This window comes from Ammospiza nelsoni, chromosome 8, assembly GCF_027579445.1.
Source record: "Ammospiza nelsoni isolate bAmmNel1 chromosome 8, bAmmNel1.pri, whole genome shotgun sequence".
In the NCBI taxonomy this organism is placed as follows: domain Eukaryota; kingdom Metazoa; phylum Chordata; class Aves; order Passeriformes; family Passerellidae; genus Ammospiza; species Ammospiza nelsoni.
In genome coordinates, this window is record NC_080640.1 from 6,685,698 (window position 1) to 6,829,876 (window position 144,179).

At 40.7% G+C, this 144,179-nt stretch overlaps 3 protein-coding genes across 3 annotated transcripts; 1 reads left to right on the forward strand and 2 right to left on the reverse strand.

The window, feature by feature from the left end:
* The first annotated feature begins 18,244 nt into the window (after positions 1-18,244).
* PDZD8 (PDZ domain containing 8) lies at positions 18,245-71,193 on the forward strand. Its single transcript, XM_059476657.1, has 5 exons — positions 18,245-19,149; positions 35,610-35,732; positions 39,705-39,807; positions 65,393-65,555; positions 66,604-71,193. The coding sequence occupies exons 1-5, from the start codon at positions 18,245-18,247 to the stop codon at positions 68,799-68,801; spliced, it is 3,492 nt and encodes a 1,163-aa protein (XP_059332640.1). The 3' UTR covers positions 68,802-71,193.
* Positions 71,194-72,358: 1,165 nt separating this feature from the next.
* On the reverse strand, positions 72,359-101,431 carry SLC18A2 (solute carrier family 18 member A2). Its single transcript, XM_059476658.1, has 15 exons — positions 101,263-101,431; positions 99,168-99,519; positions 91,993-92,051; positions 89,938-90,021; positions 87,180-87,272; positions 86,670-86,759; positions 86,521-86,564; positions 86,386-86,446; positions 82,783-82,878; positions 79,211-79,289; positions 78,909-78,960; positions 78,436-78,499; positions 77,162-77,281; positions 75,630-75,763; positions 72,359-73,801 (listed from the first exon to the last, which is right to left on the reverse strand). The coding sequence occupies exons 1-15, from the start codon at positions 101,381-101,383 to the stop codon at positions 73,691-73,693; spliced, it is 1,560 nt and encodes a 519-aa protein (XP_059332641.1). The 5' UTR covers positions 101,384-101,431; the 3' UTR covers positions 72,359-73,690.
* A 29,139-nt stretch (positions 101,432-130,570) lies between these two features.
* KCNK18 (potassium two pore domain channel subfamily K member 18) lies at positions 130,571-134,986 on the reverse strand. The gene is made up of 3 exons (XM_059477690.1): positions 134,770-134,986; positions 133,586-133,741; positions 130,571-131,376 (listed from the first exon to the last, which is right to left on the reverse strand). Exons 1-3 carry the CDS (start codon positions 134,984-134,986, stop codon positions 130,571-130,573), a joined length of 1,179 nt encoding a protein of 392 aa, XP_059333673.1.
* Between the last annotated feature and the right edge of the window lie 9,193 nt (positions 134,987-144,179).

Genomic DNA, 144,179 nt, shown 5'->3' on the forward strand with positions numbered 1-144,179 from the left:
TATATATATTTTATATATATATATATATATATATATATATATATATATATATATATTTATATATATATATATTTATATATATACACATATATAAATCTTATCTACATATACTTATATAAATCTTATATATATATACATATACACACACACACACGCACACATATATATATATATATATACACTTATCCACCCAGATCTTAAACTAGGAGCTACTCTTCTGCTCTGACCCACACAACATTCCCTCCATAGGTATTGGCCTTCAGAATAAGCTTAATTCACTCAATAAGGTATTTTGGAGTTAAAGGTAAAGTATGGATGAACTTGGGGTGTCTATGAAGGTTGTCAGCTTGTTTAATCAGTTTTTTCCAAGGGCTTTTTGGCTCTCTGATGGTTTCTATTTATCTCCTTGGCTTCTTAGGCATTTTCTGGCAATGCTGTCTAAACAAAGGGGCTTTCTGCACTTGGCAGAGTCAAACAGATGTCGTGGTTTTTGTATGATGAGTGAAGGATCTGCTATCAATGATTTTTTAAAAAGAAATGTGTATGAAATACAGTGCAGACCCCTATTAAAACCTTCACAGCCCTATTTCCAAGGTTTAGATGGCCACTAGATCCAGGTAGTCCAAGTCCAACTTGGCAATCCTACATCATGAGTGATTTGTTTCTACATCATGATTGCTTTTTTTTTCTTACTGTGTTCTAACCCACAATGTGTTAAATACAGCAAGGGGAATACTTCAGTCATCCAAATGGCTCCCTGGCCTTGAAGAAGCAGACACAGGGCCTGTCTAGGATTGCAGCCACTCTGCTCCACTCCCTGCTGAGCCAGGGCTGCAGAGTGATTCTTCATGGGGACACGAACCAGACCACCAAGGAGTGCATCAGCTGGCTTGGACGAGTTGGGGAACTTGAGAACACCTTGATTCTCTTTATTGGTGGGTTAGAAACACACTGACCAGCCCAGTGTGAGCCAGACACAGATTATTTTTTACAACTGTGCGCTAGGAAATGCTCAACTCTCCCTCAGAGACAATAGGCTTTTCTTTAGTGAAGTGCTGATGCTGTGACTGCAGAAAGGAAATCCTCAGTAAAACACTGTTCCTTACTTGACCAGACTTGCAATTTAAGACGTTAAATTTACACCTTCTCTGGCAGCCCAGTGCCTCTCACTCAGTTCAGATCTGAAGCCACTGCTGTGGTTCAGTTGAGGGTTGGGGAAGATAATCAAGTTACTGTTGGCTGGAGAGTTGCTGTGTGTTCCTCGAGGCTGGGGGTTCCACCACATGCATTCTTCTAGACTCACAAACACTCAGCAAAAGTGTATTATCTTAAATCTTCCTCTGCTGACATTTAAATGAACACATTTTTCCTCAAATATGAGACAGGCCAAGAACATCTGGCTCCACTGATGCTCAGTCAGTAACTCATTACACTGCAAGAGCTCACTCATTTTTGAGCCCTGAGCTTTGGTAATGCTCTTGCCTGGTTTATGGCTCTGGTGTACTTGATTTGTGCTTGAGCCAGGGTTTTATATTTAGGCACTTGAGCAACAAGTTTTGCACAGAGATCCCAAACCTTTAATTCACAGTTGTGGAAAGGGCTGCAGTAAAACCCTGCTCACCATTCATAGCTTACATTTAGAATATGGAAGTGCAAGGAATGACAGCTGGATCTAAAAACTCTTGTATTGAAGCTAAAAAGCAGAGGCACATAAGCCAGCCTTTCAGATCCTGCTGATGTTTTATCTGAGGTAGCAGCCTGATAAAACATCCTGCTTGTCTTTTCAGGGTGGCTGTTCAAGGACATCATGATGATGACTGACATTTCTGCCATGTCACTCTTGTCAGGATGACTCTTATTTCTCTCCTGCTTCCATTTCTTGTAATGTTTGTTTGCCAAAGCTTAAAAGATGCTAAAGCTCCAAACAGGACCCAGATGGCAGCAAGCTCCTATCATTCACATACAACTATTTATACTCATCTTGTACTTACAATCACTTGAAGTAACTTTAAATTCTGATTCTTCAAGAAAATTTTGGGATGCCTTTCCAAACCAAATCCAAGGAATTTACTAATACTTCAGTAGTATAATTAGCAACTCTGCTTAACCTTCTGAACAGAACAAGTCCATCATTATTGAGGTTTGATTCCTGCTAAGGAAACAGAAGGGGAAAGTAAGCAGTGCCTGAATCCATAGAGATCTGAGCTACTCCCCTGTCATGGGATGTGAAACATCCTCTAAGCTAGGAGAGAGCGAGCAGATTACCAGATATCAGAATCATATCCAAGGAAAACATCAGGCTGCAAGGCAGGAGTTAAAAATGGAAAGCTTTATGTCATTGGTGCCAGGTGGGTGACAGAGCAGAGTGGTGGTAAAAAAGCAAGAAGTGAGTAGGTGACAGCACTGGTCTCCAGCAGAGTCTTTATGAGGCAGTGTAAGTCTAGCAGGAGTTAACAGAATGTAATAGGATTAAACTTGGCTGAGTTCAGAGCAAACAGTAAGATTTGCTTTCTCAGAAGTTTGAGATGTGGCGGTTTGGCACCTCAGTAAGAAATGAAACCTTAAAAGGGGTGGTTGGAGTATATTTTGTCACTATTATTATTAATATTTCCAAAAATCCCTGGCAGACATAAGGTCCTTAGGCGACCCATGTGCAGAAGAGGGAATATGTGTGGAGGGTGGCTGCAGGCTGAAAGGAAAACCAGCTGTGGACTGGCCATGCCTTGCCTTGCCTTGGAGCATGGTGTGGGTCTGCTGGGGTGCCCTGGGCTCTCTCCAAGACTTGAGATCACCAACACTACCACAGTGAGGGGTTCATGACAGCTACCTGCTGCTGGGGATAGTGAGCATAAAGATGTAATCTTTACTGTGTGTGGAAGAGGGAGCAGTTCCATTTGCACAGACAGCAACTGCTGGCTCTGTCTCATTTTTTTTTTTTAATTCTTGTAGCAAGAAATAAAGGTAGAGTTCCTTGGGCTTCCTGGAAAGAAAGTTTTGTTGGAGGAAAACAGAGTTTTACTTCCTAACAGAGTTTTATTTCCTAACTACTTCCCTCACCCATCCCACACTCTCCTGCCTCCCCAAAATGAAGAATGTTATGGCATTGTCCAAGTCCATTAACAAGGCCTGTTCTGCTTTTATTTCCCTACAGGATTTCTTCATCCCTGAGCTGGAATGGTCTCTCACTTTACACTGTGGAAATGCAAACAATGTTTGAGGATTCACCTCATGGAGCAGGCACTGCACTGACCCTAAGGCTGTCCTGCATCCCTTGGAAAGGGACCAGCCCAGCTCCCAGTGAAGACACAAGAGAAATACAGAGAAAGATACCAAAATCTTTATTAAATTATGCTAAAAATATATTGTGCATGTGTCCAGAAAAGTCTCAGTATTGAGACAGCCAGGAAGTCAATCACTTTTGTGGTGGTGATGGTGCCACAAAACAGGGGATGTCCCAAGGGGAGTGGATTCAATGACTGGATTCAAGTCTGGTTCTAAGTGGACCTCCCTCAGGATCTGGATAGACATGATTGTGATGTTTGCTGGCAGTCTTTTATTTTTTCTCAACTGTTTTCTTTGAACATCTCTACTAGATTGTGGATTATCTATAGCTGAGGTACCAAAACTGCATGGTGAGAAATGCACTCATGGTCTTCAAAATTTGTTAAGAAATGGGGATTGTGCTCCTTGGTGAAGGCACCAGTTTTATCATTAAATAGACAGAAAAAAAAAAGAGCCATCAATGCTGCAAATTTTTATGAGTGAGTTCAGGCCTCTTTGTGCTGATTCTACCTCAATGGGGGCTCAGTCTGGGGGCAAAAAAGGGCAGAAACTGAAAATCTTCTCCATTGTAATGATTGCTTGAGTATGTCTACACAACTGCAAATCTCTTCTCTTAACATCACTAAGTAGAACTGACAAGATATAATGGCACGTTACTGCCTGCAGAGGAAGGCTCTGCACTTAGCTTTTCCAGGATTCCTCTGCTGCTGGATTTAGTATCCTGTTACAGGAAGCCTGACTAAGACAAAGCTTGGCAAGATCTAATGGCCTCATACTCTTTGCTGCTCTGTTTTACCCACTGCTCTGCAGATGCTGATCTGTTTTGGAGAAAGCATAGGCTGGCTCTGCATCTTTTGCTATTCAAAAAGAACAAAGTTTCAGAGTCCCCTGTCCCAGAAGATCTATGAGGATGAAGCCTTGGACCATATTTTATCTCTTCAAGCCAAGAGTATCTTCAGGAGGAAGTGCTCAAAAGATAATATATTTGTATTGTGCTGGCCAGGCTTTTAATGTCACAGGAAATCTGAGGGTGCAGCTATGAGTCTCCATGGGGTTCACTCCTGAGGTATTTAATTAATTGAAATATTATATTTCACCCTTAGTGAAAAAAAAACCCAACCAAGTTAACAAACAAACCAAAAAACTTTGAAGAGAAAATCACAAACGTCTAGTATCTGTAATATAAGACAGAGGATCCCTTCCTTTCTTTCCTACATGAAAATCTACTTCATTTTGTTATGATCATTCTCTATTTGCTTTTACTTCCACACAGCTGTGCTAGTCTACAGCTCCTATTTAGCAATAGCCTGTTTGGGTCTGAATGTTCAGCAAAATCTTGCAAGTTACTCCTTGGCATCTTAATTGCATTTCCAAATAACTTGTTTTTCAAGTTCTCCACCTGCTACTTCATCACAGCACACAGGAACACACACACTGTTTGCCAGACCATGCAGGACCTGATTTCCTTGGATGAGCTAAATCAGGAAACAAGTGTAGCTAAGGCAGAATGGACCAAGGCAAACTCAGAAAAGGCACTGGGAGTTTTCTTCCCAGGTGAAAATAAGGAAAAAAATGCATGTGATTTACTGAGCATGAAATCTTCAGATGAAGAGAATCAGACATTGCAAATTCTCATAATTCATCGTGAATAGAGAAGCACTGAGTACAGCAGGGGTATTGCTCAAACTGTGAGCAGCTGGCTCTTGTGTAAGCAATGGGCTGTGGAAAGGAGGTGTGTTTGCATCAAGAAAAGCAATCCCCAGAAAAGCTGTGAACCAGAACTTTTCACAACCACCAAGAATCATTCTTGTGCTGTTTACCCAAATCCAGCTCTCCTAAATGCTTCTGTGCTAGAAAAGGACACTTTGTGTTGTTGGTAGATGGCAAAATGAGGTAGTGTGCAAGATGAGTCACCAAACCACAGAGAGAAAATGCAGTGAGGGCAACCACAGCACCCTCAGTGCCCCTTGTTCCTCCCACACGCACCTAAAGCAGTTTCCTGCAGCCCTGGCCTCCAACAAGAGCTAAATTAGCTAAATTATCTCACTAGTGTAGATAATGGTGAGGGATATTTATTCCAGCTGCCCCAGATGTGTCTATGTGTCCAACTTATCGAACCAGCCTGTAATTTTAATAAGCACATTTATCCTGATATTACACATGCAACTTCAGGGTTTGAAGACCTAAGCTTCAGGTGACCAAATACCTTCTGAAGATAATGAAACAACTTGGCTGGTGAGAATTCAGGCAGGAATCCTGGCATTGCTGTCTCACAGGGCTGTTCTCTCCAGGTCTGGTATCCAAATCATTAAAATACCCTCCTTAAGTGTTGGGATGGGGCAGATTCAAAGTAAAATCACCTTGAGAGCTGTGCATATTAAGCCCAGGCTCACAATAACAGAGAAACAAAATATTGAGCCAGAATTGTGGGCAAGGAGGGAAGGCAGCCTGTGCTGATGAATTGTAAATAAACCTATTTCTGTAGGCAACACTTGTGTCAAAAAACCCACCAAAACAACAATACAATTAAATACAAAATGCAAAACAATTATAGATTGTTACTGCTAACTCTACTAAATATAAAATGTATGGAAAGCAAAAGGGAAAAAATCAATGGTGTTAGAAGGACAGCAATAACTTTCTATTAAATCTTCATTGCATCTGTGTGACCTTGTCTTCACCTAAATTTGAACCTGTGCTGGCTCTTAATGTCACCTATCTTGTGTCAAGTGAAAAATTTCCCCCAGTAAACACACATGAGGAGAAGACATGAAAAAGAAGTTACTGTGGGAAGATTCATGCTGATGAGGGTAACTGTAGGAATCAAATAACAACTTGGCCTTGTGGAAAAGCAATATTTTTATTGTTCTGGGAGGGTTTCACAAATAACTTGGCAAACACTTTGAAAATGTCCTTGATGGTGCCCTTCTGACAGCAAGTGAGCTCACATTACAGCATCAGATATGCTGAGCAACTGGTGTGGAGGAAGCACTGATGCCACAAATCTCCTGTGTAAAATCAAACACAGACAATTACCTCGCTGATGAGCCATGGTGGTGTAACAGCCTTCAGCCAGCAGCCTGTCCAGCTGCTCCTTGGCACAGATCCTGAACAGACCTTGCAGTTGGTCCTAAATCTTCAGCTCCTTCCCAGCCAGGAGCTGTACTGACCACACTAAGCGTGCACAGAGCTGCTGATGGCTGCCCTTTTCCTAGAGACAAATTGCCATCAGCAAAGCCTCTCCCAGGCTGTCCCAGCAAAACAGCATGAGTGGAGGGGGGATATGGTCCTGAAGAATGGGGAACTTCCCAGGTAGCTGCCATTAGGAGCACAGCTGAATTAGCTGAAGAAATCTGTGCTCCTGTGCTAACAGAAGAGAGAGGAACACTCAAATGAACCAGCTCTGCCCAGCCCAGGCAATTCTGTTGCACAAATGGATATCTGTGAATCCCTGTTAAAGACCTCTGGTGTTCCTTGAAGAGATTTATAAAGGGACAGAATTCAATCCTTTCACCTACCCTTCTACACACTCTGTTCTTGACAAGAGCTGCTGTTAAACCCCCATTCATTTTTTTCCTTCTCAACACACATTTTTTACAGGTTTACCTGTGATTCCCTTCCCCTGCCTTTGACATCCTTTGTGCCCAAGCTGCTCCAGAGATGGACCAGAGCCCTGTGTACAAAATAGAGTGGATAATGGATGAATACACTCTCATGCTCCCTGTTATGTGCTCCCTCCAAAACAGATCATTTCTGCATGGTACAAACAGTATTCCCAGACTATGTTTTAAGCATTTAAGCTGATGAAGCAAAGATTAGCCTCTCAGAAGTCTATTAACAAACTTAGGAGGGTTGTTTTTTTACCCAGTACGTGTATTTATATATAATTAATGAAGTCTGATGCTTGCAGTACATGCCTCTATGCCTCCTGTATAAATTATTGCTATTATTGGTCCTTGCTGCTTGTCTTTTAAGAAGCTAACAGTGGAAAGGAAGATCTTTCTGTTCCTTTCAGAAATGAAGCCCCAGTATCAATCAGCACAGGGCTGAGCTCAGCCTTTTTCTACCTGCTTTACCTGCCTGAAATCTACATTTCCCTCTCAAACTGTAGGGTTGAGGAATCAGGGGAAAACAGTAGGATTACTCTGAGATAAAAAAGGAAAATGCTGCGTACAAGGAGGTTTGGAAATCCATGCTTGCCTTAACTCAGTCTTTATGCTAGAATCAGTAGGGGGTGAATCTTTGGGGACACTGGTCCAAAGGAGCAAGAAAATGCAAGAAAAACTCACACGCCGCTTCATTTCTCAGAAAAATATTAGCATTGTTCCTGCTCCTCCTCCAGAAGCAGCCATTTGGGATCCCTGAGATAAACCCAACTGTTTCTGTTGTTCTTGCTCGCTTAATCAAACTCTGCTCCCACAGCAGCTCCCCCGCTGCAGCACCTGACAGAGCTCACAGGGCTTTGAGGAGCTTTCCAGCTTCCTCCTCCTCCTCCTCCTCCTCCTCACCCTCCTACCTTCTAACTCTGCTTCCCCCAGCCCCACTCCCAGGCATGATGAGCCTCCCCAAACTCCTGTTTTCTACCATTCTGGTGGACTGTCTGCCATAACCTGCTCCAATTTTCCTTTTTAAATTCTTTTCTATTCCCACAGCTCTTCTGACTCCTCTCAGAGGAGAGAAAGCTCTGACAGGTTGATTTTTCAGACCAGCTGCCTGTTGATAAATAATGATGCAATATTTAGTGGAAATTAACTGATTGCATGGGGAAAAGCAAGCCTGTGGTGATCTGCAGAAAAACAAGGCAGGGATCATCCTTTCAAGCCTCAGCAAAGGAGTTTTGTTGGATGATTAGCTCACAGCAACATCTGCATTGGAAGCAGTTAATAGCTGTATTTTTTAAAAACCATGAACACAAGACTAAGAGCATTTAAAAATATCTGTTCTTGATGTTGCTACGGAGATCTTTATTGTAGCCACTGTACGTGATGTGCATTGATTATATTCCTCAAAGGTAACATTTCTCTCTCAGACTACTAGGAACTGACAATACTCCCCCTTGTAGGAGGTGGTGGGAGGGAGTACACAGGCTGTGGAACCAAACAGCACTTGAGAGGAGCTTTACTCCGTTTTCCAACCCTTAAAAATCTGCAGATGTACAATTGCAGCACTCTGTTAACAGCTTCTTGCCTTTGCAGATATCTCTTGTTTAACACATTTTGCCTTTTTTAAAGCAGAAGGGCTTAGGATCAGTGCTTAGGATCATTGTAATTAGGGTGATAAATGCAGCAATCCTATTATAAAAATAAGGGTTATCATTCACATGGCTGGCAGTGCGTGCATTTGGAGCTCCCTCAGTAAAATGTGAGTAGTTTCAACACATGGCGTTCACATAAAAACTGCATGGACTGCATTGAAGATTTCATTTGTCTTTAAGCTGAGCTGATCAGGTCAGTACCAATGGCAGAAAATGCATTGCTGGTACTCATGTAGTTACCTGGGATGCTTTTTTCAAAAGATTTGAGAAAATGTTGCTGATCAAAAGCAGTTAAGTCAAAATCTTGGCAAAAACCTCCAAATTTTTATTACCATATTCTAAGCTTTACTCATTCCAATAAAAATAACATTATTTGGAAATACAGCCCTCATAGAACTTCAGTTTCACTTTTTAGATGACAGTTTTCATCTTTCTGGCTTTTTTTTTTTATTTTAATGTTGATTTGGATTAAATAACCTTGTGGGGATGACAAATTTTAGCAGAAATTATTCAGGAACCCAAGCTTCTTTAAGGCTTATTTCAGAGAAGTTTTAAATTTCATATTAAAAATATTTGCTTCAGTTTTTCCATTTGTTAGATGCAGAGCTCAATAAGTAAATTCAAACAGAAGTCTATAGGCTGCATTTCAGGCAGCTGTGGTTTTAGAGACATGCTTCTTAAATCAGGGAAATAACTGAAAAGTTGTAGGCTGGTAGTGGGAGGAAATGCCAATCTGCTGTGATGCTGAGGACAACAAACAGGTTCCTCACTTGTTTGAGCCTGCAGACTGGAATTTCACCTTCTCACTCAATTCAGCATCCTCAGCATCACTTGAGTGCCCAGGAAAAGAGAGAGGAAATCAAACAGATCCAAAACTGTGCAAACACCCATGAGCTTTTTCTTCTGGCCAAATGATGCTACAGGAGTACAATTTGTCCAAAAAAAAGGGGAAATTGTTCTTCAGTTAAGAGGGATTTGGAAATTTTCCCTTGTCAGAAGTTTGGAAGTGAACATGAAGATCCTTGTTTTAAATTGCATTTCTGCCAGAGATTTCAATCTATTTTACTGATTTTCCATACTCTTTTTCTTACTTATTGTTGTTACTTCCTTTGTGTAGGCAGCTCACTTAGCCCATTCCTCTGCAATGTCTTATGCACAAAAAAAAAAATAGTGTTAAAAAAAGTGTTAAAAAATTATGGCCTAGACTCTGTGTCAAAGGATAAGGCCAGATTTCACTGTTACTACAGAGGTAATACAGTTTTCCAGCTTGCAAAATGTTTGTGGCTTTACAAATTGCTTCAGTCCTCTGAATGTATCACTTTCTGAGTGTGAAACGTGAGGTTGTGCTTCTGGGTGAATTTAAATTTGGCCAATGTTTGTCTTGCTCTGAACAGTAGCAGCACAGACAGAGTGGTATGAAACCAGACTATTAAATAAAGTCTAAAGGGAGAATGCAGGAATTGTAATGTTATGCTTTCTTAGCTGAAATGTGTTATTAATGGTATTTACAGAGATTTCAAAAATATAGCTATTTGTCTTACATAGTTAAACAAAGTAACTCATGTTATTACAAATATGTAGCCCAAATTGGTATGTATATGTATTAAAATACAAACATATGTACATATATTAGAATTATAGTTCAGATATGGTTGCAAGGATCATAATTTGTCATTAAACATGGCCTTTGGGACAGCTTCTGAGAAAATCTACTTGAGTTTGTGCAGAAATATGCTGTGAAGGGAATGAAACTACGTGTGTATAGATTAGCCTTGGGAACCCACATGCATATTTTCATTCTCTGAATAGAGAAGCATCAGTACAAGCAGGGGAAAACTTGTAAAATCCTGTTAGTAGGATGAAATAGAAGTAAGAATATGTAAACAAATCTTTCCATTTACCTCCTGAGCTTCTTACCAGTACAAAAGTTATTTTTTCCCCCCCAGATTTATTTACTGATCTACTTTTGAGTGCTTGGAACAAGTTATGTTGATTTTAGTTTAAACTGCTGGGTTGAGGGGAGGAAGGGAGATGCAAGGATCTGTTCACTGGTTCAGCTCCTCACACACATTTACAGATGCTGAGATGGACAGCTTTATGTACAGCCCTGTGAAGGTGCCTCAGAAGTCCCAGGAATGCCAGGGGACAGGACACAGTCATGCCTGCCCACTGCCCTTACACCTAACACACCTTTCCCACAAAGTACATGAGCTGATCAGTAATTTCAGTAATTTCCTTTTTTTTTTTTTTAATTGTTTTAATAGCTTGAGACTTTGTATGAAACTTAGCAGAGATGCTAAGGTGAATAATAAAGAAATCCCAGAGTCTTCCTTTTCTGAGAAAACTTCAATATGACCTAAAATTTCTGAGATACTCCCTCCAGCTTGAAGAGCTGGAGCAGGTTCCCCCAAATCTCCTGTTCCTCTGCTTCTTTTCTCTTTCCAGCAAAGCCAGCATCAGGATCCATGGAGGCTGTGAGCAGCTACAGGAATCCAGGACCTGCCACAGCTTGTCACCAATCCCAGGGCTGGAGCTGCTGGAATTGGATTAACGAGCATTTGCACAATTAATCACTCTCCCAGGACATGAACTCGGGCTGGGATTGTGGCAGTGCCAGGTGGTTCTTTGCCCCCAGTGCAGCCCTTTGCCCTCCCTGCTGCAGGACACAGAGGCTGATAAAGGGTCAGATACAGAGACTGATAAAGGGATAAAGGGTCAGATACAGAGGCTGATAAAGGGTCAGATACAGAGGCTGATAAAGGTCAGATAAAGAGGTGATAAAGGGTCAGATACAGAGGCTGATAAAGGTCAGATACAGAGGTGATAAAGGGTCAGATACAGAGGCTGATAAAGGGATAAAGAGTCAGATACAGAGGTGATAAAGGGTCAGATACAGAGGCTGATAAAGGTCAGATACAGAGACTGATAAAGGGATAAAGGGTCAGATACAGAGGGTGATAAAGGGTCAGATACAGAGGCTGATAAAGGTCAGATACAGAGGTGATAAAGGGTCAGATACAGAGGCTGATAAAGGTCAGATACAGAGGCTGATAAAGGTCAGATACAGAGGTGATAAAGGGTCAGATACAGAGGCTGATAAAGGGATAAAGAGTCAGATACAGAGGCTGATAAAGGGTCAGACACAGAGGCTGATGAAGAGATGGACAAAGAGGCTGATAAAGGGATAAAGGGTCAGATAAAGGGTCTGATGAAGAGATGGACAGAGGCTGATGAAGAGTTGGACATAAAGGCTGATAAAGGGTCAGACACAGAGGCTGACAAAGAGATAAAGAGTCAGATATAGATATATATCATATATATATGATGAGGGTTGAACATACAGGCTGATGAAGCATCAGACATAAAGGCTGATGAAGGGTCGGACATCCAGACAGATGAAGAGTCCCTCTCTGAGCCACAGGACTGCAGCCCAGCCACGTGTGCAGCCCTGACCTTTCCACAGGGGTGATCACCTCCAGCAGCAGGGAGGGAAGGAGGGAGGGAAGGAGCTCCCTTGCCATGGCCTGATTTGGCTGAGCTGATCTGGAGGCTAACAAGACACAGCAGATGCTCCGCGACCGGCAGCTGCCAGACATGACCAACTACCTGTGGCCTGATGCAGGGAATTACACTTTTAATGAAGGGCAAGTGAGGCACAAAACCTCCCAGGGACCCTCATCTCAAACCCCACATTCATCCCTGAAGTGTGTATTAACCCTTTAGCCAGTGAATCCCTGTGCAAACCAAAATTGCTTTTTAATGCAGTTTCCTGAAGCATCTCCATCAGCCAGAGGCTGCTTTGGACTAATCCAGGAAATGAGCCAAGCATTAAAAAAAATAATGTGAGGTTATGGAACATCAAAAACATATTGACCATAGTGTAATTATACTTGAAATGGATTAGGGAAAGTAGCTAAAACAATCTCCATTCTGAATAAGATAATTTGGGAGCTTGCAAGAGGGCCTTGGGGAGGGTGCCTGCAATTCTGAGTAGGGATGTGAATGTGCTTCAGAGCACGTAAGGCAAAGGTACCAGAGTGAACACTAAATGACAAATGTGATCATCACTGTCCCAAACATATCACTTTGCAGAGCTTAAGCAAGCTGGCATTTACATGAATACCACAAGTCAGCAAAGGAAATGCAGGAAAAAGCGAAATACGTGTGACAAGTCTCACCCGCATCTGTGAATTAAGTTACAGTTTCTGGACTTAAGATGTACCAGCAGACAGGGAATAAAGGAAATCTTCAGTTTGCCTTGCATTCTGGTAATACTAAAAACCTGAATTTGTTATATTTACAATTAAAATAGCTGGTTTAATTTTTTTTTTTTAATCTTGGAAAAGTTATCTGAGAGCTACAGTTCCTAAGTGGAGTATCTTCCTTCATGATATAATAAAAACCAGAGTCTGTGTAAGATAGCAACAGAATCCCTAATTAAGAACCCAGATACTTTAAGCTTGAGTATCATGAGCCTCTTGAAGTAAGTATCCAAAGCATCTTTACATCCAAAATGTTAAGCTCTTGATTAAACAAGCAGAACATACTTTAAAAGATAATTAAAGATGAGCTTCAGTGAAAATACTGGGTTTGTATTTGGGCCAAACTAAATCTTGGATGCAAACCCTTGCTGTCTTTTTTGTTTTAACATGTTCAGATCCAAAGTGGTTGGGCTCTAAGTCACTGTTACCAAAAAACTCAAGTGTTGTACTTGTTTCAGGTAAGATTGATAAATGACAGCATCCCTGTTGTGAGACAGATTATACTAGATCTGCAAATTTGGACCCAGAGTTTTTCTTTTTCAGAAGTGTCAATTCACATCTTTATTCAGCCAGTGGAGTTCTTTTGTTTTTTTCCTCTTGCTGCAGGCAATATTCACAATTTCAAAGTAAATTCTGTAGTTTCTCTTTATCTCTGAAAACTGAGGGTTGGATATGTCAGGTAGGATCCACTAAAAGCAATATCTAATATGCACTTCCATCTTGAAAAAAATAAATCTTCCAGTGAGACATTTCTAAGATAGGAATAAAACCTTCCAAAATTCTCAGTTGCCCTCCTTAAAAATAACTAGAAGTTGGGGGATGCATGTGTCATATTTTTTAGTAGGATAAATGGATGCATTAATGCAAGAGAGCCAATGATTTTTTCCAGCTGACTAAATGCTGGTGGTTCACTGCAGCATTAACACAGCCTAAATATGATTGAGTCACCCAAACTGGAATTTTTTCCCACAAAATTCTGAGTGGGGGAATTTAGATTATAATAGTGAAATGTACTTGAGAGATTTGGAAATGAATATAGAACCCCAAGCAATGGATTCTCCTCTGGACAAGGAATGGGCTCAGAGGGGGCATGAGACAAATTCGAACAAATCTCCTCAGGGCCCAGCTAGAAACAGGGTGAGCTCTCTCTGCCAGCTCTGGGAGCAGACTCACAGTGCAACCTGCCCCTAAAAAGGCAGAATTAAAACAAAAGTGGGAATTCAGATGGCATCAAAGGAAATCTCACCCGAAGCTCCAGTGTTTTTAAAGAGGTTTATACCAATAAAACACAGAATTGCCTGATATTAAGGTAACACTGTTCTTGGCAGAGTTCCGAACCAGAACTGGAAGAAGTACCAATCACTGTGTTTCCTTTTTTTTTGGGTTTTAACACATCTTCAGCATTGGAGCAGAGCAGCTGTTCCCTGTACTGAATTTGTAGAAGCCTGAGGACAGTCAAAGTGAAAAGACACCCGCCAGCTGTCTGTCACAGTGCAACTTGCAGCAGTCTTTGTGTTTAATAGCCTTCAATGGATTGTTTTTTCCTCATGAATTTACCTAATCACTTTCTAAATCCTGTTTCATGCAGCACCATGAGAATGATAATCTAATTTTGGTCTCTAAGAGATGTAATACAAAAACAATAGGAGGCCTAGGAAAGAATGAAATCATTTTGCCAACAGATATTGCAAAAGAAGGCAACAATTCCACTCCAGTGATGAAGAAAATTACTAAAACCACTCATTACAAAACATCCTGCTTTGAAAAACAATCTATTTAGACTACTTTGCAGTTCTGAAAAAAATAAAACCCACCCATCTGTAACTGCCTTTCCAAGATTGTGGTGTGGATGTTTCTTTCCTTGGTTCCACAACATGAACTTTAAAGTGTGCAGCTTTGCCTGCTCCTGCTGCTTGGGGTTACAGAAAATGCTCCTAAAGCCCAGTGATCCTTGGACCAGGCAGGAGGGAGATGGATTGAGACAAATGTTCCCAAGGCACCCCCACTCCTTGCTTAGAACAGGACAATTGCCTCAAACATATCCCTTCTGTGAATTTATGCTACTTGCTCTGTGTTATCAATTATGGAACTCTGCATATTTTGCAATCTTTGTGCACTATCATTGTTGAAATCTCCCACAAAAGCGTTGAAATTAGATTTGCTGCCGTCATGTACTAAATTGATTTACAAATGAAAAGAGTATTTTCCTTATTTAAATACAGGTAAAATATCCCTTTTAATAAACTATTTCCTAGTACTTTTAAAAAGATCAGTATAAATATAGGCCTTTTTATTTTGCATGTCTTGAGCCCCATTTAATAATTTCCAGCTATTCAAAGAGTAAACAATTGAGTACATTCTACAGAGTTTTACAAAGCTCTGTGTAACCAGGGTGAAATTGGTGAGACTACATAAACCTTTCTATTCATCTAGACTTCCAGAAAATGCAAATAAGACCTTCCAAATGGAAGCCAAAGTAAAATATGTTCCTAAAGGCCCTTTTTAGACAGTATTAAAATGAATCTTCATTTTCTCCTCTACCTGCCAAATTTAAATATCTTTTCCTTTTATTTCAATCCCATGTTATATAACATTTTTGCACAATCGTTTTGTATTCACGTTAACACATTTGCTATTTCCCTCCATTCTCCCACTCTCATTGAAAACTCTAAAACACGCCCAACTCTTGCTTCAGAACGTGGCTTTTAAGATAACACAGCTCCTGTTGAAAATGTTCCCGGGGAAGGAGAAAAGCCATTACTGAGCTGAACGTTTCCGAGGCTCTTAAGCTGCCATCAGGTGTACAGAATGTGCCAAATTCCCTATTCTGCTTGTCTAACAGGAGAAAATACTCAATTGAGACATCTGCAACATGACTTTTTTTTTCACCCTCCTGCTGTTCCTCCTGACCCAAAAGCAAGGCTGCTATTGCCTTTTTGAATAGATTAGTCCTTATCTGAAAAGCCATTTAGTTGCAAATCCCAAACCTTTCCATTATTCCCACGTTTGGCTGTGTTAGCCACGGTGAAGGTAACAGAGCAGCTCAAATGTTGGACTAATGACCTCTCTGGCATTTCTAAAGGAGTGCTCTGTTAAACACCCAGGCATTTCAACTTTCAGTCACAAGACCTATAAAAAATTCATACTCTGAATCTCTAGTTTCAAACCACAGCACTGCATCATTAAGAGCTTTTCAATCCTCCCACCCCACACACTTTACGAAGGGGGATGGGGAAGAGAGCTTTTATCTTCTTGGCAATAAAATTTCACATTTTCTTCTCCTCTTGTTTGCATTTTTAAGCAGTCCTGGAGATTGGGGGAAAAAACAACCAACAATGGGAGCATGAGTTTTCTTTTATTCCATAAAAATATAACATTATCAAAGGACTTTTAGCTAGGTATTTAGTGTAAAAGAGTGTAAAAAACAAATTGAATGATTAAAGTAACTTTTGCCTCATTTGTTGCTGCCTTTCAGAAATCATAAAACTTCTATTCCAAGACTGAAAGAAAAGACTACCCCTGACAAAGGGAAGCACCTGGAAAAACAGTGTACAGCTGTACATTCTCTAGCAGTACATACATTTTTGATCTGGCCCTTAAATGAGTTTGCTGAATAACAGAAGTGTCTTTTGGATATATGTTTATATTTTCCAGTAAAAATATGGGTATTTCCTATGACAATTCTGTAAGCCGAATTTGAACGGCTCTTCCAAGTTAACCTCTCAGAATGTTCATAATTATTCTGAAGGGTCCCTGCATGCTGTAGCCCTGCCTCATGTCACATTTCTTCTTTCTCTCCTCGCTCACTGGTTTTGAAGCAGTGTTTTAATGTCCATCCTCCCTGTAATGTCCAATGTCCCCAGTTGGATGGGCTGTCACTGGCTGTGCGTGACACATCTGTCACCTCCCTGCAAGGTTCTGAGCAGCCTGGGCTGTGAGATCCCTCCTCTGCTTTCCTCTGTGAGCTCATCGAAACCAGTTTGTCCTAAAACAAACCTCTGTCCTTGGTTGTCCTACCCACAGGACAGCAGCGGCCTCACACACATCAGAGGATGAAATATCATGCAAAGCTCTCAGCTTTCTTTTCTTCAGGCTCCTTCTCTCCACAGGCTTGGTAGGGCTTTTTTACCTCATGCACTCAATGACGACTTTTAAGCACAAGTAGATAGCTGGATGGGACGGAAACAGATTTATATCTCATCACCAATAATAGCAGAGCTGGATAAAAAGCCATCTGGGCAAGGTTTTGGGGGTTTTTTTTGAATGTGCTAAAAGTATCTCTCATCAGAGGAAACACGGAGGTTTCTAGGAAGTCACACAACGCCCACGAAAACAGACTTTATGTCATCGCCCCTCTCCGGAGCAATTTCACCGAAGCAATCCCCACCCACCCGCCGATTTTTGAAGTTGCTCCATGTCCTTTTTCTGTCACCGCCCCTCGGTGCTCCTCAGGCGACCAAGTGCCACGGACACCGGTCACCTTCCCACGGGCGGCGCGTCCCCCTGCCCGCACCGCCACACGGGGCACGGCCACACCGGGCACCGCCACACCGGGGACCGGGCCCGGCCACACACCGGGCACCGCCACACCGGGAGCGCGCTCTTAGCGGGTGTCGGAACTTGCCCGCGGAGCAAATCAGGGGAGCGCTCACCGGGGGCGGTCGCCGGAGCGCGCCCCGGCACAGGGTCTTGGGACGGTGCGCCGGGAGCGGGTACGAGGAGCGCGCCCCGGGAGAGGATTCCCCGGGAGCGCGCCCTGAGAACGGGGCTCGGGAGCGATTTTGGGGAGCGCGCCCTGGGAGAGGAGTCCCTGGGAATGTTTCCAGGGAGCGCGCCCTGAGAACGGGTTTCGGGAGCGAGCTTGGGGAGCACGCCCTGAGCACGGGGCTCGGGATAGATTTTGGGGAGCGCGCCCTGGGAGAGGAGTCCCTGGAAGTGTTCCCAGGGACCGCGCCTTGAGCACGGGTCTCGGGAGCGAGCTTGGGGAGCACGCCCTGAGCACGGGTCTCGGGAGCGAGCTTGGGGAGCGCGCCCTGAGCACGGGTCTCGGGAGCGAGTCTGGGCAGCGCACCCCGGGCCGTCTCTCGGGAGCGCGCGCCGCCCCTCACGGCCGCGGGTGACCCCTCCGCGCGCGCCCGCCCCGCTCCGCCCACGCACCCCTCCCTCCCGCGCACGCGCCCGCCGCGCCGTGACGCCACAGCGGCGCCCGGCGACATCACGTAACCCTCTGGGCCCGCCAATCGGAGCGCGAGGAGGGCGAGGCCGGCGCCGCTGGTTGGCTGCCGCCGCCGCCCCGCCCCGCCCCGCGGCCGGCGGCGGGGGGGACCCGGATGAGGCGGCCCCTGGCGGCCGCGGCCGTTAAACGCCGGCGGGGCGCGGGCGCGACCCCCGCGATGGCGGCGGCGCGGTGAGGGCGGCGCGCCCGGGGCAGCGCGGAGGCCCGAGGATGCCGCTGCTCTACGTGATCCTGCTCTCGGCGCTGGCCGGCTGCTGCCTCACGCTCCTGGTGCAGCTCCTGCTCGTCTACAGGAGGAAGCCGGAGCCCCCCGGGGCGGACGGAGCCTACGGCGGCATCGTCTACACCCGCGTGGCGGCCGAGCACGGCCTCAGGGAATACCTGCAGGGCGCGGAGCCGGCCGGCGGCCCGGCGTCCGCGGAGCCAGCCCCCAGCCCGGCCCCGGCCTCCGCGCCCGCCGCCGCCCCGGGCCCCGATCCCGGCCCCAAGCAGCAGCACCAGCACCAGCAGCCACCGCAGCAGCAGCCGGAGCCCCCTCCAGCCCCCTCCTCCCGCGAGGAGACGTGCCACTTCCTCAATGCCATCTTCCTCTTCCTCTTCAGGGAGCTCAGGGACACTGCCCTGGTCAGAGACTGGGTCATCAAGAAGATCAAGGTGGAGTTCGAGGAGCTGCTCCAGGCCAAGATGACAGGGAAGGTGCTGGAGGGGCTCAGCCTCAGGGAGGTCTCTCTCGGCGATGTCCTGCCTGTCTTCAAGTCCGTGAAGCTGATCCGGCCGGTGGCCTGCAATGAGGAGGGCTGTCCCGAGGAGCTGGCCTTTGAGGTAGACCTGGAATACAATGGTGGCTTCCACCTGGCCATCGATGCCGACCTGGTGTTCGGCAAGTCGGCCTACCTGTTCGTGAAGATCTCCCGGGTGATGGGGAGGCTGAAGCTGGTCTTCACACGCCTGCCCTTCACTCACTGGTCCTTCTCTTTTATGGACGACCCCGTGATTGTCTTTGAGGTGAAGTCTCAGTTTGAAGGGAGGCCCATGCCTCAGCTCACTTCCATCATAGTGAACCAGTTCAAGAAAGTGATTAAGCGCAAGCACACCTTGCCCAATTATAAAATCAGGTGAGTTGGCCTGCGTCCTCAGCGTTATTTGGGTGCTTTGCAGCTGAGTTGCTGTTTTGCTCTTAATGGGTGCTTAGCACGGTACATTGCTTGTCTGCTGGCAGGAGCTTTCCTGAAAGGAAGGATCATTTTCTATTTATGACAGGTGAAGAAGCCTTGCACAGTGGGGTTGTTCCATGCCCTCCTCTGGGTGTAACTAAGTGGCAGAATCAATACGTATGAAAAGTTTGGGGGTCTTGTCAGGTGTGTGACGATAGGACCACGATGTCCCTCTTTGGAGGATGGCTCCATGGAGAGTGTGTGCATTTGGGGTGTCCTCCCAAGCTCCTGCCCTTGGTGTGAGCCACCAGGGCAAGGCTTGTGGCTGCTGCTTACCTCTAGAGGTGAGGTGATTGTTGCTTAATGTCAGAAAAGGTAGAGTTCTCTGTGTAAGGAATATTTTTGAGATCCCATGATATAGGCAGTCTGCTTCTTTTCTGGTCTGCTGAATTCCCTCAGTAAATCTTGGGGGAAGTCTGAAAGTTGATAAGAGAACTATCACCACTGCTGTGGGAACTAAACCTTCTGGGTTTCTGCTTTTTTTTTTTTTTTTGGGGGGGGGTATTGTAGTAGCTTTCCTTTACAAATGCACACACTGCAGCGCAGACTGCATTATATAGTGAATATAATGGAATATGCCCTGATACTTCTGTAGCAGAAGTGGCAAGAGACATGTTCACTTTGTTTCTATCCCATGATAATGATATTGAGTGTCTTACCACTGCTCAGGTACTGTTTCCTTTCTGTTGAGTCTCACCACTCTCAGGGCACCACGTTTCCTTTCTCTTTTGTTTGTTCTTTTGAGCTTTTGTTATGTGTTAAGTAAGGATTTTAGGTTTGTTTACAGCATTCCTCTGCAATAAGCCTTTTCCCTGAAATTCGTGAGAGATGAGCAACTGAAAATGCCTGTTTGAGTTTTGAAGTGTAATTAGCTTTGTAGTGGTGTAATTTCTGAAGACTTTTCAGCTGCTTCCCCTGCAATTGAATGTATGAGTGCTCTCATGAAAGTGGATTTTTAAAATATCCAAGATTTGGATAGCCCTAACAGAGCAATAAGTTTTTTTGAGTAATGTAGTGGCTCTTTCAAGTTTTGAGGTGCTGAACTCTCCAGAGGAGAGCAATCCCTGGCCAGCAGGGAAGCTGTCACGGCAGGTTTGCTTCCATTCTGTTGCTGTTTTGGAAAGGGTGAAGCTGCAAAGTGGAGAGGAGCCCGAAGGAGAGGTTGGGATTGCACAGTCGTGGTGCAGAGTCAGCACTCCCAGCACACTCAGACAGAACAAATGATCTTTGCACTCCAGACAAGTTTTTAGGATTCCTGTGCAACCTGTGATGGGTGATGTGCTCCCCCCCTCCAGCAGATGAGGACAGACATCTTCAGTTTGCCTCTGAGAGATGCAGAGGACAGTGAGGTGTTCTCATCATTTAGTTGGAGACAGTCAATTTTTCACGGGTTTCTCAAATTTTCTGCCCCCATAAAGAATGAATGAGGCATGTGTGAGGGACTGGAGGGGCAAATAAAGAAGCAGAGTGCAGAGCCTGAAACAGAAATGAGAAGTGTGATGATAGAAGGTAACTGACACTCAGAATGATATATGAAGCATAAATAATTCTAAAACTAAGAAGAATTAACAGTTAACTTAAAATGTTCTCTGTGGTTGAAGGAGTTGGGAATCTCTGAATGCTTCAGAGGAAAAAGCAATACCATAGCTGATTTTCCCACTGGATAGTGGGCTGGTGGCCTGCTGTGCTCAGTGCAAGTGTCCAACCCTGCTTGGTGCTTCTGAATTTACATTTTATCCCATGCACCGAAGGTATCCTTCCCACCCCCGTGTTGTGAGGGGACACCAAGGCTCAATGCACATGAACGGAATTGTCCTCAGGGAGGAGGGTTGGCTCCTTGGTGTCCCAGCTGTCCACACCATGGCATTTACAGCTTCAGCTGGGAGCCTTGAGCTGTCCACAGGGGCCCAGGGTTTTCTGGAGCACAGACTAAAACTGCAAATTCTTGCTCAGCGTGTCCAGGCTGGGTTTAGGCAGGTGAATCCCCACTCTTGGGAACAGCTGAGCAGTAGCAGTGCACGCTTAAGTGGTGGCACAGCTGAGAGTTCAGGTGTCACTGGAAGCTGGTTTGGAAAATCAAGCCCCTTGCTGATAAGATGCAAAAGTGGGGCTTTAAATTGGAAGATTACATTGGATTTGGGATTATGGTATGCTAATATATTGCTTAGCAAAGAATATCCAGGAGAAAGTCAGGAGTTTCACAGCTGCTTAATAATAACCTCTTACTTACCTAAAGCTGAAAAGTTTCTCATCTACATGAAATGTGATTATTCTCTCCCATTTTTTCCCTATTGCCCACATGTCCTTAAGTACATAGAATTCGCTTCCATGTGTAGTTCAAAACCCTTTTGATGTCTCCCTGCTCTTGCTCAAGTAACTTTGTAAATAAAACTTCGGATAACAGCGATTGCAACTTTGTAAACAAAGGCACTTGGAGTGTGAGGAGTTCTCTCTTTGTGGGGCCAAAAAGGGGCACTTTGCTACTCTGTTGGCTTCCACATTGACGATCACAAAAGAGTTTTATCTTGCTTCAAGGTGTTAATTAGTATATAAAAATATGCCATTTTCCTTGTCTTTTTTGTTAGGCAACTTCTAGAGGTTGTTACTGAGTGGTGAACGGCATACAAAGAGAACTTTTGCCAGTAGTTGATTTTGAACATGTTATAACTCAGTTTGTGTTACAGATCCTGGCCTCCTCTGTTGTTTAGTTACAAAGTACTGTATTTAAAAATATATATATTCATATGTGCACTGTCTGTTACTAAAGCCAAATTACTACTCAAGTACTTCGTATTCTTTCCAGTTAGGTACAAAATTTATGCAGCACAGCAGTGCTGAGTATTTTCTATCATCCATTTCTACAAGCTTTGTGTGATCTGCAGAACTGTACCTTGAAAGCAGGAAAAGGCATCTTGCATTCCTGCTGCACTCCTCAGAGTCTAGGGAGAGGCAGTGAAGCCTAGTTTAAGTGCATGTAAAGTTTGTCTAACATTTTATGCACATTTTTCTCCATAAAAGCAATTGTCTACTAATTGAAAAAGAAGGGTTGTGCTTTATGTCTAAACTAATAAGTAGTAATTTGTGTTTTACTCTAATAGCATGTAATCACTTTTCTCTGTCTCTTTAATAAATGTGTTTGTGTCTGGCAAAACCCCCTGTTCTGTAGCTGCTCTGCTATTGAATGGGAATTGCTGTCTTGTGTAGTAGATTTGAGGAAATCCCTGGATGTAAGGCTGTGGATAAAATCCAGTGACTGTAGGCTAGGTTTGTTTTTTTGGGGTTGTTTCTTTTTTTTTGGTCATAATTGATAAAGGATGTATGCAACTCTGTTGATAATAGCAATAGTTAAATGTTTGTATTTAATGTTAATGTATTTGCTGCTTTATTCTAGAAATGCAAACAGCTTTTTCTGCAAACATTTTGGTATGTCAGAGCAGTGTCTTGTTCAGATGTGGGGAAAACCTAATACAACCTTGTTTTCATGTAGATTTCTTTTGATAGACCAGGGCAATGAATGCTATCAGCACAAAGTGGAGTTTATCTTGTAACCTGAGTCCAGCTTTTGGTTTGTCATTGTATGCACTCCAACAGTTCTTTAATGCTGTGGACACTGTTCATGGGGGTTTTAACTTTATCATGTCCCTTTAACAGTGGCTATTAAGGTGGTTAATAGGATTTAGAGGCACAGAGTAGGGGCTGTTTCAGGTGTCTGGCTCCGTGCTTGATGGTGCTGCTGCAGTACTCGTGGGTTCATCTGTGTTAGCTCTCTAATGAGCTCTACCTTGCTCATTAACCTTTTATTAAGTTGCTTATGGTGACAGCCTTGCTGTGCCCTCTCTCACCTCTGCCTTATCAGTACACTGATTATGCTGTGGCCAGCATGTTCTTAATACTTGGGTGTATTTTTGCTCTTTTGCACAGCTCTTGATCTTGCTTTTAGATTTTGGAGAGGTTTGGGTGTCAGGTTGTTTCTAGCCAATAAAAATACACTTTGCCCTAACAAAGATCCAAAGCCTGTTGTGTATGTGTAAAGTGCTTCTTCTGCCAGATTTTAACTTCCTGCTGTTTCTTAAGCAATGATGTAAAAAAACCTGACAGTTTTTTTTTTTTTTCTTGAATTAAACATCTCACAAGTTCATCCATTCTAGGCAGACCAGGTGTTGGTTAAGCAATAGGTCAGTTCTGTATATTTTAGGAATGTTTGGATCATATTCCAATATAGGAACACTTTGTTTCTTGGTTTGTTACATTTAAAAACCCAACTCTTTTGTATTGATGCTGGTCTGCTTTGAGAAAATCTGTTTGCTTTGTTTTAATGCATGCTACCACTGAGGGGAATAACTTTTCTTTGTAAGTATTCTCATAAAGCATTGCTTCTACCATTTCTGTGTTGGATGTTTACAGGACCTCCTCTGGCCACTGTCAACATGAATTGTCCTTAGAACTGATCATTTGCAATATATTTAGTCATGTTAAATAGTTTTATGCTTTATTTGGAAGCTGAGGCTATATTGAATTTCTCTAGGAAGAACAATTAAACAAGCCTATTTCTATTTACCATTATAGAATGCAATTTGAGAGTTACATAGTAGTTTCTTATTTTTGGCAAAACTTAAGCCTAGAAGTAATTTAAATAGATATTGATTTGAAATGTGTTTTACAATAGAAATTACTTCATAATAAGGAAATTGAGGTATTGGAAAAAGTATAAAATAAAAAAAAAGCATGTATTATTCATATGATGAGGCAGGAGTACCAGAAATAATCAGATTTTGGGACTGTGATCATGTCTGTGCTTCAGAGACCTTTCTCTGTAGCTGCTGCAAAGGGAAGGTTTTTCTTTTTGAGTGGATTTCCACAGCAGTTGATAAGAATCTCTCTAGTTAAATCTGTAAGACACCCCTGTTTGAAGTTCTCATTCCTGCTGCTGCTGATGGGAAAGAAGGCTGGTTTGTTTGTGGTTCTATTTATTGGGGTTTTTAATGCCATGCCTGTTTTAGGTACAAAAATAATCTACTGTACAAAAGCATTAAAACCCTGCAGGAGTCCTTTTCTGAGTCCTTTTCTGCTCTGCAATTTGATGGTAAAGCAGCACTGTGATTTTCACATGTCCCAGAGACACTGCCCTGAATGATGGCAGCACAGACTGTTCTGCTCATGGCAAAGGGGACATAATTTCACTCAGTGGATCTGTCAGTCTCTAGTCAGTAGTTCCATGCTTGGAAGATCATCTTAATAATGGACAAGCAGCTTTGCTTTGTCTTACAGGAATTGGATAAATGGGTCTGTCGGCAACCTGACACACAACGAACACAACTAAACCTCAGAACAGCAAATAATTATTTCCTTTTTTTTTTTTCTTTTTAAGGATGCTACATGTAGAAGGAAGATTTTGGAACTGCAGAGCTTTTTACTGGTTTTGGTTTTTTTTTTTGGGAGGGTTCCATCTCAGGCTTACATAATTTCTGGAGGGTCACTAAGTACCAGTTTCTTCAGAGCGTATGAAATTATATGGTACAATGGCTGTATGTAAGTCTTATGTAGCTAGCAAGTTCAAATCCTTTGGTTCTAAGGGGTTTGAAACATTTTTAGTCATCTTCCCCAGCTCCAGCACTTAATGAGTTTTCACTCTGGAAAGACTGAATTCTGAAAGAATGCCAGTTTGAAACTTGTTCATGGTAAAGTCAGAAGTAATGAGTGCCCAGCTACATACCAGGCATTTCCCAGCACACAGGTGGCATTCTTTGCAGCTTAAGAGTGAGCCTTTTTCTGTGGTTAGTCAACAAATCCTGCATTTCCTATTCTTACCTCCAAGGGTGAGGAACTAACACATCCCTGATTTGAGATGGATTAGTGAAAAAACTGCGAGACAGAGGTGTGGGGCAAAGAGAAAATGTCAGCTGGAGGGAGTGATGGATGAAGGTACAGGATAAAGGAATGTTTTGATCATTAGCATCTGCCTTTGCTGCAGCTGGAAATCCAAAAGGCATAATTGGTCTGACATGAAAACAGGACCTCCTTCAGCTTTTCTTCTTTATTTTCATGTACAGTATATAAAACACTGTACAGTAATAATGTAAAGAAAATTACCTCATTTAATCCTTTGCTGGTTTGTGTTAGAAGTCACTTGATCTTAGTCCTGCAGTGAACTTTCATGTGGATAGTGAATAAAGACTGAAAAATCTGCTGAGATTTATTTAGTACTTGATGGAGTTTTGCATGCACCAGCATTGAGACCACATTTCTGTTCATCTGGACTCTGCCCTTGAACTGATCATGCTGCTCAGTGAGCACAAATATGGATCTTTTTATTCAGTTGTCCTCATTGCTTTCAATGCATTTAAATAAATATTAAATAAGCAGTAGTAGTGTTTGTTTTTTTAAGGGTAACTTATTTCAAAATGTAGATCATATAGGAGTTAATCACTTCACTGAGCTGTGGGCACCTAAGAAATGTGAGGATGGTAAGAAATGTGAGGATGGTAAGAAATGTGAGGATGGTAAGAAACGTGTGGGCAGTTTCTGAGCCTGTCTGCTGGAGCAGGGAGGTGTGCTCAGGCTCTGGAACTGGGCTGTTCTCAGCCACCTTCTACAAGCTATATTATGATTTTTAGGCTCTGTAATAGGCAGTATGATTAGTGTCCCCCACTTGTCACGTGTAACTGAGCACTGGGTTTTCCTGAAGCAGATTATTTCAAGGAAAAGGACACAGAATTTGCCTGTGAATATCTGTAGCTAATACCGCTCTCAGTAGTTCATTGGGTGTAAAAATGTAGGAGGCTTTTTTGTCAAACCTATTTGTATGTATTAAATGCATGAAACAGTTAATCTTTTATTCAAATGGCACTTGATCAGAAAGCCCTTAAAAGCAGCCTGGGTGAGCACAGTGGGTTTTAGTGGGGTAGAACAGTTCAGTGCTGGTGAAGCTCAGCCTCAAGCTGCTGCATTCACTGTTGGAGCTGATCCTTCCATGTTGTGGCTTTCTGTGGGAAGCTGCTTATTCTGCATTCCTGCAGGGATGGCCTAAAGTCACCCAGTGTGCTCCTGTGTTTGCACTTCATGTTCACACTTGTTTGATTTGAAACTGTTGCAACATTTGGGTATTCTTGATATTATTTTTTTTTTTAGAGTATAGTAAAAGACTTAAAATATAACACTTCTAGGATTAATAAGCTTTATTTTCTTAATTGAGTATGGAGAGGAATTAGCAACTCACATAGGTAGGTTACATGAATAGATAATTTGTGTCACCCCAGTCTGTTAAAATCCCTGAATTGTGGAACTACAGGAAACTTTGTGTGGTGATCTCAAACCATCCTTTCACTAGAAAACAAGCAATGATCCAATGTGATGATGAAGATTCCTACACCTGCCCAAAGCCATTTGGGTACATCTGATTCCCTAAGCACACCCTACCTTGTGGAGCCCTGCCTGAGTTCAGTCCCCTCACGACTTTCCTGTAGGACCCAGCTGGGGGCTGGCAGGGTTTTGGACCTGTCTGTGGCCAAACACAGCTCTGCAAAGTGCCAGGAGATGCTGGGTATAGCAGAGAATAAAAGAAAGAGGGGGAAAACCTTAAATTTTGTGAGGTAAAAAACGCACAGAAATTACGTTCAACCCTGAGCTAGGCTCTGGAGAGCTACCTGGTTTGATTTTTTATTTTTTTTCCCTACTAGCTGCTCTAATTCTATTTAACCTTAAAGCTACTGAGTACAACTTCCCTTCATAACATCTAAATTCTGCTGTTTGGTGCTGCTGGAGCTCAGCAGAACGGGCTGTGAGCAGCAGTGTCCCCTCCATTAAAGCTCTTCCATGAGGAATTCTACTACACCAGCACACTTCACCCATTTTTGAAGGCTTCCCAGATGCCATAAAGCTCTGTCTGAAATAGAGTGTATTACAATGATCAGACACTGATAATTAATCAGACTGTTACACTCAAAGGCAGTAATTAATTGCCAGATATGATGAGCATAAAATTTAATTAGGATAATCACTTGGGAATTAATTTTTTGGCAGTTTTTTTGTTGCTCTGGCTGAAAAACTTAGAGGGACACTTTGAGATGTAAATTCAAATCATTATTTCTTACTTTGTCTTTTAGAAATGATCTGATGATATCCAATGGAAATCAACACTCACATACTTTGTTCCTGACTTTCTTTACTGAGACTGATGCTAAGCAGGATATTTTCCTGCATCAGTGTCAATGGCAACATTGCTATGAAAAATGCTCACTCAGAAGGAAATGTGTACAAATATTAAAATTCACTTTTGTAATGGCATTAAGTACAAGATTGTGGTGTTTGCCAGTGAAATGAAGAAATACTGGTAGTAACTACTACCACATGTGTAAAATGCTTTAAATTATACTTAAACCTGTGAAAAATATCCTGTGACATAAGTTTTATGTGTGGTATCTTAAAGGTAACCCATTGAGCAGTAAAATTAAAATGGACTTTTTAATGAATGTCACTTGTGTAGTAAATGGTTTAAACCATTATTGTTTGCCTGAACTGAAAAAGGAGGAGTAAAAATGGAAGATCCCAGTCTGGTGGTGACATGGCACCAGGGTTCCTGGTGGTGTTTAGATCACCTCTGAATGATCTGGCTTGGTGAATAGTTCCTAAGTAATTAACCAGAGGAAATTACTCCAAAAACTTCAACAGTTGTGTGGTTTTTGTTGGTTTGATGTTTTTTTAAAGAATAACCATATACTTGCTAACAAAACTTGATGCAGTGTGTTAGAAGAAACAAAACAAGCCCAATGTTTCCAAGCAAAGAGTGAATTAGAAAGGGAGGTGGGGTGGGAACAGCAGTGATAGGCAGTGGTATTGTTCTAAAACAATTCTGCAAAAACTCAGATGGTTTTTCTATTCCTCTGTTCCTCTGAATGAAGGGCAAATTAGAGAAAGTGTCCAAATTCATCATTTGAGCAGCTGCTTCTATCAAATGTAATCACAAGTTGTAATGTGCCATGAGTGCTGCAGGATTGGGAAAGTGCAGGAATCCTTCCTGTTAATTAACCTGCCAAACCCTTCCTGTGTTTGATTGTCACCAGTGGTGCCACAGGTCATGTCCAGACTGAGCTTCTGTGTTACTTGATCCTGTTTACCCTGTGGCTCTAGAAATAAACTGCTGTGACTTGCCTGGGGTGTTGGCTTTGCTTGGGGACAGCTGGCAGGTGCATGGCCGTGGTGTGTCCCTGGGTCTGTTTGTGCCCTCCCCAGCCCTGCAGTCCCTGAGCTCTGCCAGCCAGCTTCAGGGTGAGCTGGGAGTCAGCTCAGCTTTGAAAATGCTCCTGCTGAGCCTGAGCTCTCAGGCTGTGAGTTGGAGCATCTTCTGTCTTGTCAGAAGTGACTTGATAAATGTAGATTGAGGAGAAGCTTCTGCAGTTTGAGCATTTCTAGAACTAACTGGAGGAGTGAGGATAAACCTTGGGAAGCTCTTGCCTAGAATTTCCAGCAGATACAAATATTTTTTCCCTTTTGGTTTACAGCTGTCAGGGACTGCTTTCAGCAGTGAGACATTTTCTGGCTCAGCAGCCGGAGAGATTTTATGTCCCTTTATTTCACATGGATGTGGGCTAGGGTTTGGAGCAGAGGATTAAAACTCTTCAGCTCAATGAGTGAGTGATGTTCAGAGCTCAGACCTCTCCTAGAACATCCTCCTCTTTTTGCTGTAACCAGGATTGCAGACAGGTGATGTTTGTAGACTCGAGACTTCCTTATGGGAGAACATTCTGCTGAAGTGAGCAAAAGCAAATGTTTGCCTTACTCACTGGGACCAACCTCCAAACCAGCTGGCTGAAGGCAGAACTTTGGGGTGGCTTGGGTTTTATTTGCTTTTTTTATGTGTGTGCTTTTTATTTTTTGGTTTTTTTTTTTTTTTTTTTCCTGCTGCTGTTTTCCTTGAATGCTTAAAAGCTGGTTGCTAAACCACACCTACTTCTCTTTCAGCTCTATGTGAACATAAGCACATTCTGTATTTTCTGTCCCATTTGGAGCAATGCCACAACAATTCAGGCTTTTTGGTTAGACAGGGAAAATTTGTCTACATCCTGTCAGAATTACAGCAGGATTTTCATCCTTTAATTTGAATCAACAGAACCTGGAAACAGGGACCAGACATTGACTACATTGAGTTAATAAAGCTGTTTCAGTATTTTTGCAATTTAAAATTTGGCAAGTATTCCGGAAATACTAAAGAATATGCACATGGTCAAGTTGAGCTGGTTTGTGGTGATTAGAAAGAAATTTTGGTTAGATTTTTTACCTGTGGCTATTCCAATGCAAGCAGTAAAACCATATCATTGAGACCGTCCATGTTGTATTTGCAATTTCTGTCATATAAGCAAGAAAAAAAATCTGTGATCTTTTTTGAAGAAGCTACTAGACTGTTTGCATTTCTTCTTTTGTTTGTTCTTGGGAAGTCAAGAACAAACTGAAGTTTGGGAAGTGTCTTGTCTCAAATGTATGATTCAAGATATACCTCAGAACTACTGAGAAGAAAGAAAACTATTTTAAGAATCTGGAAATGTGTGAAGTTTCTTTGAAAAAAAAAAAGACTAGTAAAATCTTTTTTTTTTCTTTTGAGGTCTTGGTTTAAAAAAAAAGGACTGTTCATCTATTGGGACCTTGTGTGTATGAGCCTCCTACATGTGTGTGGCAGAATATCCTGTAAGACAGTGGGTGGATTGCTAGATCTGATTTGCAGTTTACCATAAAACTTACTAGGAAAAAAAAAATCTTATTGCAGTGTTTTTTTTCAGGCTGCTTGTAAGCCAGATTTTCATGGCTGTGAATAAAGCTGAAATCTTATTTGTTATAGAAATCTACCTTAAATTGAATTGTTCAATCCCTGAGTGTAAATACTGATAGAGTTCAGCAGCAGCATAATTTCTTGAGAAATTAATGGAAGCTGGAAAATTGCTTTTGTAAAATCTATAACAAAATCTATAGAGAAACCATTACTGCTACTATTTTTTTGTTCAAAATAAAGATAAACCTCATTTTTATATCTTCAGTGTAAAGAATGATATAAGCTGTTTACATTATAATACCTGACAAGTGTAAATGTTAGCTGATAAGCACTTCTAAAATCTTATTAAGGTGATAATGTAATTTTAGGAGTGGATTGTAATATTTTAGAATTTTTGTAGAAGTAAAACTTCATCTTAAATTACATGCAGTGTAAGAAGAGAGGACTTCTTTATGTTTTAAAATATCTGCTCTCAATCCCTCTTTGAAGTTTACATGCTTTACTAGTGCCTGACTTGTGTTTCTGTGACTCAGGTGAAAAACGCAATCTAAAAATGACTCAATTCTTAGAGTCATTTTTAGATTGTATTTTGTTGCATAATTCTGTTGCATAATTAGTTAAACATTTTGATTAATCCCCAAACTGAAAATAAATCCAGCAGTTATTCTTTCAACAGTATTTTAGATAAAAGAAGCTTCACATACAGTAGCACTTGCAAAATTAAAATCTAAATACAGTCTCTCTTTGGATTGTGATAGAATTTTGCTTAACATTCAAGATGAAAATAAAGACTTGCAATGCATTCAGAGTTGCTTTATGCTGAAGATGTTTGCATTTTTGGTTGGTTGATTCTTCTGAGGTTTAAAATCTTTTTTGCTCTTTATTAAAATTCAAATGTTCAGTTAGTGTAACTTCAAAATTCCCAAACCTGAAAATGTTTTATCTTTATGTCAATAGAGTAGTGCTGGGATTCATATAATCCAAGTGTTTAATGTGGTCTGAAACTGATAGTCAGTAATTTTAAATACTGTTTTAGATACCAAACTTCCTTTTTAAAACAGAGAATAAGTTAAAACTTCTCCTATAACTTATTTTAGAAAAATATTCTCACTTTTTAGCAAAAGCTCTACAAAATCCCACCTTCTCGTGCCCTTGGCAATGAAACCATAAGACTTTCTACTTCTCCAAGTAGAAGATGGAATACTGACAGCTTTTGAATTTTGTTTCTGGCTCTGTTTAGCTCTGAACAATTATTGGTTTTTTTACTGTGATTCTGGATATTAACTGAAGCAATGAGCAGACACAGAAGCATATGGTTATCATACCAGATAAATCAATTTTTTTATTTCTCAATAGATTTCCTGATGCAAGTAAAAATATAATTAAATAGGTACTGAGGTGAGCAGTTCATTTGGGGATTAGCTTAATTAAACTAAGGTATGAAAGACTTCTGTCCTCTTTTCTGTTAAAAGTTGGCTAAAGAACCACAAAACAACCATCACAGAATGGTGAATTTAAATTAAAGGGAATGTAGGTCAGACATCTTTAAAATGAAATCCCCAGATCAGACTTGTTCCAAGGAGATGAGTTCTGCCTCCCAGAGCCGCCAGCTGCAAGGGACAATTCTGCCATCCCGGGGCTGGAAGCACTCGAAGGGAAGGGAAGGAGCTTGGTGTGCTTGGGGTTTTTCTGGATACACTTTTGATGTAGACTTTGAGGGAGGTGCTGCTGAGAGGGAATGAGCCACTGAAGAGGGAATGAGCCACTGAAGTGACTCTGAAGTCTGGCACGGAGGGAGTGCAGGAGTCCTTCACGCCAAGGAGACACTGCCTGCAGTGCCTGGAAACATTTTTGCTGTGCTTTGTGTATGGAAGAGCTTAGTGTTGTGCTATTTTAGTGTCTGCCTTTAATCCTATATATTAATTCACTAACTTTATCTTAATTACCTTCAGAATAATCATCTGACTAATTCCTCATGTGAAGGAAGAATTTTTACTGTTTATATCTTGCAATATTTGTTAAGGAACACTCACTGTGCTACTGCTTCTTTTAAATATTTTTTCTGTGGAGTTGAGATTTTTTCATTTGCTTAAATGTCACATGATTGATGAATATTCCTCTTCATATTAATGCTAAGTTTTAGCTAGCTTTTTCTTAAGACTGTGCTGTCTGAATTTCAGACCTTTGGACAAATGAGTTTGTGGAGGGACTCTGATAATTTAAAAAGTTGAAAAGGCATGATAAGCATTTCAAAGCACTTTTAAAAGCCTTTCTGCAGAGAGAGCATCCATTGCTGGCCTGCTGCAGTCCTGCCATCACAAGGAGAGGAGAGGGATGATGGCTCTGTAAGGTGTGCCCTGCTTTTAAAAATTGGGGAAGTTCCCAGGGTTTTCCTACCATGGGGAGAAAGATGGGAGTGCTGTGATGCCTGGCCTGTTGGGAGCATGGATTTCCTGTGGGTGATTTTACAACATGAGGGAATGGTCCCACCCTGGTACCAGCAGTCCCCATCTGGGTCTGTGTTAGCTCACCAATTCCCAGTGGGAAAGTCTTTCCCAATAAATGGTGTTGTTTTCTGCTTAAATATTCTGACAACTATTCAATTCCCTAGTTTGTAATTGAAATCTACAGGAAGTAGTAATTTGTCCAATGTTTAATTTTAGAAATGCACAAACTCTCTGTAAATTAAATAGATAAGTGCTATGATATAAATTTGGAAGGCTCCAGAGCAGCACTAAAACATTAAAAATGCATTTAATGTGAGATATTCAGCTCTTTGTACGTTGCTAGTGCCAATGGAAATAGGTGATGTGTTCCTTTTTTTTTTGCTAATGATTTTGCAAATTAGTTGTGATAAGAATGTGAACATAAGTGCTTCTTGGAAATTAAACATGGTGTTGAGACTGCCTTTTAATTCTGTATTTGTAGAAAATTTCAGTAGTACTGCACCAAGTCCCCCAAGCACTGCTAAGTGTTTTATATATTCATGTATATAACTGTATTGGTATTTTAGAATGAATTCCTCTTTAATTCATTGTTGTATAAATTTTTAAAAGGATTTTGAGAATAGAAATCAAAATTACAATAAACATTGTCTTAACCTAGCAAGGAAAATAGCTTTTTCTGGGGATTGTTTCATTATTCTGTGCTGCAGCAAAGGCTTGCAGTGTGTGTTGTACCAACACTTTGTTCTGAAGTCACTTGAGGATGATGTTTTTAGTTTGAATGTGTAGGTGGATATGTCTGCATCCTTACTGGAATGTTTCAGTGTTATTTTGCTTTCCTGTTCTTACTTTTAGGATATAAAATAGGTTTGTCCAAGTTTGAGTTCTTGTAGATGTCCTGCAGGATGTGTGAATACATCATCCTGTGAAAGACCTTCAAAATGCCAACACTTTTAGGCATGGTATTTGCAGAAATTGGGAGAGCTGATGGTAACCTAATGAATCCCCTTCCTTTGCCTTTTTTCCCTGCCAGAAATCTTGTTTCAGTAAGTCACTGAAGCTCAGAATGGTTGTTGTTAGTTTGATGCTCCCATGGATAACTATCTTTATAATAGATTTGGGAGAAGGACTACTGGCAGTTGCTGGTACTAACTGAAAAGCAGTTTATTAGTGCTTAAAAATCCTCAAACCTGCAAGTACCTATTCACTCAAAACTTACTATTGTTTTCCAGTGTGCTTGCCTAACTCATCCTTTTCTGCCTAACAAAATCTGAGCTAAGTCTGTATTTTGAGGGGATAAAATCATTCCTAACTGGAGCAGGGTACCTTTGCTTGTACTTGAAGTGAGAAACGTGGGGTGGGTCTGGGTAGGAGGTGATCAGGCACTGAACTGGGATGGAGTTTTGCAGAATTGAAGCAGTGGGGTCATCTTGGTGGTTTTTTCCCTACCATTATGATGCTTGCTATTACTTTAGTAATTCAAGACCTATAAGGGAGGATTATGAATAAACTACCAGATCAGTCAGTACTTGAACAAGGCCTATTTTGAGTTAGTTATTTTTGTTATGCTCATAAACCTAAACCATAGCCAGAGTGATTTAATAGCCTCATAATTTTCATACACAAGACCTTTAAAAAAAAAGTATTTAAAAGTGAGTATTTTTATGCGACATATTTCAAAATAGTTTTCTTTATGAAGGAGTTAATGAGGGAGAAACTTGGAACCAAATTAAAGTTAGAAGTTGAATTGGATTTCAGGAGAATAGCTGGAGTGTTGAGTTGTGTTTATTCACAAAGAGAACAAAAGAAATTACTTTCTCATGGCTCTGTATGAGGCTGTTGCTCGCACAGAACCGAAGTGTCTGGAATCAGAGCATGGAGCTGCCTCCCAAAGTGTGTGCTGACAGTTAAAGGATGCTTAATTATTTATTGGAGTTTCTGAAAGTCTTCAGTTCAGCTCCATGTGACTGTTTCCTGAACATATTGTGATCTCCGAATGTGACAAGCAGATGCCTCTGATGGTTGAGCGAACAGTGCTTATGAAAGAAAGAGTTTTTCTCATGGAATGGCAGAGCCGTCCTGCAGCCTCTGCTGCTCCTTTCCTGCTGCTTGTGACTCTCCACACGAATACTTGCTGGGGGGCTGCAGCAGTGACAGAGGATGGAAACCAAGGCACAAGGCAGTGCTGGGAAATGGAGCAATAAATAAAGACAGAAAGAAGGAATGCCCTCTAAGAGTTTTTTGTTGTTTTTTTTTTTTTTTCAAAAACTTCAGCACAGATGCTGTGATATCATTCTTTGTGCAGGGTTGTGGCCCTTGCTGTTGGGATTTTCTGTGTGTGTCAGCCATGTGATGGGGCTGCAGCTGTGCAGCCTCTCCCCCTCCTTCCCTCCCTCAGATCAGGGCTGTGTCCGACACCAGAGCACTATCACTTAAAAACCAAATTGGTATTTATAACTCAGCATTTTCTAATCAAAGAGACAGAATTATGTGGTGAGATAGCTGGTGTTTTGCACAGTTATCTTGAACATGAACTGCTTTTCCTGTGAATCACACACTGCAGTGAGGGAAATAAAGCTCAAGGGCAAATGTTTAGAATACCTCTATCTTTATTTTTATTCAAGAGGGCTGGCTAAGAAGAGCCACTTAAAGTTTTTTACAAAGTGAGAGAAGAATCAATCTGTGTAACTAAAGTGAACTGTTCACTAGGGTGCACCAACAGTACTGTCATAAAAAGTTTAAGCTTTAGGGTCATAGCACATTTTCATCTTTCTTTGCTGTGATGTTTATGCAGAAAAACTTAAAGACCTGCTAAGATATTTACTGCAGTAGGACTCTTGTGTTAAGTCATGTTTGCAATTGTAAAAATACAATGTGATTTTTACCAGCTTCCCACTTCTTAAAAATTATCTGTGCTAGTAAATGTAATTCAGTCTATTCCTGTGAAGCATTTTTTGTTTGTATTTTTCAGTCTGCTGCATTCAAAAAGCTTCAGTAGCTCCTACTCATTCATTTTGACCAATGAATACATAGGAATGGCAGTATTTCTCTTTTTAAAGAGTGTTAAAGATTCATTACTGTCCTGTTACCTTTTCTATATTTTTGTGTGTTCATGCTGTGTAATGTGAATTAAGAGAAGTTTCTTCTGTATTTTTCAGGTTCAAGCCATTTTTTCCGTGTCAGCTATTGCCAACTGATGAATATGAAGATCGAGACCTCTGTATACAGGATTTTCTGTTGATAGAAGGTCGCCTGAGGGTCACATTAATTGAATGTACAAGGTATATTTTGGTATATTTTTGTGCACTTTTGCTTATTCTTGACTAAGCAAGGACCTGTGTTTCCTCAGTTTGTAGTAATTATTGTTGTAGGGCAGTTCTGATTTGCAAAGTGGCAACTTTGGTGTTATGATTGCACTCCAAACACAACCTGTACTTTGCTTGAAGTAAAAATGAACAAATGAAAGTTGCAGTTACTTTCTTGAGACACTTTGGGTTTGTGTGGGGGCAAGCCTTTGCCTTTCTGAATTTTGCCTGGTTACAAGCTCTGTGCCTCCTCTTATTTGCTTGGTTTGCTTTTCTGCCACACCAAATTATGGGTCTCTTTCCAGGACAATATAAATGTTGTAATTATATTACTGTGTTATGTAACCAAAGGGAAATAATGGTTTCACTCAGTCTTACTTAGAAAAATCCAAATCACTTTTATAAGGCATTATTTACTGTCTTGGTCTTGAGTAAACAATGGAAAGAAATAAAATCTATTTCCTCCATTCATTGAAGAGAATATTATTCTCTTCAAAGCTGGAGAAAAGGTGTGTGGGCTCTTGGTTTGTTGGGGGTTTTTTGTCAGGCTCTTGGTTTATGTTAGATCTTATCCAAGTAGTGCTAAGGCTTTGATCTAGTCATGTGCAGTTCTACTCTTTATGAACTAAACTGCTCTGCAGAAAGTCTCTTTTTTAACCTGTTCTTTCATTGCTTGTATTCCCATCCCAAATTCTCTTTGCACTTTTTTTTTTCTGTAGCAGTGAACAACACTGTACAACATTTGAGCTGTATTTGCTGTACTAATGTGGTGGTCAGGATTTCCTGAAGCTATTCTTCTGCTTCTAAGGGTTCTGTGGGGGCAGCAGGGGTTATGTTTTTTGTGATAAAATTCCTGCTTACCTGTCTCCCTGTCTTTCTGGTGGTTTCTGTGGATGATCCAAGGATGCTGAATAACTCTGCATTCCTCGGCCACCAGGAGCATTTCCCCTTTGACTGTACTGAGTAAGAAAACTCTCATCACTTTTCATAACAATTCTCCAATTTCAGCCCAGTGATACATTTGTTTTTATCATGAGGGCCAAAATGACCACCTTGCACTGTGATCAGTTGTTCTTTGTTTGGGAAGTAATCTTTAAAAGTTGTCTTTCCTGAATCTGAAACACTGAGCAGCACCAACTCTTGAGTTTCTTTGCACTGAGAGCTCAGATTGCTCAGTGTGACATCATTGTGAGCTCTCAGTGATTTCAGCTGTCACAGATGCTTATCAGATGGCTGGGAGAGGATGCAGTTGCTGATTTGTCAGGTCTGACATAATCCAAGTGTTTTATGCAGCTTGGAATTTTTCAACACACACTTGGAAATTGTCTCAGCAGACACTTCTCAGGCAAGATGCCTGACTGCTGGACCCACAGTAATTCCTCAGATCTTCCAGTTGTCCATTCTTTTTTTGAACTAAACAGCTACAACTGCTGTCCATAGAGTCCCTCAGTGAGTAAACACTCTTGTTTGATTTGCATCTGAAGATATTGATGAGGTACAAAGAGAAACAGAGAATTTTGGTAGTGAAAGAAGAAATATACACTACATACAGTGATCAAATTTCCCTTTTTCCTCAGCCCTCTGTGAGTGGTGTGAGTTTGGCTGGGCCAGTTCCCAGTGCAGCACTGGGTGCTGACATCCAGGGCTTTCCACTTACATCTGCCATAGGAACCTGAACATTTTTATCCTCTCATTCTCATTCCAGAATGAAGGATCACTTTAATTTCTGTGTGGTTTTCAGTTTTGCTCAGTGCCCCAGAAGGTTTTATATTTTCTCAGTAGATGATCTCTGACTTCTCTACAGAATTTGGAAGTAGAATTCTTCCATCTAGTCAGGTAACAGAATTCTGCTGCTTCTCTCATTTAAGTCTGGACATCAGTGTTAAACCTCTCATTGTAAAATGTTTAGCAAACTTTTTCTGTATTATAATGGCTTGTTTAATTAAATTATACTCTTCACATGACCAAGTACTTGCACTTTTCACACTTCTTTTCTAATTGCAGGCTTGACCATAGCAATTTTCTGCTGTCATGCTGTTGAAAGCAAAATTAAATTTGTTAAAAATTAATGAAAGGTTGGGAACTTTGGTGTAAAGAAATAATAAGGAATATATCTTGCAAATCTTTATCTGACCTGCACAAAAAACTGAAGTTTTCAAAAAATGCAATGCCCTCAAAGAACTGAATTGTTGCAAAAATGCTGTTTTCTGTCATTATCTTAAAACTTTGAAGAAAAAGGGAAAAACAAAGCAACACTGTTAAATTTTGGCTTTATTTCTTTTTAATCAGGAAACACTCTGAAAAAAGTAACAAAGGTAACAAACTCTGGTTTTATTAGGCAAGAATACACTTCCAAAACTGTGCCATAAAGTGGGCACTTCTCAATCTGTAGGATATAGATTTAATATTTAGTAATATATAATAATGTCAGTCTTTATGTGCAGCTGTCTTACAGGATAAATCTTCTTTCTTTGCATATTAATGGAGATACTGTTCAAACAAAAAATTTCTTAGTGCAGCAGAAGTTACAATTTTGCCTTTGTCTTTCTGAAATTGGAAATTGAGCTCCAAACTCCAGCAGAGTTTGAGCTCCTAAGAGCTCTTTAAAATTTAAATGTGTGGTTTGGCTGCCCTGTGGTGTTTGTTCACCTGACACCAGGTTTGCTGTTTACCTGCTGTAAGGTGAAATCTCAGCATGCCTCTTGGTTTTGCTTGTGGTTTGGCTAAAAATTGTTCTATTCCTCTTTTGAGCTGTCTCATGTGCTTGTTTTTCTATCCAGTACAGCAAAATAGCTCCTGGGCTGATATTTTAGAGGAGGGCAGTAAGTGCCCCTGAAAAATTTCCCAAGAGTGGGTCTCTGTGAGCAAAAGCAAGTTTGAGAGCTGTCACAGTCAGAGAGGTGTTTACCCTTGGGTTGTCTTAATTTTACCAGTTCTGATCATTGGTGAAAGTTGTCTTCAATAACTTTACTTAATTTTCAAAGGATGTTTACTACAAATCCCCACATCTGAAAGATGAGACTTTTTGATTATAAATATTTAACCTAGAAACATTATTTAACAATGACAAGATAAACTGAGAAAATTGATGTTTTCCTGACAGCTTGCGTCTGTATCATCTAAGGAGTTGTATAACACATCACAATCACAAATAAGATACTTGGGATGAAAGCTTAGAAATTGTTCTTGTAAAATGTGTATAGAAAGTTTAGGGGGGAATTAAAATCTAACAGCTCTTTTGAATGAGTAAGGTTTGTTTGAATTTTTATATTCCAAAATATTTATCTGCTTCCAGCTACTGTGAGATAAGTTATGAACAACTTGATTGCTGTTCTATAGCCTAAAGTTTATAGTCTGGGTTGTTTTGTTTTGTTTTTTTCAAGTACTAATATCTGTCTGAAAAGCTTTATAGCCTTCTGGAATAGGGTATCATGCATGAAGAACTACTCTGTTATAAATGTTACAAAAATCATAGATAAGAGGATCCCAGTTTAGTGAAATACAAATATAAGCAGTAGTAAACTGACCTTAATCTACAGTAGCACTCTCTTAAACCAACAAGAGCTTCACTTTGTGATGTTTAGGATTAAAGTGGAAGACTCTGGTTGCTCTTCCTAAAATAAAACAAAAGCCCTTTATGGGAAAATGCCAATTGAACACTTTATTTAAAAACAAACCAACCACTCCCCTTCCCCCCCAAAAGACAAAAGAACAGCACTGTAGGAAAAAAGTCAACCCAAAAAACTCCCTAGCTAAAAATTCTGTTATATTTTACGGTTTTGGAGTTCTTCCACTAGAGGGTGGCAGTGTCTTTCCTTTGGTGTAAGGCTGTGCCTGTGCAATCTGTTTTCTCTGGACTTCTGTGTATACACATTGGTAATAGTCATGTATAGATGAAGAATAGGGAATTTAATATTACAATTCTTACCATAGGCTTTTCTATTTCAGGTTACTGGTGTTTGGATCCTATGAAAGAGAAACAAATGTTCATTGCACAATGGAGCTGAGCAATAATGTTTGGGAAGAAAAATCAAGAAGTTCTATTAAAACGGTAAAAACAAAAAGGGTGTCATCTTTGCATATTGCACTTTGTCTTCTGCACTTGATACATGGTCTAGAAAGTGTCTTTAGGTAATCAAATGGGTGACAGACCAGAAAAAACCAAACCCAAACAATAGCAGACCAGTTATTTACTTTTTAGTCCACTGACAAATTACCACGTATGGATAACATCGTGCTCAGTTCTCACAGCCGTGCTTGAAACTGTACCTGGTTTGAATATTCTGCCAGCTGTCCAGCTGCATTAAAACAAATAGTGGAAAAATATTCATTTTATAGTCCTGTTATATTTGGGTGGGGCAGTGTTTAGAAAGCAGTGAGTTGAGTTCTATTTGGGGTATATTTGGGTGGGGCAGTGTTTAGAAAGCAGTAAGATTCACCTGTCTTTACCTGGCCAGTGTTGTAGAGTTGTGTTTTACTAATTATTGCACTTGATAACAGGAATTTAGCAGCATACAGCCTGCAGATTGCCTGCCTTTTTTTTATTGTGAGGGTGAGATTGACCTTTTTCTATTTCTTCAAAGAAAAGGTGTGATGTATGAAACAGCCTTTCAGTTTTACATTAGAGGGGTATTGTGTTAGTAATCAAATTAAATTGGGCTTGTGCTGAGCATTAAGTAGTGTGCTTATTGAAGAAAACCCCCCAAAGCTTTAACAAGACTCTGTGTTAACAGTTGGTTTCATGTAAAGAAATCACTGGAACAAAAATCCTTGCCCTGAATTTTACCCTCTGCTGAGTGCCACTAACTTAAGCCTTTGCCTTTGTTACCTCTGACTGGAGTTGTGTTTGGAGACCAGCATTATTTTCCACTGGAGCAGCAAGAATGCAGAATTTCAACATCTTATTCAGTTTTCCACCATTGAATTCCACTTTGCATTGGGTCTAAAATCCTTGTAACAAATGTTGTGATCCTTGTTTTCAGCTTATGTATATTATGTTTTGCCAAAAGGGGAGTATGGCTGAGCAGCAGCTGTGTCTGAAAACATGCACAGATCTGCAGGGTTGGTGCTCTGGCAGTGAAGGTGGCAATGCATTGATTTACCAGTGCACTCCTCTAGACAAATTAGCCTGTGATTATTTTTACAGCACATTCTTTTACACAGAGGAAAGAAAAAACGCTCTGCAGACACTGTGTCACTGATGTGTTTGTGACAGCAGATGGCAGCAGGAGTAAAGGAGTGAGGGTGGAATGGCTTCTTTTAAAACTATGCAAAAGTACTCCCGGGGAGGCTCTCAAAAACTCATCTGCTGTGTCAGTATCTAAAGTGAAATGGCAGGTTTTTAAATGAAATGGCAGCTTTTAAAAATGTCCTAAGTTTTTGGAAATCTGGCCCTCAATGTACAGAGGGTTTTCTGTGCATCTGTGGTGCTGTCCTTCATTCAGTGGGTTCAAACACTGCCAGAGCAGAGACTCCTCAGTTTGGGTTGCTGCATCTTGAGCTCAGCTGGCACTGGAGAATTCACTGTGCCCAACCACCTTGAACTTGAGGATTCTGGAATGCTTTAAAGCTCCTGCTTTTGAAATCTCAGTATGGGACAATATTGAAAGTGAAAGTTCACAACTTGCAGAACTATTTTTTATTCAACAGATGTAGCAAAGTCATGTAAGTATCTTTTTTTTTTTTTTAGGAAATCTGGTTAAATTTGCAAGCTAAGTTACAAAATGTTAAGACATCTCACTGAGTGGTAAGAGTATTTTCAAAGATCCTCAACAAAATAGGAAGTGTTGCTTACACATTTAGCACTGGAACTTAGTTATTTTCAGAAATATTAACTGTTTGAGTAGTTAAATAGTAAGTGTTATTTTTCCAAACAAAAAGTTTGCTTCTAGCCTTAATTGTGATTATTAGCACTATTGCAATATTGACTATGAAGCAGCTGATGGCAATACTTTAAATCTTTTTAATATTAAATCCTTATTGTAATGATCAAATTTGCAATACTTACTCAAGATGAAGTTAGAATGAATAACAATTTCAGAAACTACAAAAGAGAAATAGCAGAAAAGTTAAAGGTACATTCTGCATTAAAAGGTCTAATTTATACAAGCCTCACAAAGGCATGACAATACATCCCCTGATTCAGACTATGTTCTACAATATTCCTGAGGAAAATTCTCATAACTTTCTATACTTCCTGACATTTTCATTCTTTTTATTGTGTTAGTAGTAGTGATAAAAGATTAGACAGGTTTAATACTTTGTAATGAATTTTGGCAAGACTTTAATCTGATCCCAGAATTTATGGAACGTTAGTAGATGTCACAATTGATTTTGAAAAAATGCTGTGTTATTGAATATATCTGGAGCATTATTGAAGTGTCTGTTACAATACAAAGGTGTCTCAGGTTTATGTTCGTCAAATCTGAAACAGGAGTAAGACTTCAGAGAGTGATTTGGCACATTCCCATGTGAAACATGTAAACATCTTTAAATGCCTTAATTAGCAGTACATGCTGCTGGAATTAAGGTTAATGAGTGCATTGCTATGTAAAAGTGATGTATGGTGAGGATGCAGTAATTAGCATTAGCAGCATTGGACTGGCAGACAGGTGTTCTGTGGTTAAATAATGAGATCTCTCTGAATAATGAAATACATGATTGTAGATATGAAGTGGAGGCTGTGTCATAACTGTGGATGGGTGTGTCCACTGGACTGCAAGTCAGCAGTACCAGGTTGATTTCTACAAACAAAAAGAATTGTTCTATTTTTCTTGGAGCACATCTGTTCAGTGAACCCTGTGCCCTTTCTACCCTTGGTGAGACTCTTTACAGTACCAGCACTTCCTGTGTAGTGTTGTGAAAGAACAGCATGATTTTTCAGCAAAAATCAGAATTTCTTTATTTATAAAAGGAAAATAGAGTCTGCTTTCTGTACAACTGGCAGAAGGATGGACATGGAGATGAAGTATGAGTAGCAGAGACCAGAGGTAGCTTTGTAAGTACTCTGTGCATTGACTGCTCTGTATTTGCTGGTGCTTTTCTCTGGGTCCACCTCTGTAGAGAAGAATGACTCAAGAGTGCAGTTGTATTGAAGTGAGAATCTTGTCTCTTATGAACTGCTCTGCAAATCTTTGTAGTCATGTTTCTTTTATCTACATACTGATTTTTCTGATAAGGATTAAGTAATTTTCTAGAAATTGTAGAAACTATTGCAAGGAGTTTGGTATCTTCTGATAATCTTATACATGTGTAAACTGTAAATGGTTTGTGCTTTTTATTGGTTGTAAGAATCCAAAGTAATGTGGAGAGGTTCTCCACTGCACACCAAAAATATCTGTTCCAAATTTTCTCTTAAGGTCTTTTTTTACAGAAATTCAGGAGCACAAGGGAACCATTATTGATCATGAAATAAGTTACATAACCCAAGAAAAATTTGAGGGAGCACCTTTAAACTCTGGTGTCAGCTATGTTGTCTGAGGTGGTACTGCAGGAATAGCCATGGGTTCCTATTTCTCCACAATTTCTTATTTCTACAGGCAGTAAGTCTTGGAGCTTTTTTTATTGTTGGTAGGGTTTTTCATTATGGTTTTTTTGAAATCCCTTCTATAAATATTAACTTTGGCAATACTGAAACTGGATTTCATATTCTGCAAAGTAAAAATTTGTGCTTTTTATTGGCTGTAAGAATCCAAAGTAATGTGGAGAGGTTCTCCACTCCACACCAAAAATATCTGTTCCAAATTTTCTCTTTAAGTCTTTTTTTACAGAAATTCAGGAGCCCAGGAGAACCATTATTGATCATGAAATAAGTTACATTACCCAAGAAAAATTTGAGGGAGCACCTTTAAACTCTGGTGTCAGCTATGTTGTCTGAGGTGGTACTGTAGGAATAGCCATGGGTTCTTATTTCTCCACAATTTCTTATTTCTACAGGCAGTAAGTCTTGGAGCTTTTTTTATTGTTGGTAGGGTTTTTCATTAAAATTTTTTTGAAATCCCTTCTATAAATATTGACTTTGGCCATACTGAAACTGGATTTCATATTCTGCAAAGTAAAAATTTCCATCTTAAATGCCACGTCTGGTAGCCCATAGGATTCACTCTGGCAGCAGTTGTCTCAGAAGCACAAAAATATCTCCTGAAGTAATCTAATAATAGAAGGAATTAAAGAATTAAGATTAGCATCCCAGTGCTTTTTTATGAATACTGCTTGGTGTTTTCTCCAGTTCATTCTGAACATTGTGATCAGCACTGGAGTAACTCAAGGGGAGGACCTATAACACCACCTTTCAATATTGCACTATAAAAAAAAGAGCAATATTTCTCAGCTTTTCATAAAACCAAATTTCCTTTATCAGGGATTAAGGGCAACTTCAAGGTATTCCAGTACCATAACATATGAATCTAAAATGAAAAATAATGTAAATCAAATCCAGCACCTTCTGAAATGAGTTGCCTGAAGGTACTAAACTATAATGTCAAAATTTAAAGCAACTGTGAAATGTTAATTTGTGAATACATGGAGTTAAATGCCTCACAGTTGGCATTTCACTGTGCTTATTTAACAGCCTGCCATTTCAGTATTTAATCCTATCAAAAGAAAGAAGGAGGATTAAAGCAAGAAAAGCTTTTTGAAAATGTCACTTTTTATGAAAATTCATGATCTTGTAAAACTTGGTAATATTTGTAAATACAATGGGGAATAGTTCTGAGATTTGTGCCTTACATAATATTCTGTAATCTGTCTTTCAAATAAACTTGAAGGCCACCAGAATTTTTTCAGTCTCATCCTAAACATTTAAGTCTTTTGACTTGGGGCTTCAGAAAGCTTTGCTGTGATTTAATGAACAACCTTCTGTGAAAATGCACTGTAGTTCTTTATTACTTAGTAACTGTTCAATATGAACATTTAAAAAACCCCACCAAAACCCCACTGCTAGAGAGATTTATTTCAGTATAAATTCAGATAATTCCTTAGTGCCCAATGCCATTATTTCAGTCACAGCCTGACCTGGAAGTTGTTACCTGCTGCATCCTGGCCATGAGCACCCTTGCTGGGGCAGGCACAAAGTAGAGCTTGCTCCACTCTGGCATTTGGCAGCAGACAGTCCTAAATGCAGAATGTGCATCCAAGGCTGGGGCTTCCCTTCCCTGCTCCTTTTTCTCCCTATGTCCAGATCTAATCCTGAGTAAGCCTGAAGCTTCATGCAGCTTTTGTCCATGAACAGAGAAAGTCTCCCTAAGGACAATTCACCCAACATACCCAACTAAAAGGCTGGAGCCTCTTCCATGACTGATAAATCAGGTCACTGCCACATTTTCAGAGGTCAACACCTTGCAAAATATCAGCTTGGAAAACCTCAGCTGGATAGACAGCATCACCATCTGCAATCCAACTTGGCTACAAAATCTAATGGAGATTTCAACTGGAATTAGGTGGCTTCAAATCAAACTCATTTCACTATCCAAGATGAGTAGCTGGTTGCAGAACTCCTAAATCCAAGGAGCATGGATCAGCCTTGCTGGCAACTGAGAGTAAGAGCTGGGCATGGGGAAGTGCAAGAACACAGAGAGCACTAACAGACATTGACTGCTTGCAACAAATCTGACTTGAGTCTCAAATTGAAAATAGTAGATGAAAAGATTAATGGATAAAATAACTTGGATGAGAAGCTGTGCTGAGCAGTGCTTAGTGCTCTCTGTGTTCTTGCACTTCCCCATGCCCAGCTCTTACTCTCAGTTGCCAGCAAGGCTGATCCATGCTCCTTGGATTTAGGAGTTCTGCAACCAGCTACTCATCTTGGATAGTGAAATGAGTTTGATTTGAAGCCACCTAATTCCAGTTGAAATCTCCATTAGATTTTGTAGCCAAGTTGGATTGCAGATGGTGATGCTGTCTATCCAGCTGAGGTTTTCCAAGCTGATATTTTGCAAGGTGTTGACCTCTGAAAATGTGGCAGTGACCTGATTTATCAGTCATGGAAGAGGCTCCAGCCTTTTAGTTGGGTATGTTGGGTGAATTGTCCTTAGGGAGACTTTCTCTATGACTGTTCATGGACAAAAGCTGCATGAAACTTCAGGATTAGTCCTGTTCTCTTTTTTACAGAGCTGATCTGAAAAGAAACCCATTTTTGCTGTGCTTTTACTCATGGAATAGCCAACCTGAGTACAGATTCTGAGTTACCTTTCAGTTGACTATTTTATGTATCATCCTTGATACATAGGTACCCAGTTTGACTGTCAGTTGTAAGCTTTTCTTGTCATATTTTAATGTACTGGTTCATTTTTAAAGACATGTAACTATTTACAGTAAATTATGCCTTTTCCTTAGAAATGCTTGTAAAAGTGATGACTGTTTCAGAGTGTCACCAGATGTGGTGCTGGTGACTCTATTTTTTCCCTTATTCTTGTTGCCTGTTCTGTAACAGGCCCAAATACTGAATGCAGTAGAGAGTTTTAAGTAGGTTTTACAGCAGCTGTCTTTCTCATTCGCAAAGAAATTGATTTACAGTGATAGCTGATCTTGCTAAATAAATAGATGGCTGATGCATGAAAGCTAACTTTGTGTAAACAGCATGGCTTATTGTAAGAGAGATAACACTGTTTTATTGACCAGAGTACACAAAGTGGTTCCTGGCTAATTCAGTATTTCTGGAATGGCTTTTTCAATTATTCTGTTACATCCTATTGCAAAATTGCTTGGCCAGATGAGCTGGCAGCTTGGAGGCTGCCTCACATGACTGAAGTGGAAGGGGAGGGACTTACTTCAACACAGATATCTGCAGCCAGCTTTGGAAAAATTAGCTGGTTCTGTTCTCATTGGTTTGTAGGGTTTTTTTCCTCTTCAGCTCTTAAGTTTACTTTTAAAATATATTTTCTCTGATAACTTTATAATAGTTAGCCTTTTCCTAATGTAGGGATTTTTTTTCAGATTAAGAGGCTGGGATCTGTTCTTACTAAGGAGATAGTAATTGGATTGGAGCTAATTTACTCATGTGTATGGATTTTAGTGATATTGCAATGTTTCCTAGCAAATCAAGACCTCTTTAAGTTGAGCAGGCTGACAGCTATTTTCCTTCCATTGGTGAACAGTTATGTCTCCAATAATGAAGAAGGGGAGTCTGTGCTTGAATGTGTAATTACTGAACAGAAACATTTTCTAGAGAGAAAGCCTGGGAGTGGGTAAAAAGTTGTGAAAAAGGGGCCCATGGCTATGAGTAAAAATCTTGTTAAGAAATAGCAAGGTATTGGCACTTGGTGCTCACAAACCCTTCTAAAACCAGTTATCTCCCAACATCTGTGTGAGATGTGTGCAGGTTTGACATGACAGAGTTGCAGAGTTGTTCTTTTCTGACTGCAGGTTGCTCAGTAAGAACCTGCCTGAGCGTTACTGCCACAAGCAGTTCATCATCTGCAAGTTCATCTTGCAGTTAAGGAAGAGAAAATGACATTGGAGTTTCTGCAGATTGTCAAAGGATAGGCAAGTGCTTGTAGTGTCACAGAATAGCTGATGTTTAACTTCTGCCCTTCAGGAATCTGATATTGTCCTTGCTTCTGAGTATAAATATCTCACCTGTTTATAGACTTGGAGTGCATTAGTAACTGCTGGGAAGACCACACAAGAAATCTCAGCTGCTTGGTTCTAATTCTTTTTTTTTTGTTTACACTGGCTGAATTAACAATGACATTAGCTTAAACAAAAGCATCATCAGGTTGCATACCAGGAAGAATTCAGAATGGAGATTTTTTAAACTATCCTTAATTAATAACTATAAAATAATTATTTATATTAATTATTTAACTAATAAACATACCATTTTTAATGTACGTATCTGGTGCCCTTCAATGGGATAGAAATGAATTTCCATATACCACAAATAGTTGATGTCTAGTAATTTTATATTTTATGGTTCAAATGTCAAAATACAGGCATAAAATGTACTGTGTGACTGCAAAGAAAGCCTTTAATTTTGTGGGAGGAATTGCTTATTCTGAGTACAGTCTAATATATTGTAACTATTTTTATGAAGTCAAATGCTTTTAGTAGTTCAGATTCTTGAACTCAAGGTAATGCAGTGTTGTTACATGTGTCACATCTTGCCTTCCTAGAATGTAATTCTTTAACTAAACGTTATCTCAAAACAACTGTTCATCTTTTTTTCTTTCTTTCTCCCTCTTCAATCACAAGCTGAACCAGAAATTACATGCTTGTCTCAGTCTTACAAGTCTCTTCTAGGTCTGGTGGAGCTCAACACTTGGAGGCCACACAGAGTGAACGAGAACAGTGGTATATTTATAGTGTTGTTATAATTTTCAGTGGTTACTGCATTACCAGTTGCTATGGCCGTTCTGTCTGTAGAATAGCAGGAGTGGAATCTCACTTTGTAGGCAAAAGTGAATAATAAGATAATTATCAGTGTAAGATAAGTGATTTTTATTGGTGACCAAGCATCTTAAAAAATGTTTCCATAATTTAAAAAAAAAAAACTATAAGCAAAAATTTCCCCAGAGAAGTGCAGTGCATGTTCTCCCAGAGCTCTGTAATGATGGCAGAGAGCAGTAAGAGAATAATGTGAGTGGGCAGTGCAGCAATTGTCCTGGAAAAGCCTTGGGGATCAAACCTGGAATTGCCAATTCCCGTCACACAAATGAAATGACTAAAAGGTCACCTGGTGTATTAAGGTTAGAGGGAGCAGAGTGAGGCTCTGCAAAGGCCACCTGCAGATCAGGAGTGATCAGGAGTAAATAATCATTAGAAAATTGAGCATTTCCCTTAATGCAATCTGGTAAAAGGCTGTCTCTGTCAGACTTTGGGTGAGATAAACAGAATATAGGAACTATGAGTGTCTTCACTGATACTTTAACCAAATGTCAGTATATTCAAATCTATACTTCTGTCATCTCTTTCCATTTTTAGATGCTTAGTTTGGAAAAATATCATGTCTGTGCACCCTCAGATCCATTTGATATTAATCGAAGCTTTAGATTTTCCTTGGCTGAAGGAAAAAAAGAAGCTTAATTCCTTAGAAAATTGAGGCAGATATGCAGAAATACTTTTGTGTGTTTTGTTTGTTTGGTTTTGTTTTTTTAATTATAAAACCCATCTAAAAGCATATATATTATAAATATGCACATGCACTGTTTAAGTCTAAGTTGTGCATATAAGTACATGCACTTATATATATGTACAATGAAAAACATCAGTTGCTCTACTTCATTTGAATTGATATGGAAGTCTCATGGATAACAAGTTGACCATGCATTAAAAAAAAATGTTGATACTTGTAAATACAATAAGCGACCCTTGAGAAACTGGAATTGACTCACCCAAAGTTCATCAGCAGAGTCAAGAAATAACAAAGTTGATGTTTAGAGAGCAATTGCAAAAATCAGTTTCTAGGTTCCACAGTAGGTAAATCACACATCTGTGGGAATAGATCAGGAATAGCCTGTACAGCAGTTTGTGAACTAAAAACAATCACTTTACATAATAATGTAAGCTACATGTGAAGGGAGCATAGGATTACAGTGTCCAGAACTTCTAGTGCAAACATGTGGCTCATCTCCACTGTAAATCTCCCCCTTTCAAAGCAGTGAATTCCACTGGTTTCAATCAGATGCACATTTACACATTTCATTGGACTGGTTAAGTGTACAACAAGTAACTCGCTTAAGTCACAAACTGCTGTTCAGTCCCATGGTATTTCTGTGAAATGTGGAGTCCAGTTCTGTTTGAGCTGTACACTCTGTTCTTGGGGACTATGAACCACACCAATATGACAGTTAGTCTATTTCTGGATTCAAGACTTGTGTGTAGACTCCAGATCAACTTCTCTCTATGGACATGTACATAAATGAAAGAAATTTGCAATATTTAGCTAGTGTGGAATCTTTAAAGTGCCTGATTAATGTATGTTATTTACAGGTTTGAGAAACTCCCAGGAATTATGTGGTTGTATCACCAGAAACACTCAGCAGAAAAATTGGCTTGATTCCAAGCATTTCTTTATAATTATATATAGTCCAAAAGAAGATGAAAAATGGTATCTGGACAAGGTATCTGTTTGAGTGGAGTCAGTAATTTAGAATGGAAAGGACCTCTGGAAGTAATCTGGTCCCAGCTCCAGCAAGGTCAGTGCCAAGCTGGCTCAGACCTTCTTCCTGCTCATTGATAAAAGAGTCTTTTTTCTTCAAATTCTATTTTCACTTTTGGTAAATAGTACATGACAGACTATGCTGTTACACAGGGAGGGGAAGGCAGCAGAGCTATCTCGTTTCAACTAGTTAAATAAAAATAATTCAAAAAATACTAATTTAGTCTTCAGACTAGCCTGAGAATATATCTGTAGGGATGACTTCAGATGGAATAAACTTTCTTTGCATAGCAGACAGTCCAGGCTGGAGGCAGTTTTAGCCTAAAAACTCTTAATTAAATCGCATCAAGATTACATCTGAGGTACAGACCTGCTGGAGAGAGAAAGTAATATTAAATGTCTTCATTCTGGCTACAATGGATGTTTAGCCAAAACATGGGAACATCTATGATGGATTTTTACTCCTTGCAAAACAATATTTGAGAAAATAATTCATTCTTTTAAACAATTTTCTTGCCAATCTCGATAAACATTTTTATTTCCGCTGGAGTTGTTGAAGCTTTCGCTATTGGAAGAGAATGTGAAATAGGGAGTATTCTAAAAATGTTTGTAATAACTCAGAACAAACTCTTGGCTGCTGTTGTGAGCAGAGGCATTCAGATTCTTGCCAACTGATGTGTAGAAGTGGATGAGGAACCAAAAGTCTTGGTTGCATATGATTGAGGTAACCAAGAGTTGTAATTAATTCCCGAGCTTAAAAATAGCTGCTAGGAGGAACAGATTTTATGAGAGGTCATTAAAGCAATATTCCCTCATATCTAGTAATTGTAATGAAAATAAAAGAGATTTTCCAGAAAATTAAGAACCTGATTCTCACTAAGAAGAAAAAAAGTTACTTCTGCAGAGATTAGTTTTGTTTCTGAATTTGTTTTAACAGATGGAAGTAGTAACTTATAAAGACACTGGAAATGTGTCCTGGACACAGCACACACTTTTCTGCACATTCAGAAATAATTTAGTGGAGCAAAGGGTTCTTTTTGATTTTGCCAAATCCTCAACCTGGTGTATAACTCTTCAAATGCTGAGGTAGATGTTTTAAATCTGCAGTAGAAAAGACTCAAGGAATGCTGCTGTGGCTGCAGGAAGAACAATGCAGGCAAAGATGCTGTGTGGGTCTTGACAGATTTTTGTCCTGGGACTCCTTTTCAGCAAAGCAGTGGTAGAATGGGAGAGGTACAAGCAAATTCCTTTCTCTTTCTTCTCTTCTGTCCATATCAGAAATAAATCTTTGACATTGAACTTTGGCACTCTTTCTTATTTTTTATTTTTGCATTTTACTGGGAAGTAACTTTACCAACCAGCTTCTGAAAGAGATTCTTATTCCTTATGAAAGCTAGATTATTTTTTTCTTGCAATGTGCTCTCCTGATGATTGGTGTCTAGCAGTTCTACAGATTTACTAGGTAAGTTTCAAGTGTTCTGTATTAACAAATGCAAACTGCAAGAGTATAAATTTCTACTATCAATGGAACAGATTGAAATTTTTTAAAGTGGAATTTCTCTTGAGACAGCAGCATAAACCCAGAATAGCAGAGCAGTGGTTAATTTGTCGTTACTGAAAAGTTAAAATTTTGCAAAAAGTCATGAACTTGAAGTGTACAGTCATCTCTTTATGAATCTATAGGTATCATGCATTTCTACATAGCATTTCTTAAGGAAGGAATAGCAGTTGAGAGTGCTGCATGAGCAGGCAGCCAGCAACTATCAGCTGGTCAGAAATACTTTAAAGCAACACCTTCTGTAAGACAGAGAGTGTGACTGATATGAAAATGTGCACTGTAGATGCAGACAAGCTTTTTTTGAGTTTCTATCACTTCACCTCTTCCCCAGCATACCTTTAGTTCTATTTTTTGAGTATTACTCCCATTTGTCTTGAGTACTCTGTAATGTGAATGTTGGCAAGGAAATCTAGGGAATCTATGCACTAGAATCTATCTAGTGTATAGATTTTTGTAAAATTGTTTATTGTTAGTAGTCTAATTTTTTTGTTATTTGAGAATTTCAAAAATCATATTTTAGCCACGCTGCTTTAAGGTTGGTAAGTCAACTGAGTGTCACTGAAATCTACAGGCATAACTTTGATAATCCATTTCAAAGTGCCTCATTGCTCTTTGGAAAAGTCTCATGTTTGTATTAATTTAGCTATGTCTCCTTTTTTGGTATTTCTGAGTGTCTGTATACCTGTAGATTTTTTTTTTTTTTTTTTTTTTTTAGGAAGGCACAGTTATTTGTAAAATAGAGCTGGAACTTGTGTTGGAAAAAAGTTGTTTACCCAGGCAGAGACTTAAACCAAGAAGGTGGCCTAGCTTGGCTCTAGTCCTTGTTAGTGTTGTTGGCCCTGTGTCCTCAGAGCTTTGCTACTTGTATGAGTTTTTTTAAATTGTATTTATTTCTCATGCATTGTATGGTGTTGACAAATTCTTTGTTCAATTTTCAATTAAATGAGTGAGTTGTGAATTCTTTGGGGAAGGTGATTGGCCACAGTCCCAAGCCAGCTGGGTTTGTGGTGGTGGAGGAGAGACGGAAAGCGAAATAAAAAGATGTTGGGTTATGAAACTGGGTGAGTGCTTTGCAGAGAGCTGCAGCAAGCCCAGGTGGAAAGCTCAGTGTTTCTGTGGGGTGGGTTGGCTCTCAGGTCCCCCCACTCATTGGCACCTCCCCAGCAGGGCAGCCTGGCTGCCAGGATGGTCCTGCTGCCATGGGCATCCAAGGTGCTGCTGTGGGACCACCTTGTCCCTCTCCACTCACCTTTGGGCACGGGTGATGCTGCCACCATTGCCACTGTCCCTGTCACGGCTGGGTTTGCCCCTGTGACCACAGCTCTGGCAGCTGCTATGGAAGAGAGTCTGCAAAAAACCCAGATATTCTCCATGGTAGCAAGCACATCACTCTCTGTGTAATAAAACCATAGCTCTTTCAAAAATTATTAATTCAATAATTTCAATGATTATTAACAGCTCACTGGTTGATGTTATCATAATATTCGGATTGTGATCCTTGCATACCATTTTTAACTTTGGTCTGCTTTCTATGCAAAATACTTTTTCAACTTAGAAATGTGTCCTTGTATGAAAATGGCAAAGAATCAATGATGTTTCTGCTGAAAGCATCTAAATTACAGTTAATTTTGATGTTTGTCTGACTTAACAGGATAGATTTACCTGAGGCTGAATTACTTTGTAATGTTCTTGATCAAATGGTATGAAAGTCACAGGCTGGATTTTTGGGCTTCAGGAGTTCATGGAGAAGGGCAGGTTGTGCATGATGAATACATGTGTTTATTCATTATGATTTTCTTTGGGTAGAAAGAAAATAATTTTTTTACTCTTAAGTAAAAATAAAGCATTGATAGTTTCGCTTTCTTTGCTCCCAAGTTGTCTTTTTTTTCCCCTTTTTCATTAGAAAAAGGCAATTCTCTTCTTAATATATTGTAATGTATGCATGGATGTCTACTGAAATGTAACACTGTACACAAATAATTGAAAATTATCCATTTTAAGTTTAATCCATTGGTTTCTTGTAGTTAATGTGAGTTAATTAAGTTTTATTAATCGGAGGTCATGGGAATGGGAAAAGTACAAGTGTATTGCTGTCATAGTGCAGCCATGGATTTACAAACTGCAACTTAATTCCCTGTCCAGATCTGTTGGTTTTTTTTTCCATCTCCAATCTCCTTTCCCTTCCCATCTCTACATCACCCAATCTTTTTACCCTTTTTTTTTCCTCCCCAAACCCTGATTGAATATAATTTTTCTGGTAGTTTTTTTTAGAATGTCATAGAGGTTATAAAAAATTTTGAGCTCTAGTGGGAGTAAAGTGACTGTATAACATTGAGAGCGAGCTGATGATTAAATTTGTAATTTTGTATCCTGAAGCTTTGCTATTGGGAAGTTTGTAGGATTTCCTCTTCTTTTTTACTGTGAAGTATTTCATCATTCATCACATTGCGCATTGGTTTTTTCTATGGAGTCGTAATGTCTTAAGCCTGTAGGTTTTAAATGAAATATTTTTACAAGTACCACTTGAAAAGAGCAACCTCAGACTTTGGAATACTTAGTGTTGAATGTGCCGTTTATGAACGGTGCCCTTACTGTGGTGATCAAACAAGTATAGTACCATGGTCTGAACCAAGTATTCAAATAACTTCACAAGTTTTCATCAACTTCTTGGATGCAATTTTCTTATTTTTATTATAAGGGTCATTGAAGTTATTAAGTAAGCTGAGTTATTCCTATCTTCTTCAATATGAGGTTTTTTTAAACTTAGATTTATTTCTCAAGCCTTGTATGGTATTGACTAATCCTTTGTTCAATTTTCAATTTAATGAGTCAGTTCTGAATTCTGTGGAAGAGGTAATTGGTCACAGTCCCAAGCAAGCTGGGTTTCTGGTGACAGAAGAGAGAAGGGGAAAAGGGAAGTAGAAAGATGTTGCTTTATGAAATCCTGTGGGTATTTTTCATATATATTTCACCAACTATCAATAAAATATGTTGCTAATTTAAAAATAATAGAGCATAAAACCAGAGTGTATGAAGTTATAGTGAGTGCTGAAGTAAAAGAAGTTTTTAAGCTTGACATAATTTCCTATTCATTCTTTCACTTACCTTACAAAAGGGAGATGAGGAAATGGTATCTATTATTTCCCTGAGCCAGAAGATACTGAAAAAAAAAAAAAGGTCAAAAGGAATGAACTTTTACTTCCACTCTGGGTAGTGTTCTGCTTCTCTTGCGACTTTTTTTGGGTTTACTCTTAATAAGCTGTTCCTGGAAGAATATTTCTTTTTATCTCTTTTACACTTTAGTGTTAGAGAGGTCTAAAATTGGCTTCTGGAGAAGACGTAGTTACACAAATTGTTTTCTTGTCATTTAGCTAGCTGACTATAGGGAAAGGAAATCCTACTTTTTATTAGGCCCTTATGGTCACGTTGGTTGTGTGGAGAGAGCATTGCAGACAAAGATCCCTTCTGTGAAAAGTTCAGATGTTTGGATTTTCGTGAAGCGTTTTTAGAAGCTCGGTTGCAAAGCGGGTGGGTATGTGCATTCCAATTTACAGCTAACATTCTGTTTCTAAGGCATTCTTTGAGTGTATTGGGAACTGATCTTTATGTGTATTAAAAAATAATCTGGATTATTTTTCAAGTGCAGAGGCAATAGAGCTGGCTATTGATTTTTTTTTTTTCGAAGTGAATTGTCAGTATTTGCGTTGATGTAAAGATATTTTCAGTTTGATAGTTGTGACAATTTTTATAAGTGGTGATCGTCGGTAACAGAATGAAAATCTAGTTTCTAGGTGTGCTGTTGTCTTGGTGCTGCTAATTAGATGTGACATTGAGCTGCTGTTTCACTGCCTGCCAGGGACTTGTGCTCTATAACCATAAATAAATTGATTTGATGTGATGTGTTCAACAAAATAACCAGAAATAGATGTATGGTCGTGGAAACCTTTACTGGTTGTATATTTGTGTGTTTATACTGCAGTGTTTTGTCCAGAATTTAATTGAAAACAACTCGGTGTGGCTTGGCTGCCTTTCTAGGTACAGAAAAAATTATTATATACAAAACCTTGGCCTTCTTGCAGCAATTATTCAGAATAAGTTAAATATAAATCCTCATTTCTTCTGGCCATGGTAACACAGAATTTCAGAAAAGTGTTGGTCTGGATTTTCTGGGCAAAGGGTGGGGCTAGGGCTTGTATGCAGCAGGAACTTCATTTTGATACAGATGGGTCTTCTATTTAATCTCTGAAGAGCTGTTAAGATCACGAATCATTTTACTACATCTGCTTCAGTTCCTTTGGGCTTAGCTCGTTCGGTGGGAATGTGGGAGTCTGAACACTGTGGGTCACACAGGGCTTGGGCTTTGCTTTAATAGCCATCTAGCCATTAAAGTTGATGAGAAATGTACCACTTGCCAAGAAAATAGTGTTTCTGCTGAAAAAACAAACTATTCTTTTAAGTTCTATGATATTTCAAATTGTATGATTATGGAGCTTCCAGGTGCACGTGAGGTCCCTATTCCTTTGGCTGTGTTATTGATGAGAGTGTAATTTGTATTACCTGCAATCTTAATGCTTTGTTGGTGAGAGTGTAGCTTTTCTGTCAGAAAACTTCTGACAGAAAGTAGCTTCTAAGCTTTTAAAATGTGACTTTTAAGCCCATTATTGAAATCAAAGAGTTACTACTTTTTAGTGCATATAAATTATATTGTGTATCTTATTTCCATGGAGACTAGCATCTGTAATGCATATTATTGTAATCACAGTGGATAATAACATTTCATATTTTTAGTTCTGATGGCAATATCCATGTCAGTATTCAGATATTTAATGCTGCTGGGTCTGATAGTGAAAATTGCCCAGCAGTTTCTCTGTGTGGAGAAAACTCTTCACTGTGTCTGTTAGTTCCATTATAAAGAACTTCACCTCATAGTCCAATATTTTGAGTTTATTGCAGGAAGATTAATAGTAGCTGTCATATCACCATTAATTAGATACTTCTAAGATATGTATAAATAATTACTATTTTAGAGGGTTTACTTTTAATGCATAGACTTGAATGTTTTCAGTTTTTTTCTTCCATCTCACAGGTTCTCATCAGTCTCCTTTATCTGTAATTTGCAATGCAGTGATTGGTAAAGTTTTTATTGTTTTGATGTCACACATGGTATTATTAATGAACTTAGTAACATTATTTCAGTATTTCTTATTAGACTACCTGAGTTTTGCACAAAATATTTATATGATGACAAAGTACTGCTTAACCAATATTGGAGGAAGCCTTTTTCCTATCAAAGGCTTATATGGCTGTATAACATTAGAGAAACAAAAGTTGATCTTTGTCATTTCTTCAGAGCCAAAGGAAATCATCAAAGTTGAATTTAATAAAGACTAAAAGGATGTCAGTGAGTAAGAGCACTTAAAGACGAGCTATGTTGGTGTTTGTGCTAAATTGCTCTGCAAAGAAGAGCTCCACCTAAGACTGAAGGCCTTTATTTTACCTGCTTTTGACACTTCAAAGTTAAATGCAGGTTTTCTGCTGCCTTGTCTTTATCTCCTCCATTCAAGTCCTGTAATTGCTGTAAGAATGCCCCAGCAATTCATGGTAATTGCTAAACAGTTTGCTTTTTACATGTCGTGTAACCTGCCTCATGCAATTGGAAGGTGCAATTTTTTAGGAGTAGCTTAGCCAAAGAGTTCCTGCAATGTGTCAGAAGTATTTGGGAAAATAAGGTACAGCTCCTTGTTCTGTTCAGTAAAAAGCCTGTTCTGGATTTTGCTGATGTCTGAAGTTTTCAGTGCTCATCAGGCAGACATGCAGATGTTTCATTTTCCTACGATGAATTGTCACATTTCTTTTCAGACAAGTAGTTTATGATGGTGAAGTTAGACATGTGCATAACATTTGCCATATTGTGGTGTTAATGAATTGCTATTTTAAATATGATCTTGGCCCAATATGTAACTCGTTTCAGAATGAAATTATCGTCATACTTATATTTTTTGGGTTTTAGAAGTTAAATGAGTCCCACTGGTTTGCTATTTAGGATGACTAGTAAGAAAATATGGACCTTTGTCCATAAGTACACTTCTTCCTAAAAGTAAAACAAACCAAACAGAAAAATGCAGTGTTCATCTGAGATGGTTGTATCTGCCCGTGCACAGACAGTTCACAAGGCTGCAAAGATTAATAGCAAAAGGTAGAACATCCCACTTCCTTTTTTCACTGTTTTATAGTCATCAAAAACTTGGTTTTCCCAATATTCCACAAAACATTGGTGCCTGTTCATTCAGTAACACTCAAGGAGACACCAAGGTGTAACCAGTCCTATAAAGCTGCTCCAGCTGATGGGGTATGGAATGCAAATATATGTCCAAAATGCAGAAATTAGAAAATGGGCAGTGTTGAATCAAAGGAAAGAAGCTGAAGAACTTATTTTCTGATATTGCACTAGATATTTTCTGATATTTGTACTAGACAAATTGATTGTGAATAATTAATCTCAAGATGATTTTGAGTGTTGGCCAATTCCTTTGTTTCACTGATGAAAATTGTTTTCAGGACAGAGTGTGTTGTTCAGAGGTGTTGTTCAGAGAGAAAGGTGAGCAGTGTGAAAAGTTAACTTTTTTAGGGGGTTAAGCAAGTGGAAGTCTGCTCAGGACAGCAGTGAGTACAGAAAAACTCTCCTCACTCATGGGCTTTCAACACACAGTCAGAGCTGCAGTGGAGGAAAGCAGAACACCAGGTTAAGCAAAAAAGCAATTAATAAAAACTGTCTAAAATTTGAATATGTCTAAAATTTGGTCAACTTGGTCCAGAAACCCACTACAAACACTCCAGTGAATGTTGGGTACAAGTAAGGAATGGTTTAGCTATCAAATAAGAGGCACAGAACAGAAAGAGAAATTACAAAAATATGGTTGAAATTTTATTGTTGTTTGGTGATATCTCCTTGTGGTAAAAGTCCATTTTAGTAGCTTTTTCAAACTTATTTTGGTTTTGCATGTTAAGTTTTTAATAGTGTTATCAAATTACTTCTTTCAGGCAAAATCAGCATAAGAATATTTTTATAGTAGTTGCTCAGCAGGAATTTTTTTATAAGCAGCAGATAGTTTCCTTTTGATTTCTTTTTGGCAGTTCTATTCTCACACACACACATATATATATATATATATATATTTAAATGTTTAAGTGTACTAATAAATTTAGTTATTTCACCCCCCTTTCACCTACCATTCTGTATATCTAGAAGAAATACGTATTCATTCAATGTATTTGTCTGATATGTTTTGTCAAAATATTAAAAAAATGGAGAGGACAAATCAAATTGTTTATTAAAATTAACTGAATCAATGTAAACCTGAGAATGGTAGAAAAATACATTTAAATTTCCACTTGAATGATACTAAAGATGTGTATATCTTTGGCATGGAGGAAGGATCACATAGCAAGGAAGAGTATGTTAGTTACTGTTATAGAAGTCTTGATACAAATTGTGGAACAGTAGCAATTTTAGATTTAGGATTTAGATTCGATTATGGAAAAAAATTGAAGCAGATTTTTATTCAAGAAGTCTTTTGTTAATTATTTGAAAAAAAATTATTTCACAAATCAGTAAATTAATTTCCAAGTTTGTAAATGTGTTTTCTAGTATATTTTGGTTTCTAGAAGGACATATTGCTTCTAGCTATAGTATATACTGATGTTTTAAGTAGCCAGTGTATTATCTTTTACATTACATTACCATCAGTCTTCTTCTAATGAATGATTTGTAATTAATGCCTCTTTCTAGTGGGGAGAAAAAGAACTTAAGTGAATTTTCTATATAGATTTAATTTGATTACAGGGATTATTTCCTTCCTTTCACTGTTGTACTGTATGGTGTAGTTATTCGGTAAGTATTACTACAGCTTTTTATTTTATTTAAACCTTCTGTCACTGTGTTTCAAGATTTCTGAAGCCACTAAAGGAAATTCCCAGGTTAAATCTGGAGATGGAGGCACATCCACATGTGTGCATCGTTGCACCTGTGCACGTGTAAGACATAACAGTGAGTACAGTGCAGAACTGATAATTAAGGGATACTTTATTGATACTGAGCTATTTAAACATCCCAAGAACAGGGGTAGCTCTTGAATGCTCAGAAAGCATTTCTCTTTCTGTAATTGGGAGTTTTCTCAGTGCCTGGGAAATGAAAGTGTTTCTGTCATCGTGGATTCCTTAGTCCAGGTTTACATCGGAACATTTCTGATGTTACCGTGCCTGTGGACAGGAGGGCTGGAAAAGCCTTGTTCCACACTGCCACAAGCTCTCCTTTTAGGCTTCAGGGCTGTGACACAAGGAGAAGAAAAACACCTACTCCTGTTCTAAACCATAGATTGAAATCCTCTCAGAACATTACAAGAAAATTATTTTATTCCCTTTGCGTCCAGGGTTTCTAAGGAGCAAATCATGAGTTTGGCGATACGCGTTTCCTTTCAGTGCCTCCTCTCCCCTGTAAATAATCTCTCAGCCTCTTTGCTGTGCAGGTCATACATAATAACTGTATTCAGTAATAGGCTTGAAAAAAGCAATAATATTAAAGTCAATGTTTTAAGGATGTTTGCCAAAAACGTTTTTTCAATAATACAAAGAACTGAATCTTCTGAAGAGAAGAAACTGCTTCCCAGTTTTTACTTTAATGTTTTGGGGGGTTTGACATGAAATATTCCTTCCTCTCCTGTCGGCGTGCAGGGTTGTCTGGGAGAATGTAATACTTTACAGACATTCTCACTTTTTTCCTCAGAAGGCATTGGACTATACCTTGCAAGAATACCTAAGATATCACCTTTAACAGCGCCGATGGTTTGGCCAAAAAGAAAGATTTTTATCCACAGTACAGCACTGACATGGGTTCAGTTTCTGCTACATGGAGTGTTACACACACCTAATGGGGAATACGAACAATTTGGAAAAACAGTATTCTTCTAGTTGATGTAAAGTCAGTAAAAAAAGATTTCTTATTTGTGATTGGGTGATCAAGCTTTTTTAGCAATTATTCAAAAGAATGTGACATACTTACTAAATTCTAGTAAAGGTTTATGATGTTAATGCTTACAAATAGTTAAGCAAATCTAGACTATTGCACATTATTTTACAGTGTACAATTAAGCTTACAAAAGCAACTATTTATTTTTTAATTCCTGAAAATAAGCAGTTAAGTTTAAAAGCAAAGCTCTGCTGCTCCAGTTATCCTGCCAGGGCTTAATTTTGTCATTTTCTATTTTTCTATGCACCTAATAATTTTTAAAGTTTAGCTGAACAGTGTTGCAATGCTGGTAAGAAATTGTCATACACGCTTTCCTAGATGTTGTAATCTCTGTATTTATTAATGGACATTATTTATTATGTCTTGTCTGAGAAATTCTGAATGGAAATGCTGTATCTAAAGTTAACTAGATTCTACTTATGAGACTACAGTATTACTGTTGGCATTCTAACCTCCGAATCAAATAATAATCTAACTTCATACATAGTTCTGGAATAAATAGTAAATGAGATGGCATCACATTTGCCTGTTGCCTGTAAAAGGGATGTTTATCATCCCATTTTATTTGTAAATTATTTCAGACTGATAATTTCATGAAGCATTTGCATATTAAAACTACATCATGTTTTGACATTCATGTAAATATTTGGCCATTTAAACGATACTAGCAAGCTGTAAACCTCTGCTTAATCTCTGTGGAGTTCAGTACTGGTATATTTGAAAAGGTTTGGAAAAATTTCTTTTCACTGACATTCAACTGCTGGGCTTTCAGAACAGCAGGGCTGAGGCAAGGAAAGGCTGTGAGACTCAAGGTGATTTTCTCCTTCATTGTGTTTCCAGATCACCCATCCAGTACTGAACTGAAAGTGGCAGTGAAACTGTGCTGTGCAATTCATGCTTGTGGACTTTGTGCTGTAAAAGCCAAGTGTTCACAGCTCTACATCAAATTGTTCTATTAATTCTCAAGTTAATTGGCATCTTGTGGTCTCTTGTTTTATTGTTGGATTTGGGGATATTTTTAATAATAAAACACTAAGGAAATTACTACCTTTTTTTCTCTCTCTAGGACAGTCATTCCTGTTTTGTTGCATCTTAATCTCAACAAGTATTTCATAAATAGTCTGGGGATTGCTTGCCTTTTTTTTTTTTAAGATACATTTTCTAAGCTCTGTGATACAATTTAGCTCTATTTCAATATAAAATACATTGAATGTATGCTTGTCACTGACAATGAAGTACTAATGTCTGCTTTGTCTTGCTCCTTATTTAAATAACTACTAAGGTTTGCAGGAACTAGTAAAACGAAGCTATTAATTAGAGCAAATTAAAATAAACTTGCTTTAATATGATATAGCTAATTGGTTAAAATTTCCCTTTCTCCTGGGTGCAGCTGTTAGTTTTTCTCCCTTGCAGCAAGGTTTCTTGATAATAAATGTCCTTTCATTATTAGCAATTTTCTTCCAACCTCTGTGTCATTTAGCTGATTTTCATCCTCCTTGTGTTCAGTGTTCCAATAAGTCTTTGGCTCTTCACATTTATTATCAAGTCTTAATTTGAGTGGGAGACAGAAAGTAGCTGTGCTGGGTATACAAAGATGTTTGTTTTTGTGAGTGAACTTGTTGGGGTGGGGGATGTTTGAGAGCTCCAAATGGTCTTCACCTGCATTCATCTTAGCCTGAGATGGCGTGGTGTTTCTTGCAGGTGCCAGAAAGAATAATCAAGAAAACCATTCATCTGTTTTGGGTTGATAAATAAAACCACTTTACTTCATGAGAAAGCTTGTGACTGTGCCAAAGTTAATAAAAAAGTTGAGATGAACTTTGCTTGTTATGTTCAAAGGCACTCTCCTTCCAAAAACAGCTTTCCATCAGATACTGCTGGAATATGGGAAGTCTCCTTGCCATCAGTGAGTCATACATGTTGTAATCTGCAGGCTGTGTCCCTGCATGGGAGCCAAATGTTCAGAGATACCTACATATCTTGGGTCCCAGCTGTCCCTCATTTCTTTCATGTGGTCTCTCCCTGGAGGAGGAGGGAAGGGTGAAATGCTGGGGATCACCTCAGGAGTTTCTCGTCTTTGCACTCCAGAATATTTTCACTGTTAAATCATCCACTGTGTAGTTCTGCTCAAAGGAGTTCTTGGATTCAAAGGAAACTCAAGAGCATCAGAGTCTGTACTGACAAGCGCTTTAAAAAAGAGCTTTTGGTAACTTTTTTATTCATTTTTGCTGCCTAATTATGCCCTTTCTCCATATCTGCTCATCATGCACTTTGCCATGATTGCAAGTACCAACAGTTTAGAGATCATTGCTGCCTTTCTTTAAACAGTCAGATGTTGCAACACCAGCTCTTTTCCTGACATTCTCTTTGAGACAAGACTTTCTGGAGAAATCTTACCACCTTGGGCCATTTTTTGAAGAGATGAGAAAATACCAACTGTAAAAGGAAGGAGTAGGTTGGCCTGAGGTAACTCCTGTGGTGGGGTTGTGATGGCCACCTTTCATCAGTAGGTGGGTGTTTTACTCCTCTGCTCAGAGACTGCGTGGACAAGAGTTATCTCATATGGAGAACAAACTCACAGCAATGTCTCTTCTGCTGCCATGCAAAGCTAACAGGGTGTCCATCCTGGCTGGGCCTTGGCTCTCAAACGTCTTGTCTTGCTAAAGAGCTCCAGTCCTGGGCTGTGAGCTACAGAACTAATGTAAGACTTCAGAAGAAACTATATACAGTCAAAATAAATGACTTCCTAAAGGAGTATAATTAAATGGCCAGAATAACAGAGTGTTCAAAGGAAAACCATCTTGAGGTTTTTGTTGGGGTTTTTTTTTCCTTTCACTGTTCTAAGCATCCATTTCTTTCCTGGAATTCACTCACTAAACAGCTTTCTACTTCAGTGCACTAACAGAAATTAGGGGGGAAAGTGGTTATAATTTGTTTTTCAGCCCTTTGCAATTTTCATGTTTGTCAGCATTCCTTAAATGCGAGTTTACTTCCTGATCTTCATTGTGATAGTTCCTCTTCTATTCAAACACAATGATTTGGAAGTATTTTTTTGAGCTTAATCACTTAGAGTGAGACTTACAAAGGAGCCATCATAGGAAAACTGAGATTTGAGTACTTGGACTCTGAGCAAAGCTCAGAAATAATGGTTTCCTCATTGTTTGATAAGAATGTGCAGTTATATTATTGTGATCTTTGGATGTTGTTTTTGTTGCAGCTTTGCGTGCTGCCAAAGCAAATTCGTGTCATTTGTGTTTTTGACAGTTAAAATATTCAATTAATGTTGTTTGAAATTGCAGTAATTGTTCATGTTGTTTCCATACAGCAGATTGCAACATTTGTGAAGTGCTAGCTTAAAGCTATATTGCATATAAATAAAGGGCTAAAGCAGAAGAGCAATTCTTTTTTAAAAAAAATAGTTTGTCTTCTTCCACAGACATTTCTAATACTTCTTTGTTTCTTAATGCTTAGTATTTTATTGTTTAATTTTTTTTAAATTTAATTATGTAGCAGTAGTTTTGGTGTAAATGAGGATGGCATTTAAACAAACAAATGAACAAAAATCAACTGGAAAACTCCATCAGGGCTGTTTTTGTAGGCAACTATTTACTTGTTTCATTCTGGAATAACCTTTAAGTCTTGGAACTGCAATTAAACTTATATTGGTCTTGTTATTCTTACATACATTACTGGGGATTTACAATAGAAGTTGGAGAAAAAAGAGTAGGTGCCTGTGGGAAATGCAGAAAATATTGACAAAGCTTTGAAAGTTAATACAAGTCTGCTTCTTCAAACTCAATAAACTGCTGAGCAGTTCAGCATTTTTATTTCTGCAAGGAACTGAACTACAATTAAAATGAACCAAGATGCAGTGCTATTAAGATTATGGCAAGGGAGTGACAGCCATGCAGCCAAGGAGAGAGCCATGGACTGAGTAAAGGAGCACATCCTCCAAAGAGGAGCCTCAGCTCCAGACAGTTCAAACATCCGCAACTGAACAGCAACAAAGTAAATGCAGAAGGCTGGAGGAGAAGAGTGTCTACCTGAACTCAGTAAATTGAAACCAAATACAAAATTTCCTGTGGAGGCTTCTGCACTGTCGGCCTCTCTCTTCTTGGGAATCAAAAAAACAAATTAAATTTCTATCCTTGAAGCTGAAACATATGAGTTCTCCTTTCAAATAGAATATCTGTTGATGGAATGATGGTAGGCAGTCATTTGGAATAGTCTAAAAGGAATGTGCTTTAGGGGAAAAAATGATATTGTTAAATTCATTAAGGGCTGCTTTTATTAGGAAAAAAGTTGCTAAAGATCTCAGCCACTGAGGTCTGTAAATAATTGATCCCTACCTAGGTGTGTCATGCAAAAGTCAGCTACAGGGATTGCACCTCACATGTCCTTTGTTTTCATTTGTTTGTTTTTAAAAATGTATTTGAAGTTATTTAAGTTAAAATTTAAATTCTATTTATTTCGCAAGATAAGTATGAGAAAAGGGTTTCCCTGTTTGAAGAAACTTTTTAAGCTATTGTTAATTTAGATTTGTTCTAAATATACTTAAGCAATCTATAAGTACATAAGAGTTTTGTCACTGCAAACACTTTTGCACAGACTACTGGAAAGCTGCTCACAGTGTTAGGTTTTATGACACAAATGGGCTACATTCACAGTGATACCTAGGGTTGATGGTGCAGTGCTCCTAATAAAATGGATAATGAGGTTGTGTTTAATAGTAGTATTTCATTTAGGACTGGGACTTTCTTTGAATACCTCCAAAGGGGTAAAAGTAGTTGGCAGACAATCAATTAGATGAAGTCAATGGATGTCCTAATGCACTTTTAAATAATAACTTGTTTTTAATAATAAAATGGTATAATTTAATTTTTATTTAAATTATTGTTAGTAGCCTTGAATCCTTGCAGTCAGCTTTTCTGAGATACTTTTCACTTCTTTCTCTGCAGGCAGAACTTGTGAAGGGGAATCTGCAGAGCGTTGGGCTCACGCTGCGCCTTGTGCAGTCCAAGGAGGAGGATGCAGGGCACGTTGTCATCGAAACTGTGACTCCAAACTCACCTGCTGCAGCTGCTGATCTACAGAGAGGAGACAGACTGCTGGCAATTGGCAGTGAGTGATATGTCAGCTTTCACAATGAGGGTCCTCCTGTCCTGTATGCAGTTCAGCCAATCTCCCGTTCTTAACAGCTACAGTTGTGCTTGGCACTCAAAAGCTAACATTAATGTGTTTATGGTCGCTTAAGATCTTTGTTTGCTTGATTTATTTCCTTGCACATTTATTTACTCCTTCTTAGGTAAAAGGCAAAAGAAGCTTGAATAAATATTTGGCAACAACATTAAAAACAGAACAAACAAACAACAAAACAAAACGATAAAAAACCAAGCCAAAACATTAATGTGACTGGGCTAGCAGGAAGTTTAACCTTTTACAGAGGTTTTACAGACCACAGCTTAAAATCTACAATGAGTTCTTTTGTTTAGGTACTGCCTAAATAAATCTCCATTGAAATACTCCAGTAATTTAAAAGGGTTTTCAGTTCCTTTGAATAGATTGCTGATGATTGCTTTAGAACAAAGGAGGAGTCATTTTTATGTGATCCTCTGCATGACTGTATTTGCATGCTCATCAAGATATTTTAACTTGCATGTAATTTGGAGATACATCAAATGGCTCTGAAAGTTCTGCCCAGAAAGATGGTTCAGCTCACTCCAGCCACACTGATAATGTAGCATTATGCCCATATTTCATTAATATATTGCTTTTTTATTTTAGCCTGCTTCTGTTATAATTATAACTGTGTTTAAAGATACCCATCTTTTTGAGCTCTTTTTTGAATGTCGAATGTCTACTGCTGAAAAGTCCAAACTTACAGTAAGAGCAAGGTTAAAACTGTTACCATATCAAATCAACATTACTGTGTAAGATTACAGTATTATTACAAGCAGCAAACTGGAGTGTTTATGTAATTATTTTTTCAAGCTCCACATTTATAGGAATAAAATAGAGAGAATCCATCTGTTACATTTCAATTAAGCTCTTCTGTCATAATTGACTTCCTTTGTTACTGAGCAGCAATGTGTTTGTTGACTATTTTTGGTCACTTAGATTATTATCATAATTAGAACTTAATAATGTTTGTCTTTTTTTTTTTTAATAGGTGTTAAAATCACATCAACTGTCCAAGTGTTGAAGCTGATTAGACAAGCTGGGGAGAGAGTTTTAGTCTTTTATGAAAGGCCTGTTGGGTATAATCAGCATGGCTCAGCACTGCAGGATGGATTTGGACAATTGGAGGACACAGCTTTCTTGTCACAGGCAGAAGATGACCAGAATAGTTTAACAGCTGATACTGATAGCAGAGATTTTGATTCAGAGTTTGAAGACTTAGCTTGTGATGCACCTGACCAAAAAGAAGATCTGCCAACATCTCAGAGTCCCAAACGGTCGGTAGTAATTCTTGCTGCTGCTAAACCTCTTGGAACTATATCACCCATCCTGAATCGAAAACTGCATTTAGGAAATTACCAGGCAGCATCCAAAACGCAACAAAAAGATGGGGCTAAAGTGGCAACACCTAAAACTCTTGAGGTTTCAGATGCACCACAGCCGTCAGGTAAACAGTCACAAGGATCTAGTACTAAGCCTCCTGTGCCACCTAGGCCCCAAATTAAGCCTCCTTTGTCTACTAATGATAACCAAAGTGTGTTAGAAACTGGAAATGTATGTCCTGATAAACCAGAGAGGCCACCTCCCCCTGCAAATAATGGAGAAAAATCTACAGAGAAGCTAATTAAAATTAGTGATCAGATAGAAGATCCAGCAGTATCAAAAGTAGTAACAGCACCAAAGCAAGATACATTAAAAGATGGACTTACAGAAAATGCACGTGGCAGCAAAGATAGTGATGATCATCGAACGTGGGAGTCACCAGAAATTCCTTATAAAGCCCGTCAGGGCCGATGGCCGGTGGCGAGAACATCCTCCTGTCTATTTGAAGTAGAAAAATACCACAAGTACCTTAATGTTGCACTGTGGTGCAGAGACCCTTTCAAAGCAGGTGGTTTTATCTGCTTAGGGTATGCAAGCATAAAACTTGAAGAAATTGCTTTAGATTGTCTAGCTACGTCCTCGATGGAATTTGTTAGAAAATTTCAGCTGCTTGCTCCTACACCTAAGGCAGCAGTCACCAGAACAGCGTTGAGGAGTTTGACAACCCATAAAGGTTTCAATGAAAAGTTTTGTTACGGTGACATAACTTTACAATTCAAATATTTAAAAGAAGGTGAAATTGATGATTCAAGCGCATTTCTGGAGAAAGAGAAAGAATTTCACTTAGAAGAAGAAGCTCATGCCCTTCAGAAAGAGGATCATTTCTTGGGACAAGTTGTCACAGAGAATAGGCATAGCTTTCAAGATACTCAGTTTCAGAATCCAACTTGGTGCGATTACTGCAAAAAAAAAGTGTGGACTAAAGCAGCTTCGCAGTGCATGTTCTGTGCTTACGTTTGCCATAAAAAATGTCAAGAGAAATGTTTAACTGAGACACCCTTTTGTGTAGGAGCCGAAAGGCGGCTCGATCGAACTGGGGGCAGCGGCAGAGCCGAGGGCCAGGAGGCTCCTGCAGCCGCCTCCTCTCGGCTGGATGCAGAGGCCAAGTCCGCTACCAGAACCACAGGCCTGACCAGGCACATCATCAACACGAGCACGCGGCTGCTGAACCTCCGGCAGGTGCCCAAAGCCCGGCTGGCCGAGCAGGGCCCCGACGTGGCCGAGCCTTCCCCCAAGCACACCCCGAACACGTCGGACAACGAGAGCAGCGACACCGAGCTGAGCGGGCCCAGCAGCCCCTCCAAGCGCGTCGTGGGCGCCGGCATCAAGCTGGTGCGCAAGGAGGGCGGCCTCGACGACAGCGTCTTCATCGCCGTCAAGGAGATCGGCCGGGACCTCTACAGGAGTCTGCCCACAGAGGAGCGCTTTCAGAAGTTGGAGTTTATGTTGGATAAGCTGCAGAATGAAATAGACCAAGAGCTGGAAAACAATAATTCGCTGGTTAAAGAGGAAAAAGAGACGAGCGACGTGAGGAAAAAAGCCCTGATATCTGCTGCACTGGCCAAGTCAGGTGAGAGACTGCAGGCCCTCACGCTGCTGATGATCCACTACAGGGCAGGCATTGAGGATCTAGAGTCCCTGGAGAACATGCTCTTAGAGAAGCAATCCAAAAAACTGACTAAAGATTTTGAGGAATCCAGTATAGCAGAAGAAGTGGATAGCGAAGATGGCAGTCTGACAGAGGCTCCGACATTGAACATCATATCAGAAGAAGAACCTGTTGATCCACCTCAATCAGTAGACTGATATTTACATATTTAGTCTTTGAAGGAATGGACTAAAAGAATACTTTGCACTTAAATCCAAACACACACAAATTAAATTAAAACACTGGTATAATGTGCGTGTCCTGCTTCTCCACAGTTAATTGCTAATAGTGGTTCTTCTCCAGCTACAGCACCATCATTTTGTTAAAGTAGCTGGTTAAAACTACACTTTGGGTTTTATATTGGAAATTTATTTTTAATAACTTATTTTTATTTTTTCTAATTATGTAACCTTACCATTTCACATCAATGTGTGTGGTTTCCCTAATGCATTACTTGACCCCACTTCCCTTCTCTGTATTTTTTGTTTTGTTCTGTTTTTTTAGGTAGTGTTTTCAATGGGAAACAGGCAGGGTTTTCAAGATGTTTAGTATCCATTGTATGATGAAAACATTATAAGCTTGTTGCATGCCTAAGCTGATGACTGACTCAGAAGTCACCAAGGGGCCAGGCTTTTAAGTGTTAATCGCAGTTTTATTGTATGTCTTCTAGGTAATTGTATATTTTTTGCCAAACATATCATGAAAGCAAACAAAAAGTCTTTCATTTTGTCTGTTATTAGTACTTACTGAAGTTACCATTGCATATCATTTGTTTTCCACGTTTTTGTTAAATGCAAGAACTTTTTGTAGTTTGTATTTAACATGAAATATAGTAATGCTATGCTAAAAAACTCCTCCTTAGAACTTGGGACTATTGTTAGATATCAAAGTATAAACTGGTATCTCATAATAATTTAATTGGGAATATTTTCAAGGTAAGAGGCTTGTTGCCTTCCAGAATGAAATCATATGTTTGTGGTGTTGTATTATTTGATAGCCTGATAAAGGAAAGTTGTTCTTCACAAGAGTTGGAGGTTTCATTGCCTTCTGTGTAAAAGCATGTAATCATGGTGTAAGTAATATAAAGAAATTAATATTTTGCTGCAGACTATCATTTTGGAAAGCTTAAGGTGCAAAATACAAAGTAACTAATGTTCTCTCAACACTTTTGAGTAATCATAGCATGGTAAGTTGCATTCAGCTTCTCAGACAGAAGATAGAGTCTGAGCAGAAGGATCACCTTTGTCAGCAAAATGTCTTATAGTGTATATAACATGTTTTATTTGAGTCAATTTGTGAGTCCAGTAGAGATGAGGAAGAAATTCAGCCAGCTGCTTTTGAAAAGAACTGTCTGGTCTTGTGCTATGTGTAAACTGTGGATCTTAGCATCACCTGGCTAAGGCCATCATTCTTATTTATTTCCTGTAGACATTGTTTCATCTTCTGTGTATAGAAATTTTGTATAAAATATCATCTTTATTTTAGGTACTGTGCTAGGTACTTGTATCATTATCACTGGTATTGCTGGTAGTAGAAAAAAAAGCCTTTGTGGGAGTTACATTTGAGATGGTAAAAATAACTCCTTTAGTTTTTGAGGTCATCTGTAATGTACCTCTCCTTTAAATTTGCTTCTTGGTTTAGTTTGTGATGGGCAAAATGAAGAAGCAGTGGTTTTCATCATGGGACAGTGTGCTTGTGCTTCTAAGCAAAATGGTTACTGCCAGTCATGCAACTACTTGCACTTTTTAGTGAGTTCTGGGCAGTTGATACTACTTAGTTGATGTATGGAAAACTATCCATGCTAAAACAGCATGTGACACACTTCTGAAATTAAGCTTCAGCAAATAATCGCACAAAATGAGCTTCCCTTCTTGTCTGAAAGTTATTTAACCTGTACTTGCTTGAGATGCATATTAAGACTTCCCCACTCCATTTTCTCAGCAGCTTACCATTGGTGGTGATCTGCATTCAATGCCATCAGAGTTTGCTCTTACAGACTACTACAGAGGTTTTCAAATATATCCAAGTGCTTCATTTAAGCCCTGGTGCACATGAAGGAGCTGTGAAAACAATGCAAATACTGATTTCAAAATACACATTCATGGTTTCAAATTGACTCCTGTAACACAGTGGGTAAGAAAAGCTGGGAATCGTTTTCCTCACATAAGTGTTGCTAATGATGATGATTGTAAGAGGTAAATTAAATGTGGTGCAATATTTTTAAATATACTGAATGGAAAAAGGGCAAAATAGTTGTATTTTAGTGGTAAGAAGGAAAACATGAATTCCTATCTGGCATTATTTACAATAAGCAGTGAATCTCCAGGGGGAAATTGTAATACTACATTCCTGATGTAATCTTTGCTTCATGCTTGACTGTAAATAGCTGAAAATAAAGAATACCACAGAAAACAAGAATATCTTGACTTAATGATATCTGAATAGGTGGCAGCTACACACATTTGCAGAAGACCTGCCTAATATGATTTTGTTGGCTATTATTTTATCATGAAAATAAGCTTTAATAAAATAGTTTTGCTAAATTATCAACTTTCTTGCATTGTGTCAATGTTTTTTAAGCACTTCTATTGCAGTAGCTTATCATCTAAAGCCACCACTTAAAGGAGGGATCTTCAGGGGGAGAAGCACATTTTGCATTATATAAAACTACTGATAACTGGATTATTTGGGGTGAGAAATTTGAAACAAAGCATCTGTGGAAGTTTACAGCTGCAGAGGAGGAATAAATAGTGGGAGTAAATGAATAAAGTATCTTTATCTATCACACCTGAATTGACACAGATCAAAATATACAAAATAGGAAAAATCCACATTTTTCCAGGACAGAAAAAAATCCATAACAACTGCTAAGTTTTTATTTGGGAGTGGGGGGAAAGGTGGCTTAGAGATTACAAAAACGAGTGTCTATGTGGATTTTAATTAATCTTCCTCTTCTGGTGGAGCAGGAATGGAGCAAGAGAAGGGGAGCCACTGCCTTGATCTGCTCAGCAAATCCTGGGAAGATGCTGCTCCCTCAGGCCAGCAGAAACTGGCACCAGCTGTAGAAAAGGAATGTGATCCATTTCTCTCCCCTTGGGTCTCCTCCTCAAACTCATGTTGCACATTAATGCAAACTCCTCCTTAGTTTTGATGTGCTCAAAAATTCAACGCAAAGCCATGAAGAAAGCCTTTTTGTGCTTTTAAAAAAATGTGAGTTGCTATGTTTGAGTCACATATTAGTGAATTTAAGAAATACACTGGTTGATCAGCTGGCAAAAGGATGAACACATCCTGTAATAATTCGGAATTCTTGCATTGGTATTTCAGTCTCAGATTTGATCAGATTAGCAATTTGATGTTGACCAAAAGACTTCAATGAAGACTTCAGTAAGTAGAATAACATCTCTTGGAACAAAGTTTCAGTGTTCAAATCACAGTAAAATCTGAGCCTGATGTAAATAGCCACTGATCTGCACAATTATTACTTACTTGGTGTTAGTGGAGAATTCATCATGTGACAGAATCTTGGTTTCTGAAGGAGCTCTGAGAAATGCCAGCTTTCCCCACACTGGTAAAGCACACTGCATAAGGCAAATCCTGAGAGGGGTTGTTCTTTTTTAATCCTTTTTTCACTTTATTACAGTAGGTCATGAACTTCTGTCAGATAACTTTATTTTGATGCGTTCTGAATGCATAATTATTGACAGAGCAATACTTGAAGTTTGATCCACTATATTTTTCATATTTTTTGACCATAGTATATACGCTTTACAAAACTATATGTAAACATAGTATCTATGCTGTAGTACATAAAACATCTGCAATTACATGAGAGAAGGCACATCAAGATTTTCATTTTACAAATGAAATGATACACCATGGCTGAGAAGGACATGGGGATTGTTTTTAAAATGCTTTCTTTCCAAGTCTTGTTTTTTCTAAGTGCAGGCAGGGACTGCCTAATACAATACTTCACCTGTATTGGGCTGTTTCCCCAAATGCTATGAGAGATTGGCAACAAACTGGCTGTTTCTTCCATTTTTTTAAGCCAAAAATGTATTAAAAAAAAATAACTGTACATTGGATTTTTAGATATATATGTAAATGCATGTAGAAGTTGTTTGAACTGCTCCAGGTAGCAGCTCACTTTCAGTACATGCTAAGACTGAATACTGTAATACTGCAGCTGTTCCTAACCACTCACTGAAGATGCAATTAAAATAAAGTTGAAATATGTTAAAAGATCCAAAAGATAGAAATACAAAAAGTATCCTCATGCTGTTACATTCCCTGCTAAGGGACAGGAACAGTGCATGTTCACACCCACTTGTTTGCCTGGTGCTGAGTGTTTGGGGGCTTCACATTGCACAACTGCTTGATTAAAACTTTGTTAGATACTAATAATAGCAATACACTCATCTGTTTAACAACATGGTTTCCTCAACATTGGTGGTTCAGGGAGAACTCAGTATTTGAACTGACAGAGAAGTTGTGCCTCTTATTTAGTTTTTTGTATATATTATTAGGACCTGAAGTTGATGGAAAAAAGTGATAGTGCTGCCCACACTCTGAATTCCAGCTTCTCTCAATGCACTTACGAGGGTGTCGCTTAAAAGGATGTAAATTGGATGGGTTCTCTTTGAGGGTTGCTTTTTAAAATTTCCAATTAAATAAGACTCAAGTTTGACAGTAACCTATGACTTCAAATAAAATATGAAATACTGTCCATGAGGTGACTTTAAAAACCAAATTGTTAAAATTCACATTTTATACAGATTTATGCTACACATTTAATAAAAAATAGAGTGTAATATTCAATAAAATTAAATACACAAAGAGTAACACTATACAAATGGTCTATAAAAGCTCTTTCCCCCCATAAGGCGGTTTGCAGTCTGCTTTCTAGTCACCAATAAATAATATACCTTTGGTTTTTCTGACCATTTCACTATTAAATGTACAGTACAGCTAAAACCTATTTCTGGATGAGATGTTTCACATGAACCACAGCATTTTGTACACCTAAATATGTTATATGGCTTTTCTGTTATTCATCACTTTCATATTCCTCCTCTTCTTCACCTATGGGGTAGGATTGGATGTTGTTCTGGGTGTACATTTTTGTTTTCACAGGACAGTTGTGATCCATGAGTATTGCCTGGAAGAGAACAGAGTGTGAGTATTTCTGCTTAGCATCCAGCTGAGGCTGGGGCTGCATGCACCACTCAGGGATTCACCTCTCCTCCCTTGAGGCAGAGCCCAAACTGATTGCAATTAGGGTAAATTGAGTCCTCAGGTCTGTGTGAGGGGGGATTTTTGGTGCTAAAGACCTGGAAAATTTCTATTTCCAGTATTTCAGCCCAGGTATTACTGATACATATCTACCTGCTCTGCAGAGACAGTAGTTTACCCCTCCCAGAGTTAATTTCCATCTATTAAAACCTGAATGAATGGTCAAGAGCAGTCCTACTGCTTCAAGCCAATTCTCTTTTACTGCCTTTGTCCCCTCTTTCCATGGAGATCCAGAACAGCAAAACTGAGTATGATGCCAGGAGTGATGGTCCCAATAATATGCTTTGACACAGCAAGCTAAAAGTGGTAATCATGGTAAGGGCCAGATAAAATACTAAATTCTCTGGGCTGAAATTTTCCAAGGAGTTTTGGAGCAACTGTGTACTGTTCTTCATGCTGAGTGTAATTAAGCTTGGGAATTATTAATTAGGCAAAGACCACAATTTTGGGACCCTCCTTCTGACTCTCCTCCAACCTGAAAGAACTGGTGCATCATTTTACAGCCATGAGCCACTTGGGAACAGGAGCTATTTTGCATTTAAAGGTATATTAGAGGTGGCAGATGCTGGAAGGTGTTGGAGCCATGGAGAGAGATCCTGTCCCTTCAGGGTTGTGATGTTACAAATCAAACAGTCAGGGACCATGGAAGTACCTGATAAATTTTATATTGCCAAGAAACAGCAGCTGAGTTTTTGTTCCCTTCTGTTCCTCAGCCTTATTTAATGTACAAAAACCAAAACAAACTAAACCAGTGCATTCAGCAAAGGTCATGACAAGGGATTAACTGGGATTCTGCAGTCCAAACATGAGCCAAACAGAAGCTCTCTGGCCTCACACACACCATTATTGCAGCAAGATTCAATTTTCCACCTTCTGCCAGCACAAAGTGAGCAGCACCAGCATCAGGTGCTGTCCTTACCTTGCAGAGAGGTGCCACTGCAGAATAAAACCATTGCCATGCAAAATTAGTTTATTTTCACCCAAATAAACAACCAGCGACTACATTTTGGGCCCAGATCAGCCTTTTTCAGGAAGAGTAAGGATGGAGTGCTGAGTGGGCTCAACCTACAGATGGTGACTCTGTTCTTACACACCCTACAGTGTCTGGGGAGCACTGAGTGCTCCAGATCATTAGGTCTTTGGCAATTTATGTTAAAAAACAAAAAAGAGAGAAGCCCTGTGGTACATACTGGACAAGACAAACCACTGGTTTGTAGGGATCCATGAACTGTATGAAGGGAGGAGAAGGAGGAAAAAAGATGATTCAAAACACACTGTGGTATATTTTTCTATTTTTTTTTCCCAGAGGACTGTGAGGAAAAAACAGTTTGAGGCACACCAAGGAATAATTTGGTCAATTGGCCAAATAGAGTTCTGGATCCTCAATGAAAAGAGAAATGAATTCTCTACTGACTCTACCCCAGCATATGCTGGTGCAGAGGAATGTCTGTAGGACCCTGTTTCATAGAAATCAAATTTGTGACTTTGTAACATCTAATTAATAAAGGGTTTCCCTTTATACATCTTGGACATAGAAGGAAGGGGGAGTTCATTTCGAAGTTAATGCTTGAGAGTGAAATACACTGAGCTGGTCCTGTTTTGAGGAACTTAGAGGCAAAGATGCAAATGTAAGTTATCATTTGTTTCACTGAAAAAACCCAAAATTTATAAAAAAGAAACCAAGTTACACTTACCATTTTCTCCTCTTTGGCGGGTGGACTTCGAAGGAAAAAGCACAGGGGAGCAAAGATGATATCCACAATTCCTATAATTGTCATGAGCCATGGGAATCCAATGGCCTTGGCAATGGCACCACCAGCAGAGGGACCTTGCACAGATAAAAACCCTTTCCTGCAGATTGCTCTGACACAAAACTTGCAGCAGCATATTTTGTATACAAGTAATTCTGTATACTAACCCCCTATCTCACAAACAGATTTGAGGAATGTAAAGACGTGTTTGTAATTATAAATATAATTATGATTTAATATAATTATATGTAATTATATAAATATATATAAATATACAAAATTATATAAATTTTGTATATAATAAAATTTATATAATTTTATATATTATATATAAATATTATATATTATTATATAAATATTATATAATCATAAATAATATATATTATATAAATATTATATCTATAGATATAAAATTATATAAAATATATATCACATATAATATATTATATATATATAAGTTTTATATATAATAGTTATTATATATAAATTTATATAAATATATATTTTATATATAAAATTTATATAATATATATTTTATATTATATATGTAAAATATATATTCTATTAATATATATGTTATATAATATATATTTATATATATTCATATATATAAATATAAAATATAAATTAAAATATAATATGATTAAACATAATTAGATGTAATTATATAATATATATAAATATATAAAACTATATAAATTTTATATATAATAAATTCTATATAATTTTATATATTTTATATAAAAACATTATATATATTATTATATAAATAATACATAATATAAATAATATATTATATACATATTATATATTATTATATATATTTATATATAATTTTATATATATAATACCATGTATAATATTTATAAGTTTTATGTATAATAAAGGTATTATATATAAATTTATATAAATACATATTATATATATAACTTATGTAATATATAATATATATTGTATATTATATTATATATGTAAAATATATTCTATTAATATATATGTGATATAATATATATATTTATATATAATTATATAAAATATAAATTAAAATATAATATGATTAAACATAATCATAAAAAATTCCTGGCTCCATAGCTCACATTCCCTGGGGAGATTAGAGATGTTCCTGAGGGCATCTGTGTCATGCTCTCAAGGGGATCAGGGGAGTCTGATTCCCCCACACACCCTTGGAGCACAGCTGTGGTAGTAAAGTATCCCAAGGCCTCTTTCCTCAGCATATCCCATTTGTGTTCAGTGCCCTCAGACACCTTTAGGCCTCTCACAGCCCATGAAATGTGCACAAATTGCAGCAGGGGAGGGGAATGATGCCAAACACAATCCCCCCACTCTGATTTCCTGCAGAAAATAAGAACCTCCCCTCATAAAACCTGCAGGCACCACTGGGATTCGCAGCTGGCATTGTAGCAGACTCCCCTTTTCTTAGCTGTGCTTTCCAGGCAGGGGAAGGCTGGACTTACCGATGGCAAAACCCATGCAGAAGGCAACGTCAGCTATGGCATACACGCTGCCATAGACTGACACGTGGCGCAGATCCACCAGGTAGCCCATGATTGGCATCATGGAGGAGTCCACCATCCCTGCAAAACACATCCCGGGAAAATGCTGCCTTTTCTTCCCATCCTTTAACCCTTTTGGGTGAATGATGTGCCAAGAAGGGGTGCAAAAGCAGCTAAAAGGATGCTTGTTCATAACTAAGCAAGATTTGTGTAAAATAGTCTGTGTTAGCTTTGCTTTTTATGGTCTTTGATGTGCCCAGAGTCATGTGTGGACATTATACAGGTGTACACAGCAATATTTGTGTAAAATAATCTGTGTTAGCTTTGCTTTTTATGGTCTTTGCTGTGTCTGGGGTCATGTGTGGACATGTATAGAGGTGGCACCTGCTAAAGGACAGGAGAGATGTGAGTTTAGGATGTATCCACACTTCCCACCGAATGTCTGAGCAAAGCTCCCACCTCACATTCCCTGCCAAGGAATTAGGGCAAGGTTATCTGGTGTGAACTTGCCCTGGCTGAAGGCCTAAAAGGCAACATTAGCCCCCAGTCAACCAAAATGATTGACAGTGTTTTTATCATGTCTTTTGATACACACCCTCATTTCTAGCAAGAAACAGCACAGACAGCTCACAAAACTGCTGAGACACCTGAAGTCTGAATTTGTTCCTGTAACTTCTTTCCTCACTGCACATCCCTGGTGTGGAGATGCCCCAGGACATTTGCTGAGCACCAAGCACTGAAAACAAGGCAGGGTCCCCAGTGCACAGCCCAGTGTAAGGAAAGTCACACATGTCACTTGAAGAATACATGTGTGTGAGCCTGGGAATTCCCCTTTATGTACAATTTAAGCCTTTTATTCCAGTGGAAATGTCTACATAAATCCTTTTCCTCTGCAGGAAAGGCTGAGGGTTTGGGGCAGTGCACAGCTGCATTTCTAAAAACAACATTTACATTCATGGACAGGTTGAAAGGTCTGTTTAGGTGGATGGAGCAGTTCTGGACAGGCCTGGGGCTCCAGCTGGTCTAAAGCAGCCTGGTTCAAACTCCCTAAGCACTGTCCCTTAATTCCTTCTTGCTCTGCCTGCCAGTTTGGGCCACAGCTCAGGCTGCAGCACTGTTAGATCAGAATGGCAACAAAACTGATTTTCTGTGTAACTTCATAACAAATCATTTTTACAGAAATAACAGAACTCATGTAAAGAACTCACGTAAGAACTCATTGCAAATGTTCTTACCTATGGCAAATCCAACTCCAAAAGTTGGTGCTATGAGCCCATAAATGTTTTTAGCAAATGGTACCTACAAAGGAAATTTCAGGCAGTTAATTACACCATACTGCACATGGTGGTTAGCACCTTTTTCTGAGATAAATTCTCCAAGTAGTTATGCCCCACTTTGTACAGATCTGGGAGTCTGATCCTTGTTCTGAGCTGTCATTTCAGACAACTGTGCCATTAAACCACTGACACACTTACTATTATAAACTGCTGAGTGACAGCTCAACAGAGCAGCATGCTCCTCTCAGAGTCACCATTTCTAAAAATAATTGAAGCACTGAAACAGGAAAGCACTCAAAACTCTGATCTGGAACTTATTACCCACACATTGTTTAATAACATGTCATAGAACTCTCATGGGAAACGCACATATTTGAAGATGAGCACCCCAACATTCACATGATTTAAAAGATGTGTGATTGTCTACTTACACATAAAATACTTATTCCCACGATTAGCATCCCGAGCAAAGCACAAAGCCACCTACCAAAGAAGAAACATCACTCAGAGATGGTGATAATGAGATGTTAGAGCTGATCCTAAATGTTTCAAAGCCACGTCTGAAGCGTTGAGTTAAACAGCAAAAGTAGCAATGTGTTCAAAAAAACCCACTAATTTTGCTCCCATAGAACAAGCTTTAATAATTTCCACTATCAATAAACTGCCCTGGGAAACGCTGGAAATGGTACATGAAGAGACTGGGAGGTGATTAGTATTTTTAAATTAAGCATACCTTCCAATTTTGTGTGCAAGTACCCCAAAAAGATTGGTCCCAATGAGATAAGAGATGCTGGCTGGAAGAAAAGCGACGCCTGAAAAATATGAATGAGAGGTTTTATCAGCAAGGCTTTCAGGGAAGTGTTAGAAGAAACTAATAAATGCCAGACACTGCAATTTTCATCTGGACACATCTAATGGAGCCCAAAGAATCAAATATCCGGTTTGTTGCAGCCTCCCCGTGAAATCTCAGGACATCATCTGTGAAATGCAGCAGCAACCTGATGCCTTGGGAAAAAAAAAAAAAAAAAGAGTTTTTCAGCATTAGATACAAGAACTGCTCTGGGAGAGGGGACAGAACAACAAAGAGCAGAAAGTTTATGTGTGACTGCAACAAGCTTTGGGATGGGCCAAGGAGAGCAGCCCGGGGTTGTGGAGCAGGTGCTCAGCACATGCAGCCAGCCCAGGTGCTCAGGGTGGGTGAACCCCCTGCAGGAGGGGACAGCAGGGCTCTGCAAGTGACAGTGCCCCTCTTGTGGAGAGTTGAGTTCAGGCATGGCTTGAGGAAAAAGGCCACGAAGCCATGCAACTGAGAGAAAAGTAACAGGTAGCTGTGAAGCAGTTTCAAAGCAGTTTCCAGCCTGACTTCTATAAACAATTAGTCTCTCTCAGGCATCCTTGTATAAACAATAAAGTTCTCAGGCAGTCTTCCCATAACAAAGGTAACATCCTCTCTGGGAAAAGATGGCACCCTGGGAACAGTTGTGGAAGTTTTGGGAACCGTTCGTATCACAGTGAGAACACTGGTTTTGTTTGATGTAAACAATCAACGGTATTGTAAAACAAAAGGAGTGGTTAGAGTTTTCTCTGTTAGCCTATCATAAAGCTGTATTTTGGAATATGCATGAAGTTCGTTAACACTATTATTTAAGCTGACTGATCGATCAATAAATTGAGTTTGATGCACAATGGTCGTTCTCCCCTCACTTCAACACCCTCTGAGCCTGGCAATGCCACTGAGCCCCCTGTCACAGGCAGGTCTGCAGTGCTGTGATGCTGCCCTTGGCCAAGCATGTATCAACGATGTAAGGATAAAAAAACCCTTTGAAAATAGTATTAGAATTATTAAGCCAACATCTTCTTAATATTTTTTTTTAAAAATTACTTAAAAAATAAGTAGAAAAACTTTAAAATATAAGCAGTAAAACTTTAAAAAAATTTAAGTAAAATAAAACTTTAAAAACTTCAAAAAATGAGTAATAAAACTTTAAAAAATAAGTAATAAAACTTTGAAAAATAAGTAATACAACTTTAAAAATTATTTTTAAAATATTGCTTTAAGTAAAATAACAAATTTTGAAACTGTAATAGCTTGCAGATGAGGACACCTGAGTAAATTCTGTCTCTCTCATTTCCCACCTCCACTTGGAAAAACACATTGTTGGCACCAGCAGTGCTTTTCCATCCCTGAGGTTGCCACAGCAGTGGCTGTATCTAGAGCAGATGCTGTTGTCTGGTGACACCTCTGGTTTAAAATCCAGTTGTTACAGTCTGTACTGGAGGATTCCTCCTCTCCTTGCACAGAATCCCAGGGCAGGGCCCAGCCAGAGATGCAGAAATCAGCTGTGGTGTCAGGGTACAATCCCAGCCCTGCCTCTCGTGTGTGTGCTCCTCATCTTCCACCAGGGCAACAGAGCTTTTCTCATTTCCTGCCTATCCATCTTCCTTCCCATCTCTCTGATATATTCATAAGAAAAAAAAACAACAAGGGGTAATTTTTAACACAGCAATATCCTGTGATTAAAAACCTTGTGGGTTTTACAGTGGTGGTGCTGGGGAAATATTTAATTTCAGCCTGTGTAACCACAGCTACTTCAGTACTGCTTGGAGCTGTCTGGTTATACCAAATGGTCACACAGAGCAGACCTTGACAGCTGTAAAAGAGAAATTGTACTGCAAAGGCTTGTTAAATAAGACTGGAACAGGTTGGTCTGTAAGCTGTGGTATACTGAGGCAGAACTATAATTTTCTAAATGGGCTCTATGCACAGTAATATTCATTGGGCAAATCAAGGTACTTTATACCTTCTTCAGTTCATGCTTCAAACAGCTGGCTTCCAACTGCATAAGATAATAATTTGCTTAAAACCCTGCAGTTTAATTTACAATTTAAGAGGCTTAAAAATTTTAATTAATGCTGTCAAACCAAAGTGAAATGGAGTCAATTACTTGTATCATTAAGGGGTTACATTAGTCTTAATTTAAAATAGATATTTTTCTTCTAGTGACCTCTGTTCAATGAAGAATTCGTAAATCTCATTTCTGTTGCAGCAGTAATATGAAACTGGTAAGGGAGGTAGATAGGCAATATTTATTTTTCCTTTTTGAGGTTCAAAATACCCAAGTTTGCATGTTCATTCTGCTGTATTGCAGGCTAGAAGTTATAGCCAGGTTCAGCATTAAGAGCTCATAAGAGGTTCACTCATTAAGAACTGCATCTGTGGCCACTCTAAATCTCAATTGCATTAATTAGAACTAAGATTTGTGCTTTACATAGGGTGTAATGTGCACATTAACACACAGCAGGCATATCAGCTGAACATCATTTTCATGAAGGATTTTTTGTTTTCTTTCAAACTATACAGTGATATTAAAAAATACCCTCATGACCAAACTATTAAATTAATCGGAGATAGATGAAGGCTGAGCATTGCCCACTTAAGAAGATTCACATAAACTTCTCACACATAGTTCATCACTCACTAGAATTTAATCCACTTTCCGGTGGTTTTTTCCTGCTCTTGCTCACGTCAAAGAGAAATTAACTGTCCTACTTTCTTCTGGAGGGCAACATTCCATGGTTGCCCAGGGATTTGGTTTCCCAAGGCTGTGTCCCTGCTAAAACTCATGACAAGGTCCAAGGTGGGGCTCCCCAGTGCTTTCTGTTGAAAGGGATGATTAAGCAACCACTAAAGCAGCCAAATATGTAAATTCCAAGGGAAAGTGCTCCTCATGTCCACGTTTTAAGCAGCAGTCCATCTTTCCCCCACGTGTGTGTGAGGAGGAGGCTGCGCTGCCGTGACCCTGCTGCCCATCCCTGTGCACAGAGCACCTGCTGCCCATCCCTGTGCCTGCCTGCCTGTGCAGTTCAAACCAGGGACTGAGGAGGGGCTCCCTGCAGGGAAAAACCAAAGGGTTTTGCTGTGCAAGGCTCCTGTGCAGCTCAACAGGCACACTGCAGCTGCCCTGGCCAGCATCCACAGCCCGAGCAGCGCTGGGATTCCCAATGGAGAGGGATCAGTGCCACTCCTGAGGCTGCCTGCAACTGTTTTTCCTTGAAAAACAGTTCAAATAGTTCAGTAGTTTAGTGTAGCCCATTCCAAGAGCCTCTATTGCAACAACACCACCCCACTGTGTAATATTTTTCTTACCTACCAGTGTTTGTAAATTCTGCAGGTTTAGCACAGGCACTTTACAGATTGTAAAAAAAAAAATAATTAAAAATTACCCCCCTGAAGCAAATAATCTTTAACAGGACCAGAACTCAATAGAAAAAATATAGAGATGCAAACAATATACTGTACTTTACCAAGCTGCCATTTTTTTGAGCACATGGTCTCCATCATCCAGATGGGTAAAGCTGGTTCAAGCATAGCAATAGCCATGTTTGCAAAACAGATTGAGCCTGGAAGAAAGAAGGGGGAGGGAAAAACATAGCACTAATTATTTCTTTTGGCTATAAACAAAACACCATGCAAAGAATGGATGGTTTTACGTAAAATATTTCACTTTTTACTGGTTTTACGTAAAATATTTTATGTAAAATATTTTCACTTTTTACTGGTTTTACGTAAAATATTTTATGTAAAATATTTTCACTTTTTACTGGTTTTACATAAAATATTTCACTTTTAGGGCTTATTTCACAGCCCTATTTGTCATGTGTCAGATGGTGATTAACATTAAATAGAACACTGTAAAACCACTGAAGGCTAACTTTTTGTATGTTTCTATTCTCCTAGAAATTCTACAATAAAGGTTAAGCTGTTTCATAATGTGAAAGTTTGCAGCGAGCTTGATGACATTTGGAAAGTTCACGAGGTCTGTTGTACAAATGATTAGCTAGAACCACAACCACTTGGTTTGACGTGTTCTCCCGGGGCAATGGCAGAGCCCTGCTGTGCAAGAGGCTCAGGCTCTGACCCTGTGCCTCTGCCACCTGAGAGCTCATCCTGCCCCACATGGCAGCATGGGGAGGGCTTGGTCCTGGAAATACCAAGGTGCAAACACAGGGATGGCTGCTCCCAAAAATGGGATTTTATCTGGAGATCCTACAGGCAGCAGTGGGGCAGCAAACGCGGCTTTGAGCTTGCACAGCCCTGCGAATTTCAAATCTCTTTTGAGCTTGCACAGCCCTGCGAATTTCAAATCTCTTTTGAGCTGGCACAGCCCTGCGAATTTCAAATCTCTTTTGAATCCCAGGAGCCCCAATAACCCAGCACAAAGGATAACAAGGGTGGAAGTGCTGATTCAGCCCGGCTGCCAGCTCAGCTCTGCCCCACCCCAGTGCCCGCAGAGCCGGAATCAGTTTGGGTTTGGGTGGTGCTCATCTCTCCCAGTGCTGCACTTCAGCTCCAGAGCAGGGATTAGGAAACCCCACGGTATTTCTTGGGATTCAAGATGCCTTTCACACTTACTCAAAAGACCCTGAGGCACTCAAGGCTTAATGCAGGGCAACAGGACATGTCCCCTCTGCTAATCCCTTTAAAATGGCTCTTGGGAATCACTGCTGCAAGTGACAACCTCAGACTTGTGTTCCCTTTCTTCCTAATATTTACAATCTCTGAATTTCAGGAAAATATTCTAGACTCTTCCAGTCCTTTACTATACAAATTCTACCTTTAAAAAAAAATCTATATTTTTCAGAGGTCAGAGAGGCATTATTTCTCTCGGAGGGAGTTCCTCATCACAAGGTTCAAAACCAAATGAGCACTGATGTCATTCTTTGCTCAAAGCTGTCAGAATACATTAGACTATTCCTAAAATGACCTTGCTGGCTAGCTGGCTCTCTCCCTTCCCCAGGCAAGGAGCAACAGCTCAGCACTGCTTTGCCCTAAGGACAAAAGCCAACCTTTCCACTTGGGCGCAAGCTCCCAGAGTGGGTCTGCAAGGAGCCCCAGTTAAACTCCTTGGGGCTCTCCCAAGCCACAACCAGCCAGGCTCAAACAGCTTCCCTGATGCTGGAAAAAACATTTCAGGCTGCACAAAGTGCAGCCAGAGGAAGCAGGACCGTTCTAACTGAGACAGCTTAAATAGCAAAGGATTTGCTATTTAATTAAATATTCTATTTAATTGAATATTCAATTAAATTTTCTATTCTATTCAGTTTACTCTGTGCTGAACAGAGCTCACAAAGGAAGGAGAAACAGGTGTGCCTGCACTTGGTTCTGGAACCTGCTTCTCCTTAGGCCAAGAAGCAGCACCAGAGCTTGCCAAAGCACTCAGGGATATGGTGACAAAGGTGCTTCAGACCTAGAATGTGCCCCAGGAGAAAAGTGAGAGCCTGAGCTGTGCTCTGCAATCTCAGGGCAAGAGCCTGCTACCTCAGCAAAGCTTCCCCAAAAGAAAATAAATTAATTTTTTCCTCAGTCTTGCCTGGAGCTGACCTTACTTTAAAGTGCCATGAGTCAAGGGCATGAATCCTACATCTTTTCCTCCTTGAATGGGATTAAATGTCCTGTGCTGGCCAGAAGGTGGGAAATTGCAGCCTTCCAGCTGAATCCCATCTCCAGAGCCCAGAACCCCCCAGGTTTTGGCAGAGTGCCACAGACATCAGTGACATTTCCCTGTGGAAGAGCAGGACCCAGTGCAGAGCTGTCCCACACCTTCCCAAGGGGTGCTCATGGTGATGTCTGTCTCAGCTCTGGTTTTTAAATCGTTTAAACCAACTTGTCTGTCCAAGCAGCTCTGTGAGGCAGCAGCACTGATTTTCCTGTAATCCCTGTCAGTGAGGTTGGGCTTCAGGAGTGACACTGACTTCACTCCCACCAGCAGGGACAAAGCATGTCAGGGACATTTCTTCTGCCTGGTCAGGGTACTGATGGCACAGGCTGTGAAGCATCACCTCTGACACAAACCTGGGCATTTGACAGAACCAAATTTGGTCTGCAAGGGAAATAAAGCAAGGAGAAGAGGCTGAGGTCAGAGAGCATCAGCATCATCTGTACTGTCACAGCACTGGGCAGCCTCTGTCCTGGGAGGCAGAGAACCCAAGTGCTCCCCTTAATCCCACTGAAAATCCATGGGGATTTCTCATATTTTATATACTTTGCTGTAGGAGAAGTTACTGAGTCAGATGAATGACAAATCTGATCTCTTATCACAAGAACTGTCTTTGCTATACTTTTATTCAGTGGTTTTTTCATGCTGCAAGAATTTCTCAAGCAAAAGAGTTTGTATAATTTCAGTCACAGCTCAGCCAAGTCACAGAAACAAGGTTATGATAATTTTCTAAGATCAAAAATAAACAGAAAACTTCCAGAAATGTCTGGAAGAATTGCTGTTAGACAAGCAAGTTAGGATGATGTAACAGAACTGTGAAAATAATTATCTGTTTCCTGGTGTTTTGTCAACATTAGAAAGGGCCAGGCTTAATTACAGACTTCAGAATAAACATTCAGCAATGCAAAAAGGCAAACTTCTCTTGAGACGGAAAGGCTCATCAGAAAAAAGATACATATAATACCAAACAGCATTCACCACTCCAGCAGACCTTTTCTGAAATACAACAATTCACACTCAAGAGACCAAACTCACTCCCTCTTCAAACAGGAACAAAGTTCAGTGCTATTCCCCGTGCCTGCCTGTGCTGTGCTGGCAATCCCTCACTCTAAAGCCTTGCCCCAAGTCATTTTCCTCACAGGAACTTTCCTGGCCACATCCCATTGCCCCAGCAGGCACCTGGAGGTCATCAGTGGCCTCTCAGTTGGAAATACACATTTATTTCAAATTTTCTGCCTATTGTGCTTCTGCTGGTTCATTCATCCTGTAATACCAATACATTCTTATTAGAACTTTGCATAAAGTAAACCAGCAAATGACAATGCTGTTAAAGCAGCTCAGCCCAAGGCATGCCAAGAGGGTAGGAATGACATCCATGGCTGGTTTAAAGAAGGAAAAAGAGGTCTGGTACCTGCTGCAATAATGATGTATGGGTCCTTCAGAAGTGTCAGCAAAGGTGTTCCCTTCTGACTCTGTGAAACAAAAGCTTGGGATTAGGAAAGGCAAAGTGACACCCATTGCTGCAGTGTTTTACCTTAATACTCACTTCTGCCTGTGTTCTGGAGGGCTGCAGGACAAGTAACTGAACAGCTGTGGAAAGAAAGGCAAGCTGTGACTCTCCTGCAGGAGGGGATGGATGGCAGGAGCAGGAATGGGCTGTGCCTCAGGGAGACACTGACGCAGGGACCTACTGACCTCCATCAAACAGAGCCAGGGCTGCCAGCACCAGGAAGGGAGAGCTCTTCCCCACAAACTCATACATGACACTCCCAAAAGGGGGGCCCACTGCCAAGGAAAGGGAAGGACACACTTGTGAAAGCTCTGACAGAACAAAACCCCTGCGAGCGTTCAGGCATCCTGCTACGGGCACGCAGCGACCAAAAATCCACTTTGAAAATCCCCACAAAGATCATTGATCATGGCAATAACCATATTCTCCGTTCCCCAAAAACACTGTGCAGTGTAAACAAAACCCAAACACCTCAGAGATTATTGCTTGACATGTAATTCCCTGTGTGAATCCACACAGGGAATGCCTGCTGTGGGAAAAGCTGGTCCTCACATGCACCATGAACCCAGTCTGGAGACTGCTCAATGCCACAACACCCAGGGAGACCTTTCTGCTGTTTCCAGAGCTCCCAAGAACAAGCTTTGGGATGGCTTGGGGATGGTTTCTTCTGCCAGCAGAGCCTCCAGCTCACTGACCTAGTACTCCCATAGCCAGGCCTCCAAGGGCAATTCCCATCGCGTTGCCTCTCTCTTCATCATCCGTGTAAACAGTGGCAAGCAATCCCATCCCTACAATTAAAAATAAATAAATAAATAAATATTTTAAAATTGTTTTTAATAAATAAATAAATAAATAAATAGACATTATAAAATAAATAAATAAAAATAAATAAATAAAGAGACATAAGAAAAAAGCACAGGCACAAAATTAGGCATCTGTGCGCTACATTTTATGGTCATAATTTGCCACACCTCCTAAACATTATAGAGGACTTACCAAGTGTTTGGGGTTTTTTTTGTATGTGTATATATATATATACACATATACTCCCTTCCCACAGAATTAACTTCCAAGCAAAAATGGTTCTGGCAGCACTCATGGTCCCCAAGACCACATTCTATTGTGCAGCATTAGTCAGGTAATTTAGTGATGCCCTTATTTGTTAGATTCTTTATTCTTCTCTTTGTCACAGAGCTTTTTGATGATGCTTTCCAATGAGCAGAATCAAAGCCTCAGACAAGTATTCACCATCATTTATTCATACTCAGAGTGCACAAAGGTCTGGTGACCACTTAGCTCCAATTGTGGACAGTGCTCTGGGCATGAGGTATTATGCAGAGCTGATTGCTTTGTAAATGAGTATTTCAAGTTCAGCACAAAAAAATTAAAGGATCCTTTTGACCTTTATCTCCACATGCCTTATTTCTGCACTTGATGATGAGCCTTCATTTCACAAAAGGAAACATGAAGCCTAATTTGCTTGTCTTTTTGTGGAGCACTCAGACACTGCAGACGTAAATGCTGCAGGAGAGTCCTTATAGAAATTAATAATTCTGTTTTCAAATCAAGATTTACATAGGACTCAGTAAATAAGTTCTGCAGCTACACAGAGGAGGAAAACAATACATTGCATGGTTGATCACTCAGTAAACACCATCCATCACCAAAAGAGCAGAGGTCCTGAGTGGATCACCACGTTTATTGAAAAGAGTGGATGACATCAAATTGTTTGCATGAACAGCTGGGGAGCTGCATTAGAATTCACAATGAATGTGGGATTTGGGGAAATATTCTGGAAGAAAAGAGGGAGGGGGAAATGCAAAAACCATAACACAAAGTTCTAGGACACAGATGTATATCTGTGTGTTCTGTCACACAGGGATAGGAATAACTGCACACACAAATGCAGGGGAGGGAATGACTGCCAGCAGTGGCTCACAAAACTTCCTTTGCTGTGAGATGCAGGGTGAGACTCTCACTGCTGAGGGCCCTGTAAGGAGCCAGAGCTTCTCTCAGAGCTGGGTCTGGCTCTGGTGCAGCACAGGGAGAAATCTGGGGCTGCTTGGAGACCATGCAGAGAATGGCAATGAGAGTGAGCAAGGACTCAGAATAACATCTGTGAGGGACAACACAAGGACTCCCAATTCAAAACCAGAGAGGATAAAACTGATGTGAGAGGTGATAACAGCCTTGCAATACACAAGAGAGCCAGGAATATAAAGAAAGGAAACGGATCTTTGTCTTCTCTGCAGGATGGCAAGCAGAAATCAGCTCACATGGCAGCAAAGAGCCTTTAGATGAGACATCAGGAACAAAAAACCTTCCTGGCCATAAAGGTGCTTAAGCACTGAGCTGGATGCTGAGGGCAGTTCTGGAGGCTTCTGAGGTCAGGCCTGTCAAGTGTGCATGAGGAATGACAGATATTAAGTTGATCCTGCCTTCAGGAAGGGGTGGACTAGATGGTCCCTTGGCCTTTTCTGCTCTTTTGTGTTCATTGGCTGAGAAAAAAGAAAATCTTGTGCTCACCTAAGAGCCCACAGCTGAAGGTGCCCCCTTGCACAGGGACTGAGTTACAGCTGAACAATAATTTTGATTCTGGCATGTCTTCCCTTGGGAAAGCTTCACTTGCAGCCCTAACTGATGTCAGTTCCTGCCATTCCAGGAAATTTTTCCAAGATTGGAATATTCAGCATGAACAAAACGTATTTTCCCCAGCCTCAGCCTCAAGAATGCTCAAATAATTTGGGCTGAAAACCCATACTACATTCTACCTACTCATTTAAAAATGAGACACGTTTTTTGGAACTCTGGTACCTTAACTGGCAGCCAGCATGGTAAACCCTTGAAAACAACATTTTATAACAGAAATTTCCATAACAGACAGAGCTGCTGTTCTAACTGCAATAAGTACCAACACAAGTTCCCAGTGACCTTTAAAATGGCTAAAAATGAATTTAAAATGTTGAAGACACAGGTGCAGAAATCCCAGGGAGAGTGCAGTTCATTTAGTGCTCTACCTCACTGCAACCCAAATACCAAGGAAGTCTTAAAAGGCATTTGCTTTTGAGCTACTTCATATGAAAGAGACAGAAAAACAAAAAAAGAAATTGATTCAACTGAATATTTTGTATTAATTATATATTTTGTATATAGAGAGTATATACTCTATATACATATATAATATAACTATAAATAGATATTATATTTATATAATATAATTATATTTTGTTTATAGAGTATATTAATTATAAATATAATTTCAATTAATTATTGAATGTGTCAGCACATTCAATAATTAATACAACATATTGTATTATTAATATACAAAATATATAATAAATATATTGTGTATATTAATTATATAATATTTTGTATTAATTATTGAATGTGCTGACAAAATTCAATTTAAAAAAAGACTGAAAGTGATCTGCATTTTCCTCTATCATCTCTTACCTGCCACAGAAGAACAAGAGGAACCCACTCCTTGCAGGGACCTGGCAATAAATAGCAGTGCATAGCTTCCAGAGAAGGCAAACACTGCAGGAAAAAAAGAAATAAAAAACAGAGGTAATTTTTGAAATTAGGTTAACTATAACTAGGTTAAAAAGTTAGATTTCTTGAAACTATCACAAAAACTTCCTACAATTCAGTCAAGTGTTTACAGTGACTTGTGCCACTTTCAATGCTAACTGCATTATTTCCCCTTATTGCATTTGGATGTGTCAGTGTTGAATGGCTCCCAGGTGTCTAAGCCTCCAGGTGACACAGAATGCAGGAGCCCAAGCAGTTTTAACTAATTACTCTGGATTTGATTACCTCTGCTCAGGTTCAGCTGCACACAGGAGGAGTAATGAGAGTTTTCTTTGCAGCCTCACCTCTCCGTGCTGCTGCAAGCACCAATGCTGCCTCCAATGAGGGGGTGGAGAGAGGTTTTCCCCTGGTGCTGCCAGATGTGTGGAGCACAGCTGGCTGGAGGTGCAGGGAAGGCAGATCCCCCCATTCAAAACCTTCAGCAAGTTCCTCCTCCTGCCTCTAGCAGAGACATTTGCCACTCTTTATTTCCCCAGGAGATTCAGCCCCCAGGGTTCACCCTCAGCCACTCCCTGCCCTGGGTGCTGCACTCAGCCTGGCTAAATTCTCCACCCACAGCACTGGAAAACAGGAGTTTCTCAGAAACCCAGCCACATCCCTGCTTGTAGAGCCCATGTTGTCGGTGTCATTGACTCTACAGTGAGTTTACAAAGCTTTTTTTTCAGCTCCCATCTCTTGGCCACCTAAGGGATTTTGCTGGGCAGGTTGTAGCTGCAGGAAGGTGTCATGCACCAACCAAGCATGGGATTCATGTGCACTCCTCCCACCTGCCCTGTGGTTGTGCCTCTTGGGGCTTTTCACCTCATTTTACAAAAATCCCTACTGTGTGGACACGTAAAAATAAAGGGGAAAAGGATTTCAGCAGATCAGCAGCTCTCTCCTCTGCCATGAGTTAGGCTCGCTACTCTTATCTACATCCCAACCAGAATTTATCTAACATGTTCCTAAAACACAGAGGTGTCAGTGGCTCTAAGACCAGCTCATCTTCTCTAGTACTTCAGTCCCCTTGATGATACAGCTTTAAGATCATAGACTCACAGAATGTTTTGGGTTAGAGGAGACCTGGCTCAGTCCCCTGCCATGGCCAGGGACACTGTCCCCTATCCCAGGCTGCTCCAGCCCTGTCCCACCTGGCCTTGAGCACTTCCAGGGATGTCCATCCCATCCACATCCCCTCTGGGAATCCTCTCATTATTCTTTCTTTTATGTACAGAGGACCTGGAAAACTGTTTATCCCCTTCTTTTTTTTTTTTTTGTCACAGGCTGTAATACATCTCACATTTGCCTTCTGAGGCAAAACCAGTTCTTTCACTGATCCTCACAGGCTTCTAATGAACCTTGATGTTCTCTGTACTCTTTCTGTCTGGGCCCCGGGTTTAAATGTCAAATGCCAAACATAAACCAGCAGCTGAAGCCTTATCAATGCCATTAGAGCAGGGAAATTATCTCAGCTGACTGGCAGGCTGTGCTGCTGTTTGCACATCCCACAGAGATGTTTAGCCACACTGTGATCCTGTTGACTCATACCCTACTCATGAGCCACTGCAGCCTCACAATCCTTCTGATAAACCCCCGTGGTATCTGCCTGTACAGGGAGAGCAAGGCAGCTCTCCCATGGCTATTTAACAATGTCTGAGCACTGCTCCAGAGCAGAAATACCTGAAAGGCTCAGCTAAGGAAGGTTCTGCTGAGGTGGGATGAAGGGCTGTGATCCCTCAGAGCAGGTTCCCTTGTTCAATCTTATCAGCACCACCATCAATGTGGAGCTGACTCAAATTTTCCCTCAAATTTCCCCTCAAATCTTCCTTGGGAATCAGTCCCCAGACACCAACAAGAAGAATTCCTAGTGATAATTATTGTGGAGCATTCATTTAAAAGTTGTGCCTGGGCCAGACCAAGTGAGACATGGACACTTACTGATTGTTGACACAAACATGATGCAGAAGCCAGCAAACAGTGGGATCTGGTACCCTATTCTGGAAAACAAAATGAATATTCACATTGCTGAGGTTTTGAGTTAGTCTTACACGAGTTCCCACACCACACAAACCCAACCTGTAGTTCCTTGGCAGGCTTTGAACTATTTATTGTGGACCACATGGCCATATTTGTCCACACCACAAACCTCTTTTCATCTGACACAGCAGACTTTTTATCTGAAATCCCTGGGAAAAAAATCCTTCTCATGATTGCCCTGATTGCCCTGTTCTCATTCTGCCTTGATTGTTCCCAATAAAACCCTCTGGGGCTCCATGAGGCTGCCAAAGATATGCCAAGGGAAGATTTCCATGAGTGTGCTGAATTTTGAAATACCCCAGTCGTGTTTCAGCGCTCATCTGTTTCCATCCTTGTGAGACAATGATTATAATGAGACATAGTCAAGCCAATGGCTTTTTTACTGGAAAAATTTGTCATCAGCTTTTCTGGGAGTTTTGCCTCAGGAGCACTGGAAGAGTCCCAAAGAGCCTGAGAATAATGCTTCTGCTTTCCATGGGTTTAGGAGCAGAAATGGAGCTGATCAAAGCTTTCTTCATCAGCCCATTTCTTCATTAGGACTCCAAACAGCCTGTAGAAATGTCTGGTTTATCCAAGTATTTTCAAGTTTCCAGGAAATAAAGAACTTCCTGGCTGGGAAGCAATTATATTTTTTGAGCAGATAAAGCTGAAAATTCGACCACAAAAAAATAATAAAAATCACAACATATTATTTTCCACACCAATAAAAAGCTACCCTGGAGTCCCAACCTAGGTGGCTCTGAAGACAGAGTGCACATTCTATCCAACATACTTTGTTCACAGCTTCATTTTTTGTAGGATTGTGCATCTCAAATGTATTTGCCAGGACATTATTTAATGGCCAAATTCAGGAGTACTTTCAAAGGATTTCAGTTTCCAATGATTTGACAGTGTTGCACATTTAAATGGGCAGCATTGGCTAAAGCAGGTCAATCAAATAATGGAAAGGTCAAAAATGGCCCTTATTAATAACACTAGTCATGACATAAACAAACCAAAATAATTATTCTGAGCTTTGTTTTTGTATTAATATTTTTATACAGTCAAGGATCTTTGATAATGGAAAACTCCCTAGAATGCAGAGCTCAATGTTCATTGTTTGTCTCATTTTTGTTAATGAAATAAATTGAGCTTCCACGTGGTATTTTGCCTTAAATCACCACTGCATTAAAATATGATAAAAACATATTATAAAACATTTTAACATAGATTCTCCCAGTTGAAATCTGTAAGTGAGTGTTGTAAATATCCAGCAGAGACTGGTCACTCATGTGCTACTCACCTGAACTGGTGTCCCCAAAGCAAATTAAATCCCTGTCACAAAATTCCCCTGTACTCTTAGGATAAAAACTTTAATCTCCCAGCGCCTTCACACATGGTATATAAAAGAGCAATATTTTTTTTGTCTGCTTTATTTTAAGTGAATGATTTTTTTCTCAGCCAGCCTTTCCCTTGCTGTGTGTGTAATAGGGATTACACAATGGGGTGCTGGTCTCCACTAGTGTTTCTGTGTACATGAGGAAATAAAAAATTACCTCTTGCCAAATTCTTACCTGCCTCAGGGCTGAAGTGAGCACTTCCCAGTGGGCCCAGGTAGAACAGGCCACTGAGAGTTTGATCACAGTTGCTCTGATTTTGAGTTTTTCAATTAAATAAAGCAGTGACAGGAGTACAGATAAAAAACTAAATAAACCCTGCAGGTATGGCTACTGCTAGTGGTGGGCATTATCAGCTGTTTCTGGAGTGTTAAAACAGAAGGTGAATGTCCTCATGCATTTCCCCACAGCAAAGTAAACTAGGGCTGGGTCTGTCACGGCAATCCCAGATGTGTCTAGGATGGATAATTGAGGGATAATTCTGATTTCAGTACAGGAATCAAGGAATTCGTACACCTGACACAGGGCCTGTGAGATAGCAGTTTGCTACAAGTACATTGAAATAATATTCAGTTATTGCATGAAGAGAAATGCCATCCAAATTGGCTCCCACATTCACATTTCCATCATTGCATCAGAGGCAATGTAATGTCACATGAGCTGTGAGATCTTCCACAAACATTCACAAATTAAACACAGAGCAGTGCTGTCATACTAAATAAAGGAGATTTCAGCTCTTCCAATGGGCTTCCTGCACCTGGGAACTTCCTGGTGGTTGAAGGCAGGAAGAAAACAAACATTTTGGGAGCCACTTCTAATGCTCAGTGTAATATTGCTCAAGCACTGTTCTTTCATTTTTGCAGTTGAAGATCTTATTCTTCCTTTTCCTTGGACAAACAGGGCCACAGCAAGGTGGAAAGTGACACATAGCAGAGGGTGGGAGTTAAACAAGTCCTTATAATGCTCTGGAAGGATAATACTGCCCAGAGCATCCCCCAAAACGTGGAGATGCACAGTTCTGCATGGAATTGCTGAAGCCCTAGAAGCCATGGCTGGGCTTTCTCAGGGGACAGTCCTGCCCACATCCAGCTGACATTTCCTTAGGTATGCAGATTGTCCTTTCCTGGGCGATCTCAACACACCCTGCCTCTTAGCAAACCCTGAAATAGCAGCAATAATTAACTGCCAGTTGTGCTGCCACCAGTGTCCAATCTGCAGCTGCATCCCCTGCTCTGTTCTACAGGTGTTGAGAGCACAGACTGGGAGGTTTTGCTGAACAAGTGCATTATAATAACCATAAAAAGGAGAGGCACTACCTGCAGCAGCCAATTCTGTGATTCTGCCCCTTGGTGCTGGGCCATTCATGTGAAAAGTGAATATACAGTTTTTCCTCAGCCATGACACAGCACCCTCCATCACAATCACCTCTGCATTTTGTTCCTCTGCATGTATGCAGCACCAGAGAATATTACAGCCTGTCCTCTCTCTTATCTTTTCTTGTTACTATGGCTAAACATATAATTTTCCTGGGCACTTCTTTCAAAACCCTCCAAGCAATTCTGAAGCAGAGTCCAGCACGCCTCACCAAGGCTACTTGCAGCTAAAAGTGCTTATTACAAGTGTTTGTGATCTCTGGAAAAGTCTGAGTCACTGGTTGAAGGAGGGAAAGGAGAGGCTGCCACAGCAGGAGAATGATGCCCAGATGAGCTCCATTTCAGCCCCTGTGGCTCCAGATTGTGGGGCTCTCAGGAAATGATTTATGCCCATTAACAAGATTACTCCAGACTAAGACAACAGATTGTTGGTCCTGTGCAACTGCACAATAAAGGTTACATTGACCAGGTGAGCAGCTGTGGATTATTAGAGCCTAATTACCAATTAGAGTGCTGCAAATCCACTGGTTCCAACCTTGCTGTCGCACAGCTCCATGTGAGCACCTCTTGCTGGCTCTGTCCTGGCTGGAACTCTGGCTCTCTGCTTCCCTGCCAGTGAGGACTGGGGAGGATTTATGGCAAGAATATGTTCCTTGAGGTTCTGAACCAATGAACCACTGAATATGTGTGGAGTTCAAAAAGAACATGTAGGGTCAGCAGGGACAGAGTGACCTGAACAGACAGAACAGGTCACTTCAGCCTCTGCCAAAACCTGAAAGGAAAGCTCACACAGGAACTGAACTGTAAATATGTAGTTATAAATGTTATTTATGCCTCTGCTTCCTTCTCTGTGTGGGTCTTGGGCATGAACACATTTTGGTCCTAGCTACTCTCTCTCTCTCATGCTAAGGAGTTCAAAGCTGCAGCCAGGATGGTGATGATGAAAATAGCTATTATTTTTTTATGGTTTTTGAGGCTGATATGAAGAAAAACAAGGTTAAAACTACAAATTTTCTTTCAGACTAATGAAAACAAGAAGGGGACACACATGGCAGAGGCATTGACTGGCTCTGGTGGTTGAGGGGCTGGCACAGCTGGGCTCACAGAGAGAGACTGATAAAAGCACTGGAGTCAATCACAGAACCACAGAATGGTTTGGGTTGGAGGGGAACTTAGACCCCATCTCCTTCCAACCCCCTGCCATGGACAGGGACACATTGCACTGGACCTGGGTGCTCAGAGCCCAATCCAACCTGGCCTTGGGCACTTCTAGGTATCCAGGGGCATCCACAGCCTCTCTGGGCACCTGTGCCAGGGCTGTTGGATAAGGCAGGTGGTTACAAAGGGCACCTTTTGCCCACCCTCTTCACAGGACAGCCTTTTGCCCACTCTTTTCACAGCACAGCCTTTTTTTTTGTCCACCCTTTCACAGGACAGCCTTTTGTCCACCCTTCACTCTGCCCCTGCCAGAGCATCCTCCTCACAAAGAGCCCTGTGTCACATGCTGGGCTTTGTGGATAGCTCCTCACAAATTTCACCATCAGGAAAAATAATGTGCTTCTGACCCACAAAACCTTATCAGCTCTGCCCTGAAAGCGTGCCAGGGTGGGAAGTGAACTGTTCACTTCCTATGGCAAAGCCATCACTGGTGTTTGCTCTGCCAGGACTTTGTTAGGGCGGAGGGAACTTGTATTGTTTCAGGAGCTGCAAACCTGTTCTCTGAGCCAGGTGTGTCTGGTCTTCCGTGAAAAGAGATAAAAAAATGGTTTTTGCAGAGCATACTCCTTGAATGAAACCAATTCCGAAATTTGTTTTTGAAAATCTACATTTTCAGTAATTATAAAAGAAAGGAAAACAAGCTCCAAAACTTTCAGAAAACCTAAAAAACAGTGATTATTTGCACAGACTCATATGAGTGGAACATCCTGTTGCTGGCTGTACAAACTCAAAGCCAGTGCCTGGTGAAAACCAGCACTTGACTAAAACTCTAAATCCTTCTTGTTCAGCTATATTTGATTGAAAAATAAAAATCCCTGTACAGAGTGTGCTACTCATTTGAAAAAGAAACATACTGGTCATCTTAACCAACTGTGAACACAGAGCTTGAAACAAGCAATCATTTCTCTCTAAGCTTTGATATATTGCTGGAATTTTGTAGAAGTAATAAAGGTAAAAGCTTAACAGTAACCAAAGAGCTCATTAGTGGTAAGGAAGAGTCTTTCTATTGATAACCCAGATATTTTCTGTTTGATTTATACAATCACACATTTTAGCTGATCATATACATTGACCTGCAGAGGAGCTGTGGCATCCTCACTAAACAATACAGGTAAGAAAAGTCCTTCTCAACTTGCAGCAATATTCGTGAAAAAGTAATTTTGTGGTGGTGTACTCATATTTGTGGAGGTGATATGTATTGGTGATAAGGGGAAATGAGAGAGAAATGAAACTGTCTCCCTCATTTAAAGCTTTTGTGTTTAGATCAGTTCCACAGATCAAGCACAGGTTTTGAATACACAACACTGTGAGTCCAAAAATGCTACTTAGCCCTCAGCTGGATACTTTTTATGAGATTGAAAGGAAGCACTCAGACAATATTTATATATATATTAGGTTTAATAGCATATATATACACTATATATATAGTGTATATATATACACACACTGTAAATATATATATAGTAAATATATATAGGCTATATATATATATATATGTATGTATGTATGTATATATACACCATAAAACCTAAACAAGGTAGTTTTTGCTTCAAAACCTGAAATATCTGTCATTGGATTGTGTTGGTTGTTTTAAATATTGCCACCTATGATGGGCATATTGACTGCTTAAACCAAAGTGTTCTACAAGTCCAAATTTCTGCTGCATGTTATTTTCTGAAAGGAATAATTCTCTATGAAAACAGCTTACATATAAAATATTATGCAGATCATATGTTCACTAAATACAATTTGGAGTTTATTTCCTGCAGAGATTAATCTCATAGAATGTTTGGGAGGACTGAAGCTGCTTCTCTGGGGAGTGGTTACACAAAATGCTAACAGTGAAATCAAATTTATTATTAACACAAAAATTTGAATATTATATATACTTTTTAATCTTCATGTTAACATCATCGGTACTTTCATTTGGAGAGGAGTTTTAAGTCACTGATATTGGTGTTTATAAGCTTGATCCTGGCCCAAATAAATTTTCTGTAAAGTCCCATTTAAACATATTTTTTTCAAGACATCGTATATTTGCAAGAATTTAGAGGGAGCAATTAGGAGGCTGGGCAATGTCATGTACTAATGGGAATGTGGGACCCACTGAACCTGGTGATGAACATGGCATCAGCAAAGTTGGACATTTGTGCCCTTTTCCCTGAAGTCCACACAAATTTCCCTTTGATTCTCTCCTCAGACAGCTCCACACAGCAAGAGCTGCTCATCTCAGTGACAGCAGGGAAGGGATCTGAGCCCTGCCTACAGTTTCAATATCATCTTTGCCTCATGTGGGTGCCACAGGATTATTGACAATTCACAATCTTTGTGAATTGCAGTGTCTTTTGGCCTCCTATAACTATATGGGAGATATTTCAACAGAATCACAGAATAATGAGGTTGGAAGAGACCTCTAAGATCATCAAGTCCAACCTGTGCCCTAACACCTCACCTAGACTACAGCACCAAGTGCCATGGCCAGTCTTTTTTTAAACACATCCAGAGATGCTGATTCCACCACCTCTCTGGGAAGAGCATTCCAGTGCTTTATTATTCTTTTGGTGAAAATTTTTTTCCTAATATCCAACCTGTACCTTCCCTGATGTAGCTTGAGGCTGTGTCCTCTGGTTCTGTCAGTGCTGCCCGGTGGAAGAGATCAACCCCACCTGTCTGCAGCCTCCCTTCAGGAAGGTGCAGAGAGCAATAAGGTCACCTCTGAGCCTCCTCTTCTCCAGGCTAAACACTCCCAGTTCCTTCAAACGTTCCTCACAGGGCTTGTGTTCCAGGCCCCTCACCCCTTGTTGCCTCCTCTGGATGCGCTCAAGCATCTCAACATCCTTCCTAAACTGCAAACACCATCTCTGCAAAGGCTGGTATAAAAACCCAAGGTTTCAGGAGCTGGGGGAAAAGTGTGAGATACTAATGGCTGACGTGCAGCTACTTTGGAAAGGGTGTAAACGTTTAGAAGTGTTCACCAAACTGATTTCACTAAAATATTCCTCCAGAAGGCAGCAATCCAGGGAGAATTAAGAGAATTAAGAGGAATCTGTTTGAAACGCTAACCTGGGCTAAAACAGCAGTGTGGGATGGAGCAGCAGCAACGCCATACCTGTTAGTCAGGGGCCCTATGAAGGGGTTGGTCATCAGCTGCACTGTTGCTTTTGAGGCAAACAAGAGGCCGACGCGGACGTTCTCGTTCAGCAGCTCCTTGTCATCCTTGGGGCAGTCAGAGGGGGCCGGAGTCACCCTGACAGCCATGGGCTCTGTCTGGCTCTGAGGCAGCTCTGCACGCTGTGTCCTGTCAGACTCGTTTCCAGCGAGCACGGTGGAGTTGTCGTAGTAGGAGAAGATGCTCTGGAAATTGTCCATGGTTGCTGAGGGGAGGTTGGGTTTAGCAGTCTGGATTTCTGTGGCGTTTTTCTGGTGTTCGATGCTGTAAAGGTAACTGGGAATTATTGGCACTGGAAAAACAAATAGAATACATTGGCGTCTTACTGTCAGGTTACTTGGAAGTGGAATCACCAAGCTGCTTGCTCTGCCATCGATCAGGAAATACAAGGCTTTGTATTTCAGAAACACAGAATTGAAAGAGAAATTTGCTCATGGGAAAAAACACACCTGTAACTCAGAAGTGCAGTTTAAAACAAAAAGTTCATTTACACTGATCTTTATTTTTGCCAGTTTTCATAAGATTCCCATGAGGTTTTCTATGAATACATCATTAAGCAAAATATCAAAAATATCAAAACCCATGTCTGAAGCCTCTTTGTTGCAGGTGGCTGCACAAGTCCTTTTATTAGGCTGTGAAAGCATGAATAATGAGAAGAGCATTGGAATGATTATTAAACAAAAATATAAAAAAATACTATATAAAACATTTTTAAAATAAACCACCAAAATATTGATAGGTACTAGCCATAAGAAGGAAAAAAAGTAACAAACCTATATCAAGGAATCAGAAATAATATGCCTATATTTGCATTGGCAATAATTGTCTCATTATTTTGAAATTTACATTGAAAAGATCATCCAGAAGGAACCATGTTTATATGTTTTAGGATCCTGGCTGCAATTTAATTGCATTAATATGTATCTCAAACATTAGGATTTTAGAGTTTGTAAAAACAGATGTCAGGTTCATTCATTTTAATACAAGTGAGAAAACCATCCCTTCCCATCTTGCATTTCATCCTGAAAAAGTTCAGCCTCCCAAATCTGCAAGTTATAATAATTTCTAGGGCCTCTAGCATACTTATTACTAAACAAGCAATTAAATATTACTAATATTATATGGAAATATATCAATGTAAAAAAAATCCAAAATCAACTGCTAAAAATATATATTTTCTTAACTAAGGTCTACCTTGTGGCATCAACTTTTAAGCTGAAACCCCTTCAAGAAATTCAGGAGTCAGATTCAGAAGCTGAGTCTGAAGCATCATCTGAGAGCTGAGCCCTGCACAGACAGAGCCACTTCCAGGAGAACCATGAGCATTCAGGTGTGTCTGTGTGCACATCCATGAGCCACTGGTTCCTCTGGACTATATTCTTTTATTTCATATAAACATTTGAATGGGAGGAGTTCTAAGTCTACCAGAGAAAAACATTCAACTGTTTTATTTGAGTAGATTTCTGAATCTTGACACTGTGCCACTGAAGCCATTAAAAGTTGGATCTTAGACTTTGATCAAAACTTTTATTATTTTATTAAACTTACTCATGGAAGTGCTTTTCTTAAAAGTGACCTAGATAATTTTCTTATTAACCTATCATTTTAAGACCAATGTGGGGGAAACAGAACTATCACAAGGAAACAGGCATCTCCAATGTTATCTAGCCTGTTGTTTCAGTTGCACGACCACAGGAGAAAAAACGATGATGAGCTAAAAATACTGTTATCTGTCATTCTACAAAGTATTAGTGGCGTTTAGCAGGAAAAAGGCAAAAAAGAGAAAATAAAAAGAGGGGAAAAGGAGTTATTAAGACCTCTTTATACCATTCCTTATCTCGCAATTAACATGGAAATAAAGCAAGACTTTGATGTCCACGGCGGCGCGTTTGCAATGCCTGCAATATAATTCACGGTTAAAAATAAAATTAATCAGTGTTTGAAAACGCTGGGTTTGAGAGCATTAATCGGGCATTCGGGCAGCACATCTGCAGCAGCCGGGGCAGGGACAGCAGCCCGAGCCCGCTTCACCTACCGACCACGGTGAGCAGCATGTTGTCCAGCAGCAGCGCGATGAAGACGATGAGCAGGATGAGCTTGCGGGACTGGCGGCTCTCCCGCAGCCAGCGGAGCAGCCCGAGCTCGGCCCAAGCCATGCTCCGGCCCGGCGCGGACACGCGGGGACCGGGGGGACACGGGCAGGACACGGGTGGGGACCGGCGGCAGCCGCGCTCCTGCAGCCCCGCTCGCCCCGCGCTGCGCTCCCGGCGCGACCCCGGCGCCGCTCGGCGGGAGCGGGAGAGGAGGAGCGGAGGGAGGAGGAGGAGGAGGAGAGGAGGAGAGGAGGAGAGGGGCGGCTCCTCTGGTCCCCGTGAGAGCCGGGGAGCGCTGGCCAGCGGTGCGGGGCACGGGGGGCTCCTCTGCTCTGCTCTGCTCTGCTCTGCTCTGCCCTCCTCTCTGCGCGCCCCCACCACAGGCGGGGATGCTCCGGACAGCCGGGGCGGGGCCGCGCCAGAGCCTCTGAGTGCCCGGTGGGATGTGCCAGAGCCTCTGTGTGCCCGGTGAAACCTCTGTGTGCCCAGCGGGATGTGCCAGAGCTTCTGTGTGCCCGGTGGGATGTGCCAGAGCCTCTGTGTGCCCGGTGAAACCTCTGTGTGCCCAGCGGGATGTGCCAGAGCTTCTGTGTGCCCGGTGGGATGTGCCAGAGCCTCTGTGTGCCCAGTGAAACCTCTGTGTGCCCAGGGGGATGTTCCAGAGCCTCTGTGTGCCCAGAGAACCTCTGTGTGCCCAGGGTGATGTGCCAGAACCTCTGTGTGCCCAATGAGGTGTGCCCAATGAGATATGCCAGAACCTCTGTGTGCCCAGCAAAATCTCTGTGTGCCCAGTGGGATGTGCCAGAACTCCTGTGTGCCCAGCGGGATGTGCCAGAGCCTCTGTGTACACAGAAAAACCTCTGTGTGCCCAGTGGGATGTGCCAAAATCTCTGGGTGCCCAGGGGAACCTCTGTGTGCCCAGGGGGATGCACCAGAACCTCTGTGTGCCCAATGAGGTGTGCCCAATGAGATATGCCAGAACCTCTGTGTGCCCAGCAAACCCCTGCATGCCCAGAGAACCTCTGTGTGCCCAGCAAAGTCACTCAAATTTTGTGCTCAGACACCAGAGCACATCAGTGCTGCCTTTGGCCAGCCACAAGGAACAACTGCCTAAAATTAGGAATTTCACACAATCATAGAATATCAGAATGGACCCACCAGGATTATCGTGTCCAGCCCTGTGCAGGACACCCCAAGAATCCCACCTTGTGCCCAAGAGCTTTGTCCAAACATTTCCTGAGCTCAGGCAGGCTCAGTGCTGTGCCCACTGTCCTGGGGAGCCTCAGTGCCCAACTGTTGCAGCAAGGTAGAAAAATCATAAATAAAGGCTTCATAAAATCAAGGCTGCTCTCCTGGAAGCAGTGGCTGGCCTTGTCAAAGCCAGCATTTTGTGAGTTCCCATGTGAAAGCAATCCTGTTGTGAGCAATTTGTTAACATAACAAGCTATTTCTGGGGAAAAACATAACTTGCACCTGCATAAACGGTTTTACACAGAAAAATGAAAATTATCTTCCACAAACAACTGTCCCTACACATAGACACCAAGGGTTTGAGTGACCAATCAATGCAGAATAACAATTTGTTACTAACCAGTAAAGGAAATTGGCCAGAAATCTACCAACCAATTGGGGTCCCACACAAAGTCTGCAAAACTGTATAAAAAGGAGTTATGTGAATAAAGAATGGCCTTTTTCAACCATGAAGAAAATGGAGTCCCGTGTGATTTATTCCCATGCCCAACCACTGGTCATAAACTTCCTTTTAATACCCAACGGAAACTTCCCTTAACTCAGCTTCATGCCTTTCCTTGAGTCCTGTGACTGATGATGAGAGGGAAGAGATCAGTATTTGCCCCTCATAAAGTTATTAAAGACCACAATGAGGTCTCCTTTCTTTTTTTTTTTTTTTTGGTCTTCTCCTCATGGCATTCCAAGTGTTTGACTCAGCCTTATCAATTTCTTCCCAATTTATATTAAAAAAGAGGTTAACCACATTGAACTGGCCAAGAACACATTCTAACAAAGGTTTCCACTTCTGTAAAACTCTTGTCTTTCCTATCACACAGCACACTACTTTGATTTAGTCACCAAATACTGAGCTCTGTGAACTGTTCTTTGCTTCACTTTTGGAAAAACCAAAGGGAGAAGTCTCTTGAGGAGCTCAGTAGCCCCAGATCCAAATGTCATGCTGAAGATATTGACACCATCACCGCACAGGTCATTTATTTCTGTGGCTGCACTGCCTGCAGTGCATTTAATCTGTTTAGTGTTTCCATCTCCCATGTGTTGCGATTTCACTGCTGATGCAGGTTTCTTAGGAAAGTGCTCAAACTTCTGCTGGTGCCTCTGTGGCAGCAGCCTTTTCCTGCTGTGAACACCCAGATTGGGAACAAAAGACATGTACACTGGAATTTTGCCAATGTCAGTTATAACAGGAGATAAATGTTTATGGTCTAAATTGCTCTCTTGGGTCTTAACCCATCTCTGGATGAAGTTTAACAGGTCTTGGAAATGGGAATAAATTTTCAGGGCAGTGGGTTATTTGCTATGCACAGATTTTTTTTTATAGAGTTAAAAATGGGAGAGGATCTGCTGACAGCTCAGCACTCTTTGGTTTGCATGCAGGTAGCTTTGATTTTATTTAAAATGCCCACCACACATTATTTCTAAACAGAACCTATTATGCCAGCACATGGCAAGTATCACCCAAAGCTATTAATGGGTTATTGATTCTTGAATGATGGCTAATAATTGGTTTGGGGTTGTTAAACTTTTTTAACCAGCAGCTTCAGCAGCTGGACACATTCACATTTGAAGCTGAATTTTCAAAAAAGGACTTCTGTATTCAGAGGAGATAGAAAAATACAATCAACTGGACTGAAGTGATAGAAAAATACAATCAACTGGACTGAAGTGAGAAGAAATGTTTCATCTTTCAGGTGTCAGATACTGAAGGCACTGGCTAAAAAGTGACATTATTTGGTTGACAGCCTGCATGGATAGCAGTAGGAGGAGGGCAGCACCAGCTCTGGTCAGCAGCAGGAGCAGCATTAATATGGAATGCATGTCAGTGGAATGTCAATAATTCTACCAGGAAAATGTGGGCCTGGGTATTTTTTGTTCTCAACCGTTCACAGGAGAGAGAATCAACAGCAATGCTTTTGCTTTGTCACCTGTCAAAAAGCAGATGTGGAGAGAAATAAGATGTTTTTCTGATCATTCCTAAAGAGGGGCATGACTGTAGAAGCAATTTATTTCTATCTCTTGGAATCAATGACATGACAGGGGGGAAATGACAATGACATTTTCCTTCCTGTGCCTCCTCTCTCAGTCCTTTCTTGTGGCATTTTTCTCCTCCTCATCCCTCTCTTGCTGTGGTGCTACAACACACTGACAATATCTGCTCACTTTGCTGGAGTTTTACATCACTCCCTTTATCCTGGTTTCTCTTGCCTTCAGCTAATTGATTGTTTGATGAATGATGCTGAAATATAAATGCAGAATCATGCCTGTTCTATTAGCCTGGGTAGACAGAAGAGCCCTCAAAACCACCCATCTGCATGTGAAGATGCCTGTTGGTACCTGGATATTTTGCTTTCCCCATCCAGCTGATGGAATTGGGGTTCCCCAGGCAGGGAGCAGGGCAGAGCCTGCCAGGTTTGCTGCTCTGCAGCTGTGAACTGCATTCAGGCAAAAAATTATTCCCTCACTAAAACCCATTTGTCTTCAACCAGCCATCTCTGTGTCTACTGAAGAACAAGCAGAAAAGGAATAGCCACAGCCAAAATCAGCTGTTGATGATTATAAGGTTTTCCTATCCTGTAATTTCTAATTAAGATTGCTCAAAAAAGAGTGAAGAAAAGCCAGGGAGTTGTTTCTTCCTGTTGTTATTTTAGCTTTCAACAGAACAGTGGAGCACAAATGCTTTCATGCTTTGAAAAATGCTGGTCAGCTCCATTTTATTTGCTTTGACTCCTTTAACTATACACATGCTTATTAGACCCATATTTAATAATGTGATCACTTTATTAATTTTAATAAGAAATTAATATGAAATAAACTTCTAATAAGAACATTTTAAAATAAATAAACTCTGAAATTAGTTCCAAAAGCATATATTTATTTAGAAATAAAAATTTTCAGGACTTATAAATGCTTTCCATCCCTGGGAGTGTCCAAGGCCAGGTTGGATGGGGCCTGGAGCAATCTGGTCAAGAGGAATGAGATGATCATTAAGACCCTTTCCAACCAAAAGCATTCTGTGATTCCATTGCAAGCACCAGGGAGAAGTGGAATTTTGCTCATTTGCCTACAGGTTCCTTAAATGTTAAAATTTAGGAAAAGCCCTCCTGGTTCTCACAGCCCAGTCAGAGAAGTGCATTACCTTGCTGACTTCTTTGGGAAAATAATCCCTTTTGAAGCTGTCTCTTTTTAAGATTTACATTTATTTTTAGTGCTTGGAGTTTTAATTTGCAATACTTCATCATTTACTCAGCTTTCTGTATGAATTAATCATTGGCAGCTATTGCTGCTGGGGAAGAATTCCTGCTATAAATAATTCTTACCATTTAAGTTGGAAGCCATACCTGGCAGCTTATATTTTACTAATAGCAAGTAATACCCTTAGCCAGCTTTTCTCATCCTTTGCAGCCCTTTCCAGACTTTTTTTCCCCCCTCTGTGCCCGACAGCCATGCTGCTAATTAGTCTGCAGTGAGACTGGGTGGGAGTTAGTTCCACTGAATAATGCATCTCCTCTTCTCCAGGCACACAGGGTGTGCATTGTGTTTTAATCTGCAGAAATTATAACCTACAGAAAGTGTACGTGTGGATGTGGATTTCTATATTTGCAAAAGTGAATGTGTATTTCTATCTATACAAAAGTGGATGTGTATTTCTATATACACAACTGCTCACTATGGCATGGAATGTTCAGAGGAGAGAGGGGAAAAAAAAAGCAGAAATTTTGCTTGTGAGAGAATCACTGACCAATTCATCAATAATGCTAAATATCTGTTTGGCTGAACAGCTGTGTGTGTGATAACCAGGTCTGACATGCTCTGAGGGGGCAATTTTTAAAGCTGGAAAGGCTCAGGGTGGAGAAAGGGGGAGAAGAAGAGGGATAGAACAGCTCCTGTGTCTCTGCTAAAAAGGAGTAAAATATCACTTGTTCCCTTTGAATAGAAACAACAACATTAATTTCAATGTCAGAATACAGGGCAGACACTTCCACATCCAGCAAGAAACTGTGCAGGAGGTGTTTACAGATGTAGGAAAGCTGTCGTGGAAGAGTAGGTGGAAATACGAACATAAATAGGTGATTCTTTGTTGTGATGCTTTTGGAAGACCACACATGTATATATGTGTCATGGACAAAATCCTGGACTTCTACACATAATGGCAGATCTATATGCACTGAATAATTTAACCTCTTCAAAAATAAAGACTTTCAAGTTAGGGCACTTATTTCTAAAATATTGTTCACACGTAATCACTACTAAAATAGTAGTAGCAGTCTGAGATGGTGTTCCCTCAGGTTTGCTTTGTACAATTCACACTGAAAACAAATCAAAAATACAATATTGTGAGGGTTTCGATGAAGGTCTGAAATTTTCGTTGCATTTCACATTTAGGAAATTTGATTCTACGGTAAGATGTCTTTAAAATTTATTTTTTAAAGTATTTTGCTATGCACATTAGAAAAAAAAGCATTTGACAATTCTGTACTTGGGGAACTGCTTGAGCAGAAAAGCATCACTTAATCCTGCTCCCTGTCTAAACCCCTGAAGAAAACACATCACCTGGGACACTTAAACGAGTTACAGCATAAAAAGGATGTTTAGGTTTAGCTGGGAACATATTTGTCTACATATATACGTGGTGGCTAAAGTATATATATATATATATATATATATATATATATATATAACCATTGGTTTTATATATTTTTATATATATATAGGATATTAAGATATACCTGAATGTATTCCAGGTATATCCTCATCTTTTGGACTTGCCTGAGAATTTAACCTCAAGAACAGGAGGCAGGAGAGGAAGGAGAGGCAGTGCCCTCCATCCCACACCCCACAGCATCATCATTTCTCTGCTGGCTTCTTGCACCCAGAATATTTTCATTCCTGAGAGCAAACATTGCCAAGAGCTGCATGGGGCAGAGGATTTAATGTTTCTGTGCTCATGAGCTGTCCAGGAGAACCATCACCCTGCAAGATGCCCAGGGAAGCTATTTTCAGCATTTCCATGGCATTTCCATTTTGTCTGAGCACTCTGGTGTTACTGACCACAGGTTAGTGATGGAGAGATCTGACATGCTTCATCTGACAAGAAAAAGAGGCTCTGCCAAGCACATTAAAAGCTGGAAAATAACTGGGCTAAATAACACCTTGTTGTATCTGTTCCTTCCAAGCTGGTTTTCCCTTTGGAGTGAACGCAGCCCTGGGGCCACTCTTAGCTCTGTGATCAATGGGGAGAAATGCTGCTCTCAGTTTTACAAATCTAATTATTTTCTTCAGAAACCTGTCTGAAACTAAAAAGCCTCTGACAAAAAAAAAAAAAAAAAAAAAAAAAAAAAAAAAAAAGTCCTTCTTATCCCTGGAGCTCAGAGGAATTCAGTCATTGCATGTGAATTGTGTTTATATTGACTGCTTACATGTCTTAGAAACTGGTGTCTTCCAGGTGGCTCTGCAGGAAAACACAGCTCCCTCCAGGCACCAACTGTGAACTCCTTTTATAAGGAAAAACGTTCAGCATTGAGAATGCAGGATGAGTTTGTGTTCACAGACACAGGTACACAAAGGGATGCGTGTGCCTAAGATCAGTAATTCAGGATAATGGTGCACAACCCACTCAGCCTGGGAATTCTGGTGGAGAACAACATTCCTTGTTCTTTAACACATTTTAAATGCAGTTGGCTTTAAGAATGTTAAACCAAGCTGTAACTTTGTCTCTTTAAAGGGCAAGTTAAGTGTGAATTAAATAAAACAAGATTCATCTGCCATTTTTAAGAATTACGATGTCACAGTAGACTCCCTCAAATACACAATCATCAGTGAAAGAGGCTTCAAAAAAGCTGCCTTGCTTAATTAAGATTTAATTGCAAATCCTACCCATCATGAAAAGTGAATCCACTCTAAAATCCTTGAATTGTCTGCCAGACCTACCTCTAAATGTATTATCCTGGAATAAACCCTGTGGAAAATTCATAATGCAAAACCAGCCCACCGCCCTGAGCAGGTGTGACCTGCAGGCTGCTGAATGCTGTGATTGCTTCCCACAGATTATCATTTTAGCTACACCTGGGCTGAATGGGCTCTGCTGATGCAGCAGCCTCATGGGTCCTAATGAAATAATTATGGGATAAGAGCACAAAGAAACAGTCAGAGCTTGCAAGAAAACAAACACCTCTAATGCAGGAACAAAGATACTAGATCAGCTTGGGGACAAAAAGCTTTTGTATGGCCTTATTTATATTGCTGGCATAAATGAAATCTCTTCAGAGCTTTATGCAATGTGTTAGATGTAAGTGCAGTCAATGAGAAATGTTAACTGCCTGCTCTGGAGGAAATCACATTAGTTTTACAGGACAAGGCTTTACATGAAATCTCCTGGTCTTACAGGAAAGAGGGGAAGGCAGAAGAAGAGGTTTCTGCCACCCACCTACATTTGCAAGTAGGAAAAAACCTAAGAAGTCAATGGGCTTTTCTTTTGATAGGTGATAGAGGCCAAGTTGATTGGTGAGATCTACCAAGAAATAAATATATTCAAAATAAAAATGCACGAGAGCCTCTAAAATATCTGAGGGTTAAAAATTGACATTGAACAGTTCATTGAATCCTTGCAAAATACACTTCTAAGACTGCTCTGAAGAGTGCAGTAGAACATCAGTGAAATGTGGGGTGTGTGAGCTGCACCTCTCAGCCACTGTGACTCACTCAGGATCTCCCACTGCCAATGGGTGAAATTCAAAGATTTCTACTCTAGCACTCTGACAGACCTAAAAGTTACCCACATGTTTAATCCCTGACTTCAAGATGTGACTTTGCAGGACTTGATCTAAAATGTCTTAGCAATAATTATAAATATATAAGTATTTTTTAAAAGCATTTTCTATTGTGTAACTTTTAATTAGAAATTGTATTTCTCTGAAATATCTGTTCTAGAGTCAATGAAGAGAAAAAATACTAAGTTTGTATCCTACATGAGTTTGTTGAATTCTTAACACAGAAAACCATTATTTACAATCTAAAATGACTGAGACCCTTTGCTTCAACAAACCAGTCACAATCTCTTAGATACCAGCATACACAACTGGAAATGCTGCAGTAAATTTTTTGAGCCAAGTTCCTTTCTAAAGATCTTAATTGATTTTCTTCCACCAATACAGCTTGTGGTTTGACTCTGATTTCCAACAGGAGATTTTTTTTTTTTTTTGTCCCTTAGGCTGTATAATTTTCGTATGAGTTTAAACACACTTGGAAAAATAAGAAGCCCTGCCTGGGAGTACAAATTGCACTGCTGTGCTTAGTCACAAATGGCTGAGCACAATGAGATTTTACAATAAACCAGAAATGTCTGTGTTTTGTTGTGTCAATAAATGTTCCAGTGATGCTCTTAAAGACAATAAATTACTGGTAATGGAACACTATCCCCAGCATGTAGAACTCATTTTCCACTTCCAGGCATTCTCAGATTAGGTTTAAATTGCTATTAGAAAATCCTAAATGTGTTTGGTTGAAGGAAATCTTTTTAAAGCCTAGAAATAATCTGGCAGTGGCTGGTTAGAGCGGAGTTAGCAGGAGTATTCCTGGGGAGAGCAGTTTACACATATGGAAGGGAACTTGGCTCCAGCAGATCCTTACCACTCACAGAGGGAACAATACACAGAGATTTCAGAGCCTGTAATTTTTTACAGCTGCTCAAATGAAAGGGAACCATGTCAGTGCTAAGGAAATCATTGTGAGTTTGCAGCAGGGCTGGAACTCCTGGTCTGGGCTGCCCTTGGCAGAAATTTCCCCATAATGGTTGTTCTCCAAAAGCTTTTGAGGTGGCAGAATTAATGATGGGCATGGGAAGCAGGGCAGAAGGAGAACAGGGGAAGGGAAGAATCAAAAGTGAAGAAAACAGCAGAAAAACTGGTGTACAACCATTTTTTGTGAGTAGAGCTGTTGGTTTCCCTGGGGATCCACTGAAATCCATGGTGTATTTATCAGCAGTGCTCGTGTGCTGGTGGATGTTCATGTGCCCAGGCCTGAAGGTGCAAATCCTGGGGTGCTTACACACCCTCTTTCCTTCAGCAGTGGCTTTAGCAATAGCAAATCCAAGCAGGACAACCCTCCCCATTTTTTTCCTTATTAATGGCTGCAATTACAGAGCCCAGAAAAGTGTGTGTATTTATCAGTGAGCAACCTTCAAGACTGCCACACTCGTCCTGGTCCTACACTGAAAAATAGAGTTAAGTAGAAGTGCATAGCATTAAAAGGAACTTCTGTATTGACTTTCTGAGGTTTTCCAGAAAGAAATCCACAAGGGACTGAGGGGGAATTTTCTTAGGGACTAATTAACTTCATGCTCTATGAGAAATACCATTGCTAAACATAGACTCTGCTGGACTGCACTGCACTTTCTCCCACACTAATGACCCCAAAACATGGGGCAAATTATTCATTCCTGATCAATGCATTCAAATTAAAGAATTCATTTCCCTCAGCATAAATCCTGCTTTTTTTCATATTTTAGTTTGCTTTGTAGAAGCCTGAAATGAAGGGAGAATAAATTGGTGTTGTTAATGGATATATTTCCATTGGCTATAGCAGGGTTTGCCCATGGATGTCGTGTGTGGCCTGTGGTATGTAAATTAAAAATAAAGGTTACTATTTATTGTCAGAAACCATCAAAACTGGCTGTGCTCCCTTCTGTTTTCTGTCAGTTTTTCAAGCTTTTGTGAGTCTTGTCTAGTCTTAATGTGATAGATAATTTTGTTGTATGTGCAGAGGTCCATGAGCTCAGACATGTAATGTCACACTAATGTATAAACACATGTATTTATATGCAGGTGTGGATACAATACATTCATAAACTGAGATCTGCAGTTTTGCTTTCAATCCTACTAAAAAAAAATATATATAATATATGCACTGCAACTGGACATTTATATTGATTGAGCTTTTCCTGGTGTCGTTATGGACATTTTCCAAGGGAACACGACGAGTAAAAGCATGAAGCTGTGTTAAATGCATTCAGAAAAAGAGGAAGCAAATATGAGCCAGAGGGCTCCCAGCAGTGAAGAAAGTCCTGGCTGTCAGTGAACTTGCTGCATATTTTTATGTGATATTCCACTTTTAAGGCTCAAAACTTCCCTGGTGTGTTAGTGACAGCTTCTCAGGTCCTAGATGAGCCCTCAGTGGTACATGGGCTGGAGGATTTCCATGGATCTTCCAGGGGAAAGCAGTTCAATAGATTACCTCTTTACACCTGCACTCTCTCAGATGCCTTCATTTTTGCCATTTTATCCAAGTAACACAACAGAGGAGCAAAACTGGCCTGGTGTGAGATGGTTAAAACCAGGAATTAACAGGTACAATGGCAAGGAACTTCCATGGTGGTGTCTGGCAGGTGGAAAAGGAGGAGTGCAGGGGTAACAAAATGCCATCAGCCTACCCACAGGGGAGGAAAGAGATCAGCAAGGGTCTCCCTAGAGAGGGGAGTCTGGAGCAGCTCTCAGGTGAGACTTCACTCAGTCACTGGGAGCCCTGGTCAGCACCAATCCTCCTCTCAGGGTCCTGGGGGGAGAGATTCAGGCCTTGGATGTTGAAAATTAACTACAAATAAAGGGAGAGATTCAGGCCTTTGGTATTGAAAAGTTCACTACAAATAACAGAGCCAGTGCTGAATCTAAAGATGCATTTGAAGCCATGAACTGCGAAAACTAAGCTGAAGCCAGAGCTTTTCCTGACAGCATTAAAAAGGCTTAGTTTGGCAGCAAGAGATTTTCTTTTTCTTTAATATAGCAGAGTGCAACACAATGGATAAGACCACAGAAGCCATGAAATCGAAAAATGTGATTTGCTGAACACTTTAAAAACCTTCAGTACATCCATCTTTATCCAGGGAGCAGCCCATGAGCAGGAGAGTATTTCTGCAAAGGGAGTGAAGGGATTCCTCTGTGCATGACATCAAAGGTATTGAATTTTCACTCTATAACATTTTTGCCTTTCTGGAAAGGAAAGAGAACTTATGTAAAATCAGGATTCTGTGACATGGAGTATCTTCTTTGTCATGCAATCCTGGTTTTATATAATAAACATATATTTATATAATTAACATATATTTATATAATACATATTTATATAATATCTAATTATATAATTATGTAATTGATACATGTTTGTTTATTTACATAATAAGCATGTAGTATTAATGTAATAAACATAATCCTGGCTTTTTTTAAAAGTTATGTAAAGTTTATATAGTTTATAGTTTATAAGTCATATAGTTACATGCTGTAGTTAATAGCATATTGTTTATATATAGTTTAAAGTTTTATAAAGTTTACACAATTTTATATCATTTTTCCTTCCAGTTTCCTGTGTAAACAAAGGCAATCACAGAGCAAATATTTAGGAACAGCTTTTCCAAAGTCATAAATCCTTCTAGCTCCTCTGCTCTCCAGGGCAGCTCACCACAACTGGTGTTTGGACCCAGGGCAGGTCAGTCAATCCTCGTGAAGTTTAAACATCCTAGGGGAGGGAGGTTGCACAGTTAGATATTCAGATCTGACAAAGGTTCAGCATCCCAAGTGTGAATTTGGGTGGAGGTTTCCATCCTGCACCCCCTGTGACGCCGCCTGGGCGCTCCATCACATTTAACATCTCCAGGCACCAGATTTTCCCTGCAGGAAGAGTCACTGTCAATATTTATAGAGCCCGGTGAGACCTCCTCGCTGATGGAAAGTGTTTCACCATTATGAGTTTCCAGCTCTCCAGTGACATCTGATGAAATCATATTAAAGGTAATTATATTTGAGGGGCGCACGTCTAAGTTTTAATGAGCCTTTATTGTTATTCATTATCTGATTTCTTCATTTTCATTTTCTAAAGGTTTGTTTGCTTCATTCAGCTAAATTAAGGGAGAACCACGTTCATAGTCTCTTCCCTCCAACTTTCAGATCTTTCGCTGTGTTTTATGACTGGGCTGGTGAATATTTTTGCACACAATTTTCTGATTTTTACCTTCTAGGGACTCCAATCATATGTGAGAAGTTATGGACAAGAATAGCTTTATGAATAATAAACAGCCCCAGGTTTACAGGCTAGGATTTTTTGGTTTTTATTAAAGGAAATTCTTACATAAAGAAAGCTGGTTTTGCCTTTTCAGAAATGTCTGAAGTTAGTGGGACAAAATCCAGGCATTACAGATGCTTCACACGAGAATTATGTGCAGATTTAAAGCAGAAATCCCATTTTGACCACATATTCTGGATTGAAAGGGAAATGGACTGAGCATCACACTGACTTGTACTAAAGATGAATATCTGCTTTGGCTTAATTCATTATTTAAAGCCCTGACATGGGAAAAAGGCTCTGGATTTTAACAGGAGAGCATTTCTTCATTCAGTTTTTCCTTCTCTTTCTGTGCCTTTTCCATGAGGAGTCCAGTTAAGATATATCCACTGAAAGTGGCAAGTTTTATCTATAACCATAATTATAATTATAATTAACTATCTAGATTGCTTGCAATAAAGAAGGTGAAGAAGTGATGCCAGTTGCTTCCCAATAACTGTTCCTGATTTCTGATTAAAATTCTTTTTCCAGAGGAAATTAAACATGCTTTTGAAATTCTACATTGTGAACAATCATAAGGAAAAGCTTCTGATAAGAAATATGAAGCACCAAAATATTAATGACCTTTTTCACCTCCTGGGCAGTTTTTCAACATTGTATATATGTAACTGATTATTTTTTTGAAATAAATATTTTTAATTTCCTAAATTAAATAATGCTTTTTAAAATGTAAAACCTTTTTCCTGTTTTTGCTTAGATTTTCATGTAAGTATATAGTAGCAGATCCCTCATAACTTTAAGATACAGGCAAACCAAGGATCTGAGGATCAAGCTCCTGTAATCTTCAAGTGTTCTGGAAATTCAGAATTCAAATCTTGATATTTCTAAGTAACCTTTTTTTTTTTTTTTTGTAAGCTGGACATCTGAATTCTGGGCTGTTTGCAGTCTCAGTTTGGATCAAATTGTATCTTGAGCACCTCTAGAATTTCACTTGCAATCAAATACTATGTTTTTCTTTCTATATGATTTCTCTTTGTCAAAAATAATCAGGTGCTCCCACTTCTTTGCAAAAAAAAAAAAAAAAAACCAAAAATAAAAACCTCTGATTTAGTTCTGCTTTGAGCCTGCATCTACATGAAAGGAGATTTCAATAGGCTGTCTCCATTGCCTCTATTTTCAAATCACAATATTTGCACAGACTGCCTCTTCACAAGAATAAATAAAAGAGAGAAAGCAAAGCAACAAAAGGAAAATTCGAGGATAAAAGAAATAATTTGCAACCCTAGTGAAGGCGCGGCATCATGCTGCATCTTTGTTTTTCAGATAACCCAAACCAACTTCAAAGTTAGACTCCAAAGGCAGGATCAATATCCATAGCAACTAATTGCATTTTCTGCACCTGCTGGAGAGCGCAGGGGCTGCGTCCAGTGACACCAGAGTAGCCAGGCTGCTGCAAGGAGCAGAGCCTGGCTCAGGGTGTGCCTGGGGCACTCTCTGCCAGCTTCAGGATGCTCCCCTGCTGGTCTCACACTCCTTATGTTGTTAATAAACATACTGCCTATTACAGCGACCTGTGTGGGTCGCTGCTGGTGAGAGAGAGACGGTGAATCTTGTATCTTGAATCAGAAGGCTGAATTTATTAATATATGATATAATACATTATGACTATACTAAATAGAATATAGAGAGAAGTTTGCAGAGCTGCTAGCTAAGATAAGAATAGATAGAAAAGAAGCCCACAACAAAGTTGTGGCCAAGGACTCAGTCCCCTGGCTTGAACTGGTGATTGGCTCTTAATTATAAACATAGAAAATGAGCCAATCAAGGTGAATCCTATTGCATTCCACAGCAGCTGATAATAATTGTTTACCTTCTCTTCGGGGGCCTCTGGCCTCCCGAAGACGCAGAAATCTGAAAGAAAGGATTTCTGTGGAGAAATGTCTGCGACAACTGCCCTTCCTCTTCTGCTGTTCTTGACACCAAAAATATTCTCTAAAGAAGAATTAAATAAACTCTGTCCTTGTCCCTCAGCCCGTGAGTACACAGATCCTGGCACACAGAAATCGCTCCCTGTTGACCCCAGGCAGCGCCAGTGCCCTTGCACTCCTGCATGCAGCCCTCCCTGTGCTGTTTGGAGTAACCAGGTGTTGCTCAGGGCAGGAATTGCCTTTCCATTATTTAGTGATGCAGTGCATAACAAAATAATAAATAAAAATAAATCACTCCCAGTGCCTGGCTGGGCCTGCAGGCTCCCTCCACACCAGAGCCAGCCCCAACAGGAGCTCATCAGTGCCCTTTGCAGCACCTCCACCAGGCACCCCGAGCTGAGCAGGCTGTTACACTGCACCTGAGCATCACCACCCGAGCACAAACAGCACTGCCATCGACCATGCAGCAGGGCTGCCTCGGAAATGTTTACAAAAGCAGAACAATATCCTGGAGCTGGAACTGCTCCTCGTGGGTATTGCACAGGCAGGACACTCCCCTTCTTGCTGTTTATCAAATACTGCAATCCAGCTGAATTTCTTTGTGAGACAACAATCCATTCAGTGTAGAAGGCTGATAATATTAGATACCCTTTTGTGTGTGGTTAGTCCAATTTGATTGCACAGATAACATGTTTCTGTTTCTATTTGTCAGTTTTATATACACAACTTGTAGAGTCAGAAAGAGAGTTGGGTCTGAAATGTATAGCAAAGATCATTAAACAGCAACAAAGACATCTTTTAAATGTTAACGTTTCCTTTCTGGGTCCTGTAAGCTTTGCCAAGAATTGCCTATGGATATATGATCTTATTAAAGCACACTGCTTTTGCGATAGGTGTTTCAAAGGTAACAGATCTTGCTCTTTTTAAAATTTGTTTCTCCCAAAAAAAATTAAATTATAAATGTTACTTAATACTCACCAAAACAATTTGCTTGCTCTGATATAACCCTTGAGCCTTTTGTTACAGCTTTCCAGCCAGTCTTTTTTAACAAGAGAAGCAGCATTCACTGGGCAGGCAGAAAAATGAATGTTTGGGCTTGTTATGAATATGAACGCCCCCCCATTCTTAACATAATGCAATTAATAGAACATAATTAATACAATATGATTGAACTATTTACCCTAATTTAACATAACTTAACTTTTACCTATAACAGGCTCGTTTTCTGTCCATGTCCATGCTCTCCCTCCATGCGTGAGCAGCCCTTGTGGTGAGTATTGCTCTTATCTGCCAACAACCCCAGCCCAGAAAAGCAGAGGCTGCTGCAGCCCCAGGTCACAGCCAAAAGTGAGTGAGAGCTCTGAGAAGTCCAGAGTAACAAATCTGTGTGGGGAAGATGGATTTAGGGTGGGTTTCACCCCTCTGTGCAGCCCTGGATCTGCAGAGCATCCCCAGGGGCTCAGCGCTGGTGCTGCCCTGTCCCTCTCAGGAGCCCTGGCCATAAATCCATGCTGCTCCCTGCCACACTGATTTCTGCTCAAATCTGTGTTGGTAAGGTGGGTTTGGGTCGGGTTTCAGCCCTGGATCTGCAGAGCAGCCCCAGGGGCTCAGTGCTGATGCTGCCCTGTCCTGTCCCTCTCAGCAGCCCTGGCTGTAAATCCATGCTGCTCCCTGCCACACTGATTTCTGCCCGGGTTTCTGTCTGAAATGATGTGGGAATTGCCCTGGAGAAGCCAGGGGGAGTGGGAGGAGGGCAGACAGGGAGGACAGGGGAAGGGCACGGTGGTTGCTGTATCTGCTCTGCATCCTCAGCCCCTGCTCTGTTCTCTCCTCCTGAAGCAAACACACAGAAATCCCTGCCAGGTACAGCAGTGGGGACAGCAAAAGGGACAGCAGAAGGGGACAGCAGAAGGGATCTGCACCCATTCTCCTCCCTCCTCCTCTCAGGAAGTACCCCAGGGTCACACAGTCCCCTCCATGGCCTGGGAATGACACTGAGGAGCATGTCACCCCTGCTCAGCATCCCCTTTCCTTCACAGCCCCATCAGCCATGCCTGGTGTGCTGGTTGCCATTGCTGGCAGCCATCCTCCTTCCCTGAGCACTGCATTTCCTCCTCCTGCACTCAGGGCAGGCAAAGTTCAGCATCCAGGCAGCATTTGGAGGGGTGGTGAGGTCGGTGCTATTCTGGGACGGGGCTGTGGTGCAGGAGATGACATTTGGTGTGTTTGCATCAGACCTGCCTGCTGCAGTTATAATCAGCCATGCCAGCAGGACCAGGGGCTGGAATGATTCAAGTCCCGTGGCCTCCACCACTGGAACTTAAATTCCACTAAAAATAACAATAAGAGAAGCTGGAGACATTTAAGCAGAAGTCTGGGCCGAGTATAAGCAAGGATGGAAGAGAACAAATAAAAGATTATCTGTCCTTTGAAACACCCCATCTTCCTGCCAATTCAAATATTGACTGGCTGCAGAATAGGAAAAATCACTGCCTGCAGTGGGATGGAAATGGCAGAGTTTGCTTCAGAGATAACTCAGGAAGCAAAAATGATGTTTGGAGGCTTCCATCAAAGACCGGGGCTCCAAAGCAGGAGAAAAGTCACAGTGTGCCTTGAGGGGCATATCTCAGAGATGGTTTTTTGGTCTGAAATCTGAGTGGAGACATAAATTTCACATCCAGGAAGCATTGTGGCATTCAGTATTCATAGATTAGAATATCCTCAGTTGGAAAGGACTCACAAGGGTCACCAAGTGCAGCTCCTGGCACTGCTGAGTTGTGACACCAGCTTTAAGGAGTGGTTGTGAAAAGCTCCCTGCTGGTTGCTTCCATTGACATGGTGGGAAATGCAGGGGGAACTGCTCTGCCAGAAGAGAAAACTTGTTCATTCGGGGTATCCTTCAAGCAGATCTGCTTTATTTCTCTGTTCCTAACCCTGAAATTGTGACAAACACCTTCCCACTGAGTTCCTGAAGTGATTACCCATCTCACACCACCAGTGCATGGGCTGTGCTTGGTGATATGAGTTTAAAGAACTCCCCTGTCTTCCAACACACCCTGAATTCAGCATTGTTCTGGCTGTGTTAGGGTTTGGTTTGACCATTATTTTAATTGCAGTGTGATGGATGGTGGTTTGGTTTGATTTTTTAAAATGTTGTGTGTGTATCCAGTGATTTTTTGTCAGTGAAAGACAATAAGCTTCAAAATAAGTCTTTCTGTCTGAGATGTTCATTTTTCTAATGCTAGAAAGGCCTGTAGAGATCAATTATGGGAACAAAGAATTGGAATCTAGCTCCTCCTCTGGTATTAATTAAATCTTTTATCCTATGGTGAGCAAACAGCACATTAGGCTTTGCCACAGCCCTCAAAGGTATTATTACCACACTTCAATGGATGAGGGCAAATAATGCCAAGGGAGGCTGTCATTTCCTTTAGGTCATTTTTCCAAATTAAAATAAAAACCAGAGCATAAAATGCCCTGCTCTACATCAGCCTCTCTTGCCATCAGAATTGCATGCAGAGCAATGTGGGCAGCGCTTTTACCCTCCCTGAATGAACAAGGATTGCCAAGGTCTCAGTTTTTACTGCCTGCCTCCCATGTGGGTTTGGGTGGGCCTGGCTCAGGAACTGACACTTTGTCACCTCCTCTGTCCCTGCTTTGGGCAGTGATTTCCACTGCAGGAAACTCTTTCCACCTGCTGAGGAACAGGGGAGGAACTGCAGAGAGGCAGAGGGAGCAGCAGCACTGCAGACCCAGCTGCTGGTTCTGGCTCTGGCCCTGGGCTCCTACGGGCTCCAAGTCTTCTGTGCCTCTGTTTGCCCATTCATTTGGCCATGATCAAGAAATTTGAGATTTTTCAATACTTCCTATATATTTTTTCTCTAAAAGGAATGTTAAAAAAAAAAAAAAAAAACTTGTTGCGGTGTGACATGGATAAGAACTGATCAAGGAGCATCTTAAAAATCTATGCTCTCTCTGTGACAATGCATGTAGGGCAGCACATCAAATGATCTTTGTGGCCCCTTTTTGCATTAAACCCAATAACAGATTGGCTATTCTGTGTGAAGTATTTTGTTATTCTTTCCTTCCCAAACTTCATTCATATCCTCCTGCTCCTAAAGTCCCCATCTAACAATCTCACTGTTCTGATGTTGCACAGAATTTTCGAAGGCGTTCTCTGGTTACATTGGCAGAAGAAAGCTGAGGAGCAGACGGGAGGATTTGAGTCCTTCTCAGCCGTGCCGTCTGCTGGCGCTGGGCTTCCCGCAGCAGCGAGGTCTGCTTGCACCATCTAGTGGCTTCAGGTAAGGGATTTTCTATCCCCAGCAAGCCTGAGGAGTAAAAACACAGATGAGGTGTTTGCATCTTCAGGTAACTTTAAGTGAACCTAGGGAATGCAAAAATCACACTTCCTCCAGGAATAAAATGAGAATTTTCTCTTAATCACTTCTTCCCACCCCCCGCCCCCGAATTTTTTTTTACCATTACCACTATTCAAAGAACAGGAAAGCATGAACTTTTAGAAATAAAATAAGGAAAAAAGTTCTTCCACAGCAATACCAAAGGAATCTGTCCAATCTCACAGTCAGGATCGATATTGTGGAGGTCAGACTGGGATCATTATCACACATTATCCTTCCTTTTCCAGCTGCTTAGGGACAGATTTGCTTCACTCCAGAGAGAAGCAGAGATGTGAAAGCAAAGCTACAGAGAGTTTTTCATCACTCTTATTGAGTGAATGGAAAGAAAAACATCTGCAAAGACTTCAGAAGCACAATTGGAATGACAGGAGCTGCATTATTCAGGGATGGAGTCACATTAAAGGTTTCCAGTGAAGAAAATGAGAGTTTTGTTGTCAGTCACTCTGAGTGTGGGAATTCACCTGAGCTTAGCAAACAGCCCCTTGTTCTCTCACCATGGAGATCCAGGGTCATGCCAGAGGATGGAATGCCTCCAGGAAGAGAGAGGCACTTGGCTGTGAAGCTCCAGGTTATGTTTGATGGATGCCTGAGGACTTCTTCAAGTACAGATGATTCATTCCTCAAGACAGCATAACATACCTAGAGAGTAGAACACATCCACTATGAAACACAGGACCTGCTGATCCACCTGCACAGAATTCTCTGTAAATCATCTTCTTCACTCAGAATAGCCTTTGAGTCATGGCTGTGCACACCATGGCTTGGAAAGCTTTTCTAGGAATTTAAGCACTTGCTGCTTGCCATGAAGTGTTTGTTTTTAGGGTGCTCCTTGCAGAGGAGCCTATTTGCTTTAACAGACTCTGGGGCTTTAAGAGAACGTGAGTTCAACTGGACAATTTTTTGTGCATATTGCTTTCCTCTTGTAAATACAAATTTAACATCCCTTGACTCACTGTGTTCTCTGGGACTAAAAACTAAATTTATAAAGGCAAATAGACCAGAGAGGTTATCCCTATTTTAATCTTGCAGGAAGGAGCAGAGGTGCATTCCCCAGTCTGCAGGGATCCAGAGACCTCTCTGTAGAGCTAAAGGGATGAAAGGATGCTGCTTGCTTTGCTGTCTGCAGAGAGCCACACAGACCTGCAGAAGTTCATGTCCCTCCCAGGTTTGACAGCTATAACTATCAGACTATTGCTCAGCTCTCTCTCAGACATTAGAATCTGCTTTGCTTTGATCTTCTTTCTTTTTCATTAAATAATGTTGCTTCAAGCCCTTCTTGCTATGAAGTTCTCTTGCAGCTGAGCATCCTTCTGTACAGTTTTGACAAATATTTCAGGCAGTGAGACAGTGAAGCATCTCCTGTAAGGGTCAATTAGTGTCTCAGTGTCTTCTCAACAATAACAGACATTCAAGTGTGGTTGCTTTTCTGACTGATCTCTTTTCTGCACCTGTTTCATTTTAGTCCTAAGGCAACTCTCGCCTGTGAAGAAGTGATGCTCATGGACCCCTGAGTGCGGATTCTTTTACTATAAATCACTTAATCTGAGCAATATAATAATATGACTATAAACACTCCTATGTATGTACTTCTCTGACACACATGCCTTCTAGTCCAGCCTCATAAAATGTGATGATGATTTGAAATTTTGCAAGTTTATCACATTTTTTTCCCCACTCTGGAGAGGGGAAAAGTGATTTCCTTGATCTGTGCTTGTCAGATTATTGCTGTGCTGGGTTACACCACTTTTCCAGCTTTCCAGGCAGCTTCAAGCACCTTGAAAAAGAGCTATCCATCATCAGGAAAGATAAATTAATGTCTGAAGGCTGACAGACTCGTGTTTCCTCAGCATTCAGAGTTATCCAAGAGATTAATGTACAGAGATATTTATAAAGATATGTCACTGACATATTTTATGAAAATCCTTTCGCTAGGATTTTTCTCCTGAGAAGCTGAGCAGCCTCAGAAAAGAAATGTAAACAATAATTATCTGATGGCTGTGGAATGTGGTTTGGAAGTTGCTTACCAACAGGTTCATCTTTGATTGGTCTCATGTGAATTGTTTCTACTTGATGACCAATCACAGGTCCAGCTGTGTTGGGACTCTGGTCAGTCGCAGGATTTTATTATTCATTCTTTTGCTGGCCTTCTGATTTCTCCTTTCTCTTTCTTTAGTATAGTTTTAGTATATAATATAACGTAACGTAACGTAACATAACATAACATAACATAACATAACATAACATAACATAATATAATATAACATAATATAATATAATATATGTATTATATAATATAATACAATACAATGCAATGCAATACAATACAATGCAATGCAATGCAATGCAATGCAATACAATACAATACAATGCAATACAATACAATTAATATATCAGCCTTTTGAAACACGGAGTCAAGATTCTCACCTCTTCCCTCATCCTGGGGACCCACAAACATGGCCACAAAGATATTTATAATATTTAAGATATTTATAGCACCCAAAGCCAGTGCATTGGTCAGGCATTCACTCACTGATGGGTTGCCCATGCCAAGCGTCCTGAGCTGACCACAGCTGGTGGGGTGAAGTGGCACAGCTGGAGCAGGGCAGATGGGCAGTGCAGACACTTCCTGTGTCATGGAACTCCATGGTGTTGCAGGAGGCTCCTGCATTCACATCTCCTATTCCACTGAGTTTCCCCTCTTTTGAAACGCGCCGCAGCTGCTGCGCAGATCCCCTCCATCACCCAGTGACACATATTTGTGCACGTGCCATAAGGAGTTTCTCTTTCTTGCTCAGCCAGGACAGGCAGGAAGTGATAAGGGCTGCTTTAGTTACAGAGATGCACTCTGCAGCAGGCATGCAGCTCGAAACTCTCAGATAAATGGGGGTTTAAAGTCCTTATCTAAGATGCTCCAAGGAACCGCCATAATAAAGATAATAAATTCCAGAAATAATAATTATTAGCAGAATTCAAGGAGCCTGACCTCAATCCCATGTTGGGTTTATAATTTCATTATTTTTTCTGACTTTGATAGAGCTGCTTCCCTCTGAAACTGGAAGTGTAATCAGAGACAGGGGCCAAATCTTTTGGTCTCCTTATTTATAACTGAGCTGCTCTGAAAGGTTGTATAGGACCATGGTGATGCTATTCAAACTAAAAAGCAGGTGAGATTTTAGATCAAAGCAGCATTTGCCAAAGTCAGCCACTTCAAATCCTTCTGTGTGGAGTGGCAGGCTGGAGAATTTTACAGGAACACACTCCCTAATGGTTTTTTATGACACCTTTTTCCAAAGACTGAAATGCTGAGAACAGTTTCTAGCATGGTTTCCCGCTCCCATCACTAAAAGCTATAATTGAACAAATAAAATACCTGACTCTGAAAACACCAGACTTCAATTAAGCTCAAGTCAAAGTGTTTATTGGAACATCATCCCTAAAATCTATTTTAAAGTCACCTGGACACTGAGTTTAATGACCATCTTAGTTGCTGTGTTTGTAGTGTTGTTATTATTGATGCTGCTGCTTCCCTTTAATGGAAAACAAGGCCAAAGGAGGGAATATATCCATGCTTCTCCAAGGAAGAATTAAATCTCTGACCCATGGCAGGGTGAGCCCTGTCCCAAAGAATGTCACACCCAGGCTCTTCCTGAGGATGCAGGGACATGCTGAGAACTCTGAGACAGGGAGTTCTGCTCAAAGCCAATGGCAAACATAGCCACAAAAACAAATTAATAACCACATGACTGCTTAATGTATGTATAAGACACACCTCAATGTTTGTCTGGCTTTGGTCAAGAAGAACTTGGATTTATTAAGAAATTTCCTTTTCTCCAGGGTCTGTAATCATTTTCCAGGTCAGTGCTGCTGACCTGGAAAAATATCTAGTCCTTTCAAGAGAAAAAAAAGACAAATAATCAGTAATTTAGGTCATTTTTTGTAGGAAAAAACCTTCCCATGCCAGGGCAGTTTAGGCATGAAATAACTCTTCTAAAACCAAGATCAAAGTGATTAATGGCAAAACATATTCTATTTGTCACTTCTCTCCAAACTGATTTTTCTAAAGCACTGTGAGCTTTGCCATGGATATCAAGAAGATCAGAATTCAGCCCTCTCCTTCTTAAACAGCATTTATAAGTGGCTTTTTTAGAAGGCAAACACATCTACCCATGCCAGTCCCTAATCTCTTTGAGCACAGAATGTGTTCATTTCCTTGGCAGAGAAAATTGCTGTAAAAACCATTTCTTGCAGGGAAGACAGAACAGAGGTTCTGTTGGCTGTCAAATGTTAGTCCAAGCATTCACTATTTATAGACCCATTCAGAAAATCAGACTTCTTAGTGCAGCAAATTATGTCCCGCTCTTGAACTCCAAGGAAAATTCATGAGCCTCCATTTGCTCTCTTATTTCTTATTCCCAGGAAGTACAAGGCTGTCTTGTCACAAGGCTATTTAAACTGTTTGAAAAACATTTTTTTTATAAAAAATTACATATATTGCTTTGTCTGAAGTAGATCATACCACTGTTTGGTGTTCTCCTGGGGAAATGGAAGAGCTTGGAGTGAGCCTTGGAGAAAGCCAGCCCTCCTTCACCAGCAGTGTGACCTGACATGTCTCATGTCAGAAGTGACAGTGACAGCATGGGAGGATCACAAAGAGCTTTATCCTTCAGCTCCTTCCCTTCTTACTGACATGAATGGCTCAATTCACAGGGTTATTCAAAGGTGGAAATGCTAAAGCCTTTCCAAAAGCCTTCTCTTCATCATCAGCATTTTGTGCTTCAGCCAAAAATACCACCCTATACTCAGATTTGCTTTGAAAACACTTGCAGTTTTTGGCTGGCAAGTGTATTTGGACCATCCATTAAGCTTCAGTGAAATCCAGGCAGCCAGTGCTCTCCTGAGAGTTTGGATGCTTGTGTGAGACACAAACAGCCTAAAACCATGTGCATTATCAAGCTGGTGAGCAGAAGGATTCATACACAACCGAATTCCCCAAACTCCCAAATTCCTTTGGCAGCAACAGCTCCTATTACTTTCCACAAGAAAAGTGTAAAGAGGGGAAAATATTAGAAAGTGAGTGTCTGGTACCCACAGTGAGAACCCCAGCCTGCAGCTCTGGTTCTGTTTCTCAGATCCTTTGCCACGTGTGACAGAAGGCAGCGAGCGGGTGGCTGTCCCCCACAGGGCACAGATCAGAGCACGATGACAGTCTGCAGAGCGCAGCAGATCAAGGAGCTCTCTTCCAGCAGCACATCAAGAACACTGGCAATTTTATCTGCTGGTTTTGTGGTGTTCTCTCACTCCGTTTTCCTGTTCACACAGGGGTTTGTGGAAGCAGATAATGTAATGAATCAGTGTTGGTAGCATCGTTACCCTGATTTCTCATCAGTGGATGCTTAACATGGAAATTCATTTTTCACTGTTGAATTTCTACTCTTTTCTTCTTGCTTCCCTTTCCCTTCTTGCCCATTGCTTTCCTTTTCCTCTGGATTTTTGTGCATCCTGAAAATGCACAGACATAAAGTTTTATGCACAAGATCAGTGTTGGAAGGATTCTGCCCTCAGCCAGACACTGAGAGCTTCATCAGTTTGAAAAAGCCTAAACTAACCTCAAAAGAACTACATTCTATCTACTCAGAGACTGATTTTTTAACTCAAAGAAGAAAAAAAAAAAGAGAATAAAAAAGCTCAGATTCACATGCAAACCCATAAGCACACAAGCTAAGTAACATTTGTTCAAGCACTTCCTAAAACTCTCTGATGAAAACCACGTGCAGACAATCAATTATTGGCACATACAAGCAATGCATTCATGGACTCCATTGCTCATGAAGGTTTGCACTTCGACCTCAGACTGCTATCCTAAAAATATTGGCTTCATATATGAGAGATCTGCTGTCTTCACATAGCTATGATTTGCTATGTGAGTGATGGAGAAAATTCCTCGTATTTCCACTGCTATCTGTGCCTGTGTACTTTAAGAAACAATTGAAATTTATCCTGAGCAACTTCATCTCCCTTGCTCTGTATGTAAATGCAGGCTGCCATGTCAGATGGCTTGAAAAATATTTTTTCTACATATGAGTGGTGCATAAGGTGAGGAAGAAATGGAAATATAGCCCAGCTAAATACTTAAAGTTGGACTTAGAATATAGCATGTCCTGGCAGAACATGCTGAATACAGCCTGTGGAGTTGCTTATTAATAGTAATAACAACAACAACAAAATATTGTTGTTACTTATATATAAGAATAATAAATTTTCAGAGTGTTTCATTTATGAAAGCCAGGTTAAATTATAAGACCCATCCTCCTAGGTTCACAAAACACTCAGATTGCATGCAACAGCCACACATGCTCCATTTGATGCTCCCTGTGGTCTGGAAATTAGGATCACAAGATATGCTGGGAACCTGGAAGCAATGGGGACTGCAGGGACTGCTCCCAGCTGGAGTCCCAGCCTTGGCCCGTGCTGGGCCTGCCACCACACATGCAATTAGCATTCATTATATGGCAGTGTTTTTGTGATGTGGGTGCATCTCCACCTGGAACAAGTTGAAAAAGCATAAAAGCCATCAAAGTGTTATCAGATGTTATCAAAATGGAGCCCACTAAAATCTGGACTACATCTGAATTACTGGAACACAGATGACAAGTCCTACATCCCATTAAGAATTTCCTGAGTTCTCAGAATTACTGCTCGTGCAAAAGATGCTTGTGAACAAAATGTCATCCTTTGAATGACAGAGCAGAGGATGAGAGGAATGTTTCATTAATGGCTTTTCAATCCAGACCCTGTATCTTCTTTCTGACACTGTTTTATCTCTCTTAATCAAGGAGGATTCCTTGCACAGACTTTCTGCCCTGCTGTGGCTGCTGGTGGTGAGACCTGTGCTGGAGCCCATCACCCATGACCACTGTGCTGGTTTAAGAAGGGCTCTCCAGCCAAGCTGGCTGCACAAACCTTCCCAAGCCACAGCAACCAGCCCCCACTGTATTTTCAGTCTCAGGCATCTCTTCACCATATTTATGTCTACACAGAAAATGGCTTTTTCCTCCACTGCTGCTGTCATTTCCTAACCCTCCTGCCCAAAGATTATTTTCCACCCCTTCCACTCATTCCTATGGTTGTTTCCCTGTGATTCCCAGAGCAGGGATACCCTGCCCTCTGCTCCTAAGTGCTCGTGACAGCTGCCATCTTGGCCCAATCAAGGGTGATTGATCCAGCATCCTTCAGCATCAAGTGCATTTGATCTGTAAAGCTCTCCAGCTGGGGCTGTAATAACTCATATCCGCTGTGGGTTACACATCAAGCAGCTCCTTCCCCATCAGTCACGTCTTTCCTGATAGAAGAGTTCTTCAATGAAGCCCCTCACATCTAATCTGCCATCTCATGCAGATCCTGATGGGGAAAATTTATGAAAAGCAATATTTTGTACTGCTTTGAAGCAAACAAAGCTGGTCTCCATGTCAATTTTGTTGGATAAAAACTTCTGTGGGCAGAGACTCTAAATTCTTCCAGGACTTAGTCCATGATAAGAACAGTCAAATCATAAATATTTATGCACTAAATGAGCCATTAGTCACTACTTTGTTTCATTTTCATTAGCTGTGACTATATTTACTGTATTTACATTCAGATCCTGCTCTGCAGTGTCACTGTCAGCCCAAAGCTGCTGCTCTGCCATCTGGAAACTGGTTCCCAACTCTGGGTAAGAGAACCAGGACTGGGTATTCCTGTTTGTGGGATCACTGTTCCAGTACACCTGAACAGAAGACATAAATACATTTTTATTCCTGACAATGCAATGTGTGTCCAACTCTCCACCCTCCTTTAAGTTCATGACACAAGTCAAATGACCACTTTACTTTTACTGCAGACTGGTTGTGTGGTGTTGCCTAAATCACAGTTTTTGGTGATATGTTTTGCACAATCAGACTGGACTGGTTTGCCTACCTGGCACACAAATATGAAACTAAATATCTATTTAGGCATTAGGTTTGCTGAGTGGCTTTTTAGCTCTGTAGCAATGTGTTTCTATGCATTCCAGGCATGGAAATCAGGCCAGAGCAGGATGGACAGAATACCTCCTGTCTCTGAGGGATAGCAGGTTGCAAAGGAAGAAAACAAGAACAGCAAAATCTGTAGAGAGGGTTCTCCTCATCTCCCAGTTTAGAATTCAGTGATCATCAAGCCAGAATTATTATCTTTGGATTTAATTGTTTTTAATGTTTTTCTTTCATGGTTTTGTCCCATCTCTCATTGATCTAATGAGAACTTTTAATTGCCACATCCTCCCATGACAAGGAATAGCTATGGCTTAATTATATCTTGTGTGAAGCACCATTTTCTCTTCTTTCTGTTTCTTTTCTTAAGCCTGTCACATGTGGGATTCATTTGTCAGCCCCAGCTCTCACAATGAGAGATGTTTGAAAATCATTCCATCATTCCTTGTTCCCCTTCTCTGAGCCCTTGTAATGTTACACATCTCTCCATCAGACTCTCACCTCTTTCCAGACTAGAGATCTCCTGTACATGTCCTGTATGGAAGTTGTTTCCTATCTTTGTTCATCCTTCACCCTTACCCTATAAATTTTTTCCAAATTTACATATCCTTTGGGAGGTGGAGCACCAGAGTTGTGCACAATATTCAACAGTCAGGTGCCTTATTGGTTTATAGAGGGTAATGTTTATGTGATTTGTTCCATCTCCTAATAAATCAGTTTTTATCCCCCTTAACTGACAGGTTCTATAGGAAAGAAAGCTGTTTACTGCCATCCCTTGGCCATAACTAGAATGATTTGGTGCAGAATCTCTATTGTAAATCCAGCCAAAATTCCCTAAATCCATAAAGTAAATGGGAAGGTATTAAGGTACTGTGCCATTGAGAAATATACAGGGCATAAATTCAGGATTAACTGGTCTCCATAAATGAGATTCCACTGATACGACAGAAACAAATTAAATTACATACAGACCAGTTATTAAAAATATTGACAGGTTTAGAATATCACAAGGAAAACCTTGAGGGGCAGGAAGTGCAGTTATCTGATCCATGCAAATCCTTTCATTGATTTCTGAGAACTCTGACATGGTACCAAAGCTCTACACTGATTTTAATCTGAAGACACAAAATTAAGTAATATGGGAATACTGATATGAATAGAGGGACTTTCTATGTAAGGCCAAAATCACAGCAAACATGACAGAGTTAACTGAAGTTTCTTCCAGCTTCTGCATTTTTTATTTTTATTCTTATAAAACACTTCTCTATTTACTATCAGTCATTATATATATCTTGGATATCATTAATGCTTAATTGTATCTAATTATTAATAAGGATTGAATACATATTGCCACATACATGGAGTGCAACAGACATAAGATGGCATGTAAATATTCTGAAAATCTCAGCTTCAACTGGTAAATTTGCTAATGGAGAATATTGTACATTCTGTAAATAATCAAGCATTTTTTATTATCTAGAGATCTTCACACTTAGTGGGCAAGCATGTCATCATAAGTTAAATGTGGTTAATTAAAGTTAGTGATTTCTTTTATATGAATTATATATTTTTATTCTAAATTATTGGTTTTAATGAGAAGCTATTATTGATAATTCAAATTATTAATAATATAAGCAACATCCTGAAGAAAAAAATTATATTCTCATCTTAATGTGCTCCAAAATTCTATAATTAGAGGTCCTCCCCACATCCCAGTGAAACAGGTGGGTCAGGGAGCTCCCAGAGGTGGAGCAGAGTGAAATGGGGGTGAGGAGTGGGGATCTCTGGGTTGGTGTTCGGCACAGGCTCCTGTGACAGCAGTGACATGGAGCATCACTCCAGGGCTGCAGCCACCCCAGGGCTGCTGTGCCTTCCCCAGACACCACCAGGGAGCAGAACCTGCCCTGAGCACCTCGGGAGCTGGGCCCTGTGGGACACACATTGACTCGAGCACAGACACCCTGAGCCATGGTGGAGCAGGAGTGCTTCCAGCTCTGAACAGATGAGCAATTCTCTGACTGGTTTCTGGACAGGTGGCAGAGATGGGGAAATGTGGTGTCCTTCCTTTCCATGGGACATTTCCCTGAGCTGTGCCAGGTGTGATGTTTGCCACACTCTGCAGCTGGGTCCACACCTCTCCCCCCAGCTCTCTCTGGTGACGAGCAGGGTGTCACAGTCAGGACAGACAGACACAGCCCGGCTGCAGAGAAGGTGGCGGGACAGGACCTTCCAGGAGATCTGGGTCTTGCTTGGACGAGTACTGAAAACAAAATTCCTGAATTTGCTTGCAGTGGGAGAAGGGACAGAAAGGCTGCAGAAAGTCAGAGCTTTGCACAATATGTCAGGGAGAACTGTCAAGGAGAGCCTTCACCTTCCTCATCAGGCAGCATCTGTGATTATTCAGGAGAAGAGTCCCCTTTGCAAAGTCTACCCTGGAGATACCTTCACCAGGTGCCTCCAGAAGTGTTCAGCCATTTCACAGTCATTTCTCAGAGGAAATCAGATTAAAATATGGCACCTGCCAGCCCAAGGCAGAAATGTACAGAAACAATTCCATCTCTTTGCAGTGGCTAGTGCTGACAAGTGAAGGAGAAATGACTGCTCTTATTTTGGATATATTTTCTTTGAAGGCATATTTTTCTCTGCACAAAATGAAATCACCTTTTTATACAGGACAATTAAACGGTCTTGGCCCAGCTTAAAAGCAATGAAGACAATTTCCATGCCAATTATAATGTAGAGGGAAAAAAACAAGAAAAACTTGGGATGCTCTAACTTTGTATCTCCAAATCCAATAGTGGTCAAAGTGATAAAGCAGAAATAAAAGGCTTCCTGAAAATCCATTTTTTTTTCCCATTTTGGAAGAATAGCAGCAGCACAGGAGATGTACACAAAGATAACGAGCACCATCAACACAATGGGCACATCTAATTTTTCTAACTCTTTTCCTATTTTGTCAAAATTCTTGATTACTCTCGACACAGTCTTTTCCCTGGCTAGTTCAGGACATGAACTCCATCTCTCCATGCTTTTATTTCTTGCTGGTTGGGTGTTTTCATTCTCCCTGGCAATTAACATTTCAAAAAGTTCCACGTTGCGGTATTTGACCTGTTTCACACCTGACTGACTTCTCAGCACTTCCATAATGGCCAGGGGCTCGTTGATGACTATTTTAGACTGTTCCCTGGATTTCAGTTCATTCCTTTTGCTGCATGTGGATCCAGAACAGAGTTTAGAGGCAAGAATTTTTGACTGCAGTTTCCTGAACTCGTTGTAGGACTTGGATAAGACAGTTGCAAGGATGTCTCCCATGTCTGTCAGGACCAAGAACATCAGGGGGATCCCAAATAAAGCATACAACATACAGAGACACTTCCCATTCCGTGTCACAGGATAGGTATTGCCATAACCTTGAACAAGAATAAGAAGGGGATGAGAAGAGAAAGAGAGAGATGTGATACATAAAATTGGTAGCAGAAGATATGCCTTTTCCCTAAATCCAGTTTGGGTGTTTATATTTCCTTCCTCTAACATACTGGATATGAAACTCAAGCTGTAAATAATTTTCCATTATAGTGGGAGAAAATTTGGTATTATAGTAACTGTATTAAATTTTATCAACCATTTTTCTCTTAATCCTTCAGAAGACATTGAGTATTCCTTCTCTCCTTTCAAAGACCATTTTTTCCTAGAGGAACTTCTAGGCCAAGTACTTAGCCTGTCAGATTATCATCTCATATGTTGAGGTATGGTTTCCCTCATTTTCTTCATCCATGCATGTTTTCACTTGTGGCTGCCTCAGCCTTTGGTCTGAACCCAGCCTCAGTCCCTGCTTTGCTGTGAGGCACTGAAATATCATTTATTCTTGGTCACTCTCTTCCCCGCAGGCAAACTGGGAAACTCTCAAAGCACTTGGGAAAGATTATTGTCATTATTGCACAAAGTGATCTTATTTACTCTTTTTAAAATTGATTTCTGTGCATTAAAAATACCTAGTGCAGTTTCCAGGCTTAAAAGTTATCCTGAGCCTAAATTTAGCTATGCAAAAATCTTTCCCAGCTGAGCCACTAGGCAGCCTCCCCAGGCAGCAAAGAGATCCAGTTCAGTCCATCAAACTTCAGACTAGATGACTCAATTCTCCCAGAAAATTCAAGGTAGATAATTTGATTCTATCCCAAGGTGATTTATCAGTTCCTGATTCTACAAATAACAAACCCGCTGCAATGGAAATAGCCACCTATTCCATCTATTAACAGCAAATGTTCCGGGCTTCCTACTGATCCCAAAATTCAGGTCAAAATTGAGGAAGCTGCATTAATACTCAGTGCTCTGAAGGCAAAAAGTACTGGCAGCTTAGAAATCAATTTGTTGGGTTGGTGTGTATGGGGATATTTGTCAAGTCCCACGTTAATGGAGGAGGGTAAATACGCCCGTGGAAGACATTTCCCACAATATGCCTTTTCATCAGCTTGCTGAAGTCAAAGCTTTCTGATAAAACACTCCCTTTCAAAAGTCCTTGGCTGCTGTGTTTGTTCCAGGAAATATTCACAGGGCTGAGGATTTTGGTCTCATCCCCAGTGCATCTCTGGCCACCCAGACTTTTGTCTTTAACTGCAAGAAGCTGAGCTTGAGCAGTCACCCAAAAGATGAGAGTGTGAGGTTTGAGCTGTGACACAGCCCACAAGGGCTCTGGGTGAGCTCTCACACTGTTCCTTGTGTAGGATAAGCTCTTTTTAAGGTTTTTCTCTTACAGTAGGATGCATCCCCATGCTGGGATCTTGAGCACATCCTCCTGCAGTGGAGAAATGTCTTTGCAATTTGATACAATGCTGTGGGAATATTTCCCATCCAGCTTTGATTATGACAAATTTGGATAGACAGTGCCTGTACTTGCCAGCATTTGAGAAAGATTAACAAAGGGATAAAAGTAGCTTTGGGAATGAGCATGAGGAGTTGTATTTAGCAATGCAGAGGGAGCCAAAATCAGAGCAGATGTTTCTATTTGATTTAGGTCCTCCTTTGAAATATGAAGTCAGACTGAAAGATTTCAAAGGTGTGACTTAAACACTATCATGTGCTGTTAACCCAGAGAAATGTGAACACGGTGGTTAATTACAGAACCACAGATTAACAAAGCTGAATTAGACATAAGTAACTGAGAAGCAATTGAAAAACAATATAAGTATTATGAATTCCCTTTTCCAGAGAAGAAAACATTACCCAAGAGGACACACAACAGTGGGAAGGATAAGGTTTGAGACTGAAATATGGATATTTCTTTTTATTTCAATAGCTCTGTGAACATCATATAGGAATTCATATTATAGTATATATGTAATGATGCAGTTAATTAGTGTGTACCATCACTAATCACTAAATTGTGACTTGTTTCTGTGACTCAGCTATGTCTCTGCAGTCTGTGTTTGCAGAGCCACTTGCAGACTCAACAGCAATATTCAGGGGAAAAATTCAAAGAGATTTGGGCTTTGGGTTTAGTAGGGGTGGGTTTGTTTGTTTGTTTGCTTGTTTAGGGTGGTTTTAATTCTCTGGAAGAAATTCATTAGAGAAAGCAGCAACAGGAATTTATTCTGAAGGGTGTTACTTTACCTCTGTACTTACCCACAGTTGTGAATACTGTGCAGCAAAAAAAGAGAGACCCAAAGAAATTCCATCTTTCTTTTGGGTTGATAAACCAGACTGGGTCAGCTGTGTTCAAAAGCTGATGGATGTCGCGGATAAACGTCTCATTTTCTGTCAGGTTATCTGTCCAGTTATCTGTCACAGTCACAGCAGGAGGCACAGTGAGTGTTTGCAGACCACCACCCAGGGAGCAGCCTGCCTGCAACCCCAGTCAAATATACTGCAGCTGAGAATTTGCTCATATTGTCTTAAAAATATAAAAATATTCCCCTTCTCACCCTCCCCTTTCAAGCCCCTCACCCCCACCTCTGAGAAAATCAGGTGGGTTCAGTGGCTTTGGTGAAAAAAAGTACAGGGAAAAAAAACATAAAGAAGCAGGACTGAGTAACCAGCTTCCAGCCTGAATGTCCTGTTTCATTTTGGACTTCCCAGGAGATTAGTCTACTTTTGACCCAGAGGCGCCAAGAAATGTGGGGTCAACACAGGGAACCACTATGAACCACTTGGATGTCACTGCCCAGTGCCCTGCTGTGAATCCTGCTACCCTTCTTCCTCCTCCCCGTGGCTGGGCTTTGCTGGAAAGGACATTATTTACATTATTTAATTGCCCAAAACTGATCACTGTGTCAGCACAGCTACCTGAGTGAAACTCCAAGCCTATGTACAAGCCCCATCACAAATCCAGGAGGATTTCTGACCCTTCTTTTCTCCTCTACTCCCTCCAATCACTGGGTCTGGGGTGCAGAACTGCACCTGTCTCCCTCTGAGCATCCCATCACCAGAGGGCTGGCAGGGAAGCTCAGAGCAGGGAAGAGGCAGCTGGAAAAACTTTCTGAGAGAGAGGATTCAACTCCAGCAAACTGCAGGAAATACCACAGGAATGTCAGCTGCTCGTTAAGAACCTGGCAAAAAGGGAGAACACAGGCATCTCAGGGAAATCTGTCTAGGCAGGAACACAAGGACTGGGAAGCTTGCAGTCAAAAATCACAGCTAAAGAAGACACCAGCAGTGTCATTAGCTAGGCAGAGTGAAAATCCTGTTTGCAGGATAAGCTGCTAGTATTTTGAAGAATGTCTTAAAAAGCAAAAAAAAAACTCATTCAAAAAGCAAAGTAATTAATAGCTCCCTGTGCAGATAAGTCATTTTGAAATTCCAGTACATACCTGGTAACTTTCTGGCGAGGCACATCAGCTTCTGCAGAAATGTTCTGTATTCTTCACTTACTGTGACCTTCCGGGTACTTTCAATGTGGGAAAACATGAGAGCCCCAAGAAAAGCATAGATGACAAGAGACACAATGAAGCAGGCATGAGGAAACACTGCCCAAAATATTTTTTTACATGTTGTTTTACCTTGCAGAGGTTGTGATGTTGTTGCCATCCTAAGCTCCTCTTTTATTTTTTTTTTAATATATAATTTTGTGCAGAAGACACAGCTTTTAGAAAGGAAGATAAGAACGTAAAAGCTTTTGCAGCCAAGAAAAGCTTCTCCTGTGAAAACAAGGATTGTTCTGCCTCAGGCTTTCGGATCACATGTCTTTATAAGTGAAGATTGCGCTACAGTCCCCATGGAAAAGCAGCACAAACCCTGAAATACTTCTCAGTAGATGCCACGCCACTCTATCCCTGAATTATTATTGATCAGCCAGCACTGTAATGCACATGGATCACCAGCTCCTATCAGCTTCCACTGGAGCCAACTCGTGCTTAAAGTTCCTTCTCCTGAACAGCAGCTTCCCACTGATAGAGCAGAAACACTTTCAGCTCCCAGAAGGGAAAATGTGCACTGTAAGGAATAGAGTTCTTTAAAGATTTCTCCCAGAAACAATCAGGAACACTTAAAATTAGTCAAAAGAAGGGGATGGCTCTAATTGTTACCCCTAGGCAGACAGTAGAACAATGAATTTCCCTTTCAGAGAACTTACAGAATCTCTCTATACCACTTACTCTTTGTGGAGAGGGTCTTTTGAATTTTAAATTCTTTTTCTCCAGAGAAAAAACAAAATAAAAAGAGTCAAGAAGGTTTCTCCTAGCTCTCACTTGAATAACCTCTTCTTATATAAATAGAAGTTTCAATTGTGAGATTCCCACTGACCTTAGTAAGTCAGGACTGCAAGATTCAGTTCAGAGTTAGTGATCTTTGCAAACTATTTCCAACTTAAAAATAAAGTCTTTCTTTTCATCCTTTACTCTAAAACACAAAGGAGCAGCAACATCCTTTGCTCTAAAACACTTGTTGGAGCAACAAGCAGTATCACTGCCCTTTGCAATTTTTGTGGTGGTAGTAAGAGGAGTTGGACTGTACAGAAAGAGGTATTAAATATTTTATCTCCAGGCATCTTTCATTAAAAATTGAAACAATCTTGTGCAGTCAAGACCTACTGAGCTATGTATATGGAGCAAGTCCACACATCCACACAGAAATCCTACATGCTTACAGTGACTTATTCTAGGTCAAACTCTCAGTAAATTTGATCAGAACATAGTTTATGTTCACCAGTATACAAGCCTCCACTATTAAAAAAAGAGACTTTTAGGGCTAAGACAAAAATAAAACTGTGTGCTTGCTATTTTTCTTGTTATCTGCCTTGTTGGCTCAGTCGTGCTTTTTGGCAACAGATTTATAAATCTTCTTATTGCAGTCAATCTCTGTCTTCATTTTTCCCCCACTGAAACACAGGGTTAAAAACTGCTAATGTCCATAATTAATCCAAAGCAACAGAACTTCCTGAGAGGTTGTGCTTGGAGATAATGTACATAGGTCTGGTGTCCTTTATGCTGGGAATTGTTACAATAGGGACTGAAACATTGGAAATTTGTTTATTACTGTCCAAATGCACGGGCTGCATACACCTGCAGGAGTCAGCACGGCTCTGCTACCCTGCTCTCAAGCAGTACAGTTAAAACTGGGAAAATTTCAAAAGCAGCAAGGATGGCTGAAGGTGTGGACAGCTTTCAGACAAAGAATGACTGAGCAGCCACTGGCCAGGGGGGAAAATATTGAAGAACTCTCTCCAGTCTGCCAGGTGTTCTGGAGGGAGCAGGTGAGGGATCAGCTCTCTGCAGCCTCTTTGAGGACCATCAAAAGGAGCAAAGCAGAAATCTGCTCCAAAACAAAACAGGATTGTTTCTCACATGGCTAGGAAGGTCTTTGCCAAAGGTTGTTGGGTTTCCATACATGAAAGAGAATGGAGAGATGTTTAGAAGAGCAGTCACTAGTGCTGACTACAAACCACACAGGGCTCAATAACCCCCCTGAACTGAAAATAGCTTGCAGCTGTAAAAATAAGATGGGGTACTGGGCAATGAGCCCCTGTCTGAGGCTACACATTCACACTGCTGTTCTAAAAAAGGTTTTCACTGGCCAGTATGGTAATTCTGATACAGTTTGTCCTGCACAGTTTTTCATCTGCAACTCAGATATAAACATATTTTCCACAAAGTGCTTTAAAATCTTCTCAGCCTCCTCCTACACATGGTACTGCAAAGTATTTAGCAATTCCCAGGAGCTTCTCAGCCATTTGCAGCATCAGGCTCTGAGCTTGTGACAACAAGAAAATTTAATAAAAATAAAACCATAAATGATTTTTACATTATTTGCTTAATCTAAACCATTTCCCACTATTGCAGTATTACATATTTGAACTTAGTTGCTTAAAAGCAAATCCCACTAACCACAAGTTATTCCAAATTGAGTTACTGGTACTTGTATTGAGAGAGATTTCTGCAATACACATTTCCTATCCACATTAATGGACAGCAAACCTGCATTTGTCCCAACTTCCATTTCTTTGATTAGGGCAAATGTGAGTGCTCTGTAAGGTGCTGGTTGAAAGGGAAGTTTTTGACCATAGCTGCAAGGTTATACAAATCCAGTAAAAATATATACTTACAATGAAATTACTATTTTATCTGATGTTTCTGAATTACATAGGTTAAACCTAGAAGGTCCTTGTTTGGGCAGAGAGAAACGTTTTTCAATAATCAGTAAAACTCTCCCTGCATTAAGTCATCTGCTATGTTGCCAAAGACCTGCTGTGTTACCTGCTGTGTTAAACACCATTCTGTACTGACAAAGAGTGTAATGTCATCCTTTTTAAGAGAAAATCAAAGTGACCTGAAGTTTGACAGTGCTTTTTAAAAATAAATGGCAATGGATTAAATGGTTTGCATTTATTTACACCTGGCATTGATTCTGATGGGAGTATGGTTTAACAGAGGAACTGAGACCTCAGCCTGGCAGCACTTCACGACAAGGAGAATTAAAAACCTTCCATTCCAGGTTGAATGTTAACAAGGATCATGGAAGATTTGATCCATTGCCTCAATATAGGCCCCCTGGAAAGTCTTTCCAGAATGCATTAATGTACCTTAGCTCCCCCCAGAAAATGAATGTTTTGGTATAGCGGTGATATCACCTCCAAGTACCCCAAAACAGCAAAAAATGAGTAGCAGCAGTAGCTGCACTAAGAAAGCAATCTCAGGGCTGTGTGAGCACTAGATTTGACATAAGGACACGCCACTCGAGGTCGGCTGGGTGGGTGGTGTCAGTGAAGTTTCACTTTTAGCGCCCTCAGTGTCCTCCCACCTCCCACCCACAATGGTTATCCCACTCCCTCCCAGCTCTGGGGCTCCTTGAGGCCTCTCCCTGTGGGATTTCAGCCCAGGAGCAGTGCTGGCCCAAACCCAGCCCCAGCACAGACCAAGACACTTGTGCAGAGCAAATGCACCCAGCCAGATGAGCCACACCAGCTTTTAAGGCGCTCTGCAAATATTTATCTCCTCACAACCCCACATTCCATATTGCCCTGGAATATGAATTCCCCTGACATCTCCCATTCTTAGCCCTCACACCTCACACTGCTGGGATGGAGAGAGAAATGCACAAACTGGCAGCGTAGGGTGTGTTGGATACCCCAGGGGAGTTTGGTTTTCTTTGTATCCATCTTTAAAAGTCTCAGCTTTTGCTTGAGTCGAGTGCTTGAGCTTGTAACCTCTGGGAATATTTGAGAGCACTCAGGACTAATATCCTGACACTACACAGAATGCTAAGTGGATTCAAAGATGTCCAGGACTCTCACCCTGAATAGGAGATTTTCCTATTTCATTGTTTGTTCACACCAAAGCCAAGCAAATGGTCCCATAATTTAATTTACAAGAGAAAAACCACTCTCAATGTGCCCCAGGACCAAGCAAAGCTTGGGTATTAGTTTCTGTTCCTCCTCTTTCTTTCTAAGAGGGATGAAGTCACATAGTCAGGAAACACCTTTAATGGGAGTTTTTTTCACCTGATAACAAAACACAGCAGCAGTCTTCAGTCACTCATGAGTTAACCAGCCCCTTGATCCCCAAATCATTGCCTGGGCAGAAACACTTCACCTTGCCCTCCTCTTCCCCAAACCTGAGCAACCACAACAGCCTAGAAGAAGCCAAGCTGCCCCCAAAATGAGGAAATATTAGCTTTTTTCCCTCTGGAACTGGTAACATCTTCTCTCTCCCAGAGCTTCACCCAGTAGCCAGGGGTGCAGCTTATCTGGAGGGTTTGGCTGCTGCAAGGCTGAGGTTTCCAACACAGCAGAGCTCTGTGTCAGCCACTTCTGCTCCTGCTGCTCTCTGAAACATGTGGCAAGTCAGAATACACTTGGGGCTGGGAGGGGAAGCTGCTCTAGAGAGACAACACTCTCCCAGACCCTTTCTAAAGGGCCACCAGCAAAACCAGTGGATAGAGGGCAACAATTCTCAGTCAGGGTGGGGATGGCTTTGCAAACAAAGCCACGTTCCTGCTCATTGCTTTGCATGACTCCTCTGAGTGCTGTGGCACCATTTCAGGGTGCTGGAACAAGCAGAAAGGTTGGTGTCACCTCGAGTCACCAGCATCAGACCCCACAGAGCAGGAGCCCTGGGTTTCCAGATAAGCAAAGGGGATTACTGAGGTTCAGCCACAAGTCTTATGCCAAGTCTTTACTGAGTTAATGTAGTGAACGTAATGCTGGTATAGTGGAGACTATCTCAGCACAGTAGTTCATTTCAAGGCAAACAAGCTCCCTGTAGAGAGATCAGAAAGCTGCTTCTGAGGAATTTAATTAACATTAGAGTATGTGAGATTATATGCTGCATGAGAGCTAAGCATCATGGTTCATGTCAGCACTGCATTTATTTGCAATTCTGCACTTCTTTGAGCTGGCATAAAACCCACATAGATTCAGGATGACAAGTCCACTTTGCTCTTAAAAATGCTAATTCTTTATAGTAATGCCACATTACTATTAATGTGGCATTATATGTACATAAGCAGGTGGAAAGAGGGGAATCTTAAACCCCAAATAAAAGAACAAACTTCTAGCCATAAATATCCCCCAGCATTCATGTGATACGGTCTCTGTGACAGGCACAGACACTCTCAAGTCTCAGCATACAAAATACTAAGAGAAAAAAATCTTAAAATGATCTTCTTTCCAATGTCACATACAAGTTCAGTCAGAGAGAACACAGATAAAAAGTCTTCCTTTGCAGGCTGCAGCATTGGCCAAGTATTACAGATAACATCGAGGTCAGATGTGTATCTGGAAGAGCTCTGAGGTCATTAAGGACTGTAAATCCCCAGAGTGTCCTGCTTAGAGCATCCATGGCACTTTATAAACCACAAGCAGGAGTCTGTGAGATGCCCACAATCAGACGCCTCTTTCTGTCTCCTCTCCCTGGCAATCAGGCTGGGCACAGTTTCGTGTCAGTGGCTCGGAGTTTCTTGAGTGTCAGGCTACATTTTCCATCACTTGTTTTCATCCCAATTTTCCTAATGACACTAAGCAATTTCTCTTCCCCTTTTGTGTAAAGTAATCTTTGAAGAGTTCTAACTCCATTATCTTACCACTCATTAGTCATTGTGGATTTGAGGGGTAGAAGACACTTTCACAGATGGGTGTGCCTTGGGACAACATTGAGTGGACACTTGTCTTCAAATTTCTTTCAATTCTGCTGTTTTCCTTTAGCTCTGACCAGGAATACATGAACTTTTCAAATCCTGTCCCACCCATTAATAAACCATTAATTGCTAACCCTTTAAATGTTTTAGCTCTCATGGGAATAGCACTTAGATGCTTTTTAGTGAATCAGAAAACAACATTTTGCCACCTTAGCGGGGGGACACTCTTTCAGGTTCTGGGCCCTTGTAGCTTCACCTATCTAATTAGTTTAAGACATAATTCCTCAATGATGTGATCCTGCCTGCGTTGATGAGTAAGGCCACACTATGAAAGCTCCTCCTGCAAAATATTTTGGGTTGGGGAAAAAATGCATGCAAAACCGCCCACCTTTTCTGAGGAACATCTTACAAAAACTGCATGTGGAATGAAGTCTCTTCTTATATCTTTGTCGACAAGGAAAAATCCTTTAACACTTCTAAGCGAGCCATCTGGGCCCCAAGTGCAATGAACCCTGTGGATTTGCCCAGGGCTCTTCCCGAGAATGCCTGGCACCCAGACTGCTGCTGCTGCTCAGGCTGCTGGGAAATCCTTCTAAATGGCATTGGCCTTCACTTGGGAATTTGAGATGTGAGGCTGGGGCAGCTCAGCTGCAGGATGACTGTATGCTCAGCGAGGGTTAATGTTTGAATCCTGCCAGGCAGCCAAAGACAGCTGGTTGCATCTTATTCAGAGAGATGGGGCTTTAGGTTATGGCTTCCTGGGATTTGTCATTTGTCTAAACAAAAGGACATCAGAAACACATCAGAAATGAAATGTTGAGCAGCTGAGAGACACAGGAGATTTCAGACGAGCCCTGAAGGTGGTTCACACAGAGGAGGAAGCAGGCAGGGCTGGAGGTGGCTGCATGCCCCCATGGAGGAATGAGGGCTCACAGAGCTGGTCCTGAGGAGAAGCACAGCCTCTTGAGTCCTACAGCACCAAGCACCTTGGCTCCACCAACAACAAGAGGGAAGGGGGATGGAGCACAGCAGCCAGATCTCAACCAAAGGGTGTGTCCACATCCAGGGGTCTGGCTGGAAAACAAGGGCCCCCAAACATTGGAGCTGCCAGCAGTCCCCAGCATGGAGCAAGATGGAATCTCTTGACAAGATGCCTTATGGACAATGCTACATTTCCTCCTTCTTCCAGCCTAACTGCTGATGGACAGCTGCAGTGGTAGCCACTCTCTGCTGTCCTCTTGCACATTCCTCAAGAGTTGTTGCTCAGCTCTTATCTCTAACCAGCAGTCCCATGGCATCAGCTCACTTCAGCTGTTGGCTGTCACACCAAACCTGCCAGGAGTTCTCAGCCTCTGTGCCATGACTTCCTTTTCCTTTATTTCCAGAGGAAATATCCGATCACCATGCTGAATACTGTCACAAGGCCATCCTTAGCAGCTGTGTGAAATGCTTGCCCCTAAACTGACCCACACCACATTTGCAGCTCAGCTTCTCTGGCTGAGAAGGCACAACACAGAGAAAGGGCACAAACCTCTTCCACATGTTGTGGGTCTCATCTGGAAACACACAGTAACTGCTTCAGTAACTGAAATTTTGTTCCAACAGTACATAGAACCTCTCTTCTTCCTTGCAGTCAGATGTTTACATAAGCAAAAGTATCTTGGGAAGTGCCCTTTGTAGATTTGAATCTTTCTCTCCCTTCTGAAATGGCCAGAATTTTTGTTCATTAGTTTGAAACTGAGGCTGTCTGCAGTCCAACACTAATAGCAGAAATGTGCCATTTACACCAATTAAGCATTCAACTTAATGCCTTTATATAGCTGAATTGCAGCAGAATTTGGTCAGATTCTGTTTCCTTTTAAACTCATGCAACACAGTTTAATGGATATGAAAGCAGAATTAGCTTTTTTTTTTTTTTTTTTTTTTTTTTTAAATAAGCCATTGTAGACATTCTAGCTTTCTTGGGTTATAGAAGATTTCTGCACACACTTTCTCTGGATCTCAAAAGGGGGTGAATCGTGACATAGCCAGAGGGATGGATAAGCAGCCCAAAAACCCTTGTGTGAAGATAGGATAAAGGAGAATGACTTTAAGCTGAAGAAGGGTGAGTTTAGGTCATATATTAGGGTGAATTTTTTTACTCTGAGGGTAGTTAGGCACTGAAACAGGCTGTGGATGCTCCATCCATGGAAGTGTTCAAGACCAGGCTGGATGTGGCATTGAGCAACCTGGTAGAGTGGAAGGTGTCCCTCCCTATGGCAGGGAAGTCACAAGCAGACCATCTATAAGGTCCTTTTCAACCCAAACCGTTCTATGATTGCACCTTGGCAAAAAAAAAAATCTCTTTTTGCAGAACCCTGTTGCAAAGTGACTCCCAAAGACCCAAATGTGTGCCAGTGCCCTCTGCCCTGGCACAGGGACATGGAAAACCACACCAGAGAGGAGCAGGACCCACTCCTGCTCCCCACCTCCGCCTGCAGCAGCAGCTGCCCGGGAAAGGGCGGCAGCGCAGGGCAAGCTGCAGTGGCATTTCCCAGAATAGCCCCTTACCCTCAAGCGATTCGCAGTTCATGGACTTCACGAGCCCATATTTCTGCGACAAGGAGATCATTTCCAAGCCCTTGAAAGAAGCAGGAGTTCATCGAGGGGCGGCAAACATGTGCGGGGTGCCCGTTATCCACCTCCGGCAGCGTTTCCCAGGAGAAAGGCTGGAACTGGCCCGGGGAGCCGGAGAAGGAGGGAGGAGGGATGGAGGGGCTCGGGCCCGGCCGCCTGTTCCGAGTGCTGCCGCCAGAGAGAGCTCGAAGCCCGCGGGCCGAGCAGCTCCGAAGGGTCTGCGAGCTCCGGGAGGGTCCAGGAACACCGGGCAGCTCCAAAGGGTCTGTGACAGTGGCCAGGAGGGCCCGGGGATACCTGGCAGCTCACAAGGGCCTGGGACAGTGGCCAGGAGGGCCCGGAGACACCCAGCACCTCCAGCAGATCTAAAGGGTCTGGGACAGCCTCCAGGAGGGCCCAGGGACACCCAGCACCTCTGGCAGCTCCAAAGGATCTGTGACAGGAGGGCCCAGGGACACCCAGCACCTCTGGCAGCTCCAAAGGGTCTGGGACAGCCTCCAGGAGGGCCCAGGGACACCCAGCACCTCTGGCAGCTCCAAAGGGTCTGTGACAGTGGCCAGGAGGGCCCAGGGACACCCAGCACCTCTGGCAGCTCCAAACTGTGACATGAGGGCCCAGGGACACTCAGCACCTCCGGCAGATCCAAAGGGTCTGGGACAGGAGGGCCCAGGGACACCCAGCACCTCTGGCAGCTCCAAAGGAGGGCCCAGGGACACCCAGGAGGGCACTGGGACAGTGGCCAGGGGGACCCAGGGACACCCAGCACCTCCAGCAGCTCCAAAGAGTCTGGGACGGCCTCCAGGAGGGCCCAGGGACACCCAGAACCTCCAGCAGCTCTAAAAGGATCTGTGACAGGAGGGCCCAGGGACACCCAGCACCTCCAGCAGCTCCAAAGGGTCTGGGACAGGTGGGCCCAGGGACACCCAGCACCTCTGGCAGCTCCAAACTGTGACAGGAGGGCCCAGGGACACTCAGCACCTCTGGCAGCTCCAAAGGATCTGTGACAGGAGGGCCCAGGGACACCCAGCACCTCTGG

Bases quoted from the DNA above. Each gene is read 5' to 3' on its own strand.
- PDZD8 (XM_059476657.1), top strand. From the start codon at position 18,245: ATGCCGCTGCTCTACGTGATCCTGCTCTCGGCGCTGGCCGGCTGCTGC. The intron at 35,733-39,704 runs GTATATTTTGGT...TTTCTATTTCAG, and splicing joins ACATTAATTGAATGTACAAG to GTTACTGGTGTTTGGATCCT. The intron at 39,808-65,392 runs GTAAAAACAAAA...CTTTCTCTGCAG, and splicing joins CAAGAAGTTCTATTAAAACG to GCAGAACTTGTGAAGGGGAA.
- SLC18A2 (XM_059476658.1), bottom strand. From the start codon at position 101,383: ATGGCTTGGGCCGAGCTCGGGCTGCTCCGCTGGCTGCGGGAGAGCCGC. The intron at 87,273-89,937 runs GTAAGAGATGAT...TTTTAATTGTAG, and splicing joins CTCTTGTTCTTCTGTGGCAG to GGATGGGATTGCTTGCCACT. The intron at 78,961-79,210 runs GTATGCTTAATT...CTTCTTTGGTAG, and splicing joins CTTGCACACAAAATTGGAAG to GTGGCTTTGTGCTTTGCTCG.
- KCNK18 (XM_059477690.1), bottom strand. From the start codon at position 134,986: ATGGCAACAACATCACAACCTCTGCAAGGTAAAACAACATGTAAAAAA. The intron at 133,742-134,769 runs GTATGTACTGGA...TGACTGTGACAG, and splicing joins CCTCGCCAGAAAGTTACCAG to ATAACTGGACAGATAACCTG. The intron at 131,377-133,585 runs GTAAGTACAGAG...TTCTTGTTCAAG, and splicing joins CACAGTATTCACAACTGTGG to GTTATGGCAATACCTATCCT.